Source organism: Pteronotus mesoamericanus, unplaced genomic scaffold (genome assembly GCF_021234165.1).
Source record: "Pteronotus mesoamericanus isolate MK-2021 breed Mesoamerican mustached bat unplaced genomic scaffold, CSHL_Meso_final contig_73, whole genome shotgun sequence".
NCBI lineage: Eukaryota > Metazoa > Chordata > Mammalia > Chiroptera > Mormoopidae > Pteronotus > Pteronotus mesoamericanus.
Genome location: NW_026555245.1, coordinates 622,629 through 766,807, shown reverse-complemented (window position 1 = coordinate 766,807; position 144,179 = coordinate 622,629). Strand labels below are relative to the sequence as shown.

The window sequence follows — 144,179 nt, the reverse complement described above, 5'->3', positions numbered from 1 at the left end:
TTTTTGTCCACCTAACTTAGAACTCTATCAGGGCAGAGGTACTACACAAAGGACTTTCCCTAATAACATTGAAAGGCAAATGAACAAATTGCTGCTCTCTAGGAAAAAAAAAATAGCAATTGCAGCAAACAGCAGACACACCAAAAGCCTAAGCGGAAATTCTAGGAAGTGAGATTTTTGGGGGGAAATAAATGCTTTGAAAGGTTTTTGTGTATACTGGAGAATTTAGAAAGCCAAATACATGGGAAAGGAAGGACACATACTTAGAGAATTAAAACCATAAGCTTTCACCTTTGGCTGATGTTTAGGTTCAGAGAACACATGAAGCAGAGGTCAAGGTAGAGTTGTAAACACCTTTGTTAAGTATGGAAGGAGTGATCTGCCACAGATCACGGCAAAGACCTGGAGTTTTCTTGGTTTTTTTTCTTTCTGATCCTTTTTTTTCTTCCTTCCTCATTACTGCCCTCCAGGCATTTAAGAATATCTCTGTTAAATTATAATTTAAAAACGTGGTTATGCAGGAGAAGGAGAAGTATTTAGGGGTTTCTAATTTTCCAACATTATAATTGTATTTCCAGCTTATTCTCAAAAGGTCCAGAAAAGAGAAGAATGTTCACTTAATCAGCAATCAGTTTTTAGGCCCTACTGTGTGATAGGTGTGGGCAACAGCAGAGATCTGACTTGGAATTTATTCCTGCCCTCATGGAACTCATAGGCTAGTAGGGGAACCCATCTAACTGAAATGCCAGTCTAACGGCCATAAGAATTGTGAAAAAGGGCCTGGCTGGATAGCTCAGTTGGAGCATCGTCCTTATATGCCAAGGTCGTGGGTTCTATCTCCAGTCAGGGCGCATACAAGAATCAACCAATAAATGCATAAATAAGTGGAACAACAAATCAATTTCTTTCTCTCTCTCAAATCCATTTTTAAAAAAAGTGTGCAAAGGACCATGGAAGCTCAGTGGAGGAAGAGGTTAAGGAATAGCTTCTTCTTTTTTTCTTTTTCTTTTTTTTTTTTGAAAGGAATGGCCTCTTAAAAGAGATCACAGAAGCTAATTTTTGAAGAATGAAGAATTTCAAGGGAGATTGGATAGAAGCTGGCTTTGCTTGGAAGGGTGAGAGAGAATGACTGCTGTATACCTATCTGTCAGTAATGAAATGATGAATTCCCCTAGGTTTAGCCAGGTCCTTGGCAGTCAGCTCTAGTACATTTTAACCTCTCTTGCAGCTATGTATGACAATGTGGCTATATTCTGATTACCAAAAGTAAAGTGAGTGGAAAAGATCTTGACAATTCTCAGGTCACACCTTTAACAGGAAGTAGCTTGACCTTCTCTTCCTCTTTGCAGTGTATAAATAGTGAGTCAACTTTCACTCTGTGGATGGAGTGTAATACTATGAATGGAGTAACAAGTTGGACAGAACTGAGTTCCAGGGAGCAAAGCCCCTGACCAGTTCTGTGCTCAGACACCCAGTGGGTTGAGCCTCGTCCCATAAACTTAAAAGTCACTGGTTTGATTCCTAGTTAGGGGACATCAGCTGCATGACCTATCAGCTTAGACTTTTACCTGGGAGAGAAACAGAACTTCTACTTTGATTAAGCCACTCATATTTTTGTCTCCGTCTAGTCAATATCCTAACTACTAAAAGCACTAATAAGAGAAGAAAGGCAATGAGCATATGAAACCTACATAGAAAGCAAACTCTGTGTTTTCTTCTCTTTTTTCTTCCCTGCTTCTCTTCTAATCCATCATTCATTTTCTGTAGTTGTGTGTGTGTGTGTGTGTGTGTGTGTGTGTACACACACGCTTCTTGGTGGTTCCAGATTTTTAGCTCCAGATATACAGATTTACATCTTTTGTATTTTTTCTGCTTAATCCAAACACCAGTAAAACAGCTCTAAGGATGGAAACCATGTCCTCCCTCAGAGGCTTTCCCCAGATCACAGTGAGGCAGTAGGCATCTGGCCAAGCAGTGGACAGGCACATCGCTTTGGTCACAGAGGGCAGAGGATATTGTTTCCTGTGTACAATATGATTTGTAGGGAATAGAGGAGCTGTATTGTTCCTAGGCAGCCTTCTCTCTTTCCATAAAAGGGCATTCGGAGGAAGTCTTCAATGTGGCAATCACAAATGCCTATGTTCCTCCTTTTTATCAAAAATAATTTCTCACCCTGCCTGGAGTGGCTCAGTGGATTGAGCCTTGTCCCACAAAATTAAAGGTCACTAGTTTGATTCCTGGTTAGGGCACATGTCTGGGTTGCAAACCAAGCCTCCAGGTGTGAGAGGCAACCGATCAATGTTTCTCTTCCTCTCTTTCTCCCTCCCTTCCCCTTCCTCTAAAAATAAATAAATAAAATCTTTAAAAAATAAACTTCTAATTTCTCTACACTACCTTACAGGGTATTATAATATTGTTTTGGTCTTCCTAGTATCCATGCATTTGGCAACAATTTAATTTTATTCTTAATTTTAATTCATGTGGTTTTGCCTGGGGTTGACCCAGCCATTTGACTCTAGGGCTAAACCATAACATAGTTTGTAATCTAGTCCTGGCCAAAACTGGAGGTATTAGTGAAAAAGGCTTTCAAAATACTGGGGTTACTACACTAGGAGAATATAAGGCTGGAGCTGCTGGAATCAATTTGCCATACCACTATCTAAGAATAAAATCAACACCGAGGAAAACAGAACCAAGAGATAGAAGTCTTTGTCTGGGAATCTCATACTCTATTATATTTTATAACCCTTTATGCTTCTTAAAACAGTATCAAAGCACTGTTCTGCTTGAACCTTTCAAAAACTCTGAGAAATAGACAGTATCATCCACATTCTGCAGAGGAGGAATTTGAGACTCAGAGAGGTAAGGCAACTTGCAAGAGCCACATAGCAAATTATCAGCAGAGACAGGAGGAAAACCTTATCAACTGATACCCAATACAACAGTTTTTCCCCTACATTACACTGCTAGGGTCATTGTTTACCTTTTGTAGTGGGGAACTCAATACAAAGGCCCATCACACTCTAGGAAGTCATTGTAGACACAGGTAGCTCTTAATTTATCCTTTTGGTCCTTGGTAAAGCCGCTCTCCGTGTCAAGAGCTAAGGGGTATCTCTTACACCTGATCTTGCATTCCTGTTATTATGAGTGTACTGTCAGTGCTAGTAACAAAGGGTTTTCTCATCCTTCACAACTACTTAAGGATGGGGTCAGAATCAAGCTGTAATCACTATTCCAGGCTCCCACATCAAGTCTTAACATTACTGAGTATGTTGATAATGGAGTTTTTCTACTGCTAATGGGAATCCAGCTGAAATAATCAGAAAGAACCCATAGGAGAGAAATTTCTGGCTGCAGCCAAGAGATCATATTTCAGCCAATTCTCCTTAATATGTGAGACAGAGGAGAGGGGGTGGGGGCCAGAGAAGGAGGCAAAGTATGAAACCTGATTCAGGAAATTGTGAAAGAGGGAGATGAGCAACCTTTGTATTTCTGGGAAGGAATGTCAAGATGTAGCATTTTGCCTAAGCAAGGACCTTTCATATCTTCCATGTCTTCCCTTCCCCATCCCCTTTTTTTTTTTTTTTTTTTTTTTTTTTTTAGCAGTCTGGCTGTACAGGGATTAAAAATGCTGGAGATTTAATTTCTCTAATTACTTGGAAGTGATGGGTGAACTCAAGAGTTGGAATATTTTTAATTTTAAGTTATAGTTAAAAAGCTTAGTAATTATACATGTAAAAAACTATTGTTTCAGGAACTGAAGATATGAAGACCCACCTTGACTCCAGGAGACCACAAGTAATTCAACTTTTGTGCCTCAGGAGGACTGCAAGCAATCAAGATAGTATCTGAGGCATGTGTTCCAGTGAGAGATGTTTGCTGCCCAGGACACAGATAAAGAACACCAGTGAGCAGATGAAAGGATGCTGGGAAAATAGCCGGACAGCGGCTTTTATCTGATTAACCTTTTTCCTGAATTCCAAACCCCTTACCTACGTTCTTTCTGAGTTCCAAACCCCTTATCTACACCTTTTTTTTCTCCTTATAAAAAAAGTCAGCTTGAAATGAAATGTGAAACGGTGGTCTTTAGAGTACATAACCTGCCATCTTCTCAGGTCACAGGCCATCTGAATAGAGCGCCCATAAAGCTTCAATTCTTGTCTCTACTTATTGGTGCTGGTAATGACAGGCAGCACAAATGCTTACTTTTCCAGTTTCAGAAGACTATCTGTGCCTGCCACGTTTTGACTCATGAGTCCCTATTCTGATGAAGGAACCACATGCCAATCTGGCTAGTCCTCCCTTTCTCCAGCCTTCCACTTCCCATCCCCTACATTCTGGCTAATGGGATCACTCTTGTCAGAGAGTGGGGCTGGGACAGGGAGCTCTGGGCAGAAATCCTCCCTTCCCAGCTGTTCTCTGATAACTTGCGGACTGACAAACATCAGAGGACCGTGTGACATCAGCCCACTCTTGACCACCAATCAATATCCAAGTACTGCATCTGGGTGGAAACCTCTTCCCCACTCCATGATGACTTTTGCAGCTTTATCTCCCTTTTGCAGACATGACTTAAGCTCAAGTCTGAGTCATCAGGGTGAGCATGGGAATATCTTTTCTATACATAAATACAGGTTAATGACATTATAGGATAATTTTAGTAATTATATTATACTGATCTGGTTAAAATAATTTATTACCTATAATGAAATATCATGAACAAAAATGGATTTTTCAGATTCTTTATTTTTTTTGCCACTGAGCAGCAATTTTTCTTCAATTTTATTTCATTTATTTCTTTCTTCTCTCCCAAGAATATGGGGAAGAAATAAAATAGAGCTAAACATGAAACAGGAGGAGTAGAAAAATGAAGTTGCCAGCTTTTCTTAACATCTTTTAAAAAAAAATCATGTTTATTCTATTCCTGTTGTCTCAGTTTCCCCCACTTTGCCCTACTTCACCCATCCCACCCCACCCCTCAGTCCCACAGTCAGTTCCCACTCTGTTGTCCATGTCCATGGGTCATTCATACATGTTCTTTGTCTAGTCCCTCCCCCTTCTTTCTACCATTGTCCTCCTTCCTCATTCCCTCTGGTCACTTTCAGTCTGCTCCATGTTTCCATGCGTGTGGTTTATTTTGTTCATTAGTTTATGTTGTTGAATAGATTCCACTTATAGGTGAGATCATATGGTATTTGTCTTTCACCAACTGGCTTATTTCACTTAGCATAATATTCTCCAGTTCCATCTATGTTGTCACAAAAAGTAGGAGTTCCTTCTTTCTTTCTTCTTTTTTTTAAAATGCAGATTGATTTTACTTATTTTTTTAATGTCAAAATCCATTATAAAATATTACAAGATTTAAATCCATTATAAAATCTCAGCAATTAAAACATGACACCACCACAGAAATAATCAAGTAGATCAATAAAATACAATGAGCATTCTACAAACAAATGTATGTATCTGTCTAACAATATAATAGGTGATTAAATTGATATTTCAAATCAATGGGGAAAACAAGGTTTATTCAACAAATAAGGTGCATGGACCACTATTACTCGAAATAAAACAAATACACAGCCCTATTTCACACATTACACAAGAAATGTTCATGTGAGTTAAAAATCAATATGTCAAATCTAAGGTTTTAGGAGAAAATACAAATACTTTTCTTACCCTGAAGTAAAATATTCAAACCCAGAAGCCATAAAGTAAAATATTGACAATATGACTATATTAAACATTTAAGACTATACAGTAATCTACATATAGAAAATGTTAAAGGACAAGGAATAGAATAGGAAAGTATTTGCAACATATCTAAAAAGGGTTAATAGGTTTTTTTTTCTTTTTTAGGGACAAATTCTACAAACATTTAATAAAAAAGTGGCTAAAGAATACCAAAAAGTCATTTAAAGCTTTTTAAAAAATAATAGAAATAGGCAAGAAATGTATAAAAACAGGTTTAGTTTCAACAAATAATACAGGGACAATTAAAATAACACATCATTGTCACAGTCAGATTAATAAGTATTAAAAATATTGGTAATACCAAGTATTGGTGACTGTGAAAGGAAGTATGTATTCATAGACTCTTTTTCTTCATCTTAAAGCAGTCCCTATCGCATATTTTGCAGTGCTGGTTTGGTGGTGGTGTATTCTTTTAGCCTTCTTTTGTCTGGGAAAACTCCTTATTTCGCCTTCCATTTTAATTGAGAGCCTTGCTGGGTAGAGCAGTCTTGGTTGCAGGCCTTTGTTTTTCATGACTTGGAATATTCCTTGCCATTCCCTTTTGGCTTGTAGTGTTTCTGTTGAGAAGTCAGCTGCTAGCCATACTGGGGCTCCCTTGTATGTTACTACCTGTTTCTCCCTTGCTGCCTTTAGGATTTTCTGTTTGTCTTTGATATTTGCCATTTCAATGATGATGTGTCTTGGAGTGGGCTTCATTGGGTTCCTCTTGAATGGGACCCTCTGTGCTTCCTGGACTTGTGTGACTTTTTCTCTCCTCCAATTAGGGAAGTTTTCCATCATTACTTTTTCAAACAGGTTCTGTATCCCTTGCTCCTCCTTTTCTTCTGGTATCCCTATTATATGTATAGTATTACGTTTCAGGTTGTCCTGCATTTCCCTCAATGCCTCTTCATTCTTTTTGAGTCTTTTTTCATTTTCTTTTCTTTTTTTTTAATTTTTATTTTTCGTTAAAATACATTTGTCTCCACCTTCCTGCCACCACTTTCCCCTTCCCCCCTCCCCCAACTCCCTCCCTCAGTCCTTCCCCACTTTGGTTTTGTTCATGGGTCCTTTATATATTCCTTGACTTGACCCTTCCTTTCCCTTTCCCTGCCCCCCTTCCCTCTTGACTCTGTTGGTTTCTTTTTTCTTTCAATGTCGCTGGTTATATTTTCCTTGCTTGTTTTTTTTGTTGGTTAGGTTCCACTTATAGGTGAGATCGTATGGTATTTGTCTTTCAGCCCCTGGCTTATTTCACTTATCATAAGCTCTCTAGTTCCATCCATGCTGTCGCCAAGGGTAGTAGCTCTTTTTTCTATAGTTTCTATAGTAATAAGGCTCCTCGATCACTATTATTCAGTTGTTTGTCCCATTGTGTAAATGTACCATAGTTTTTTTATCCACTCACCTACTGATGGCCATTTTAGTTGCTTCCAACAGTTGGCTATTGTAAATTGTGCTGCTATGAACATTGGGGTGCATAGGTTCTTTTGAATTGGTATTTTGGGATTCTTAGGGTATAATTGTTTTTTCCATTTTCTTGCTCTTTCTGGGAGCTTTCTTCTACCTTATCCTCCAGCTCGCTGATTCGGTCCTCTGCTTCATCTAGCCTGCTTTTGATTCCTTGTACTGTGTTCTTCAATTCAGAAATTGTATTCTTCATTTCCTCTTGTCTCCTATTGATAGTTTCTGTGTCCTTTTTCATGCTGATACAGTTTGCAGTAACTTCCTCATAGTTTCCCTGTAGTTTTTGGAAATTCTCTCTGAGCTCCCTGAGCTCATTGAGCTTCCTTAGAACCATTGTTTTGAACTCCATATCTGATAGTTTACTTGCCTCTATTTCATTTAGTTCCCTTTCTGGGGATTCCTCCTTTCCCTTCAGCTGGGGGGTGTTTCTTTGCCTTCTCATTATTTGTGAGACTCTTCTGTTTTGCTTCTGCTTCTTAAATTGATCTGTCTTGATTTCTTGACTTTATGGTGTGAACTTCTGTGGTAGGAGACCGCTGTTTTTTCTTTCTGGATCTGCCTCTGATGATGTCAGATGTTGACCCTGTCTGACCTTAGGCAGCCTGTTCGAGACTTCCAGGAATCTACAGTCTGTGGCTGTCTCCTTCAGCAGTTAATTTAGTCACTCTGCACTCAGCAGGCCGGCTTAGACAGCACAGTGTGGGGTGGATCCTTCCTTGGGGGCAGGGCTATTGGGTCCTCTCATGCTGTTGCTACTCCAGGGAGTGGTCTGCCTGAGCAAGATGGCTGCTGCCATATGAAGGAGGAGTCAGCACCAGGATCCTGTGGGCTACTCTCTCAGTTCTCTCCCCGAAGCCTCTGTCTCCAGTTTCTCCTCAGGTGTTTTTAGCCCACTCTGCCCCCATCTTTGCCGGAGACCAGGGTAAGTGGCTGCAAATAAAAATGTATGTGTTGGCCCTTTAAAAGGCTCTTTGCGTTTCCAGCTGCCTGTCTCTGGCAGAGAGCAACCCTGCCGCTTTTTGCAGGTGGTTGTTATCTGTGTACTTTTGGGGCTCTGATTCTGTAGGCTGGAGATCCCGCTTATGGCTTAGACCCCACTCTTCTCAGGGGGATCCAATTGGCTGTTTCAATGTCCTTCTGGTGCTGCCACCTGTGGTCACCCCACCTGACTTCTCGAGTCTCTACCGCACTCTTTACCAGTTAAGTTGTGCTAAAGCTGATTCCTCTGTCTGTCCAAGGTAATAAGGCTCCTCTATCACTATTATTTAGTTGTTTGTTCCAGGTGATTTCTCCACAACTTAGTTGTAATTCTGGATTGGTCCTGGAGGAGGTCAGTGTGACTTCCATTCACTCCTGCGCCATCTTGATTATTTCTTAACATCTTTTTTAAAAACATTTTGTTTATTTACTTTTAGAGAGAGAGGAAGGGAGGGAGAGAGGGAGAGAAACACCAATGTACAAGAGATACATTGGTTGCCTCTCACACACCCCCAACTGGGGACCCAGCCTACCACCCAGGCATGCACAGCTAAAATAAAATAAATATTAAATAAACCTAAAACAGTAACTGTTATAATTTGGTACCACTTAAATTTTACATCTATTTTTTTGTCTGCTTGTACTCATAGACTTAACTCTATTAAAATGCATTGACCTATATTGTTCCTTCAACAGTTTTTTTTCCTTCCATTAGATTTAATGTGTTTAAATATGGAGCTTCAGCAAGAATTATATTGTCCATCCCCATTCCCTCATGTTAAAGGTCTTAAACACTGCCCTGACCAGTGTGCTCAGTTGGTTGGGCCACTGTACAACTGCAAAAGGAAAGGTTGTCAGTTCGATTGCAGGTCAGAGCACATGCCTGGGTTGTGGGGTCTGTTCCTGGTCAGGGTGTGCAGGAGAGGCAACCAATCGATGTTTTTCTCTCACATCAATGTTTTTCTCCCTCCCTCTCCATCTTTCTAAAAACAAATAAATAAAATCTCTTTAAAAATCTTAAACACTAACATGGTTTCTAACAACTCAAGGCTGCATTCCTAGGATAATGCCACCTAACTCCCCTTAAAGCACTTGCCTGAGAAAGCTCAAGGATTTATTATTTGCCAAAAGAATTTATTATTTGTTCTATCAAATGCCTGACAAAAGGCCCCTGACTACCATTTCCTAGAGCATTTACTAAAAAGGGCTTACAATTTTGAACCTTTCTTCTGTCCCTTTGAGATTGACCTATATTTCTTATAACTCTAAAGTGTCTTTTTCAAGGACCTAAAAGCAGTTCTTTGAAAGATAATCATCAGGAGGGATAGGGCTTCCTTTTTCAGCTTCTGTGGAAAGATAGAATTGTAACTTAGATAATTGCCAGTTAAAAGACACAATTGGCTTAATTGGCATTTACACTGACCAACCCTTTTGTAATTTTTCAATTCCCTGACTCTGCTCAGGCCCTCTTCTTCCTCCTGCTTACTCACTCCCTCACATTCTCTCTTTAAATATGCCCCATCACCTCTGTACCAATTGAAGCTAAGTTTGGTTCATCTTAGACTCTCTTCTTCATTGCAGTAGTATATTACCAATTAAAACATGTCTTTACCACTTTAACTAGTGTCCTGCTTTGTTTATCTTTGACAAGTTCTTTCACAAGTTTTATGGAGTTTCACCCTATTCACATGTGGCTTAGTATTTAGTGTCAGAATCAACAGGACCACTATGCATATTTCTGTTTCTTTTTTTCCATGTAGCTCTTTCCTTCCTGGCATTCTGCTTTGCAGCTGTCTCAGTCTCCTCAATGTTCAACTCTGCTTCCTCAACTCAACAAAACTACTGTATTCTGCTGGGGTTCCCCCACCCTGAGCAGAAGTCTGGAAAGTGACTCTACGTAAAAATCCAAACTGTTGTTGAACTCATCTTTTTTATTTTTCTTCTTTCAGGGTTCATGCTTCTACACTGTGCATTAGTCCAATATCTGAAAACAGTTGTTTCATATGTTTTATCCAGTTTTCTTGTTGTTTATCATCAGAGGGCAAGTCCAGAAACACTTATTCCATTTAGGGAAAGTTCTAATCTCCTTTTTTATTAACTTTAATCCATTAATTTAATTGAGTTGGAATAAAAATAAGAGAAAAAGAAGACACACATCATAAAGCTTAAAAGGCAAATGACATTTCTAATACATTTAACAGATAATTAATGCATAGAACATATGACAGCTCTTACAAATCCGTAAGAAAAAAGGAAACAACCCATTAATAAAATAGGCAGGAATGTTAGCAAGCAATTCACAAATAATTAATAAATGCAAGTGAGGGGGAGGAAGAAACTTTCCCCTTTAAAGTTTCTTTTGGTTGGCTAATAATTAAATCAACATGAGACAGGTTAAAATTAAATCAACCAAATTTAATTACATACCTACATATGGGAGGCCCACATACATGAGAGTTTCAAAGACAGAAGGAGAAAATGAGTTATATATGACATTTGAGCTAAGGATGAGGTAGGGAGCCCTGGGGCTTTAGAGGGGAGAAATGTCATTACAGGATGATAGGAAGAGCAGATGTTCAGTAATTAGTAGTTGGCCCTGCCATATAGATAGATCCAAAAAAGGTATTTCTGGCCTTGACTGGTGTGGCTCATTTGGTTGGATTTCATCCCGCAAAGTGAAAGGTCGCTGGTTCAATTCCTGGTCAGGGCACATGCCTGAGTTGCAGGTTTGGTCCCCAGTCAAGGAACGTTGCAGGAGGCAACTGATCCATGTTGATGTTTCTCTCCCTCTCTTTCTTCCTCCCTTCTTCTCTCTCTAAAAATAAATAAATAAAATCTTTAGAAACAAAAACAAAAAAAGTTATTTCTGGTGATAACTCTTATTGTGGGCAAGACCCCAAATTTAAATTTTTTAAAGGAGAGAGAAAAGTTTCTCCTGAGCCCACAGGGACTTGATTACCTTCAGCTCAAAATAATCCACATGCCAAAGTGGTACATTTTCTTTGGTACATTTTGGGGAGGGATGTTCTTTTTTTCTTTTTCTTTAAAGATTGTATTTATTTTTAGAGAGGGGAAAGGAGGGAGCGAAACATCGATTGGTAGCCTCTCACACACCCCTAACCAGGCACCTGCCAAAGTTCACCGATTGGGAGGATTTATTTTCATCACTGTCTTTCAGGATCGCCATGATGTGAGGCAACTACAGTATTTTCTGCTTGTATTCATCTCCCAATCTAACCTTCATTGTCATCTGGGTCACAAAGGCATTTATTACAACAGATATAAGCTGAATGAGAGATGCCAATGTAACAATAGTGAATGACCTGGGGGTCTTTGCCACCTACTCATGAAGCTTATTTGTATCCTCCGGCCCTCTTTGGGTCTAATCTTGAATGTATCATATTCATCTTGTGGCAGATTGCTTCTGGGCCCACCTGACTTTATGAATTATACATCTTTTGACGAACAGCCCTAGGCGATGGCTATTCATCAAAAGATGGTCTAGGGCTGTTCGTCAAAAGATGTATAATTCTCTGCTGCAGAATTCATAGCTTTATTCTGGAAACTCAGTGGTCTAGGTTGTGATTCTCTTATTGGGGTTTGCCATAAAATCTCCATGAGATCTATTACAGGTTCTGCTGGGTTTTAAGGCTCAAGCAGCAAGGCCGTTTACACCCCAGGCTAGACTTGCGGCAGAGAGCTTCCCTGACCTGGGCCCTACTTAAGCTGGCAGCCTTTTGTACCATCCAGTGCATGGGTCAGAGTGGTATTCCCAACCAAGGGATAATATTCTGCTTCCAGAACAAAGTCACCTTAGTTAGGGTACTGAAGGAGAGAGATGCAGTAACTTGTCTTTTTCTTTGGAGGGGATTTTCCCAGACCACTGACTCCCCCAAGAGTCAATTGTTGTGGTGGACCCTTGAGTTGTCATAGTGTTTCATTCCCACCTTTGAAACCACATGCAACTCTTTACAAAAACTTCCAATGTATTTACCACTTTTCATACATCTAGTAAGATTAATATTCTGTCCTCAATACTGTGACCAATATGATGTCCTGAGGTGTGTCCAGAGGGTCCAAGTCCCTTCAGAATGTATTATGATAATGGCATGAAAGTTAACATAGCTCTAGAACAAGACTATATTTGTGTACTGTTGTCCATTCCACTGACCACATGACAGTTTTTGATGCTCTTTTCTAACTGGAATGGGAAATAATGAATTTATCAGTGGGCACATACTATGTATCTTAGGCAATGTTAACCTGCTTTAAGCAAAGATATTAAGTCTGGTACATCAGCTTCAATTGGGGCTCCTACTTTTGTGAGTTTGCAACAGTCTCCTGTCATCCTCTAGAATCTGTCTCAGTTTTTGCTGAATCAAATGTCATGATAGGGACCACCATCTTGGTATCCTTTAAATATTTAAGAGTATCACCGATCTCTGCCATTTCCTATAAGATGTAATGTTTTTTATTGCTATTTTGGCTGGGTTAAAAGGAAGTTTCAGAGGTTTCTATTAGGCCTTTCTGTTACTATAGCTCTTATTTTACAGGTTATGGGACCAATGTGGCAGTTCTGTTAACTACCAAGTATGTCAATTTTATTTATACATTTGAGAATTGGGGGTAATTACCACTGGGTGTAATTACCACACAGTTGATTAACTGTGAACTGAACCTAGGCCAGGATTCCATTTATTACCTTGTTCCCATATGCCCCCATTCTAACTGGGGACCCCTGGTGATGTTTTTGGTCTCCTATTATCAATGTCATCTCAGACTGTGTGTCCAACAGTCCTTGAATTGCTTGGATCACATTCCCCTGTCCCTTGTGTATGGCTGCCCAAATGGTAGTGGACCCCTTCGTGGAAGGATTGGGGCTATTGCTGCTGTATATATTTGCCATAGCATTGCAGGGTCCTTCCTCCTGGAGACCTGGTGTCTCCGTCAGTCATTGGATTCCAGATCTGAAAACTGGTTCTGGCCCAGAAACTGTCAATGAATCATGACTTAGCCTCATAATCTTCTAACCTTGATTTCTTTTGATTACTAGACTGGCCATCTTCACTTTAGGAACATCATGTACTATTAGCCATCTCCATAGTTCTCTGCAGGTCAGGCCCTTCTAGCTTCTGTTGCAACCTCATACGTTATTATAATAACTGCATCTATGTTGCTTCTGATGGTTAAGTGCTACCATCTTGCCTCTATTATTTTAAGACCTTATTCCCACTGCTATCAAGGAGTCCTATTCTGGAAGCACGATGGGAGCCACCACTGAGCTTATCAGTAATGCCTGTGCCCCTTTCCCCCATGCATTGCTTAGAGTCACTTTGTGACAGAGACTTTTGGTGAATTTTCTGGTTTTACATGCTGTATCCGTTTCAACTTTCCTCTTCACTGAGCCGTTTGATCCCTAATTTCACCATCCCCCATAGCAATTCTGACATTTCTATTTCATATATCATGGCCCATTGCTTTTTCTAAGCTCTCATAAACCAACCAAGCAATATATTAGCACTCTCTCAGGGTCCTTGTACTTTCCTGTGTCCTAGGAGAATGACCCCATAGTGATAACCTCTTCCTTATCCAATTTTAGGTTGAACTTCTCCCCACTTAGACTGAGCCTCAGAATTCTCATAAATGCAGTCCATTTATATTCTTTTGGCTTCTGTTGGTACCAATTGGTTATGTTCTACAGCCCATTTAGGTATTGTGCCTTTCCTCCCTTATCAGGTCATTGCTATTCATGTTGTTACTTAATCCTAGTTATTGGTCTAATGGTGAGGTTGAGATGTTGGTTAGATTCAGATGAGGAGTCACATTTCTTATAAGGCAGATATTTCTGCATCATCTTCAAGCCAGGGGAAAACTAATCTTTAGCAAGAAGACGTGGGCAACTTATAAAGGCTTGGAGATACAGAGGAAACTGGAGGTTCAAGATTTTAGGTAGACAGACCTACATACTGCCTTCCCATGCCCCCCCCATTTCTAATCTTTCTCAATTAGGCCTTTAACCTGGGTATACCCAGTTTATTGTGGCTGATAATTCAATTTCTCTGGAGCTCTTCAAATCTTATAAAGTCCTGGGCCTTATCCTGATTGTCATGTCTTTCTGCCATGTGCAGTGCAGCAGATGATAGCCTCGACTTATTGAAAATAGGCCCTTTGACTTTCACACTTAGCTTTTTTTTTTTACTCTTCACCCCAAGGATATATCCATTGATTCCAGAGAGTGGAAGGGAGATAGACATAGATAGATAGATAGATGATAGAAACATCAGTAAGTTCCCTCTCAAATGTGCCCTTCAGGGGACAAACCCCAGCAACCTAGGCATGTGCCCTGACTGGGAATTGAACCCCCTACATCTTCATTTACAGGTCAATGCTCCAACCAACTGAACCACACCAGCCAGGGCAGCCTTTGTAATCTTTCTTCAACTTATTACTCTTAACAACAAACATCGTATTATTTCTCATTGTGCTCTCCCAGTCCCTGTCCCCCCGCCCCTAAGCATTCCTTTCCTTGGGCAAAATATCCCAACTTACCACTGGTGAAAATTTTAGCAGTTGCATGACTATCACATGCTAGGGGCTAACCTGCCGCTGGTGGTGGTATTTCCATTGCCAACTCACAAATCCCATTTTAGAGTTTGCTTTCTTGGCTCACTCCTAACAAAAATTATAGTTAATCAGGTACTCTAGGAAGCAGACATACATTTGAATCCTGGAAGTTTATTGGAGAGTGCTTTTAGGATCATTCTTGGAGAATGAAGGAAGCAAGATTGGGCAGAAGAATTTAGGGTGCAATGCATTCACAAAAAAGCCTCAGTTTACTCCAGGCAGAATACTGGAGCTAGGATGGCCCTATAGAAATGTCCCTATTTGGGGCCAGGGTAACTGAGTCTTTGAGTGTGGGCTGCCCTGGGGAAGAGGGCATGACTTTAAATGAAGCAGCTTTTCTCCAGTAAGTTTTTGTGGGGTGTTTAATTGCAAGCTCTCAGCCATTAACACTCCCAGCAGCTGGCGGAATGAATGTTTCAATTTTGAAGGGTGAAGATCTGGGGGGCACACCACAATGTACAAAAATACACTTCCTATTGTTTGAATCATTTACACTGAGAAAATATTCATGTATTTTGTGTAATATAAAATGTTTAAAAGAATTTTTAAATAAGCAAGCAAAAAGAGGAAATTAGAAATTACCCACAATCTTTCCAGCAAGAGTTAACCACTATAACTATTTTGGCATATCCTTTCAGAACTGCAAATTCAAAATTATATTGTGTGTGTATAATTTTACAAAAATGAGACCATCTTCTGTATATTGTTAGTCACTGTTTTTAAACTTAGCAATGTTACATAAGCATCTTTTTACATTTACATATTTTATAACATCTCTTTTAAGACTTTTTTTTTTGGAACAGTTTTAGACTTACAGAAAAAAATTGAGCATCTAGTACAGAGTTCCCATATTCTCCTAGCCCCATCACAGTTTCCCTTGTTATTAACACCTTGTATTAGTGTAGTACATTTAATGTTATAATTGATGAACCAATATTGATGTATTATCATTGAAGTCCAGAGTTTACAGTAAGGTCACTTTTCATGTTGTATAGTTCTATAGATTATTACAAATGCATAATGTCACGTATTCACTGTTATAGTATTATAAAGAATAGTTTTATGGCCCTAAGAATGCTCTGTACTCCACCTATTTGTCTCCCTTCCCCAACCACTGGCAACCACTTACAACGTCTATAATTTTGCCTTTTATAACATTCTTTTTTTCAAGTATATCCTATTGATTATGCTATTACAGTTGTCCCATTTCTTTTCTCCCCTTTATTCCTCTCTGCCATGCACCCCCCTCCCACAAGCATTCCCCCTCCCTTAGTTGATGTCCATGAGTCGTACATATAAGTCCTTTGGCTTCTCCATTTCCTATACTATTCTTAACATCCCCCTATTTTGTACCTCCCATTTAAGCTTCTTGTTCCCTGTACCTTCCCCCTCTTTTCTCTCCTCTCCCTCCCTGCTGATAACCCTCTATGTGATCTCCATTTCTGTGACTCTGCTCCTATTCTAGCTGTTGGCTTAGTTTGTTTTTTGTTTTTGTTTTAGGTTCAGTTAGACTGCTGATAATTGTCAGTTTATCATTTTATTGTTTATAGTTTTGATCTTCTTTTTCTTAGATAAGTCCCTTTAACATTTTGTATAGTAAGGTCTTGGTAATGATGAACTCCTTTAACTTGACCTTGTCTGGGAAGCACTTTATCTGTCCTTCCATTCTAATGATAGCTCTGCTAGACAGAGTAATCTTGGATGTAGGTCCCTGCCTTTCATGACTTTGAATACTTCTTTCCTGCTCCTTCTTGCCTGAAAGGTTTCTTTTGAGAAATCAGTTGATAGTCTTATGGGAACTCATTTGTAGGTAACGGTCTCCTTTTCTCTTGTTGCTCTTAAGATTCTCTCCTTATCTTCATCTTTGGCTAATGTAACTATGATGTGCCTTGGTATGTGCTTCCTTGGGTCCAAATTCTTTGGGACTCTTCGAGCTTCCTGGACTTCCTGGAAATCTATTTCCTTTGCCAGATTGAGGAAGTTCTCCTTCATTATTTTTCCAAATAAATTTTCAATTTCTTGCTCTTCCTCTTCTACTTCTGGCACTCCTATGATTTGGATGTTGGAATGTCCTGGAGGTACCTAATCCTCTCCACATTTTTTTTGAATTCTTGTTCCTTCATTCCATTGTGGATGACTGTTTATTTCTTCCTTCTGCTCCAAATGGTTGATTTGAGTCCCAGTTCCTTCCCTTCACTGTTGATTCCCTGTATATTTTTGTTTATTTCACTGCATAACCTTCACTTTTTCCTCTATTTTGTGACCATACTTAGCCATTTCTGTGAACATCCTGATTACCAGTGTTTTGTATTCTGCACCTGATAGCTTGGCTATCTCCTTGTTGCTTAGTTCTATTTTTGGAGCTTTGATCTGTTCTTTCATTTAGGTCTTATTTCTTTGTCTGAGCACACCTCTTACGTTGGAAGGAGTGGAGCCTTAGGTATTTGCCATGGTGGGGCAACCCAGGTCACTGGGTTGTGATGCTGTATGTGGTGCACGGGGCAGTCCAAGAGGGAACAATGCCACTTGCTTGGCTCTCAGCCACCTTTCAGTCACTTTCTCTGCTACCCCCAAGCAAACTGGATCCTTCTGGTGCTGATTCCTGGGTGGTTGGGTTTGTGTATGTTCTAGGATCCTGTGGGTCGTTCCAGTGAACACTCATGTGAGGGTGGGAGTTTTCCCCACTGCTGCAACCCCCACGTGTTTTTATAGCCAGAGGTTTTGAGGCTTTAGTTTCCTGTGCTGGAACCCTGGGTTGCGTGGTCTGTCTCATTCCCCAATCGTTCCTCCCGGTTTATTCGCATGCAAATGTGGGGCCGGAAGCCGCTGTCTCTCCCACCCAGTACTCCAGTCCCTGCCTTGCCATGCGTCCTGTCCACCCTGGCTGCCTATCTCTGCCCCTCCTACCAGTCTGGATGAGTGTTTCTTCTTTAACTCCTTGGTTGTTGAACTTCCATACAGTTTGATTTTCTGGTAGTTCTGGTTGTTTTTTATTTTTAAATTTGTTGTTGTCCTTTCTTTGGTTGTGCGAGGAGGCAAAATATATCTATGCCTCCATCTTGGCCCTACACCTACAACATCCTTTTTAATGGCTGCATAACATTGTGTCCTGTGGCTGGATAAATCCACTGATGTTGTTACATGACTTAAAGACAAGACTAGAGCCCTGACCATTGTTCAGTTGGTTGGGTGAGGTCCCACAGAGCAAAGTGATGCTGGTTAGATCCCTGGTTTGAGCACACTCTTAGGTTGCGGTTTGGAGGCAGCCAGTTGATTGATCAATTGATGTTTCTGTCTCACATTGATGTTTCTCTCCCTGTCTTTCCCCTCCTATCCTCGCTTTCTATAAAACAGACAGACAAACAGACAGACAAACAAGAAAGGCTAGAATGGTAGCAATAAACCTTAGATTCACAATAAGAGTAGTTCAAACTTTGCTGACCTAGCATAGATTCACCTGCCTACGTGTTCACACTTACCTATGTTTTTCAGTGTTTCATTATCTTTGGGCAAAGGAGCCTTTTAGATCTCACATACTACCTTGGAAACCAGAAGAAAACAGCTGGCATTCACTCTGATGGAAGAACAAAAGCAAAACTATAAACACCATCTGTCAATTTTTCCTTCCAAAGGAGTCTTTCCAAATTTCTGGGGGTTGTCTTTGCTAGCTCCTTGTCACAGCAGCACCAGAAGCAAATGAAATCATTAAGGTTTTAATGATTTTCTGAGTTAGGAGGCTGGGCTCCCAGGACTTCCTGTTGCACAGATGCATGTCCCCACAGGCTACCTTTACTCTGCTTCCATAGGTGCCAGTCTCCAACTTCTTAAGTAGGGCAGCCATGTATGGATGTGCACTTTGTGCTCTGCAAAAAAATGCCTGGCTGAGGGGTCCAGAGAGGGCTGAAATCCCACAGCACTCAATTTGCCAAAACATATAACCTGATGTTGCATCCAAACACAGAGGGTGCCTTTTTCTATCTTGCACAAAAGGAGTTTAGTGTAGTGCCTGGCCTTGTCCTGGAGCTCACTGAGATCATTTAACTCTATTGTAATTGTTTATATATTTGTCTTCATCCTAAGGTTCTTGATGACTGAAATCTGATCTTATTTAATGTTGGTTTCCATTGCAGCACGAGGTGTAGAGTAGACCTCAGTGTATTAGCTTAATATAGGGACAGGGTTCTTATAGCTCAGTGCCAGGTCAGTCTACCCATACCATTAAAATATAAAATTATTTTGTTACTATTACTATTTACTGTCGACTAATTGGCTTTTACTTTTTCTTACAGGATGACTCTTACCAAGTTTACTGCTGTGCTTTTTTTTTTTTTAACTGTTTCCTTTTCTTTGTTTTGTCTTTCTTTTTTTTAAACTAAGTTTTCTTCTTTTTTTCTCTTTTCAAAAAAAATTTGCCATCTTAACAATTTTATTTAAGATAGAGAAAGAGACATGGACACAAACAATGGTGTGGGGAATGACTGTGAAGGTAGGGAGCAGGAGGGGTGGAAGAGGGTGAAGGGGGGAAATTGGGAAGACTGTAATAGCATAAATAACAAATGAGTAAATAAATATATAAATAAAAATAAAAAAAATAAGAGAGAGAAACATTGATTTGTTGTTCCACTTACATATTCATTGGTTGATTCTTGCATGTGCCCTGATCAGGGATTGAACCCACAACTTTGGCACATTGGAATGATGCTCTAACCAACTGAGCTACCCAGTCAAGGCCTCTTCTGTTTTTCATACTGGTTCTCCATCTCCTTCATTGATTCTGTGAACAACTCCATAACACATTTTTTCTCACACCCACTCTCTCTTCTTTTTTTCTGAAAACTACCATTTCCCAGCTTTTTTGCTAACTGGATACTAGCCAGATTCAGTCAATGGGAGGTATAGGCAGGAGATTGAAGCATGGGAGAGAACATTCAGGGTAGTTTTTTCTCTTTCTTATGACTGTAGGAGTATTTTCCAGCAATGGCTGCCATCTTCTACATGGTTTATACTTCCCCTCCTTTCTTGGTCCTAAGTCTTGCTCTCTCCAGAGCCAAAATTGATAGTTTGGTATGTATTATTTTATGCACATATACATACATCTATGTAGTTGTTTTCTTTCTATAAAAATGAATACAATGTAACTTGCTTTTTTACTTCACAATATATTGTGATAGTCACTGTCAAGTTGCTCTACAGAAAGGTTTCACCAATTTATGCTGCCATTAACAGGGTATAAGAATGCTTTTTTCTCCATTTATGCCAACATCGGATATAATTAATCCTTTTTAACTGTTGCCAGTTTGTGAGGTGAAAACTGGGGTCTTGTTTCATTTTTAAAAATTATCAGTAACGTTGAACTTTTTCACTATTTTGTTCACTAGCTATTTGTGTTTCTTGTTTAGTAAATTGCCTCTTGAAAAAGTTACATCTTTATTTTTCTATTGAATCATCCTGTTTTTCTAATTGATTTGTAGGGGCTCTTTATAGTTTGGGGAAATTAACCCTTTTTCTGATATATAGGTGACAAATATTTTTTTCCAGGTTATGTTTTCATTTGTGTGTGGGGTTTTTTGCTTCTGTCAAAAAAAAAAAAAAATCTGTCAACCATTTCTTTTATGGCTTCTAAATTTGATGTCATGATTAGAAAGTTCTTCCCACCCATGATTCATAAAATATTCTATATTCTCTTCTAACATTTTATTTTTTATTGAATTTCTTTGAGGTGATACTGGTTAACAAAATTATATAGGTTTCCACTGCTCAATTCTATACCACACCATCTGTTTCTAAAATTTTAGAGTTGTTGTTATATTTCCATTTTCATGCTTTTGGAAAGTGAAATCATTTTTATGGTTATTAGGACAATTACATCTTACGATGGTCATAACATAGATCTCAGAATCAGAAGGAACCTCAGAGGTGACCCAGAGACCTGGGTCCTTAATTGTGACCTTGAGCTCATGAGGAATGGCAAAGGGTTTCAACCTGACCTCCAAGGTTCTCAGGATTCATCTTGACTTTTCTCTTGGATTTCACAGGAGAAAAGATGCCACTGACTTTATTTACAGCCTTAGAACTGTTAAATCCAAGCCAAGCCTCTTGCCTATTGGTTTCTCCAATTTTATTTCCCTCTGTTCTCCTACATACCCTTTGCCCTATTTACTGATTCTTAATTTCCCTGGAACTTTCCTCCATACATGCCTTTGCTCAGACTGCTCTGTTCTAATTGCTTTGGGCACCCTCCATTCTAATCTTTAAGGCCTAACTTAAATGCTTCCATTCTCCATAAAATCTTCTTTGATTTCTTAAGTCCACCTAAACACTCTATCCCTTCTACTCCTCAGGCATGGAATGTGTTACCTAGGAAACTCAGATGATTATCTGCCAGGTACCGTCATTATCTGTATAACTAAATGTCAAATTCCCTCACTTGACCTCCTTCAGAGCATGTTTGTAGACCCATGGTGCCTGACACACGGTAGAACTTAGTCAATGCTGGGTAGCTAAATGAATGAAAGATTGTAGAGCTGGTAATCTGTCCCTCCTGCCTCTGCTCTTAGTCTCCCCAAAATACTAGTGGTGTATGAAGGAAGGAAGAAAGAGTACAAAAAAGAGGGAGGATTGTGAGCTGGTACTCCATGGCCTGAATGCTGTTTCTAGACCAATGTCAGTTGCACTGAGATAGGCCAGACACAGGGCAGGGGTAATAGAGGACTAGCATCCTGTTCGGCCTTTTCTGGCCACAGGTTGAGTTACTACTGGGATATACACCTGGAAACTGACAGGTATGAGTCACTCCAAGGAAGGTGAAGAAGTATTTGTTTTTCCAGGTAATGTCCCCAGTTCTTTCCCATTTCTTTTTTTTTTCTCTCCCCCTGCTCCCCATTTTTTAAGGATGGGTTGCCTCCATGGTGGCTGGGTGGCACATAGTAGGCTGGCCCAGGAGTAGGTAGGTGGTCAGCAACATGGTCCACACTTAAAGCAAAAAGGCAGAAAAAGAAATATCATTCCATCAGGAGACTTAGGCTTATGGAGAATCTCAGGAAGTCCCTGTCCGATGGCGGAGACTTGTCTCTGGACTCAGGGAGTTAGGACTTCGAAGAGGAGAGGCACAGGCCCAGCCCTCCAAATTATCCTTCCTAATGGTCCATGGCACCATAGCCTTCTGACTCCTTTGCTGCTTCTCTGGTCATCAATTTTCCATCTTTTCCTCCGCTTCCCCTTTCCAAGTCCTATTTGTCAGTGTTCCAAAGGGTCCTATCCTCAGAAATTTTAATTAATCTGAATTTCCATTCTTCTAGCCAAAACTTGCAAGAATTTGACTCAGGTCAAAAACCTTAAAGTCATCCTGGGTCTTCTCATTTCCTCACCCCATGTAACTAATTTGTGAGCAAATTCTTATGGCTCTACCTTCAAAATGTACCCAGAACCTGACCATTTCAAATCATTTTCAGTCTGGATTACTGCAATAATCATTAAGTGCTTGCACATTTGCCCTTCTTGCTCAGTGTAGCAGCTTCAGTGATCCTACTACAGTGATCCTGCTAAAAAGTTAGATCATTGTCCTCTGCTCAAAACTTTCCAGTGGCTTTCAGCTCACTTAAGAGTCAAAACCAAAGTCCTTAAAATGATCTACAAGGCACTATGTGATATAGCCTCCTGTTACCTCTCTAACTTCATCTTCTATTATTCTTCTCTCTGCTCACTCCATTCCAGTCACACTGGGCTGCTTATTCTTCTTAGAACATAGAAGGTAACCTTCCATCTCAGGGCCTTTATATTTACTGTTTCCTTGCCTTGGCCGGGCATTTTCTTCTATAGCAACATGACTATTTACTTCCTCACTTCCTTAAGGTCTTTACTCAGATGTCACCTTTTCCTGGCCATCCTTTATAAATTTCAACCATGGATACCTTCGATTGTCTTTTTATGTGCTATATTCTTTTCCTTAACACCTATCACCATCATTATTATTAGTTATTTCCTCTAGAATGTAAGCTCTGTGAGAGCAGGATTTTTTTTTTTAAGGGGGGATGTCTCTTTTATATACTGCTGTATTTCCTGTATTTGTTCAATGAGTACCAATACATGACACATGTGTACTCATTACTTCTTTCCTGATCTCTAAGCTCACATTCCTTCCTGAATATATCTCCAGAAAATTTGCCCTCATCTTAATCTCAGTTTGGCCAGTTGAACCATTATTATCTTCCTTAGGCCTTTAATAAACCTTAGGTCTTTCTTGTTTCTGTTAGTAAGAGACCCTCAAAACTTGGCTCCTTAACCATGATTTCTCCTTCCTTAGAGCAGGTCTCTTAATCTTGTTGAGTCAGTCTCCTAAATCTTGTTCCAGTTCATCCCCTGGTCTCCATCCCACTATTCCTGCTTTTAGTTCAGGTATGAGTTCTTTTACTCAATGCAGAATGCTGTCATGTAGTTTCCAATTTATTTTATTCACTGCTACCATTTTAATTCTCTGATGAAGAGCTTTGCTTAGTTCACTGCTCTCTCCACAAATCTTCTGTGGCTATCCATTATCTGTTGAATTACATAGGCAAATAATACAGAAATGATAATTTGTTATTTTTTGCTCACTTTAACACTCTCTTTCTGGAACTCTCTCATTGTGAGTTAAAATTGCTGCACCTTCCAAAGCACATGTATTATCTCCTTTGGAGATGTGGGGAGAAAACAAGACTGGCCAATTAGACACCGAGAGTACACACTCTTGACCTACCCAGAAAATGTAGATGTAAATCTTTCTAATCCCTTAGTCAAAAGACAATTTTTCCAGGTCAACTGGAAAAAAAAGTTATCCTCTGACTTTTCATAGAGTTAAATGTTTATTCTTCTATTTCTCCCACCATTTAGGAACTTTTGGGAACTATGAGTCATCTCATTCAGTAATGAATCCTCCATCCCGATTCCAGAATACATCCAATAAAGGCAGAAGGCAGTAAAAGTTTAGGATCGGATTACCTGGTTTACACTGGGTAAATGTCAGAATTGGAGGGTTTAGAGGTCACCTTTCAACCCGTTCATTTGTAAATGGGGAAAGCGAGGCCATTACCAGAAATGCTAGGACTCGTACCAGGTCACTGACCCGGGACCAGAAGCCAGACATCCCAATTCCCAAGTAGGTCTCGTTGGTAAACCTTTGTGCTTCCCTTTGCGTTTCAAGCATCTCGGTTCCCGCCAGATATCTACTGCACCCATCTCAGTAGTGTATTAGTCCCCTTAACCTGACCTCATTTTTCCGAATTTTATTTGTCTTGCCTCTTCAACTCTGGTCCCTAAATTTCAACCCTTCTCCCTAAACCCGCTTGTCCAGCCCCTAAGCCTTACCCTCTCATTGACCCCGTCTTTCCTTCCCTCCCTTCGGGTTGGCAGGATTCACCCGTTCCAATTGCAACGCTCCAGGTAGCAGGAGTTCAGCACCAGAAGAGACATTAGCTACGTCACCATCGGCTCCTCCCATTGGCCCAGGGGCGTGGAGTGTAGCGTCAATACGTCAGACGCCCAAAGGGGCGGGGCGGTAGGGAAAGAAGGAGGGAAGTAGGGCTTCAACATGGCGGCTGTGGTACTGGTTGTGGCTTCGGTGACGGCCTGGGCCGGGGCGGGCAGAGTTGAAGGTGGTGGCGTTTGCTCTCCCTAGGGGCCGTCAGGAGCTCAGCGGAGACCGAGCCTGGGAGGTCGGCCTGCGCTAGCACCTTTCGGGTTTTGGGACGGCAGCTGTGGTGGCGTTCAGGTGAGGGGGGGGGGCCTCTGTTTGAGGGAAGGGGAGAGGGGCGGAGTTGGGGGGTAGGGCGCCGGTACCGGGAGACAGATGGGGGAGGGAAGCTGGGAAAGAGGCTAGCGGCCCCGCTGGATGAAAGGAGATGCCGCTGAGGGAGTGGGAGTGAGAAGAGGTCAGAGATCCGGACTTGGGGAAGGTTCAGGGAGATGGTCGGAGTGAGTTGAAAGGGGAGGAGGGCAGATGGGTTGTGGGAAAATGAGTTCGGATTAAGGGGACTAATAAACTACCGGAAGATAGGTGCTGTAGACCTCTAGCTTGGAGTGAGAGCTTGGTGGGAATTAGAGGATGCCGGGGGAGGGGGGTCCAGGTTTTAGTAAAGAAGGTAAGTGATGTAGAGTTGAGGGTGAACTGGGGTTGTGAGGTGCAGATTTAGTTCTCCCTGAGGTGATGAGATTTGGGAGAAAGGGAGAACATACCCGGGGAGGGTAATATTTGGGGATATCTTTGACTTTATCATGTTTTCTCCAGGTATGTTTTTCTTGCCACTTCTGTTGTTACCTGTACAGTCCACCTGTGCCTCTGAAACAACCCCAGATCTTTCTTTTGGAACATCAAGTTACAGTTTATTTGATCTATATCAGTGCTTTGGTCTTAGTGTTGTTGCCACATGTACTGGTTTCCAGAGTAGCCTCTTAAAAGTATATGGGTGAACATAAAAATATTTTATATTAAACTGAAACTTTTGAGAGTTGTTCGACAACACGAAATGTTGCAAACCGGATTTGGTAATTTAGTTAACTATTAAATATTTTGTGTTCTAACTCCACTTACTAGTGCTTTCTCTCTTTCTTCAATTGTGTATTAGTGTGTGAGAATTTGGATACATATGATAGACCTTTCTCTTTAAAAATTTTTTCAGATATAATGATGGGAAAAACACGGCACTTAGTCTTTAGTGATAGCTAGCTAGCTCCTTCTAGTTAATGTCTCAGACAAGTTAAACTGAAAGTTTCTGTATTATTTTGTAGCAAAGACTGAAATGTCCAAAGTTTCAAGAATTACATTGTCTACATTATTATTTTGGATTAACTTATTTTTAAAGGAAATTTTATAAATTAAATTTTTGTTTCTAATCCTTTTCATTCGTTTTATTTTGACACTTATTGATACCTAGTGTGTGTTGCATTAATAAATCATAATTATGGAGATGGGAATGTTAATGTTTCTTTAGTAATCATTTCTATCATTGCATAGTAAATAACTTGCTATGGCCTCATTGGAAGATAAAGTGTTATTTTAGAAATGAAGACAGAGGAAGAAAATTAAAGTATGTGAATATAAGAACTTCCTGAATTTTTCTTTTGTATTTGACTCATGACCTCATCATGGAACATTTTACGTATATCTGAAAGATTTTTATCTTTCATTTTGATTTTGAAGAAGATAGTAATAGTATCCTGATAAAATAATATTAGGTGTATAGACATTTCTCATCAATGGTTAATAGTTCGCATTTCTTGGACTGGCAAATGTCACTTTATCTTGTGTATCTTTTATGTCTTGACTAGAGTAAGGTATTTAAAATGAGATTTCTGAGGTTTAGTGACTAAAATTCCCTCAAGTATTTTCAGCATTGTAGATGTATTTTCATTAACCAAGAGTGTAGATACCAGCATTATAAATATTTCCTGTTCTTTAATTATACTGTTGAATGTTTTGAGGTTTTTCACATGTAGATTATTTTAGTGTAAATTTTTTTCCCAACAGACCAACCCAAACCCTCCCCTGCACCCCCAAACCAACCATCAGTTCATCATTAGGTAATTTTCTTTAGACAGTCTTTCTCAATAAATGCATCAAATAGTATTGCAGTTTCTTAAGTATTAAATAAGCTTTTTTTAAGAAAAAAACAACAACACTTGACCAACTTTCTCTTCCTTCCTTCCCATCCTCCCTCCCTTCTTCCATCCTCACCTCAGGATATGTTTATTGATTTGAGAGAGAGAGAGAGATAGAAACATTGATTGGTTGCCTCTTGTGAATGACTCAACTGGGGATGGAGAATCGAACCCTTAAACCAGGTGTGTGCCCTGATCAGGAATTAAACCACTAACCTTTTGGTGTACAGGATGATGCTCCAGCCAACTGAGCCACTGGTCATGGCAGAATCTAATTTCTTACAGGAAAGAGCATTTCAGTTACAGAAAGAATGAAGGGATTGCGTTTCTAACCTGTAGCCCACAATTTCTTGTAATTTTGGAAAATAATTTGAATGTAAGAGTAATGTTTTCCTATAAATTGAAAATTAAAATTCAGGCTTAAAAATTTTAGGTGAGGGTAGCAAGATTTACAAAGGGAAAGGTGCCAGCACTTGGCCTATGCTAATGACCTAGGCATTGTGAAGCATTTTACATAATCTCATTTAATCCATACTGTTTAACTAGGTAGGCAGTTTGTGATATGCATCCTTTTAAGATGTTGAGGATCAGAGAAGTTGAGTAATTTAGGTAACTAAGGTTACAGGGATAAAATGGTAGTATCTACCAACTTTAAAGGACGCTACTGCATCTCTTGCACCATTTTGCCCCTCTTAGGTGGTCACAGCGCCATTCTATATAATTCCTATCAAGGAAATTGTGTAAGCACTAGTTTTAAAGTAATGCTATTTTAAACTACTTGTTCTCACTGAAATAGTGGTGTTACTGGAATGATATATAGTTCACTAAAAAGTTTCTTTTTCTAAAGATTTTATTTATTTTTAGACAGAGGGAAGGAAGGGAGAGAGGGAGAGAAACATTGATGTGAGAAACATTGATCAGTTGTCTCTTCTATGTTCCCGACTGGGGGCTGAACCTGAAACCCAGGCATGTGCACTGATCAGGAATTGAACCAGTGACCTTTTACTTTGTGGATGACGCCCAACCAAATGAGCCACACCGGTTAGGGCAGTTCATTAAAATTTTAGTCAATTAAGATGTCACCAGTATTCTAGGAGGAAATGAATACCTGAATATTTTGTACTTAACAAACTAGAGAAACTGGATAAGGGACTAAAACTTTTCTCTGTTTGTATTGCTGAGTCAGGTTGGATCCTGTTCATTAAGGGCCAAAATTTGTATTCAGCAGTATTCTGAATGTATTTCCAGAATTCTGGATTGGTAATCATCAGATGATTAATGCTTACCAAACTCTTCCAGTTTTTGAGTCACTGGATTGGTTCATGATAAATGTGAATATTGTGCTTACTGAGTCAGAAGCCAGCAAGTGTGTTTTTTTTTTTTTCACTTCCTCCCCAACACTTGATATTGTCAGACTTTTTTTTTAATCCTCACCTGATGATATGTTTTATTAATTTTAGAGAGAAAGGAAGGCGGGGGGAGAGAAAGAAAGGGAAAGAGAAACATTGATGTGAGAGAGAAACATGGTTGGTTGCCTCCTGTATGCACCTTCAGGGATCGAACCCGCACCTAAATATGTACCCTGACTGGAGATTGAACCCACAATCTTTTGATGTACTGAATGACTGCTCAACCAGCTAAGTCACCTAACCAGGGCAATGTTGTCGGACTTTAAAATTTTTTTCTAATCTAGTGAGTTTGAAATGGTATCCTTTATGTTTTTATTCACATTTCCTGAATTGAGCATCTTTTCATATATTCGTAGGCCATTTGTGTATCTTATGTGAAGTTTTGTGCCTATTTTTATTTTGAGTTTTTTCCTGATTGATTTTGAAGAATTCTTTATATATTATGTATATTAATTATTAGTTAATTTATGGGTTCCAAATATACTCTCAGTTTGTGATTTGTTTTTTCATCTCTTCCTAGTCTTTTCTAGGAAAAAGTTTGTAATTTTGGGAAAAAGTTTGTAATTTTAATGAATTGAAATTTTCAGTCTCTTTTTCTCTATGGTTTGTAGCATACAGGGGTGGGCAAAAGTAGGTTTACAGTTGTGTATATGTGAAACAGTTAATAAAGCTATTGTAATAATTGTAACCCGTATGTCTTTTTCCATACGAACAACTATAAACCTGCTTTTGCTCACCCTGTATTTAGGAAATACTCTTCTTCTAGACATGCTATTTTAATAAATACAATAGTGTATCCATCTGTGATGTGGCATCTAATCTGACATTTGGTCCTCATACCATGTTTGTTTGATTACAAAGGCAAACATCTCAGGAGTTGCATTCCTATTGAATTTGGAGTTTTAAAAGCAGCTGGAATTGTGCCTTATACACAGATTACATATATTTTTCAAAATTGGGAAACCAACAGATTGATGATTGAGATGTGTGTTTTACTTAATTTTTTAAAAAGAACTTATTTATTTTTAGAGAATGGGAAAGGGAGAGAGAAAGAGAGCGAGAGAATCATCCATTGGCTGTCTCTCGCACACCCCCAGCCAGGGACCGTGGGACCGTGGGACCCAGGGACCCAGCCCACAACCCAGGCTTGTGCCCTGATTGGGAATCAAACCAATGATCTTTTGGTTTGTGTGAGGATGCCCACCTCACTGAACCACATTAGTCAGGGCCTAAATGTTAATAATGTGGTTTCACAAGTGAGAGTCTTTTATGTGGACAATATTAGATACAGTTCATAATGAATCACTCAGCCTACGCATTTAGCATTTCTACCAAAATATTTTCAGAAAGATTTTTTTGATGTCTAGTTCTTACAGTGTAAGGCTTTATTAAGAATAATTGTGGATTGTGGAAGAGCTGATGTGGAAACATCCTAGAAGTTTTTAAATTTATTTTCAGGTATTCAGTATTATATAGTTAGGATAAATTCTGTGGAATGTAATTATGTGGTCACGTAAAAACAAATATGTGAATTTTGATAGTTAAACAATAGCTTGTTCATGTGTATTTTAAAGGGTGGGTATAAAGTTCATTTAAATTCCATTAGATACATTTAAAAAATGAAGTAATTGAGTTATTTTCAATGCTGAAAAAATTACATCTATTTAAAGTTATGAATATTTTTAAACACTAGAATATATGTGAGGGAGCATGTAGTTTTTCTCTCTTTTTAAAAATGTATTAATTTTAGAGAGAGGACAGGCAGAGAGAGAGGGAAAGAGATAGAGATACACGTTTGTTGTTCCACTTATGTATGCATTCACTGGTTGATTCTTGTATGTGCCCTGACTTAGGATAGAACCTGCAACCTTGGCATGTTGGGATGATGCTCTTAATAATTGAGCTACCTGGACAAGGCTCTGTTTCTTTGTTTTTAAACTTTTTGCCCAGTTCCTTGGACTTGTGTGGCTTTTATCCACTATTAAACCCTTCTCTCTTAAGTTATATAAAAATCTTAGGACATTTGATTTTCTCCGTTGTGTATTTATTTTATTTTATTATTTCATCCTTACCTGAGGATATGTCTATTGATTTTAGAGAGAGAGGAAAGTAGAGGGAGAGAAACATCAATAGGTTGCCTCTTGTACTTGCCCTGACCAGGGATTGAACCTGCAGTCTAGGTATGGGCTCTGACCAGAAATGGATCCCACAACCTTTTGTGTACAGGATGGTGCTCCAACCAATTAAGCCACCTGGCCAAGGCCTCTGTTGTGTATTTTTGTATCTTTATTGTTATTGTTGATACTGTTACAGATGTTGTCCTCCTTCCCTTTGCCCACTTCCACCCAGCCCCTCCTATTCCCCCACCCCCTTTATTTCCCTTTTCTCTCTGTTGTGTATTAAAGCCTGTTGAAAAATTTTTTCATAAGAAGACTAGGGACTGCTGTGACTTTAGAAAGTGTTATTCTGATGAGTTAGATGTTTGATCCTGGTAAAGGTCACATAATATAAAATATCCACCAGATCTTAACTATACTGCAAATACGGTATAGTGATATACTATACCCTTGATATTTGTGAAACATATGTCCCTAGATCTTTGAGAATCCTTGCATTTATCACATTTTAGAATGTCCCTCATAATACAGAAAAGTATAATCGAAGAATTTTGATTACCATTAGATTTGATGGATAAATAGAAGAGAGCAGCAAAGTTAGAGATTTGGATGCTAAACTGAGTCCTCAGCTACCTTTACCTCCCAGTCTTTCTCTGATTGTTACTACTGGCTGACTTATCCCAGCCTCTATTATCAACCCATTGCAAACTCAAGGTATGGCTGGCTTGGCTTATCTTGTGCTGCATCTCATCCTCATGGTCTTGGTCCCAGGCAGGGTTTGTATCCTCCTTCTCAATTCTCCCCTCATTGGTAAGAACAGAATCCTCCTAATCCTATCTTCTTAAAGTTTAGAGTGTTAACATTTCTTTTTACAATTTGGTGGGGAAAGATATGAGCAGTAACCTTTCTTCATAGATTTTACTTGATATCATACTTTATAAAATATGATTCCTTTCTGTATGTGGGATTCAAAGTTAAATATCAGCCAAATTATACATTATTTTATGAAGTGGACTTTAGGAGTGGCTTGTGAATTCTCAAAATTGGAAATGTTTAATTTCTTTCATCAAAGTTTACTCTAACAATGGGAAACAAACCAATGTACCACAAATTTTGTTCTGAAAATACTTAAAAATCACTGAAGGTCTTGAATTGTTTTTATCCTGTTCCATCCATTTTCTGGAACAGGAAATTCTAGCTTATTCAGAGACCTCGGTGTTTTACATAAGCAGATTTTCAAGATAACTAAACATTTCCCCTTTGAGAGCCCATATTAAATAAAATGTTAGATTATTAAGTGAAAATCTTTTATAAATGTGCCTTCTATCATGCAGTCAGTAATAAGGTGTGTAGAACTTATTCCAGATGTCTCTAGGCTGCTATCCATTTTTCTTTTTAATTAATTTATAGTTTTTCTTTTGTTTTAGGCTGCTATACTTTTTGACTTGGATCTTTGTAGAAAATACTTGTTTTGGTCTGTATGTATTATTGGCAGTATACTTAGTGTAAGAGTATACATTTTAGGGTAATGGAGGTTTTATTTAGTATTGTTAAGAAATTATATTTAGGCATAGTTCTCTAGTCTGAGTTGTTCTCGATCTGTCCTGTCCAGTACAGTAGCCACATAGTTTAGATATAAAGCATTTTCTTTATCCTAGAAAGTTCTGTTGGACATTGCTTTTCTAGATCAGTAATTTTCAATTTTTAATGTGCATATAGATCATCTAGTTCTTGGTAAAATGTAGATTCTGATTTAGTAGTTTTAGATAGGTTTAAGATTATGCATTTCTAAACAAGTTTCCAGGTTGAAAGATCTAAAGTTCTAGTTCTGATTTCTCATTTAAAAACTGACCATCTCTTTCAGCCTAAAACTTTTTAATTTATAAAATGAGCCTAGAAATAATAATATAGCATGTGGGGCTCAGATGAGATGATACATATGATGGTATTTTGAAAACTACATGAGACTTCAACATATAGTTTTTAAAATATAAAGGTTTTAAAAATACTTTATTTGTTTTTAGAGAAAGGGGAAGGGAGGGAGAGGAACATCAATGTGCGAGAGATACATCAATCAGGTGGTTGCCTCTTGCACACCCCCAACTGGGGACCTGGCATGCAGCCCAGGCATGTGTCCTGACTGGGAATCCAGCCAGTGACCTTTTGATTCACAGGCCAGCGTTCAGTCCACTGAGCCACACCAGCAAGGGATAGAATTTTCAACATAATGTTTAGAAGCATAATACTTTTTCATTGTCAACTAATAGTAGATTTATTTCCTAAAACTAATGTACCGCATTTTATCTAGGAATTCTTAGTAACATTTATTTATTTTTAAATTACAGTTGACATTCAATATTATATTCATTTCAGGTGTACAGCATAGTGGTTAGACATTTATATAACTTACGAAGTGATCTCCCAAGTAAGTTTTGTACCAACCATACCTAGTTATTACAATATTATTGACTATATTGCCCAAGCTGCACTTTATATCCCCTTGACAATTTTGTGACTGCCAGTTTGTACTTCTTAATCCCTTCACCCTTTTCACCCAGCCCCAAGCCCCTTCCCATTTGGCACCCCTCAGTTTGTTTTCTGTATCTATAAGTTTGTTTCTGTTTTGTTCGTTCATTTATTTTGTTTTTTAGATTCCATATATAAGTGAAATCATATGGTATTTGCCTGTCTCTGACTTATTTCACTTAGTATAATACCCTCTAGGTCCATCCATGTGACCTCATATGGCAAGATTTCATTCTTTTTTATTGCTCAGTAATATTATGTTATTTATACATATATATCACATGTTTATATACCATCATTCCTCTATTGATAGACATGTAAATTGCTTTCATATCTTGGCTGTTAGTAATGCTGCAGTGAACAGAAGGGTGCATGTATCTTTTTGAATGAATGTTGTTTTTGTTTTTGGATAAATACCCAGAAGTGGAATTTCTGGCTCATACAGCAGCTCTATTTTTAATATTCTGAGGAACCCCCTACTGTTTTCCATAGTGGCTGCACTAATTTACAATCTCACCAACAGTGTTGTGAGGGTTCCCTTTTCTCCACTTTCTTGCCAGCACATTTTTAATGATTTATTGATGATAGCATCTCCCTCAAGTGTGAGGTGATATCTGATGTAGTTTTATCTTGCATTTCCTTGATGGTAGTGATGTTGAGCATCTTTTCATGTCTGTTGGCCATCTGTATGTCCTTTTTTGAAGGATGTCTACTCTGGTCTTGTGCCCAATTTTAATTTGGATTGTTTGGGTTTTTTTGTGTTAAGTTGTGTGAGTTCCTTATGTATTTTGGATATTAACCTCTTATTCGATATATCATTTGTGAACATCTCCCATTCAGTAAGTTGTCCGCTTGTATTGTTGATGGTTTTCTTTGCTGCGCAAAGACTTTTTAGTTTGATGCAGTTTCATTTGTTTTTTTTCTTTTGTTGCCTTTTTTTTGAGACATCCAAAAAGATAGTGCTAAGTGATATGTCAAAGATTTACTGTCTATGGTTTCTCCTAGGAGTTTTATAGTTTCAGGTCTTATATTTAAGTCTTTAATACATTTTGAATTTACTTTTGCATATGATGTAAGAAAATGGTCCAATTTCATTTTTTCCCCCATGCAACCAGTTATCTCAACTCCACCTGTTGAAGAGACTGTATTTATCCCAATGTATATCTTTACTTTCTTTGTTGTAATTGACCAAATAAGTCAAGATTTATTTCTGGATTTTCTGTTCTATGTCATTGATCTGTATATCTGTTTTTATGTTAGTACCATTTTGTTTTGATTATTGTAGCTTGGTAGTCTATTTTAGTATCAGGAGGATTATATCTCCTACTTTATTCTTTTTTAAGATTTCTTTGGCTATTTGGGCCTTTTTTGGTTTCATAGTAGATTTAGGATTAGTTTTAATTATGAGAAGAATGCTTTTGGTGTTTTAATAGGGATTGCATTGAATCTGTATATTGCTGTAGGTAGTAAGGACATTTTAACAATATTAATCCTTTCAGTCCATGAGCAAGGTATCTTTCCATTTATTTGTATGTGATTCAGTTCTTCAGTGTCTTAGAGTTTTCAGAATGGAGGTCTTTCAACTCTTTGGTTTAATTTATTCCTAGGTATTTTATGCTTTTTGAACAACTGTAAATGGGATTTTCTTAATTTCTCCTTTTGGTAATTTGTTATTGATGTATAGAAATGCGACAAATTTCTGCATATTGATTTTCCTGCAGCTTTACTGAATTTGTTGTAGTAGTTTTTGGTGGAGTCTTTAGGGTTTTCTATGTACACTATTATGCCATCTGTAAATAGTGACAGTTTTACTTCTTTATGATAGTCTGATTGCTATGGCTAGGAGTATAATGATTAGCTGTGGGGTTGTCATATGTAGTCTTTATTATATTGAGATATGTTCCTTCTAAACCCACTTTGTTGAGAATTTTTGTTATAAAAGATGTTGGATTTTGTCAAATGATTTTTCAGTATCTGTTGAGATGTTACTCTTTATTTTGTTAATGTGATGTATATTACAGATACTGATCCATCACTGCATCCCTGGTATGACTCCTACTTGGTCATGTGGCATAATCCTTTTAATGTTGATTCCGAATAGCTAATATTTTGTAGAGAATTTTTGTATCTATATTTGCAAAGGTTATTGGCCTGTAATTTCCTTTAATATCTTTGTCTGTTTTGGTATCAGGGTAATGCTGGCTTTGTAGAATGATTTTGGAGGTGTTTATTCCTTTTCAGTTTTTGAAATAGTTTAAGAAGGATAGACATTAATTCTTTTATTTTTTTAAAGCATATTTTGTTGATTATGCTATTACAGTGGTCCCAGTTCCCCCCCCTTGGCCCCCATCTGCTCAGTACCCCGCATCCCTCCAGCGCTTCCCTCCTTAGTTCATGTCCATGAATTGTGCATGTAAGTTCTTTGGCCTCCCCATTTCCTATACTTTCCTTAATATCCCCTTGTCTATTTTGTAATTACCAATCATGCTTCTTAATCCCTGTACCTTTCCCCCCATTCTTCCTCTTCCCCCTCTCCACTAATAACCCTCCAAATGATGTCTATATATATGATTCTGTTCCTGTTCTGGTTGTTTGCTTAGTTTCTGTTTTTTATTTTTTTAATTTTTAAATCATGTTTATTTTATTATAGTTGTCTCAGTTTTTCCCCTTTTGCCCCCCTCCACCCACCCAACTCCCACCCACTATGCCCACAGGCAGTTCCCACTCTGTTGTCCATGTCCATGGGTCATTCATACATGTTCTTTGTCTAGTCCCTCCCCCTTCTTTCCACCACTGTCCTCTTTCCCCATCCCCTCTGGTCACTTTCAGTCTGTTTCATGTTTCCATGCCTGTGATTTATTTTGTTTGTTAGTTTATGTTGTTGAATAGATTCCACTTATAGGTGAGATCATATGGTATTTGTCTTTCACCAACTGGCTTATTTCACTTAGCATAATATTCTCCAGTTCCATCTATGTTGTTGCAAAAGGTAGTAGTTCCTTCTCTCTTCTTTCTATTTTTTAAATGCAGATTGATTTTATTTATTTTTTAATTGTCAAAATCCATTATAAAATATTACAAGATTTAAATCCATTATAAAATCTCAGCAATTAAAACATGACACCACCACAGAAATAATCAAGTAGATCAATAAAATACAATGAGCATTCTACAAACAAATGTATGTATCTGTCTAACAATATAATAGGTGATTAAATTGATATTTCAAATCAATGGGGAAAACAAGGTTTATTCAACAAATAAGGTGCATGGACCACTATTACTTGAAATAAAACAAATACACAGCCCTATTTCACACATTACACAAGAAATGTTCATGTGAGTTAAAAATCAATAAGTCAAATCTAAGGTTTTAGGAGAAAATACAAATACTTTTCTTACCCTGAAGTAAAATATTCAAACCCAGAAGCCATAAAGTAAAAATATTGACAATATGACTATATTAAACATTTAAGACTATACAGTAATCTACATATAGAAAATGTTAAAGGACAAGGAATAGAATAGGAAAGTATTTGCAACATATCTAAAAAGGGTTAATAGGTTTTTTTTTCCTTTTTTAGGGATAAATTCTACAAACATTTAATAAAAAAGTGGCTAAAGAATACCAAAAAGTCATTTAAAGCTTTTTAAAAAATAATAGAAATAGGCAAGAAATGTATAAAAACAGGTTTAGTTTCAACAAATAATACAGGAACAATTAAAATAACACATCGTTGTCACTGTCAGATTAAGTATTAAAAATATTGGTAATACCAAGTATTGGTGACTGTGAAAGGAAGTATGTATTCATAGACTCTTTTTCTTCATCTTAAAGCAGTCCCTATCGCATATTTTGCAGTGCTGGTTTGGTGGTGGTGTATTCTTTTGGTCTTCTTTTGTCTGGGAAACTCCATATTTCGCCTTCCATTTTAATTGAGAGCCTTGCTGGGTAGAGCAGTCTTGGTTGCAGGCCTTTGTTTTTCATGACTTGGAATATTCCTTGCCATTCCCTTTTGGCTTGTAGTGTTTCTGTTGAGAAGTCAGCTGCTAGCCATACTGGGGCTCCCTTGTATGTTACTACCTGTTTCTCCCTTGCTGCCTTTAGGATTTTCTGTTTGTCTTTGATATTTGCCATTTCAATGATGATGTGTCTTGGAGTGGGCTTCATTGGGTTCCTCTTGAATGGGACCCTCTGTGCTTCCTGGACTTGTGTGACTTTTTCTCTCCTCCAATTAGGGAAGTTTTCCATCATTACTTTTTCAAACAGGTTCTGTATCCCTTGCTCCTCCTTTTCTTCTGGTATCCCTATTATATGTATAGTATTACGTTTCAGGTTGTCCTGCATTTCCCTCAATGCCTCTTCCTTCTCTTTGAGTCTTTTTTCATTTTCTTGCTTTTTCTGGGAGCTTTTTTCTACCTTATCCTCCAGCTCGCTGATTCGGTCCTCTGCTTCATCTAGCCTGCTTTTGATTCCTTGTACTGTGTTCTTCAATTCAGAAATTGTATTCTTCATTTCCTCTTGTCTCCTATTGATAGTTTCTGTGTCCTTTTTCATGCTGATACAGTTTGCAGTAAGTTCCTCATAGTTTCCCTGTAGTTTTTGGAAATTCTCTCTGAGCTCCCTGAGCTCATTGAGCTTCCTTAGAACCATTGTTTTGAACTCCATATCTGATAGTTTACTTGCCTCTATTTCATTTAGTTCCCTTTCTGGGGATTCCTCCTTTCCCTTCAGCTGGGGGGTGTTTCTTTGCCTTCTCATTATTTGTGAGACTCTTCTGTTTTGCTTCTGCTTCTTAAATTGATCTGTCTTGATTTCTTGACTTTATGGTGTGAACTTCTGTGGTAGGAGACCGCTGTTTTTTCTTTCTGGATCTGCCTCTTATGATGTCAGATGTTGACCCTGTCTGACCTTAGGCAGCCTGTTCGAGACTTCCAGGAATCTACAGTCTGTGGCTCTCTCCTTCAGCAGTTAATTTAGTCACTCTGCACTCAGCAGGCCGGCTTAGACAGCACAGTGTGGGGTGGATCCCTCCTGGGGGCAGAGCTATTGGGTCGTTCATGCTGTTGCTGCTCAGGGGAGTGGTCTTCCTGTGCCAGATAGTTGCTGCTGTCTAGGGGAGGAGTCAGCACCAGGATCCTGCGGGCTACTCTCTCAGTTCTCTCCCCGAAGCCTCTGTCTCCAGTTTCTCCTCAGGTGTTTTTAGCCCACTCTGCCCCCATCTTTGCCGGAGACCAGGGTAAGTGGCTGCAAATAAAAATTTATGTGTTGGCCCTTTAAAAGGCTCTTTGCGTTTCCAGCTGCCTGTCTCTGGCAGAGAGCAACCCTGCCGCTTTTTGCAGGTAGTTGTTATCTGTGTACTTTTGGGCTCTGGTGCTGTAGAATGGAGATCTCCACTTATGGTTTAGACCCCACTCTTCTCAGGGCGATCCAACTAGCCATTTCAATATCCTTCTGGTGCTGTTGCTTGTGGGCATCCCACCCACCTTCACAAGTCTCTGTTGCACTCCTTACCAGTTAGGTTGTGCTAAAGCTGATTTTTCTATTTGCCCGAAGTAATAAGGCTCCTCTATCACTATTATTCAGTTGTTTGTTCTAGGTGATTTTTCCACAATTTAGTTGTAATTCCAGGTTGGTCCTGGGAGGAGGTCAGTGTGAGTTCCACTCATTCTTCCGCCATCTTGATTTTCCCCATGTTTTTGTTTTTTAGATTCAGTTCTTGATAGTTCTGAGTTTGTTGTCATTTTAATATTTGTAGTTTTGATGTTCCTCTTTTTCCTAAATAAGTCCCTTTAACATTTCATGTAATCATGGCTTGGTGTTGATGAACTCCTTTAGCTTTACCTTGTGTGGGAAACACTTTATTTACCCTTCAATTCTAAATGATAGCTTTGCTGGATAGAGTAATCTAGGTTGTAGGTTCTTGCTTTTCATCATTTTGAATACGTCTTGCCAGTCCCTTCTAGCCTGCAAGGCTTCTTTTGAGAAATAAGCTGACAGTGTTATGGGAACTCCTTTTGTAGGTAACTCTGCTTTTCTCTTGCTACTTTTAAGATTCTCTGTTTATCTTTAATACTTAGCATTTAATTTTGATGTATCTTAGAGTGGTCCCCTTGAGGTCCAACTTGTTTGGGACACTCTCTGCATCCTCAACTTGTGTGTCTATTTCCTTCACCAAGTCAGGGAAATTTTCTTTAATTTTTTCAAATAATTTTTCAATTTCTTACTCTTCCTTTTCTCCGTTTGGCATCTCTATGATTAGGATATTGGCACTTTTGGAGATGTCCCAGAGTCGTCTTACTCTTTTTGTGTGTTTTTGAATTCATGTTTCTTCATTCTCTACTGGTTGACTGTTTTTCTTCCTTACGTTCCAAATTGTTGATTTGAACCCCAACTTCCTTCCATCACTTAGTGTAGCCTTCATTTCTTTCCTTATACTTTTGTCGTACTCGGTGAGTTTTCTGAGCATCCTCATCACCAGTGTTTCGAGCTCTGCATCTGATAGGTTGGCTATCTCTGTTTTACTTCTTTTTCTGGGGTTTTGTTCTGTTCTTTGATTTGGGCAATATTTCTTTGTCTCCTTGGTTTTGGCAGCCTCCCTGTGTTTCTGTGTATTAGGTAGAGCTGCTTTGACTCCATGTCATAACATACCTGTAAGTTGTATGGGGTTGAGCCTCAGGTATGTGCTAGGATGTGGCAATCCTCTTCACCGCTTTTTGGCTGTGTATGTAGGGAGAGGCTTCGGAGAGGGGACATTGCCTCTGAGGCTTGCTTCGCCCTCATCTTGTTTCCAGTCATTTCACCCCCTTCTCGTATGTGACTGGCACCCCTCCAGCTGCTCTCCTGATGGACGTTCCCAGAGTGGGTGGGTTCGCTTAGTTCTAGGACCATGTGGGCCCTTTAAATGTACTCTCTTGAGAGACTGGCAGTTTCTTCCACCGCCCCAATCCCCACTGGTGTTTACAGCCAGAAGTTATGAGGCTTTCTTTTCCTGGCGGTTGAACTCTGGACTATGCAGTCTGGCCTGGGGCTGGGGTCACTAGCTCCCAAGGTATCCCTCCTGATTTTATCCACCACATGCGAATGTGGTTCTGCCTGTTCCACCGGCTGCCTCTGGCCATCACACTGTGTCCTCTTTGCCCTGGATCCCTGTCTCCGCCCCTCCTACCTGTGAATATGGATTCTTTAAATCCTTGGTTGTCAGACTTCCATACAGTTCTCTTTTCTGGCAGTTCTGGGTGTCTTTTGTTTTGAGGTTAATTGTTATCCGTCTTATGGTTGTGTAAGGAGGTGAAGCATGTCTATCTACACCTTTGTCTTCACTGGAAGTCCAGTATTCTTAAACATTTTTTTTATTGTATTTTTTTCCATTACCATTTAGTTTCCTTTATATCTCCCCCAGCCCCCACTCCCAGTAATCACCACATTGCTGTCCATGTCCATGAACCCTTAAGTATTACCATATTTTGTCATGTATAATGTTTACATGTATATTGCATACCCATGTTTTTTTTTCTGCATTATCACTTGTACCACTGACCCAGCAGAATTTCGATAGTGCCCAGCAAGCTCCCATAGCTTGCCAACCAATCCTATGTAGTTTATCTTGTTTGTTATACAGGAAGGGGTCTTGTTATAGAAGTGACCTCTGTGTGTAGGCTTTCTGTGCTGGATAGTTTAGTGAAACTGATTGGAGCCAGGCAGGCGCTTAGAGAGTCTAGAGCACTGGCTTGCTGGGTGGGAGTGGATCTCCTAGAGAGGAATTATGTGGTGACACCCTGTCGATCCTGGTTTCTTCTTTTGTTCAGTAATGTAGCTGGAAATGCTGGGAATATGCCATAATCATGCAGGTAGGCCAAAGCACCGAAGCTGAACTCCTGTCTGCCCTATGGAAATGGAGGTGGACGTGTAAACAATGGTGCCCCTGGGCTTCACCTATCCAAAGTGTTCACCCAGGTCTAGGAAGGTGTTCCTGTGGTTTCCCAGACTTCTCTAGTCTGTCTTTCTCTTGTTTGTTCAGAAGCTGTTCATTCAAGTCCTCAGTTGTCTCACAGGAGTAATAGTGTTCTGTGAATGTATATATTTGAGTTTGCTCATGGGAGTGGGTGAGATCAGTGTCTTATGCTGCTGCCATCTTGGACCTCCTAAAATTTCTTTTTATTATAGTTATCATACAATAGTATATTAGTTTTAGGTATACAACATAGTGATTCAGCATTTTTATAGCTTATGATGTGATCATCACATTAGTGATCATCACATTAGTCTAGTAACCATCTGTTCACCATGCCAAGTTCTTAGAATATTAAAAAAATTTTTTTTTTATTTGAGAGAGAGGGAAACATGGATTTGTTGTCCCACTTATTTATGCATTCATTATGATTCTTGTATGTGCCCTGACCTGGGATTGAACTGATGTAGCACAGGAGCTCCAAATCAGGGAGCTACTTAAGTGTTCCTGATATTCTGGAAAAAACCATCTGGTTGACTCGCTAATATGGGCATGCCAGTTATTACTCACATTACAAGGGAGTATACTGATGGTGGCAGGTTGGTGTGAGAGAAGCTGTACCTTCTCCGGTCCAAGGCTCCTTACAAGGGGTCCCAGACAAGGGAGGCATGTGTTCTACATGTGACTCTAAACTACATTACCTCAGTGTGTATGTGCAGAAAGAAAGGTCAAGCAGTAGTCACAGGACCAGAAGCCACTCCCAAAAGGAGATAAGGAGAGAATTATAATCCATTCCCAAAACAATACACATTCCTGCTGGCCAGGGGACCCCTGGCCAGCCCTCATCATGGGTGGTGAAAGGGGCCATGTCTTGAGCTACCCCACAACCCTCAACTTTGGTATTTCGGGATGACACTATAACTAACTGAACTATTTTGCCAGGGCTATAATATTTTTGACTATATTCCCTTTGCGGTATAATTTTATAACTGGAAGTTTGTACCTTTTAGTCTCCTTCACTTTTTTCACATGTCGATGTAAGCGTCCAAACCTGTAGAGAATTTTTGTAAAAATTTGAGTCAAACAGGGAAAAACCTAGAAGCAAGATCTCTACAAACTGAGAAAAATACTTCTAAGAATAATAGTTTGCTCATATTATCTTACTTAATTTTTATAATAACCTCCATTATATTCATTTGCTAACATTTGATTTCTTTGATTGTTAATGTTTGTTTTTATTATAAGTCGTATATGTTGAGCTTTCTTATCAGAGAGGTAAATTATAGCCTGTTTTGATTAATAGCTGTAAAGCAACTAAGATTAGTGAAAAGACCTGTGTGCGTTTCATGTTCCTTTATTAGAAATCCTTTCATATTAAGATTTCTCAGTTGTGCCCTGGCTGATGTGGTTCAGTGGATTGAGCACCGGCATGTAAATTGAAAGGTTGCTGGTTCTATTCCCGGTCAGTGCACATGCCTGGGTTGTGTACCAAGTCCTCAGTTGAGGGCATGCAAAACCTATTGACATTTTTCTCACGTATCTATGTTTCTCTCCCTCTCTTTCTCACTTCCTTCCCCTCTCTCTAAAAGTAAATACAAATAAAATCTTTAAAAAAAAGATTTTTCAGATGTAAAATATAGAAGGCAGATTCTTTTGTGTATGTATTGTATGTACCTTTAGCTTTGGTAGTAGAGCTCTTATCACAAATGACAATAATCTTATGTTGATTGCTATATGTAATAATCTGAATCAAAATGTATTAGTTGATAATATTCAGAGAAAGAGGTGCCTTTGATGATTTTGTTTCCTGAACTTTAAAAACACAGGTATCTTTCGTATACCATTTCCTGTCCTAACTTCCCAATTTCTAAAAGCCTTATCTTTTATGCTTTTTCTTTGATTAAACCCAGGCTGAGAATTGGCCTTTGGACAGGGTGAGCAGACCCTTTCATATTAGTTGTGATTACAGATATATTTGGGTTTATTTTTCCTTATTTATGTTTTCTGTTTATCCTTTTTCTTGTTTTTAAAATCTGTTCCCTTTGATTGAATTTTCTTTATTTGAATTCTTTGCTCTAGTTATTTGAAAGTTGCTCATCTTATTATTTTTTTCTGGTGGTTACTCAAAAATTTTTTACATCGATTTTTATACATAATTTTTATACATAAAATCTATCTGTGCTAGATATGTTCTCTCTAATATTTGTATCCTCTGTTCTATATTAATACAATAAGACCAGTTGTTTTACCTCCTCCTTTTTCTCGCAGTCTTCTCCTATTTTCAGGCCATTTGGGCTTTTAGTTCTAGATCACCTACTTACTTATATGTCATATGTTAGCATTTACCTTGGACTAAATACATTTTATTGATTTATTTGCCCACTACTTTTTCTGGTGTCTTCCATTTCTTCTACTTTATATTAATTTTATCCTTTGTTAGACTTTACCTTAATTATTCTTTCAGGGAGGAGTCAATGGATAATGAATTTTTAGTCTTTGAATGTTGAAATGTATTCATTTTGCTCCCTCATTTGGATATTAGGATTCTAATTTTACAACAATTCTTATTTAGCTTTTTGAAGACAATTGCTCCATAGTTTTATAGCACCTGTTGTTTGTAACGAGAGTTTTTGAAGCTAGTTTTATTCTCTTTCCTTTGTAGATAACCACTATCTTTATGGAAGCTATTTGTTCATATTTTAAAACATCTGGTGATAATCTAAATTTTCATGATGTGTCCAGGTTTCAGTTTTTACCAGTGCATTCTGCTTGGTACTCAGCTCTTTCAATTTTGAGACTGTATTATCTGTTTATTCAGCTCTTAGAGGTTTTATATCTTCCTTCTATTCTCTCAGTTCTTTCTTGAAATTCCTATTAGATAAATTCGGGAACTGCTTGAAACCATCGATTCTGAGCTTGGAACACTTACCATTCGATTTTTTTAACCTTCTATACTCTATTTAGGGCTGGATCCTTCCTCCCTCCTCCCCTCCCCTCCCCTCCCCTCAGACAGAGAAACATCTATTTGTTGTTCCACTTATTTAGGCATCCATTGGTTACTTTTTGTATGAGCCCTGACCTGGGGATTGAACCTGCAACATTGGTGTATCAGGATGATGTAATCAATTGAGCTACCTGGCTAGGGCCAGGACTGGATTTTTAAAAATAACTTTATTAAAATATATTTTACATACCATATAATTAACTCACTGAAAGTGTATCTAGTTCAGTGATTTTTAGTATTCTCACATGTGGTGAAACTATAACCACAACCTATTGAAAATATTTTTCAATGCCCTCCAAAAAACTTCATGCCCATTAGCATTTATTTCCCATTCCTCTTTTCCCCATCCCCTAGCAACCAGTAGTTTACTTTTTGTTTCTAAACTTGCCTTTTCTATATATTTCATGAATTGGAAACATATATATAGTTTTTTGGAGTAGCTCTTTCAATCCAGCATATTTTCAAGGTTCAACCATGCCATTGTTTGTTATTGTCAAATAATATTCCATTGTATGGATATACCATATTTTATTTATCCATTCATCAGTTGATGGACATTTAGGTTGTTTCCTTGCGGCCAATTTTTGTGTGGGTGTATGTTTTCATTTCTCTTGAATGTTCTTTTTGTTAACCTCTTGTGGATTACATTTAACATCTTAAATTTCTAATAAACTAGTTTGAACTGCTACTGACTTCAATATCATACAAAGACCCTGCTTCTCTATAGTTTTGTCCTACTCAGTTTTACTGTCGCGAATTACAACTTTATATAAAACATGGATGAACCTGGCGGACACTGTGCTAAGTGAAATAGACATAGGAAGAAAATAATATAGATTTATAATAATTTTTATGCATTTATTTTTTAAATCCTAGAGCTATAAACTAGAGACACAATACAGTCATGTGATGTGTAACATTTTGATCATCTACAGACCACATACATGAGAGTGGTCCCATAAGATTAAAATGAAGCTGAAAAATTTCTGTTGCCTAGTGACTTTGTAGCCATCATAATGTCATAATTAAATGAAATACAACAAAATAGAAACAGACTCATAGATACAGAGAATAATCTGACAGCTGTCAGAGGGGAGGGGAGTTTGGGGGGCTGAGTGAAATAGGTGAAAGAATTAAGCAAACAACCAAGGGGAAAAAAACCTCATGGACATAGCATGGTATGGTGATTTCCATAGGGAAGGAGGGTTGGGAGCAGGTAGAAGAGGATAAAGGCAGGATAAATGGTGATGGAAGTAGACTAGAGTTTGGGTGGTGAACACACAATACAGTATGCAGGTGATGTGTGATAGAATTGTACACTTACAACCTATATAATTAACCATTGTAATTCCAATAAATTCTATTAAAAAAACAAAAATGCATTACTTGTGTTTGTGGTGATGCTGGTATAAACAAACCTGTGCTACCAGTTGTATAAAATTACAGCACATACAGTTACATACTGTACACAATACTTGATAATGACAAATGATTGTTTTACTGGTTTGTGTATTTACTGTACTTTTTTGAAAAACTATTTCTTTATTTATTGATATTTAGGGAGAGAAAGAGCAAGGGAGAGAGCAAAACATGGATTTGTTGTTCCACTTAACTCATACATTCATTTGTTGACTTTTGTATGTGCCTTGACCAGGGATCGAACCTAGTACCTTGATGTGTGGGTGTTGCTGAAGCCAAGTAGTAGGGGTCCTACTGCTCGCTGTCAAGAGGCAAAAACTCTGGAGGCAGTTTGGTGGAAAGGAAAGGAAACTTTAATTTTTAAAATATCTAGGTAACAGTGGTAAGGGGGGAAAGGCCAGAGTATGACATCAAAAATAGCTATGTAATTATTTCTATTACAACTACTATATAGATTCCAGAACTGAAAGTAACACAAGAACAAAAATCTGTAACAAAAATCTGTTTACAGTACTATTACTATTATCACCAAGGTCATTGGCCAAATACCCCTGGTCTCTGAAACATATACCTCAGGTTGTTTAATTAAGCTTGCCTAAGCAGGGGAAGGCCCATAAACTTTGGTCTTGTTTAGTGTTTATTACAACTATTACATAGATTCAAGAACTGAAAATAACACAAGAACAAAAATCTGTAACAAAAATCTGTTTACAAAGCACTGTTATCACCAAGGTCATTGGACCAGACAAATATCCTTGTTTTCTGAAATTTATGCCTCAGGTTGTTGAATTAAGCTTGCCATAAGCAGAATAAGGCACATAAACTTTGGTCCTATTTAGTTTTTCTCCTTCTGTTGAATCCCCAAAACTAATATTTTAGTCTGAGAGGCCCACATGGTGGGGAGGGGCCTAAGGGCCTGCTGCTGACAGGACCAAAATTCCTCTCCTCCCCTCTTCCTGTCCTCGATGCCTGTGGCTCAGGATCCTCTGGCCCCCAGTGCTGGAAGGAGGAAATATTTAAAAAGGAAGGTGTTTCCTTGTGCTCCTTTTTAAATCCTTCCCTCAGAATCCCTTGTGTGGCCAGTGTGCATTGCCCTGGTTGCTAGGGTGATGCTCGCATGCATAGCTCATCCCTTCTTCCATTTCTGGGCATGGTCCCCTCATTTCATGGGGAGGATGCTCTTAATTAACTGAGTTACATGGTTAGGGCTGTATTGTACTTTTTATCATTAATTTAGAGTATATTCTTTCTATTTATTAATGGCATAAAGCAGTATGTTGAGGGAATATGCTGGAAGCAGCCTCATACATCTCATGTTTATTGTGCCTCAAGCATAATTTTCTCTTGTGCTTGATTTAATCTGTTGTTTTATAATTGCAGTGTAACTTAAGTATACAATGTTTATAAAGTCTGCAGCAGTGTACAGGAATGTCCTAGAGAGGCCTTCTCATTCACTCACTACTCACTCACCCAGAGCAACTTTCAGTCTTGCAAGCTGCATTTATGGTAAATGCATGGTACAGGTGTATCTTTTATTCTGTATTTTTACTGTATCTTTTCTATATTGAGATGTAGTTACCATTATGTTACAGTTGTTAACAGTATTCACTACATTAACATGATGTGTAAGTTTGTAGCCTAGGCTACATAGCCTAGGTGTGTAGTACAATTTGTGTAAGTATATTCTGTGGTGATCACCTGATGACATAATTGCCTAATGATGCGTTTCTCAGAATGTATCCCTGTTGTTAAATGCCTCATGGCTGTGCTGGCTTTTATGTTTCCCCATTTACCTTTATAAGAGCTCTTTATATTTTCCTATGGCTTCGAGTTACTCTCTGTTGTCCTACCATTTCATCCTGAAGTACTCCTTCTAGCATGTCTTGTAGGGCAGGTATAGTGGCAACAAATTCCCTCAGCTATTATTTATCTGAGGATGTCTTAATTTCTCCCTCATTTTCAAAGGGCTGTTTTTGCCAGATATAGAATTCTTGGTTGACATTTTTTTTCTTTCAGTACTTTAAACATGTCGCTCCACTGTCTTTTGATCTTTATGGTTTCTGATTATAAATTGGCCATTACTCTTATTGAGGATCTCAGGTACGTGATGAGTGGCTGCTCCAGCTTTTAAAGATTCTTTGTGTGTGTGTGTGTGTTTTTTAAACAGCCTGAGTTTATTCTGTTTGGAGTTGATTAAGCTGCTTGGATTTGTAGATTCATGTCTTTTCATCAAATCTGGGAAGTTTCTGGGACTCTTGTAATGTGTACGTTGATATGCTTAATGGTTCCCCAAATTCCTTTAGGCTTTGTTTGCTTTTCCTTATTCTTTTTTCTTTCTGTTCACACTCTGTAATTTCATTGGCTCTATTTTCAGATTCACTGATGTTTTTTCTTTTGCCTGCTCAAATCTGCTGTTGTACCCCATTAGTGAAGTTTTTTGTTTAGGTTATTGTCATTTTCAGCTCCAGAGTTTTACAGAAGTGTAAAAAGTAGAAAATCAAAGTCTTCTTTTTACCTTCTTCCAGAACTAACCACTGTTAACAGTTGGGTATGAAACCTTCTTAATTTTTGTGTATATGCAAACCTCCATGCAAACATATGTACATTTATAAAAAGTATATTTTTATATTTTTCAGATTTACCAGAAAAGTTAAAAAATAGTACAAAAAATTATTGTATACCCTTTACCCAGATTCCATTTTTCATATTTTTGTTCACTTTTTCTGTCATCTATCACTTGTATTTATATGCAGATACATATTTCCTAAACTGCTTGTAAGTAAGTTGCAGACATAATGCCCTGTTACTCCTTTAGTGTGTGCTTTCTGAAAACAAGGGAATTCTCTTACATATCTACAATGCTAATGATCAAAGTCAGGAATTAACTGTTATTGAATCACCAGTTGTCAAATGATATCCCTATAGCAAAAAAAAAACTCATCCTGGATTATACATTATATTTAACTGTTTTGTCTCTTTAGTCTCCTCTAACTCAAAACAGTTTGTTGGTCTTCCTTGTGACATGTTTGTAGAGTACAGTTTGCAGGGTGCATGTGAGAGGCAATGGATCAGTGTTTCTCACAAAAATGTTTCTCTCCTTCTCTCTCCCCCTCCCTTCCCCTCTAAGATCAATGAACATGTCCCCCAGTGAGGACATGATTTATATAGATATATATCTCAAATATATTTGTCTCCATTTTCCCGTCACCATTCTCCACTGCCCCACCCATCCCCATAAAAAATATATTTAAAAAAAATAAAAGAAAGGCATCTCAACCAATCACAGTAAACAGATCTTATTTGGATTCCAATTCAAATAAATTGGGGAAAAAGATAAAACAATAAAAATATGAACACAAACTAGAAACTTGACAATATTTGAAAATAAGTTTATTTTTAAGTAATATAATGGTATTGTAATTCTTTTAAATTCCTATCTTTCATAGATACACAAAAATATACTTACAGATGTAATGACAGGACTAGGATTTGCTCCAAAATAATAGGAAAGAGGGTATGTATGAGGGGAGGACCAAAACAAAAACAAAAACTGGGAATTTACTTATAAAAAAATGTGTATTCTTTCCTGTTTAAACTTCAGTCACCTTCAAAATACTCTTAATTTGATGCAACACACCTATCAACATGGCTGTTTTCCATTGCTCAAAACAATTTTTGAACTTGTTGATTTTGATGCCTTTTAGTGCTTCTGCCATTTTTTGTTTCACCTCTTCTAACATGGGCAGAATGCTTCCGTTTGAGGGCTATTTTCATCTGGGGAAACAAGAAAAAAGTCACTTGGGGTGAGATCGGATGAATAGGGAGGATGGAGCATGGAGGGTCATGCTGTTCTTGGTCAAAAACTGCTGAACACTTTCAGTGCAGTGTGGGCAGGTCTGCTTGTAAATCACCCATCATGAAATGTGCAAACACGATGAAAGAGTCTTCAAAAAAAGATTCACTGGGCCCTGGCTGGTGTGGCTCAGTGGATTGAGTGCTGGCCTGTGAACCAAAGGGTCGCTGGTAAGGGCACAAACCTGGGTTGCGGGCCAGGCCGCCGGTAGTGGGGCGCAAGAGGCAACACATAGATGTTTCTCTCCTTCTCTTTCTACCTCCCTTCTCCTTTCTCTATAAATAAATAAATAAAATCTTTTAAAAAATTCACTGAAGCTGAACGCAACCTCTTACAACATCATCAGCAGATACATGGATACACATGGGTTCCTAGAATACTCAGTGAGGGAAGCCCACCCTTCAGAAGATAATTCCATTTTTGGGGAGTCCCCGCATGTATCCATTGTTTCAGGCATCCACTGGGAGATTTGGAATGTATCTCCTGAGGGTAAGGGGGGGAATACTGAAACACATGTATCAATATATATGAGTTTGTTTCTTTTTTTCCTGCTACCCTTTTCAAGTATTGGTATCAGTGTTATGCTAATATCATATAATTTGCAAGTTGGCAACATTCAGCTGAGCACTATTTACAGACACTATGCTTGGCGCAGTGGTTAATGAAACAGAAGTGGTTCTTGTCCTCGTAGTACTTAACACCTAGTAGGCAAGATGGGCAATACAAAAATCCCATATAAAACTGCAAAGCTATGTTTCCATTTTATTTGTTGGAATAGTTTAAATAGGAATAATTTATTTCCTAACTTGATAAAAACTTAAATAAAGGCATTTATTCTGTTTATTTTAACATAAAAATATTTTATTTGCCTGTGAAATTACTTAACAACCCTTGACCTTCTTCCTTCAAATCCTTGACATTCTGTGAAGTTTTGTCATCTTTACATTGTTTGTCCCCTGGTAATGCACAGAGTTCCTCTGGGGATATGAGTTCTCAAGTTTAATGAACAAGACCGTTACTAATTGGCTAATTAATGCTTTATGTCATAATTCCTTTATTTTAACTTTTAATTAGCTAAAACTTTACTGTTCTTACATTGTGTTAGTCTTACAGGCCTTACGATTTTGGGCTAGTTATTGGTAAGCATAAGAAATCATTGTTTAACTTTTTAATTTTAAGGGCATTGTTTTGTTTAGTTGCATTTCCAAATTATATACTGTTTAACATTATAGAATTATATTTCCAGAAAGTTTTTGAGAGGAGAGGGCAAGTAGATATGAAAAGGTTAAAATTAGAGACTGCTAGACTGTGCTTGGAGAGGATTAAGAGGAGCCCAGAGTTGAGGAAAATCCTTATCTGGAATTTTTTTTTTATTTTTCTTGACCCATTTTGGAATTATCTAAAGTTCTTAACTGCAGTTCTTATGAAATCAGATTGGGTTAATAATTTCCCTTGACAATACCTCTTGTTGCTTTTTACATTTTAATGAGTTGATACTCAACTATAACCAGTTTTTATTAAACTATGGAATGAACTTTGTGTTATTAGCTGCTTCTCTTATAGTCTTAAGTATACCATATGATTAATAACTTGGTAAAACCTCATTTGCAAGAGTAATTAGTGAGAAAACATACATTATAGCTACTTGAATTTAAAAATAACTCATTTTCTGAGTTTTTCATAAGAGAGGCATTTTCTTGGATTTTACATTTCAGAAACTTAGAATTTTTGCTCCTTAGCTTTCTCTGTAGACTGAAAATAGGACTTATACATTGGGGCAGTTGTATATTATTATACCTTTAATCCATCTGGAATTTATTTTGGTAAGGAGTGTGAGGTGAGAATCCAATGTTATGTTTTTTCTAGGTGGCTACCCAGTTGTCCCATCACTTCACAGATTTTAAATGCAGCTTTATCATACACCAAATTTCTGTATTTGGGGTATTTTAGGGATTTCTGTTCCATTGATATGTTTCTTTATCAGTACAGTACAGCTTTAAGTACTATATCTTATAATAAATATTTTAACATTTGATAGGCTAGTCTTCCTTCATTATTTTATATGGAGCTTTCTTGGTTGTTGTTCCATAGTTGTTGTTATCATACGAACTTTAGAATCAGTTTGTGTAGTATAAAAAACAAAAACAGAATACTTCAGTCGTCCTTTGCATCATGCCAAATTTACATAGTAATATAGGGAGAATTGATCTTATTTTTTTTAAAGATTATATTTATTTTTTAGGGAGGGGGAAGGGAGCAAGAAAGAGAGGGAGAGAAACATCAGTGTGTGAGAGAAACATTGATTGGTTGCCTCTCTCGTGCCCCCAACTGGGGATCTGGCCCACAACCCAGGCGTATGCCAGGAGTTAAACCTGAGCCCTTTTGGTTCATATGTCAGTGCTCAACCAAATGAGCCACACCAGCTAGGGCAGCAGAATTGATCTTAATGATGTTGTGTGTCCTGTCCAAGATTATCATGTTTTTCCAATTGTGTAAGTCATCTTTTGTGTCTTTTAATAGACTTTTAATTTTATTCCTTTACATTTTATTTTTACATCTATTAAAATTTTTTATTTATTGATTTAAGAGAGAGGGAGGGAGGAAGAAAGAAAGAAAGAGGGTAGAGAGAAGGAAGCAGAAAGATCAGTTTGTTGTTCCACTTATTTATGCATTCATTGGTTGATTCTTGTATGTGACTGGAGACAGAACCCACAACCTTGGCATATCAGAATGATGCTCTAAGCAATGGTACCAATCCAGGGCTGTTTTTACTTCTTAACTCCTGTGGTACATTGTATGTTTTCATTACATTTCTTATGTGGTCATTGTATATATGAGGGCTGTTTGTTTCAGAATATTAATTTTGTACCCAGAAACACTTTATTGTATTTTCTTATATTTGCAATAACTTTGTGTTTCCCTGGAATAGTCTCTTCTGACTTTTTATATATTTTACTTTTAAAAATGTAATATTAAATAACTGTTAGTTATTGTGATAATAATGGACATCTTTGTCTTGTTACTACTGTACGTAGTGGGAATCCTGTAGTTTCCCCATTAGTCAGTATTCTTTGGCTTTTGTGTTGAAAGAAATGGATTTTTTTTGTTGTTGTTTTAACCTCATGTTAAGGAGATGGCTTTGCGATTTTTCCTCTTAAATCTATTAATATATGGTGAATTTTATCAGCAGATTCCTAATATTGAACTATTCTGTATTCATGGAATAAGTCCCATTTAAACATGATATATTCCTTTAATGTACTATAAACTCAATTTGCACTTTTTATTTTGAAGATTTTTAATTTGTATGCATACATGATATTTTTCTGTAGTTATCTTTTTTATGCCATCAATATTGTGCTTTGTAAAAAAAATAGAAACTTTATTTTTTGAAGATTTTATTTATTTATTTTTAGAGAGTAGGGAGGGAGGAAGAAGGAGAGGGAGAAAAGAGTCAATGTGTGGTTGCCTCTCACACACCCCACACTAGGGACCTAGCCTGCAACCGAGGCATGTGCCCTGACGGGGAATCAAACCAGGGACCCCTTGATTTGTAGGCCAGTACTCAATCCACTGAGCCACAGGGCCTTTCCTTTTCTTACGTTTTGGAACCATCAAAACCTCATTGGAGTTGAGGTGGCAAGAGCTCTTTGATAACTTTTTCTCTTTCTGATTAAGTCTGGTTAAGTATTCTGCCTTGTTTAGGGTCTGTTTTGATAGTTAATGTTTTCCTAGAAAAGTATCCATTTTAGCTAAGTTCTCAAATGTATTTGCAAAGGAGTGAAAAAAGCAATGTTTTAGGATTATTTTAATTTTCTCTATATAATTTCTCCCCCTCTTTTTTCCTCCCCTTTATTCCCCTCTGCCCTGCACCACCCCTCCCACCAGCATTCTCCCCTGCCTTAGTTCATGTCCATGGGTCGTACATATAAGTTCTTTGGCTTCTCCATTTCCTATACTTTTCTTAACCTCGCCTGGTCTATTTTGTACCTACTATTTATGCTGCTTATTCCCTGCATCTTTTCCCTCGCTCCTCCCCTCCCCTCTGGCCTCCATTTCTATGATTCTGTTCCTATTCTAGTTGTTTGCTTAGTTTGTTTTTTGTTTTTGTTTTTTAGGTTCAGTTGTTGATAGTTGTGAGTTACCATTTTACTGTTTGTAGTTTCTGATCTTCATCTTTTTCTTAGATAAGTCCCTTTAACATTTCCTATAATAAGGGCTTGGTGATGATGAACTTTAACTTGACCTTGTCTGAAAAGCACTTTATCTGCCCTTCCATTCTAATGATAGCTCTGCTAGACAGTAATCTTGGATGTAGGTCCCTGCCTTTCACGACTTTGAATACTTCTTTCCTGCTCCTTCTTCCCTCTAAGGTTTCTTTTGAGAAATCAGCAGATAGTCTTATGGGAACTCATTTGTAGGTAACTGTCTCCTTTTCTCTTGCTGCTATAAGATTCTCTCCTTATCTTTAATCTTGGGTAATATAATTATGATGTGCCTTCGTGTGTGCTTCCTTGGGTCCAACTTCTTTGGGACTCTCCGAGCTTCCTGGACTTCCTGGAAGTGTATTTCCCAGATTGGGGAAGTTCTCCTTTATTATTTTTTCAAGTAAGTTTTCAATTTCTTGCTCCTCTTCTTCTTCTGGCACCCCTATGATTTGGATGTTGGGACATTTAAAGTTGTCCCAGAGGTTCCTAAGCCTCTCCTTATTTTTTCGAATTCTTGTTTCTTTCTGTTCTTGTTGAACGGTTATCTCTTCCTTCTGCTCCAGACAGTTTATTTGAGTCCCGGTTTCCTTCCGTTTACTGTTGTCTCCCTGTAAATTTTTCTTTATTTCACTTTGCATAACCTTCACTTTTTCCTCTATTTTGCAGCCACGCTCAAACAATTCTGTGAGCATCCCGATGACCAGTGTTTTGAACTGTGCATCTGATAGGTTGGCTATCTCCTCATTGTTTAGCTCTATTTTTGGAGCTTTGATCTGTTCTTTCATTTGGGCCATATTTCTTTGTCTCAGAACACCTATTACTTTGGATGGGATGGAGCCTTAGGTATTTACCAGGGCAAGTCAACCCATGTCACTGCGTTGTGACACCATATGTGGGGGGAGGGGTCAGAGAGCGAACAATGCCATTTGCTTGGCTCTTAGCAGGCTTTCAGTCACTTCCCCCACTTCCCACAAGCAAATTAAGTCCTTCTAGTACTGATTCCCAGGTGGGTGGGTTTGTGTACATCCTAGGACCCTGTGGGTTTCTTCAACGAACTCTCCTGTGAGGCTGGGTGTTTTTCCTAGTGCTGCACCCCCCCCACATATTTTTACAGCCAGAGGTTTTGAGGCCTTAGTTTCCTGTGCTGGAACCCTAGGTTGCATGGTCTGTCTCACTCCCCAGTTGTTCCTCCTGGCTTATTCGCTTGCAAATGTGGGACTGCCCAGTCCACCAGCCGGTTGTCGGGCCATCTCCGCCCCTCCTACCAGTCTGTATGAATGTTTCTTCTTTAGCTCCTTGGTTGTTGGACTTCTGTACAGTTTGATTTTCTGGTGGTCTGGTTATTTTTTGTTTTTAAATTTGTTGTCCTTCTTTTGGTGGTGCAAGGAGGCAAAGTGTATCTACCTATACTTCTATCTTGGCCCAAAGTCTCCCTCCCTCTTAAAAAAAAAAATTAGCTGGACGGTTTATCTGCTTTCCAAAGAACCAGTTTTTCAGTTTATTACTTGATCTACTTTTGTGATTTTTAATTGTTTTTATTATTTCTATTCTTGTGCTTTTTTTAAGTGGTTATTTATATCCTAAGTCCTTGTGCTGTGAATTTTCATGAGTTCTGTTTTAGCTGTCTGTTTTAATGCAGTATTTGTATTGTCATTATTTTCTTCAATTTTATTTTTGGTTTTCTCTTTGACCCATGAGTTTTCTAAGAGACAGTTTAGAAAATCAGATAGTAAGTAGGACTCTTTTTAAAATGTAATTTCTAATTTTTTTGTATTTCAGCTATTGTGTGTGCTACTTCTGATTTTGGAAACTTATTGGAATTTTTTGTGGCCTGATATTTATTTAAATTTTTGTGAAGTGTCCTATGGATACTTAAAAAGGTATATTATGCTTTTAGAGTGCTTTTGACATATACACAAATTACATCTACCTTATTAATTATGTATTTCTACCTAGTTCTGTTTCCTATAGTTTTTGCTTTGTGAGTGGTGATGCTGTTACTTGAGGCAATTTATAATGTTAGCTCTTCATCATGGATTGCATCCTTTATTGCCAGTAAAATCAAACATCTGTTATATCTCTGTGAAGCCTGTAATCTAGAACCTTGTGTGTTTCTAGGTATTTTTACTTATATAGAAACCACTGGTATATTCTTTTTCCCCTTTCTCTATTATATTATGTTGTTTCTTTTTAACCCTCTTGCAGGTATATGATAGGGTTTTTTCCCCTCTGTTGCTCACTAGATACACAAAGTATGTGTATAAAAAAACTTAAAAGCAAATAGCACAAAAGAAAAACCAAAAGCTCCACCTGTAAACACATCACCCAAATATAACTACCATCATAAGACTGACTTACTCTTACTTCCATATCTACATAGATACATTCCCGTTTTCCAAAATAGCAGAGCCCATTACATCTTGTTTTTTCAGGTTAATGACTCAAATTTGGATTTTCCTTTTTAGCTTTCCATAAGACAGTGGTGTTCAGGAAAAACCTGACTGAACAAACAGTATTCCAGCTTTATGCATTAACTTCTTAATGCATAAAGAAAAGCTTACTGGGGCTATTGAAATGCTCTGCAGTATGAATCAGTGTACTGTTGACCTCTGTTGTTGGCCTTTCATCTTCAGCCAGCTATGCTGATACGCAGTAGCTAATAGTAAGAGAGCTTAGTTTTGCATACACAGAACTTGTGGATAGTGATAGATCCTGAAACCAGCGTCTGGCTAATTCTCAGCCTTAAAGGACTGAATGTAAGGTTTCATAACCTCAATTCAGTGTTCACAGCCACATTCTTCATTCAAAATAAAATTGTAATATTTTCAAATGAAAATCTACGCTTTTTGTCTAGGTACAACAGTTTACTGACACAGTACTTGGAAAATGGTTTACTCTATGGCAAGTTATTTTCAGTCCACCAACCTTTGTTGAGCTCTTCTGTATCTCAGGCAGTATTTAAAAGTATGTTCTTTTGTTTTTATTGTTAGACTCATTTGAGGTAATTATTTTATATGTGGTGTAACAAAAATGGTTTCCAGGCCTCTGGGTTACATGGATCATTAAAAAAAAAAAAAAAAAAAAAAAAAGAGAGAGATGGGGAGGGGGAGAGGATTTTTGGTTGCTATATGGACAGCTTTTTATTTTGCCAATGGACATCTTGAAAGTTATGGTGTATGGTAAATGATGATATCATTTATCTTGAATGCTGAATATTTAATTTATAAACATGAATATTTTTCCTTCATTTTATTCTACCATTATAGATTTATGTGGGGTTGGTTATTAATCTACTACTCTTTTAAAAAATATTTTATTTATTTTTGGAGAGAGGGGAGAAGGGTGAAAGTAGAGGGAAACACTGATACGTGAGAGAAACATCAACTGATTGCTTCTAGCATGCCCCCAACTGGGGGCCTGGCACACAACCCAGGCATGTGCCGTATCTGGGAATCGAACCAGCAACCTTTTGGTTCACAGGCAGACACTCAGTCCACTGAGGGCTGCTACCCTAATTTTACTAATGAGGGAACTGAGGCTCCAAAATGGCTCTGAGGACTGAGAAAAAGGAAAGCTTTTTCTCATGTAGTATATCCTAGTGTTGACTATTAATAGTTAAACATGTGATTTTTGTCATATGTATGTTGGTATGAGTGCTTGTTATATGGGTGTTAACTTTGTTTTCAGACTTGAAATTTAATGATCCCCAAAGCCATCTTTTTTGGAAACTGGAGAATTTCCTGGATTAATTTGTATCTTGGGGGATTACTGATTGCAACTCTTGTAATATAAATGTGACTGTGATAACTTACTGAGATACTAAATTGCTATTGTGTATTGGGAAGCTGTTTATAGCATGTAATTTTACGTAGGAGTAATTTAATGATGAAAGGCAAGAAAGAAAATGAAAATATTAATATAATTGCCCTTAGGCTTTCTCTTCCCTTTTTGAAAGGGCCTGGACTTTCCTAGGATGTTTGTTTTCATCCCCCTAGTCTACTACTCCAATTTGCTTTCCCCTACCCTCTTCATCTTTCCCTTTTTCCATTCCTTACTCCATCTCTTCTGCCTCTTGCACTCTAGCTCCTTCTTCTCTCCCTGCAGTTCTCTTGTTACCTGTTTCATCCTTTTTTTTTGTTTTGTTTTTGGATGTCTTAATCAGTGGTTCAAAGTTTAAGTTACCATTTTCTTTCTGTAGCATTTGAACTGAAGTGGCATGGAACTGGCAAAATAGACTGTTGTTGAAGTCCCTGGTTGCTCCAGGGATTTCTACATTTTATTAGTGTAAAAGCTTTTGAAATGAAGACTGTGTAATTGTTACTTTTTCTTGATACTTTTTCTTTAATAGAAACACTTACATTTATTTTAGTGGAAATTTATGCTGGCTTATGAAATTTTTTTCTCCCTGTGAACATTTATAGTTTTACATTGTGGACAAATGTGTTTCCTTCAGTGGTGTTTTGTGCACATTTTTTACATAGCTAAAGTAATTCATCTTGTAAAAACATTTTAAAGCTTATACTTATTTCCCATTACTTATTTTCAGTAAACATTTAATGCCATTATGACCCATATTTTGAATTTTGCATAATTTCATTATTTTCCATAATTGAACACTTAGATTATAGAAAGTAACTAGAAAATAAATGGTTATAATTAAATAAAATATAAGAAGTTTATGAAGAAGCTTATATATATGTCACTTGAGTTTGCTTAGATGTTTCAGGAAAAGAATTTTGATCCTAAGTGGCTATTAAAATGCTTTTGATCCTTGAGACAGTGAAATTTTACTGCATACCAAACAAAAATTTTTACTGTAAATGATCAATGTGTATTTTTTTGTATACCTTAGGTTTGTGGAAAATATAGTAAGAGTTGCATTCAGTAATTATCTTAATCTTAGAAAACTCCTAGAAAATCTACATTTTATCAGCTCTATTGAGACATAATTTTAAAGAACTTACATTTATTTAGTAATAAGTGTACTATAGTTTTAATTTTCATTTATTTTTTTAATTGAAATTTTGCTTTGTTGCAGATAATATGCATGCTTTAACTCGGGGGTAGGGAGAGGAGTTTTCAATTCGCATTTCCCTAGTGAATGAATAATGATGTTGAACATCTCAAGTGCTTCTTGGTTATTTGTTTATCTTCGGATAATTGACTTCCAGATCCTTTTGCCTATTTTCTAATTGGATTATTTGTCTTTTGATTATTGAGTTGTAGGATTATTTATATGTTCTAGATACAAATTTCTTATCTGACAAATAATTTGCAAATATTTTCTCTCATTCTGTGGGTTGTCTTTTGGTAGAGCCATTAAAAACAGCAGTTAAGAATCCATTTAAGCCTGGCCAGGTGGCTCAGTTGGTTGGAGTGTTGTCTCATGCAGGCCAGGTCCTTGGCTGGGGGTAAAAGATTGTGGGTACAATCCCTTGTCAAGGCACATACCTAGGTGTGGGTTCAATCCCTGGTTGGGGCCCATATAGGGGATGATTGATGTTTCTCTTTCATACTGATGTCTGTCCCCCATCCGCCCCCTCCCACCCCCGCTTGTGCTCTCTCTTAAATCAATTAAAAAAGAAAGAATCCATTTAAATTTGGTGGAACTTCTTTAAAACATCCTTGATGTTAGCTTGTTTGCCAAATTATCTATTAAATCAGGAGCTCAAGTAGCCTCTCCCTAGTCTTACCTCTCAAAAATAGCTGCTGCTTCAGAGAGCTGATATCCAACAATATCAATAAATATTAAGGACACAGAGATGAAAATGCTCATTTCTGTCTGTGAGCATATTCACAACTCTCATTGCTGCATGCTTAGATACTGCCTCTTTCCCAGCAGAGATTTAGAAGAACACATTTCTGGTATGTGCTTATGTGGGAAGGTTGAGGCTGCCAAGAATCTTGCTTTTGGGTTTAAAAGTCTCTGTATTGTTATGGTTTATGTATTTTATGATGACTGTAAACCCTTTAAGAGCCTATGAAATGTCTTTTGTGCATATAACAAGGTTAAATCATTTTCATTATAGTTTGTTGGTTCTTTGAAAATTGCTGATCCATATATTTTATAATTTCAACTTTATTAACTAGATTATCAACCAGAGTACTTTATACCCACATCATTGTGGAAACTGAAACTTTTAAAATAAAGCTTTAAAGAAATTATAAAAGAATACCTGTTTGCCACAGAATGTTCAAAATCCATAGAAAAATGTTATGAATTATTTCCAGCCCTACCATTGAAAGGCAATTACTTTTCTGATTTTTATCTTTTTGCAAATTTAAAAATATGGTTTCTTTCTTTTGAAATCTGAGACTGTTTTATACATCATAATTTTTATCTTTATGGGGGTTGGGTACAGTCTCTGTCTTCTACTCAGTGTCATTATTAAGTCCATAGCAGTTAACTAACCAGTAACTTTCTATGAGGAATAGAAATGGCATAATTCTTTGCTGTTGACACTTTAAACTATCCTTGAATGACACTTGCCGTCTGGTAGGCCTTAATGTGGGGACACCTACACTTCTGAGTTCACTGGACATTAGGACTAATACATGCCTCTTGCTGCTGTTGTGACTTCCTGCCTACTGTAGAACAGATAGATAAGTTGCATATAAACTAAGTTAGGGAAATGCCTATATGAAATGGCCTTGGCTAAGTTAGAATCAGGAATGAGCTATTGGAAGTGATTTGTTTTGTTTGGTAACTGCAGTTAATTTATTATAATACAGATTATAAAAATGAATAAAATTCTTTTACCAATGCATAAAATTATTAGTTATTTCATTCATAATAGATATGAGAGTGAAAAGATGTCACTCATCTGTTTCTTTCCCTTCTTCTATACCTAATTATCATTCTTTAATTGCACAGCTCACCAAATCCAAATTTAGAGCTACTATTTTTTAAAGATTTTTATTTATTTTTAGAGGGGAAGGGAGGGAGAAAGAGAGGGAGAGAAACATCAGTGTGTGAGAGAAATATCGATCAGTTGCCTCTTGCATGCCCCATACTACCCCCAGCCAAGGACCTGGCCTGCAACCTAGGCATGTGTTCTGAGTGGGATTTGATCTGGTGACCCTTTGGTTTCTGGGGTGATGCCCAGCTCACTGAACCACACCAGTCAGAGCTAGAGCTACATTTTTTTGGTAACAGTTTCTAAGGATTTTACTTACTTTTAGAGAGAGGGAAAGGGGTATAGAAAGAGAGGGAGAGAAACAGTGGTTGGTTGCCTGTTGCACTCCCAAACGGTCCACAACCCAGGCATGTGCCCTTACAGGGAATTGGACCAGCAGCCTTTCTGCTCGCAGGCTGGCACTTAATCCACTGACCCACACTAGCCAGGTCTCGTAACAATTTTATAGATAGAATTCACATGCCATACAATTCACCTATTAAGAATACAATTCTTAAATATTAATTTTAGTATTAATTTTTTAGTATTTAGTACATTGTTTAGTACTAATTTACAGGGTTTTAGAATCATCTTCACAATCAATTTTAGAACACTTTCATCATCCCATAGAGAAATCCTACTAGTGATGGTGCCTGCATTTTAAAAACTGTTTTAGCTGTGCTCTATGTATAAGCTAGGTTTAGAAGGTATTTTACCAGGTAAAGATATATTAAGATAATGTTATTTGTAGTTGCACTTTTCAGCTTGTTTTTTTTTCTTTTTTCATATTTTATTTATTTTTAATTATATTTTGTTAATCATGCTCTTACAGTTCTCCTGATTTTCTCCCTTTGCCCCCAGCACCCCGTACTCCCTCAGCCAGACCCCCACCGTTGTTCATGTCCATGGGTCATAAAATTTTTTTTTTTTTTTTTGCTTATGTCTTAGGTAAATTAGAGGGATAAACATACCATATCAAGGGAGATCAATTTAGGTTGAAGAGCTCAGAGTATTTGTGCAAGACTTTGTACCTACTTATCTAAGGGTTGAAAGTACAAAGATAATACTAAGCTAGATATGTGGCTTTATGGGTTTTCCCCCCCTTTTTTAATTTTATACAAAATTAAAACAGTACAAAAGGCTGTGTCATTCATTCCTCATTTCAAAAATTTCAGTCTTAACAGTTATAGTTAATTTCCAGTAAAAGTTGTAATTTTGCAAAACTGAGTAAAATGGAATATCTTCCTTATTCTATTATTAACATAATTTATATCAGGGGGATACATACTTAGTAATTTTTTCTTTTGATAATTTGCATGTAAATTGGTCAGTGGCTTGTGTGCTACTGTCATTTTTTCCCCCAGAACGTTCAGATACGAGAAGTGTTTAATTTTTCTCTAGAAACTAAATTCTCCCCCTTTCTGCTTTCTTTTTTGAGACTTTGGCACTGAGGAGTTTGAAGACTGTATCAGTTCTGTCACCTTTTAGTTGTCTTGGGTTTTTTTTTATAGTCTCAATTTCCTTGTAATGATTTGTTTATATTCCTTCAAGGCATCGTGAGCCTAAGAAGTATTTCTTTGTTTTTCAGATTCTAAATGGCTTCTAAGAAGTTGGGTGCAGATTTTCATGGTGAGTAGACTGACTGTTAGATACCATGCTTTTAGTTTTGATTTGATCAGAGAATTTGAAATCACTTAAGTGCTTAAAGAGTTTATTTAAATGAGCATCTTGAGAAAAATAAAATTGTACAACAGGGTAGCATACATATTCTGTAGATAACTCTAATGTTCAATGTATATTTTTTATTTTGGAATTTTTATTTCAGTTACAATTTGTATTCAGTATTCTATGTTAGTTCTTGTACAGTATAGGGGTTAGACAATCATACTTTACAAAGGGGTCCCCCATGATATTTCAGATACCCTCCTGGCCCCATACAGAGTTATTACAATATTATTGCCTATATTCCTGATGCTGTAATTTACATACCTGAGACTGTTCTGTAACTGCCAGTTTGTACTTCTTAATCCCTTCACCTTTTTTACCCAGTCCTCCAACCCCCCTTCCTTCTGATGACTATCAGTGTGTTTTCTGTATCTACGAGTCTGTTTCTACAGATAGCTTTAATAATGAAGTAGTTCCTCAAATGGATAGATAATAGTCTCTCTGTGGTCATTTTACTTGAAACTACCAGGAATGGTTAGGGAGGCTGCATTTTTGTTGTTTTTTAGCAGTATTCTGAAGTAGTTATCATTCCTTGGTGATTGCTCTTCTCTATCTTATGTGAAGAATTCTCAATTTTGAGTCAGCACTTAATAATATTTTGGTTTAGTTGCCCCCACCAAGGAAGTAATGTACTACAAATAAACCATGATCAGTAGATCAATATATTATAAAAGTATCAGTAGTAGTAATGACAGTTTTGTATTAGAGACTAATATTTACCATCTTTTTCTAAAATATGACTTTTGAAAACTGTATTGTCTGCATTTGGGAGCAATGGAAGTGCCTAATAAGTTATAATTGGAGACCTCTTTTCATACAGTAGAAGGAAAGAATTGAACACCAGAAATATCCAGATAACACAATTGTTTTTTAAAGGGTTTTAAAACTGATCTTTCATTTTAAAAATCACGTCATTGTAAGAATGATTTGCTAGACAGCTTGACAGTATATGTTGGTCTGGTCTTCTGAACTCCGAGGTTGCTTTATATTACCACTCAGCTGAGCCAGGGTAGAACAGCAGTCATTGTGGTGTTAACTTGCTTATATACTTTCTATAACAGCTTTAATATTTTGAATTGCCATTGTATATATACTTGCATTCATTACTTGCATATATTTTGTTAAATCTCTTTGGGTTTAAGTTATTCACACTCTGAAATTTGTATTTTCTGTAACAGGCATCAGATATGCCAGTTAAGTTATTCTGTTGTTTTGTTGTATTCTGTTGTTGAAAGGACTCTTTCAAAGTAAGATTATATGCTGCATAATGATATTTTGGTTAACAACAGACCAAATATAGGATGATGGTCCCACAAAATTTTAATGGAGAGGAAAAAGTCTTGTCACCTGGTGATGTGATAGCTGTCATAACATTGTAGCACAGCAGTGCATTACTCTTGTGTTTGTGGCGTTGCCGGTATAAACAAGCTTACTGCACTGCCACCTTATAATACTGTAGCGCATACAATTATGTCCAGTACATAATGCTTGATAATAATAGTAAACAACCATGATACTGGTTTATGTATTTACTGTATTATACTTTTTATTGTTATTTTAGAGTATATTCTTTCTATATTTTTTAAAAAGTTTGCTGTAAAACAATATGCTCTGTTGTGTCAGGAGCAGCCTCAGGCATCACATGTTTACTGCATCTCTAGATTGCATCATTTTCTCTTGTGTATGATTTAGTCTTGTGTTGTTTTCTTCATCGTGGCTGGTAAGTGTACAAAAATCCACTGCTAATGTTGCCAGTAAGCAGCCATATTGAATGAATGATCTGGAAACAAAATTAAGAGTGATCAGGGACTACAAAGGTGGAAAATCAGTGATGGTTATTGCTTGCCAGTCAGGCATGACTCATTCCACCATAGTTGTAGTCTTGAAGAACAAGAACAAAATGACAGAAGCTGTTAAAGTATGTGCTTCATTGATGACATTAAGACTAATACAAATTTGAGAAGGGCCTATATCAGACATAGAGAAACTTCTAATAACCTGGACTGAAGACCAGATAAATAGCGTTTCTATCCGTCACAGCACTGTGATGATGACAGCCAAGGCAAAAAGTTTGTGATGTTGAAAGAAAAGGCTGGATCTGACCATAGTATTCAATTTACTGCTAGCTCTGGGTGGGTTAAACGATTTAAGAATTGTTATTCATTACATAATGAAAAAGAGACTGGTGAGTCTCAGAGTGCTGGTGTGAAGGCAGCTGAAGAATTTTTGGAAATTCTAGATGTGCTGATTGTGGAGGAAAATTACTTGCCAGAGCAAATATTCACTATGGACAAAACCTCCATATTCTGGAAATAGATGTCTGAAAGGACTTTCATCTATTAAGGAGGCCAAGTCCATGCCTGGTTACAAGGTTTTAAGGACAGGACAACAGTCTTGCTTGGGGACACTGTTGCAGGCTACAAATCGAAACTCTGTGATCTGGCACAGTGAGAACGCCAGGGCCTTCAAGCATATCAGTAAACACTGCCAGCATGCAACAGGAACAGTAAGAATTCATGGATGATTGAGCTCCTCTTCCAAGATGCTCTCCTGTATTGCTGTGCCTGCGAATGGCGATGTACTATTTGGAAAATAACGTACCTTTCAAGATTTTGTGTATTGTTGGTAATGCTTTTGGACATTCTCCTTTTATTGGTGATCTTTATCCCAAAGTCAAAGTGGTGGTTCCCCCTCCAAATACCACTCTTTGGTCCAATCAGTGGGCAGAGGAGTTACAGCAGCTTTTCAGGCCCACCACCTGAGGAGGACCTTTGCCCAGTCTACTGCTGCAACTGAGGTTTAATGTAGCATCTAGGTTTGTGTAAGTGCACTGGTGGAATTCTGGGAGGATTATAACACCTGTGACTGCATCAAGACCCTTGCTTGAGCTCGGGATATTGTCACCAAGTGTGCGAATGACATCTGGAAGAAGACACTCAGTAGGTTCATCTATGACTTCAAAGGATTTGCCAAGGATGAGGAGATTGCAAAAATCAACAAGGCTGTGGTTGAGATGGCAGACCACTTTAATCTGGATGTGGATGAGGGTGACATTGAGGAACTCCTAGAGGTGGTTCCTGATGAACTGACTAATGAGGAGTTGTTGGAACTGGAACCAGGAACACATAGCTGAAGAAGAGACAACTGCAGGAGAATAAAAGAAGAACCCCCCCCCGCGCCCCCACCCAAGAAAATTCACAATGGAGGATTTAGCAAAAGATTTTGCACTTGGCCAGTGTGGCTCAGTTGGTTGGAGAATCGTTCCGTAGATCAAAAGGGTGCGGGTTTGATTCTCAGGTTGTGGGTTTTGATTCCCCTTTGGGGCACGTATGAGAAGGCAACCAACTGATATTTCTCTCTATCTCTCCCTTTCTCTGAAAGCAATGAAAAAAGGTCCTCAGTTGTGGATTTTAAAAAAGAAACTTTCACAGACTTTTGTAAGCTTCTAAAAAGTTGAAACTGTGGACCCCAACAGTACAGGGTTTTCATTAACAGGAATGTGTATGGTGCATTGTCTGCCTAGGAACAAATTTGTGTTGGAAAAAAGAAACAAACTGAGCAAACCCCTATGGACATATTTCTGGAAAGAGTGACACCTTCTCAAGAAGAGCCAGGTCCTTCAGGGAGGTATTCCAGAAGTCGGCATTGTTATCCTAGGAGATGACAGCTCCATGTGTGTTATTGCCCCTGAAGGCCTCCTAGAGGGACAAGATTCGGAGGAAGAAGACAGTGATGTTGATGTTCCTGATGACCTAGGCTAATGTGTGTTTGTGTGTGTCTTAGTTTTTAACAGAAAAGTTTAAAAAGTAAACAATTAAAAATTTTAAAAAAGAGAAAAGCTTAGAGAATAAGGATATATAAATAAAAGTATTTTTATATAGCTGTACAATGTATTTGTGGTGTTATTAGAAGAGAGTTGAAAAGTTAAAAAAAAATTAAGTTTAGAAAAGTTCCAGTAAAGCTAAGGTTAATTTATGATTGAAGAAAGAATAAATGTTATGTAAGTGCAGCCTAAAGGTACAGTGTTTATAAATTTTACAGTAATGTCCTAGGCATTTACGTAGGCTCACTATTCACTCACTGACTCACCCAGAGCAACTTCCAGTTCCACAAGCTCCAGTCATGGTAATTGCCAGGTGTATCATTTTCTCTTTTATGCCATATTTTTATTGTACCTTTTCTACATCTAGGTAAATATTTACCATTGGGCTACTGTTGCCTACAGTATTCAGTGCAGTTACAGGCTTGCAGTTTACAGCTACACACATAGCTATAAGGCTATACCATATAGCCTATGTGTGTAATAGGCTGTAGCATCTAGGTTTGTGTAAGTGCACTCTATGATGTTCATACACTAATGAAATCACCTACCAGTGCATTTCTCAGAATGTATCCCTGTTACCAAGCTACCCATGATTGCATTCAAATGATAATAAAAGAGGTAGATTGAAGTTGCCTCTGGATCCCTTTTTCAGGGGAAAAGAGAAGACAGTCAAGAACATAGGAAAGGCCTAGTGAGAGAAAACAGCAAAAATGAAAAATTTAAACTTAGTCTCTTATTTCAAAAGAAAACCTTTCTATCTCAAACCTTAGGGAACTCGTTTTGATTGATTGAAGTAAGTTGGACCCCCCAGTTATGTGTTTTGGTTAACCAATTTAGAGAGGTTATAATTCTGAAGTTATCTGATCAGTAAATGCCGTTTTAGAACTTTCTCTATCTCCTAAAATTTTTTGTTGAGTGAAATGTTTTACCTGAATAAAATTGAGAAAAGATTTTCTCTTTCTGTCTTTAATTTGAGTTTTTTACGCTCTATTTTGCTGAGCTCCTGTTGAGTTTCGGTGACTTTAGTTGGGGTTTTATATTAAGAATCTTCTTTTTACATACATGCAGTTGAAATAGAAACTAAAGGTAAGAAGTGAAGAGTAATTAAAAGGCAATCTTGTAGGCATCTGAGTGCAGGGAATCAAGTTCAGCCTGGCTGTATAAGGCTGAAATTAGAAAGCCAGGGAATTAAGGGTACTACTCCCTCCATCACTTTGGAAGCTAAAAAGACTTCTCTCACTGCTTTTCTCTGCGGATGTGCTCCATTTTAATTCTTCTGTTTCACAGACTTGCTTTTTTGGCCTACCTGTATAGAGTACATAGGGCCAAAAATGGGCCCCCCCCCCCACCTGTTATGGTGCTTCTTGCAACAGGCTCTTTCAGCTTAAGTGGCCAATATCATATAGCTAGAGTTGTATCTTGATCAGGGGGTATCTGATCAAAATTTAGAGTATCCCCCTAAATTAGTTATTCTCTGACTGGTCCCTTGGGGGTTAGAGAAGGCAGGGGAGGAGAGGGGGAGAAAGAGAGGGAGAAGGAGGGAGAGGAAGAGAGAGAGAGGGGAGAAAGAGAGAGAGAGAGAGAGAGTGTGTGTGTGTGTGTGTAAGTCTTTTAGGGCATTTGGGGTGTGGACAAGGAAGTAACAACTGCTCTCATGAAAATGCTTTTTTCTGTTTATGTATTTGGGCTGATTAGATCTTGTGCTCTTCTGTCTTATGCCTGTATTTGATTGACCTTCAAGTTTATTTTTTCTAACTGAGGTTGAACTTCTTCCACTGTCATTAATAACCATATATTCCTAAATAACAGAATGAAAGATATAAGCAGCTACTTCTCAAAGACCTTTAAAAATATTTATGTTCATTACAAAACCTTGATGTAGTTTAGATCAGGCCTCTCTTGGATCTTGGTTCTTTAAAATGTAAGTCCTCGTTAGTCTTTATCTCATTAGCCTCTTGTTTCATTTAAGAAAAAAATTTATTTTCCAGAAGTGACTTTCAAAGGATTCTAAAAAATACTTCTTTCCTTTTTAAAAAAATATTTCAACAAACAAATAAATTAGTCTTTTAATACTGGAAAAAAATATACCTTGAGATTTTAATTGAGGAAAACAGTTCTCTATAACTTGACTTAATAAAAGTAAACTCCTTCCCTTATAAAGGCTGAGCCTGTCCTATTTATGACCATTTAGCTAATTTCTGGAAAGGTACATTTTGCTCTTGGCTTAATTGCTACTGAGATATTGAAATACTTTTTCTAGTGAGCGATACAAAAGGGTACTTCATATTATAGAAAAGGTTTTAAATGTTGATCTGTTAATGCTTTACAGTGTTATAAAGAGAAGTTGGCAATCATTTAATCACTGGACTCTTGTGTGTGATATGCTGTTGCCCTTCTTTTAAGATTTTCTCTGTATTTTTTGTTTTCAGCATTTGACTGTTTTGTGCCTTGGTGTGGTTTTCTATGTATTTATCCTGCTTGGAGTTAGCTAAACATCTGGAATCTGTGGCATGATGTCTTTTTAAATCACTTTTGGAAAATTTGCAGCCACTATCTCTTACCACATTTCTTCTGCCCTGTTGTCTCTTATGCTTTTGAAACTCCAGGTATTACAATGTGCATTAGGTTGTTTGATAATGTTTCAGAGATCCCTTATGAAGCTGTTTCATATTTTTCCCACTCCTTTCTTTGTGTTTCCATTCAGTTAATTTTTTTTTGACCTAACTTCAGGTTCTCTGATTTTTTCCTCTGCTGAGTATTGTCTTTGGATTAGTGCATAGCCTGGTTTATGAACTATCAAACTTTTCTTCTCTAATACTGTATTTTCCATTTCTAGCATTTCCTGTTGTCTCTCTATATTTCCACCTCTGTTGAAATTCCCTGTCTGCTCACACATGTTCACCTTTTCCATTAGATTCTTTAACATATTTATTATAGTATTTTAAAACTCTCATTTAAATTTCTTAGCCATCCCTGGATATGGGTCTGATGACTGGTCCTTCTTTTGATGGAACACATTTTCTTCTTTGTGTATCTTATTTTTAATTCAATGCTTGACATTGTATATTAAAAAGCTAATTTTGTAGGCTATCTAGCTTCTTTTTGTTATTAGAGTTTGAATAACATTTTCTTCCTCCTTTATATAGATCTCTATGTAATTGTGTGTGTGTGTGTGTGTGTGTGTGTGTGTGTGTGTGTGTGTGTGTGTTTGTCTATCTACCTACCAATCTGTCTAATTTTGCAAGTGTTACCTGATTTAGGCTTTAAGGTAGTCATATCCAAATATGGAATTGCAATTTTTCACATAATTTTAACTTTGATCTGTTCTATTCTTTTTAAAAAACCTGTTTGGATTAGCAGTAAAACCTGAATTAATAAGCAAATTAATTTGCTACCTTCTATTAGTAATTTCTCTCCTACATGGAATTGTACCTTTTTTCAGAAAAAGAAGTAGTTCACAAGATCATAAGCATATTAGCAATTTAGAAAGAAAGAACAGAATGAAGCTTTCCCAGAATTTATAATGAGTCATAGCACATGGAGCCCAGTCTCTTTCAAGGGCATAATGCAAAGTGATGTGCAGACTTCACACTGCCAAAGACAGTTTGGTCATCAGAGATATGCTTTCTTTTTCTAAACAGAACTTAGGAAAATGGGCCCAGACCTTTTAGAAAGATTTTCAGTAACAAAGACTGAAACTTAAAGTATTTGGAGTGAGCCAGGAAATTGGTAGCCACAATGCTTAATTCTGTGTCCATATGTTGAGTTTTTATTAATCCATTTAAAACATAAAATATATTGAGAAATAAGAGAAACTGATATATTTAAATAGATATTCTGATACATTGAATAAAAATGAATAGTTCCTAAGGCATGATAATATTTGCAAAAAGAAATCATGATCATAATATCATGACTAATTGCACTTATGGTAGTCTTTGCCCATTATTCAAAAAGTTGCTTTTTTTTGTTGCCATGTCTTTACTTTTTTTTAAGTAATATTTTATTGATTATGCTATTACAGTTGTCCCAATTTTTCCTGCCTTTGAGCCCCTTCACTCAACACCCCCTACTCCCTCAGGCAATCTCCCCACCATTGTTTATGTTCATGGGTCATGTATATAAGTTTTTTTGGCTACTCCATTTCCTATACTGTACTTTACATCCCCATGGCTCTTCTGTAACTACCTATTTACACCTCTTAATACCCTCACCTCTTCACCATTCCCCCACACCTTACTCCCATTTAGCAACCATCAATACGCTCTCCATATCCATGATTCTGTCTCTGTTCTTCTTGTTTGTCTAGTTTGTGTTTTAGATTCAATTGTTGTTACATGTATATTTATTGCCATTTTAGTGTTCACAGTTTTGATCTTTTTCCTTTTGTTAAATAAGTCCCTTTAACATTTTATATAATAATGGTTTGGTGATGATGAACTCCTTTAGTTTTTTCTTGTCTGGGAAGCTCTTTATCTGCCCTTGGATTCTAAATGATAGCTTTGCTGGGCAGAGCAATCTTGGTTGTAGGTCCCTGCTTTTCATGACTTTGACTATTTCTTGCCAGTCCCTTCTAGCGTGCAGAGTTTCTTTTGAGAAATCAGCTGACAGTCTATGGGAACTCCCCTGTAGGCAACTGCTTTTCTCTTGCTGCTTTTAATATTCATTCTTTATCTTTAACTTTTGGTATTTTAAATATGATGTGTCTTCGAGTGGGCCTCTTTGCATTCATCTTGTTTAGGCCTCTCTGTGCTTCCTGGACTTGCATGTGTATTTCCTTCACCAAATTAGGGAAGTTTTATTTCATTATTTTTTTAAAAATATTTTTATTTATTTATTTTTAGGGAGCGGGGAAGGGAAGGAAAAAGAGAGGTAGAGAAACATCAGTGTGTGGTTGCCTCTCACGTGTCCTCTACTGGGGACCTGGCCCACAACCCAGGCATGTGCCCTGACTGGAAATCAAACTGGAGACCCTTTGGTTTGCAGGCTGGCACTCAGTCCACTGAACCAAACCATCCAGGGCTTCTTTCATTATTTTTTAAAATAGAGTTCCAATTTCTTGTTGTTACTCTTCTCCTTCTGGCTCTCCTCTGATGCGAATGTTGAAACCCTTGAAGTTTTTGCAGATCCACTTACACAATCCTTGTTTTTTTTGGTTTTTCTTCTCGTTCTTGATTGGTTGGTTTTCCATCCTTATGTTCCAAATCATTGATTTGATTCTTGGCTTCATCCACTCTACTGTTGATTCCCTGTAAATTGTTCTTTATTTCACTTAGTGTATCCTTTGTTTCTGACTGGATCTTTTTTATGAGGTTGAGGTCCTCAATAAATTCAATAAGCATCCTTAGCAGTGTTTTGAACTCTGCATATGATAGATTGCTTATCTCCCTTCTCTTTAGTTCTTTTCTGAAATTTTGATCTGTTCTTTCATTTGTCCATGTTTCTTTGTCTCCTTATTTTTGGCATCCTCCTTGTGTTTGTTACTATGTATTAGGTAGAGCTGCTTTGACTGCCTGTCTTGGTCGTGTGGCCTAATGTAGTAGGTGTCCTGTAGGGTCCAGGGGCACAGCCTTCCCTATCATGCAAGCAGGGTACTCAAGGTGCACCCTTCATATGGGCTGACTACACCATCCTCTTGTAGTTGAGTCTTGTTTGCTGTTGGCAGGTCAGTGGGTGGGGTTTACCCAGGCCAGTCAGCTGCAAGGGCTGGCTTTGACCACTGGCCACCAAAGTCTGTTCTCCGTGGAAGATCAGCTTTGCAGGGGCAGAGTGGTGGTGCTTCATTGTGGTCTGTGGCAGTCCACTGGGTACGCAGGGCCTGGGGTTTCCCAGGTGGTACAGGCCAAGGTCCGCCACAACCTATGTCTTGCCAGGGGCACCCTGCTTGAGCTATAAAGCAATCTGAGATGGCTGCTACTTGTGCTGGTCTTGGAGATTTCCCAGGCGAAGCCAAGCTGTGAATCTAACCTAGCTCCTGCTAGTGCCCTTCTTGGGGCCACTTAGTAAGGAGTATGGGGGTTGGAGGCTCACTGAGGCCAACTGTTGCTTGTGCGAAAAGATTTAGGAAGTTGTGAAGCATAAGCCACCACCAGCCATTCATATGGAAAGGCCACTGTTTACAGCTGTAAGTTGGCTGGGGTGGTGCCTCATGGGACCTCCAGGGTGGGCCAGCCATGTTAGCCAGGTTGATGGTGTCTCAGATATGGCACCCACCTGCTGGCTTTGTAGGGGGAGGGTTCAGAAAAGGGCAATGGCCTTTGCCTACCTTTCTCTCTGGGAGAAAGCTATCTCCAGCTCTCTCCTTGATGCCAGACACTTCACTTCCTCCTTGTGTGCCACTGGTGTCTTTCAAGCTGCTACCCTGTTGCTGGAGCTCAGAGTGGGTAAGTCTGAGTAAGTCCGGGTGTGTGTTCTTTAAGAGGAACTGCTTGGGACTCAATCCCTGCCTGTTTTTGCAGCCAGAAGTTATGGGGACTTATCTTCCTGGCAGTGGAACCCTGGGTTTGGGGCACTGGGGTGGGGCTGGGAACCCTCACTCTCAAGATATCCCTCCCAAATTTTTTCCACCACACGTGGACGTGGGACCAGTCTCTTCTGTGTCTCTACCTCACCTATCAGTCTGGAGGGTTGTGTTTTATTTAATTCTGTAGTTGTCAGACTTCCATTCAACTCTATTTCTGATGGTTCTGAGTGATGGTTGTTCTGTAGTTCAGTTGTAATTTTGATGTGGTTGTATGAGGAAGCAAGCTGTGTTTACCTGTGTTACCATCTTGACTGGAAGTGTCCTGTTGCCATCTCTTTAAATGCCTTTGCTTTTTATTTTTGTCCCCTCCTCCCAGTATCACACAAGTGCTCAATCCCTGTTGAGAACGTTTAAAGGACTAAGGGAAGTTTGGGGAATGTGCTCAATCACCTTGGCATTGGCTTTGTTAATGAAATGAAACTGGTTTTTTAAAGCAGATACCTGTAATTGGTGCTATTTGATCTTGTCTGTCCCTAAGCTAGGGCCTAATTCCATTATAGAATATTAAATCATCAGTGGATACAACACTGTGTTAAGAGTTTCCTAAATGAAAGAAAGATAGGTGAGGAAGGTGAACACCATTCTTGAAGGGTATTCTCAGTCAGTTTAGGTGTCTTTAGTACTTTTTGGTATATAGTTCCCTCCCTCTAAGTTTATATTACCATATAATAGTACTCTTTATTTAAGAATATTTTGTTAGTATTAATGTGGATAGATTTTCTTATACTTGTATATCATATAAGCTTATGTTACTTTGGATAGGACTTTTTTGTAATATGTTTATATCATATAATTAACTTTCTTCAAATGTATACTTAAATTTTTCTTAAAAAACTTAATTTTGTGATTGTTAACTTGATTGTATTCTTGCAATGCTTCTTAAATAATGCGAATTTCAACTTTGTTTCCCTCTAATTTTTTTTTTATTGCAGGGTAGGAGCCAAAGTTAGAATCTAACTTGCAGTAACATTTGAGCACCCATTTTCATGGAAGCCAGCTGTATAAAAATTCTTTTAAATTAAGAAGAGCTTTGTTTTTCATCTCTATGACATAAAGCATTTTATAAGTGTCAGAGTGTTTTAGTGTAATAACCAACACTTAGTTTTGTTGGCAAACTGTGATGGTACTTGATTTGGGGAGGGGGGGGTGCTGTTAAATTTTTGTGACTTTGTCCAGAATCTTAGAAATGTGCTTGTGTCTTGCATGAGTACTCTATTAAAACATTTTCATGACTAGCCTTGCCATTTTGAATTTTAATAAATACCAATTGAATGTGAGTTAGTGTGGGGGAGAGAATTGAATATGAAAGAAGTATAAGACCATGTCTTCTTTATTTATTCTTTACTTACTGAGCAAATCTCATCTGCCAGACATTATACTGAACTTGGGGGATATAAATATGAAACATTTATCCCTTATTCAGGAGCACCCAAATTCACACTCAGAGTCCCTAGGGGGAATACAAGGAAACTGTTAACAACATAGAGTGGTAAGACCTGAGGTGGTGGTATTAACTAGGTTGTCTGAGATTGAGAAGGGAGGTGCTCTTAAGTTAATTCTTAAAGGACTAAAGATTATTAATCAAGTAGTAAGAGTGGGAATGGGATGGGCATTGCTAGCTGAGAAGTAGCACTTATTAAAGGTATGACCAACTTGGAAATTTTCTAGAAGGTTAATAATTTTGGTTATGCCCCAGAGAAATTATTAAATTGAACAGTTATGGATTTAATTTGCAAGCTGAGTGAGAAATAGTTAAAAATGTTTTGATTCTGGCTAGGATGGGAGCAGGGGTCTTCTTCCTGATGGAGGGTTTCAGGTATATCAGAGCAATATCTGTATCAGATTTGGGAATGATGACAAGATTGCAAATATATCGTGATCTTTATAGGTCTTTTAAATCTATAGAGTTTTTAAAGATTTTTAAAATTTACTTTCAGATAGAGGGGGAGGGAGGGAGAAAGGGGGGGAGAGAAACATTGATTGGTTGCCTCTCATACCCCATTAACTGGGGACCCGGCCCACAACCTAGGCATGTGTCCTGATTAGGACTTAGACTGGCGACTTTCTGGTTTCTAGGCTTGCATTCAATCTACTGAGTCAAGCCAACCAGGGCCAAATCTGTAGAGTGTTTAGGAGGGAGAGAAGTCATCTTTCTGGAAGAGGTATTACTGTCTTACTCTGTCTGTGAGTACTCAAGGAGGTACACTAGTGTGAGGCCCAGAAACAAGCCTTATTTTAGTAGCTGCTACTACTGAAAAAGCAAAAGTCATTTTATCAGTTATGTTTCATTGTCTGTGATGATCTGCCAGTAAGTTACCCACAAGCCTGGTCCAGAAAAGAAACCATGGTCCAGGTTGGAGTGTATAGCTAGTGAAAGTCATATATTAAGAGCCACCCTCATTTTGTTAGACCGTATCAGCCTATGATGGTGTCCTGTTCATTCTGTATTATTCTGCTGTGAGAGGCAGACAACATAACCTTTAGGGAGATAAAGCGGTTTCATATTTTTTAAAAAAAGATTTTATTTATTTTTAGAGCAAGGGGAAGGGAAGGAGAAAGAGAGGGAGAGAAACATCTATGTGAGAGGGAAACATTGATCGGTTGCCCCTCGCACATACCCCAAATTGGGACTGAACCTGCAACCCAGGCCTGTGCTCTGACTGGGAATCAGACTGGTGAGCTGTGGAACAATGCCCAACCAACTGAGCCACACTGGTCAGGGCTAATTGTGTCTCTTGATAAATCCTATTTTGATTCCCATTGCCTTCTTTGGTTTTCTTTTTTTTTTCATAAGTGCTGTGCTTCTTAAATATTCCATATCTGCTCCAGAATGTAGTCTTAAAAACAAAAAATCTAGAGTAATTCTTTATATTGATTAAGAAGTGATTCCTGCTAAAGTAGAGAAGTCCTAATCAAGGAGGTTCTTCTGTGGAATTCTGTCATTAATTCAGTAGTATTTACTAAATGCCCAATATGTGCCAGGCACTGTTATAGGTTTTAAGACTGCACCAGTGAATAAAATTTTCTTAAATATTTGCTATAAGGAGCTGGCATTTCATTGGGCAAGTCAGACAATATGTTTAGAAGATAGTAAGTGTTGTGGGGGGAAAGACTGATGGTAACATGAGAGTATTGCGGTAAGGATGGGGTAGTAATTTTAAACAGAGTGGTCAGCACAAACCTCACTGAGAAAGTGACATTTGGGCAAAGGCTTGAAGGGTGTAATGGAATAAGTCACATGAGCATCTGAGGGAAGAACATCCCGTAAGGAGAGAGCAGCCAGGGCAGAATTTTTGACTTGGGTTTGACCCAGTTATGGTTGAGGAACAGAGAATCGCTGTGACTTAGTGCAGTGAGCTAGGAGGTAACTATTAGGAATTGAGGACAGAGAGGTTGTGAGCATTGAGGAGGCCTTTTAAGCCACTGTGAGTACTTTGGCTTTTACATGAAGTATAGTTGAAAATAAACCCTAATAAGATCAAGTGGGATTTCTTCCTTAGAGATCTAGGGTCAGGAGAAGGTGAGAAGTCACAGAAGGAACTTCTAGTCTTAAGATAGCATAAATTAATGTTGTATCCTAGATAATAAGCTTATAGCAAAACAAATAATAAGATTTTTGCTGATATTTTCTACTTTATTTTTGATTGTAGGGACTTTCAGTTACCTTGATGATGTCCCATTTAAGATAGGAGACAAATTCAAAACACCAGCTAAAGTTGGTCTACCTATTGGCTTCTCCTTGCCTGATTGTTTGCAGGTTGTCAGAGAAGTACAGGTAAGTGGTGATTTTTAGTTAAAGTATAGTGCATTTAAAAGTGTAATAAGTAAGAATTTGATTTATAGCCAAATGGAAAAAAAATTCTCATATTTATTTGTATTTCTTATAGCTTATGCCATTGCTTGGCTCACCTTGTGCCTGTCTCTCTCTCTCTCTCTCTCTCTCTCTCTCTCTCTCTCTCTCTCTCCCTTGTGCCTCTCTCTCTCTCTCTCTCTCTCTCTCTCTCTCTCACACACACACACACACATATTTGTGTATTACAGATCTGTTAAATCCCTGGGATTCTGTGTCTTGTCTGAAACAAATCCCTATTGCCTATCTGACTTCCTTATTCACCTCTTTTCCTTTTCTTTGTTAATATCCTGATTATCTTCTTAGTTACTCAAGTTAGATAATATTTTCCTCTCTGCTGTGTCTCTTTTTTACCATCCAGTCCATCCAGCTTACTAGCAATTTGTTGAACATAGTGTGTATATTACCTGTCTGTACCATGCTTTTTCTTATGAGCTGTTATTTCCACTTGGAATATTTTTCTCTTTCTCACCATACTAACAGCTGCTATTCTTCTAGAAACACCATCTCCTCAAAAGCTTCTTTCTCAACTATCTCATTTTTAAATCTCAGTTATATATAAATGTATATATAGAATTACCTCTTGAAAGTAGCAATAACCCTATGTTTTGTGACTTACTTTCTTCCTTCAGTACACATTTAATGAATGCTTGCTTTTGAGTGGCTGAGGATAGAGATAGATGCTTTAATCACTGTTCTCAAGGAGCTTACAGTTTAGAGGAGTCATGTGGAAAAACAGTAAAGTACAGTACTCATTCAAGCACTTCTTCCTGTGACTTAAGATTTTTAAAAAATGTACCTTTTGTCAAAGTTGTTTTGTTTCTGAGAGATTTACTAAGGCATCAGCATGTTATTCGGAAAAGTATTCTTTGTTATATCTTTCAGTTGATATACATGATCAAAAATAACAGATTTATCAAGATATAATTCACATAAAATAAAATTCACCCTTTTAAGATGTGCAAATAAGGGCTTTTTAGTATATTCAGAGTTGTGTAACTATCATTATGATCTAGTTCTAGGACATTTTCATTGCCACCAAAAGAAACGCAGTGTCATTAGGAGTCACTCACTGTTTTCCCTCTCCTTCAGCCCCTGGCAAATGCCAGATGTTCTTTCTGTCTCTATAAATTTGCCTATTCTAGACATACATAAATGTAATAATACAGCAGATAGCTGTTTTTAACTGTCTGTTTCTCCTAGCATAATGTTTTCAACGTTTATTCATATTGTATAGATAAAAATATTAGTATTTCATTTATTTTTATGGCCAAATAACATTCAATTGTATGATAGTACCATATTTTGTTTATTTATCAGTTGATGGGTATTTTGGTGTTTTTTTTTTTTTTTTACTATTAGGAATAATGTTACTATGAACATTTGTATACAGGTTTTTCTGTAGACATATGCTTTCCATTTTCAGAATTTCTGGGTCATATGGTAACTGCAACCTTTTGAGGAATTGCTAGACTCTTCCAAAGTGGCTGCATTATTATTACTACTACTACTACTACTACTACTACTACTACTACTACTACTATTTATTTATTTATTTATTTATTTATTTTTAATCCTCACTGGCAGGCATTTTTTCATTGCTTTTAGAGGTGGGGAGAGGGAGGAACATAGATGTGAAAGGGAAACATCGATTGGTTGTCTCCTTGTTCGTGCAGGACCAGGGATCAAACCCACAACGTGGGTATGTGCCCTGACCAGGAATTGAACCCGTGACCCTCAGGTCTACAGGACAATGCTCCCACCAACTGAACCACATCAGCCAGGGCATGACTGCATTATTTTATAGTCACACCCACACTGCGTGAGGATTCACATTTTTTCCACATCCTTGCCAGCTCTTGTTACTATCTTTCTTTTTGGTTATACACATCCTTGTGGCTGTGCAGTAGTCTCTTATTGTGGTTTTGACATACATTTCCCTATTTACTAATGTTGAGTAGCTTATATATATATATATTTGAATGCTGAATTGATTGATTTCTTTTGTGTATGGAGACTTTATTGGACCAGAAAAGATACAGATTTCTCTTATAAAGTTTTACCTTGTTTTGTTTGCCTGGTGACTTTTCTATTGGCTACAACAAATATTCGGTGAACACCTCTCTGTGTGCAGGATACTATTAGCGATATGACAAAAACACCTCCATCTTCTCTCATTAGTTATCTTAATATCCACCACTTCACTGAACCATTCAGAAAACTTGTTTTAAAAACATTTTCTTTAATTTTAATTTTTAATTTTAGAAAGAGGGGAAGGGAGGGGGAATGAGAAGGATAGAAACAGCTATGTGAGAGAAACATTGACTGGTTGCCTTCTGTATGTGCCCTGACCTGGGACCAAACCCACAACCCAGGCATGTGCCCTGAGTGGGAATCAAACCAGTGACCTTTTGGTTTGTGGGACATTGCCCAACTGAGCCACATCAGCCAGTGCAGAAGACTTGTTTTGAATGCTAGGAATTTTCCTTTTTCTTTTTAAAATTTATTTATTTACTTTTTAGAGAGAGAGGAAGAGAGTAAGAGGGAGAGAAACATTGATGTGCAAGAGATACATCGATAAGCTGCCTCTCTTACACCCCCAACTGGGGAACCTGGGCCTTAACACAGGCATATGCCCTGACTGGGAATGGAACCTGGGACCTTTTGGTTTGCAGGCCGGTGCTCAGTCCACAGAGCCATGCCAGCCAGGGCATGAATGCTGGGAATTTTCTATTTACTTGATCAGTGCTCACTACACTCATAGCACCCAATAATAACAAAAGGGGAGAGCCGGGTTGCAAGATCTGTTCCTGTGTGGGCCAGCTGAAATTTTTTTGTTCTCTAATTGCAGATTAGCCTTAAACTTTGACTGCCTGGGGTCTCCATGGGGAATTTGGCTGTGGTATTGGTGCTGGATCACTCCCTGTGCAGAGAATAGAACGAGAGCTGTAGAATGATAGCTTGAAGCTTCCTATAACTTTATCATATTTGTCCTTGCATGGTAGTACAAACTCAGTTTTTCAGCTGAAAATTCATCAAAGAGAGCCAATAAAAAAAAAAAAAAAGAAGAAGCATAACCCTTGCACCCAGGGTCCAGAAAGCTCTCATTAAATATGGTGGTGGTAGCCACAGTAGTGGAGTGTGGCCCTTAGTATCAAAGTTTAGAGTGGATTCTGGTGTCACTCATTCATGGGCTGGAATTGCTGTATATTAGCTGTGTAATCTTATGCAGATTGCTTAAACTCTCCAAGCTTCCATGTCCTCATCTGTAAATTGGGGGATAATTAACTTTTAAGGTTGTTATAATGAGTAAATAAAATAATGTACTTATAATGCTTACTCTGATTCCTGGTACTCCATATTTTTTGCTGTTACTATTTATTATTGTACACTCAAATCACATTCTTTTTTTACTGTACTATTTCTATTTTTTCCCTGTATTTTTTGTATGTCCCATGTATTCTCCATTACTGTAGTAAATGAAAAAAAAAAGCTCAGTAATTGTTTTTATTAAAAAGAAGAGAAATTTCCAGTTGTTCTTGGGAGTAAAATATCAAGAGACCTGTGTTTCCAGGCAGCAGGAAGTTGGTCACAGCCTCAGTTTTTGGTGGAGGAAACAGTGGCAAAATTGGATTGCCTCCACAGTTAGAAGCAGCGGTCTTTGCCTAAGTGCTCTTTCTCACTGTGCTATTAGTGGTAGAAAGGAAGCACACTAATTCCCCTGGTGTCTTTCTGAGGCCTCGAAGCTGGCTTAGGGGTGTTAATGAACTTGAAATGTTTATTTCCAGGCTTTTCTTGTGTTGTCTGAGGCTGAAAGGCTTGGGGATGACTAGAGGTACTTTTATGTTTCTTCTTTTCTATACCTCCTTTCTCTCCTTTCCCTCTTTTTTACTCTTAAAGTGATTCCAGCCTTGAATGTGCACAGATGATGTTGATTAGCTTTGGTACTTTAGGGTGAACACCAAAGGTTTTGTTTTCTCCCGTTTCTAGGTGAATGTCGTTTTATACAATAGATGTATTGAGTGTGCAAATGAAATTTTTGTAAATGGAGCTATAATTAAAGGTATTGTTAAGGAACCATGAAGTAAATCCTTGTGCAATTTGCTCTGTAAAATCTTAATTTGAATATGTCTAGGTTTCTTAATAAGCCTTTTTCCTGCATTTAGAGTATAGTTTGTTCATTATAATTCCATAGTGGTTTAAGAAGCGTAGAATTTTCAGTCAGACTGCCTAGGTTCAAATCCAGGCTCTCAATAGCTTTTATTACCTTGAGCAAGATAACAATAGTACCTGCTTTAAAGGGTTGTTGAGAACATCTATGGAGTTATTACATAAACTGTGCTTCTGTGCTTTGAATCATGCATGGTACCTTGTAAGTGCTTCTTAAATGTTAGGAGCTGTCATTAATGAGCACAGGATCTGTCAGGGCATTGTGCTAGATTGGGAGACCTTAAAGCCTAAAGCCCAGTTTGCTGCTCAGGAGAGGCTTATGATATTGTTGGGGAAGTGTTTAGAGAAAGATTAAAGCTAAGCTTTGCATCAGATGGTAAAGACAGATGCTTTATAAGAGTTAAAAGGAAGAAACAGGTCATCAGGGAAGCTTCATAAAAGGAGGTGACTGAACTTTGAGCCACCAGTGAATTCTAGGAAGGGAAATGGCTTGAGGGGAGAGGAGCAAGGGAAATGGCTAGGTAACATGTGGCCTGGTGCATAGGATTAGAGGTTGTGGGAGTTCTTTTTAGTTAATTTCTAGAAGTAACCTGGGAGCATAGTGTGACTAAGTCCTATGATTAGGAAGCCTGATCATCCAGTACACCTTAAATGCAGCCTTGCCTAGTTCTCCTCTTTCGCTGAGTGGGAAAGTGAATTGGGTGGGGTTGCGCTGGGGAGGGGCAGCCACCTGGGTTCACTCCTCCTTTTTCTGATATATCTTTGCAGTATGACTTCTCCTTGGAAAAGAAAACCATTGAGTGGGCTGAAAATATTAAGAAAATCCAAGAAGCACAGCGGGAAGCAGAGCACATGGCTGAGGAAGCAGAAGCTAAAGTGAATTCTAAGAGTGGGCCAGAAGGTGATAGCAAAATGAGCTTCTCCAAGACTCCCAGTACAGCCACAATGCCACCTCCTATTAACCCCATCCTTGCCACCTTACAGCACAACAGCATCCTCACCCCAACTCGGGTCAGCAGCAGTGCCATGAAACAGAAAGTTCTCAGCCCACCCCATGCAAAGGCGGATTTCAATCCTGCTGACTTTGAGTGTGAAGAAGATCCATTTGATAATCTCGAGTTAAAAACTATTGATGAGAAGGAAGAGCTGAGAAACATTCTGGTAGGAACCACTGGACCCATAATGGCTCATTTATTGGATAATAACTTACCTAGAGGAGGCTCTGGGTCTGTGTTACAGGATGAGGAGGTCCTGGCATCCTTGGAGCGGGCAACGCTAGATTTCAAGCCTCTTCACAAACCCAATGGCTTTATAACCTTACCACAGTTGGGCAACTGTGAAAAGATGTCGCTGTCTTCCAAAGTGTCCCTCCCCCCCATTCCTGCAGTAAGCAATATCAAATCCCTGTCCTTCCCCAAACTTGACTCTGATGACAGCAGTCAGAAGACAACCAAGCTGGCAAGCACTTTCCATAGCACATCCTGCCTCCGCAGTGGCACGTTCCAGAATTCCCTAAAGCCTTCCACCCAAAGTAGTGCCAGCGAGCTCAATGGGCATCATACTCTTGGGCTTTCAGCTTTGAACTTGGACAGTGGCACAGAGGTGCCAACCCTGACCCCTTCTGATATGATCTCCCAGATGCCTGCCTTCTCTGTTTTGTCTGCGTGCACAGAAGAATCATCACCTCCAAATACAGGTCCCACGGTAAGCTCCACATTTAATTTGGGGGATTAATTTAAAATCCCCCTAAATTAAAGCTCCAAAGATGTCTAAATTCTACTTAGAGGTTGCCACCATCACATTCTTTTTTCCTTTTCTCTTTTTAAAGATTTTAATTTATTTTTAGAGAGTGGAAGGGAGGGAGGGAGGGAGAGAAACATCAATGTGTGGTTGCCTCTCATGTGCCCCCTACTGGGGACCTTGCCTGCAACCCAGGCATGTGCCCTGCACTGGGAATCGATCCGGTGACCTTTTAGTTCACAGGCCAGTGCTCAATCCACTGAGCCAAGCAGGCTAGGGCTCTTTTTTTCAAAGGTTTAGGGCAAGATGAGCATGACCAAATTGACCTTGTTTATATAAGTATATCTGTTGTGGTTTTTTTGTTTGTTTGTTTTTTGCCTTAGGACAAGGATTATTAGCTCTGCACCTACCTGGTTAATGTGGGCTTGTTCCTGCCTGTATCTTTTGGCCTTTTCCTTTGAAAAGATAATATATGTCATGTGAATGGTGTTTTCTTGCCTAATTAATTTCTTTTCTTCGCTGCATGTCTTGTGTTTGCATTATTTAAAGGCTTTCTTTTGTGTGTGTGTGTGACTTCTTATTACCTTTATTTTTTTAGGGTTGCTTGGTACTCCTTATTATATCTGCTCCCTGCTTCCCTCTCTCTTCCTCATTCTGCCCTGAAGTTTGGTTCTTGTGTGTACCATGGTTCAGCTAATTTGGGGTTGTTTCTTCAGACTGGGTGGTGTCTTACTATCTGAGAGATAATCTGTGTTGGAAATCGAAGTAAAATGTAAAAAATTGTCACTTTTATACTCAGTTTTAATTCTGTCCCTGTCCCCCCCCCTTCCCCGCCTATGAATTTTGCAGTTTTCTCCATAGGGAGGGAGAAGAAGGGAAGATAGGAATTCAGATTAGTGTTGACCTATGGGTTGATAAAAAAGTTATCTTGTGTCATGTTTTAGAAAATTGAGTTTTGTCACACAAAAAAGTTACATATGCAGCGAGGTTACTTTGTCACAGAGTGTATGTAGCCTTAGCTCTTGCCTGTGGTTTTCAGCAGCACAGAATAATATACTTTGTTGCATTCTAGGCTAGATAGCATATTAGTCCAAGAACCATTTGCTATACCAGTCTACAGGTTTTTAAAATGGCAGTCTATCAAAGACTGTATGTAGAGCTAGAAAGGAGGCTGATTGTATTGGTGATATCTATCAGAGACCACAACAAAGCCTGCTCTTAGCTGGTAGAAAGATGAGCCTTGGCCTGCTTATAGCAGGTGTAAAGTCTCAGCAATAGCATTTTTGGTAAATGATTGTCTCAGTATCAGTGCTTCCATTGTCAGAGCTCACTGCTGCCTGTAAACTTCCACGGACATTGGCCCAGATAAGGGCTGTAGTCTTTTTGGCTTTTCTTAGCTGACTTTAAGAGTTTTAGCTATGTAATTTTCTGTTCCAATAGAGCACATGACACTCTGGTGTTACCTCCTAGGAGTAGGCTTCATCCTAATTCTCCCTGACTCCTATACTTTAGAGAAATTAAAAGCACTCTCAGAAACGTTAGAGATCCTCAACACGCCCCCTCCCCCTGCCAGTAGCAACCATTTAGATGAATTAATGACAGAGGTCTTTCTCAAACCAGACCCGTAAGATTGTGAATTTTTTTTTGGATCCATTCATTTTAGGGTGGGAGGGGGCCTGTTTCTTGTTGGCTGGGGGACTTTCTGGCTTCAAGGGGCAGATAGAAATAGAGCTGGAGTTCTGGTGTTCTTCTAAGGAAGTCATGACCCTTACCCTTAGGGAGCAAAAGCTTGGTTTCTGTTATGGCGCTCTCTCTCTCTCAGTGTGAGTTTTTGAAACCCACAGTGAGAACCTTTCCCAGTAAGAGAAGCAATTTTCTCCAGGATAGTTAGTGACTTGAGGCCAGGGGGTGGTGGTGTGGTCAGCTGGGCTGTACACACCCTTCATGTAGGAACTCCCTGGGAAGTATTCGTAAAATTTGGTTCTTGTTTGCTATTTTAGGCCCAATGTTTGGGTCTTATTTTTTATATTTTGATTTCATGTTTTAGTGTTTATATAAACCAATCTTAGATGTTGAGAAATCCATGGGATCATCCTGAGAGAACAGTCTTTTAATGTACCCTTATTCTGAGCCCAGCATAAATAAAACTGCCAGACCTGGCCCTAGCCAGTGTCTCTTCCTACTGTCCCCCAGCCGTTCAGGTGCCTTGCTCTGTTCACAGGTTAGGCTCATTCCACCATTGGGTTCTCTTTCTCCAGGTGTGAATACATACCTCTTTTAGGTGGTTACTTCAGCAAAATATTTCTGCCTTTTCCTTTGCACTTCTGAGTTCTCAGTTTACTAGTTGTGGCCACAAAGCATAAAAGTAGTGCCTATTTTATTTTAACTTGTTTTTTAAACAATTTTTGACATATAGAACCTCTTATTATTAGGTATTCAAATCTCTTATTTCTTAGGTTGTCATTGCTTTAATACCTACAAAGTTCTCCCATCTCTAGATTTTTAAAATGAACTTATGTTTATCAAAGTAATACAAGCATATTTTAATGAAATCCAGTAGTATTTAAAAGGCTAATATTGAAAAATAGTAGCTCCCTGCCTCACCTCTCTCCCATCTCCAGTGTTGCTTTCCATTAGTCAGGCACTTTAGGCTATTTCTTCTGGGTTTTATCTGTTTCTAAATAAAATGCTTATATTGCTTTTTCTAAATTTATCCATTTTAGACAGTTTTATACTTTTGTAGTTCCTGAGGATTTAGATCTTATAGCAGCCCCTCCTCTACTTTCTTCCTAGATCCTCCATCATATTTGTATCACAAATTTTGGGTAAGTTAACGTTATTATTCACATTATTATGATGGGGTAAATATATATGGCCAAGTTCAGATAGTATACTGTGGTTACTTTTTATTTTTGCAGCTTTTTCTTTCTCATAAACTATCCTATTTAAAAATGTGGCATCGTTTCTTTGTATTTATAATTTTGTTCAAATGCTCCAAAAGACCTATTAAAGGCCTAATGATAATTTTCTCATCTAAATATATTAGTTAACCTTTCAGTTTTTGAGTCCTCAAATACCCAAAAATTTCTTAATTCTGCCATCATGTGTGAATAATAATAGCTTGGCAATATTTAGATTTCTTATTTGAAGATCATTTTCCTTTAGGGATTAAAGACATTGTTCCCTTAATTTCTTTTTAAATTGAAGTATAAGCTCCATTGATTTCTAGTATTCCATATTCCTGTGCCATTCTGAGTTGTTCTTCCTGCCCTGACTCCCCTAAGCTTTTAGGATCCTTTTCTTCATTTCTGGAGATTTGAATTTTACCAGTGATGGATCTTGTTCATTCATTGTGCTAGGCCGTCCTGGATCCTTTCAAACTAACACTCAGTCAGGCTCAGCTTTAAAATCTGGGATTTTTGCGGAGTGGTACGGGGAAATGTCTTTGATAACTATTTTCCAGAATTCCTATAAGCTGGGCATTGGCTCTCCTTGACTGTTTTTTTTAAAATTTGCTTTCTTTTTCCCTTTTTTAGCTCTTATGGATATACCCTTGACTATCTTATAACCTTTTTAAAAAAATCTCACAATCTTTTAAATAAAAATTTTACTTTATCATATTTTATATTTCCAAGTGCTTTGCCTTACTCTGTTTTGTTTTGGTATTTCTTGTTGGTGGCTTGGCTGTCTATTCATGTTTGAGTGAGCTCCAAAATAAAAAGGGGGGAGTGTGCATTTTGGGCTGTGCAAAGTTGGCTTTGAGGGGAGCTCTGCAAAATGTCAACATGTGAAGGTATTTGCGGTTATAGTTTCTCCGGAGAATTCTTGAGGGCTAAGGAAGATAGGCCAAGGCTGCTAGAGACTTTTCCTTAATCCCCGTTTTGGTTCTTTTTCTTTTTAAAAATAAAGATTTTATTTATTTTAAGAGGGGGAGGAAGAGAGGGAGAGAAACATCAATGTGTGGTTGCCTCTCTCACACCCCCTACTGGGGACCTGGCCTGCAACCCAGGTATGTGCCCTGACTGGGAATCAAACTGGCAACCCTTTGGTTTACAGGCTGGTGGCACTCAATCCACTGAGCCACACCAGCAAGGGCTTGTTTTGGTTCTTATAGCTCTCTGCTGTATGCTATGCTTGATGTCTTATGTCCTTTTTGGTGTCTGGTTTGCATTTTCTAGAGACTAAACCTGCCTCCTGTAGAGGGGTAAAGGTAGGTGGGAAAGGTATTGCCTGAGGATTCTACCGCTTTGAGCACTCATTTTGTGCTCAGAGCGGTAGAATCCTGCTTTGCCTTATCCCAACAGTACGTGGTGCTTCCAAACACCGAACCTGTCCCAGGAGTCTTGAGGGGCTGGTGGACTGTTTCTCTTATAATTTCATTGCTTCTGTCAGTTACCATGCCTCCTTTCGCATTTCATGCTCTGAAATTTCATTGTAACTTATTTCCCTTGCTGTTCCCTCTTTTTCTTTGATCTTAAAGGTTAATAGCTTTCATATTATTTTAGTGGGCTTTGGGAAGGGGAGATCAGTGCTGTTAAATAAAAATGGGTTTTGAGGACTGTAGTCTTTTTGGCTTTTCTCAGCTGACTTTTAAGAGTTTTAGCTATGTAATTTTGAACTTGCTTCTAGGACAGTGAGCTCCGCGCCTCCTAACCCTACCACTCCTCCCACATAAAAAAGAGAAATAAAGAAAATTTTGTTGAAACATTTTTCCTTGTTCCTAGGAGCTGGGCCAAGCTGTAGTTTTGTCCTTTGGCCTTCATGCCTTGGGCCTGAGTCATTATCAGGAGTGATGGGAGGAGTTAATCATGGGACTCTGTCCACCAATCAGACTGGGGTTAATAAGGTTGGGTGGCTGGGAGCAGGCTGCCTGTAGCCAGTGCAGTAGAGGTAGGGCCCTGGAGTGCACATTGCAGTCCTGTAGGGCATAGCCTGGTGTGGCTAATAGTCCTTTAGTCTTGGCTCTGTTGGACAGCACCTGTAGCAGGGAATCAAAGCACAGTCTGTGGTGTAGGGTGAAGGTGGAGTACCCTCAAAGCTCTGGATCCCAAGGCTGGCCATGTGTGGGAGTAAGCGCTCACAGTCTGCCCAGCCCAGTGATAGAAGTGAGGATAGAGAGGTTGGGAGAGACAGCACCAGAGTTTGGATTTTTGAGAATGATCCCTCAGGACTCTCCTGAAATACAGCCTAGGAAAGGGGTATGGAGCCCTGGAGAGAAATCGTATCAGTCCCGTGGGCAGAACTTCAACTCAAGCCCAGGGGATTTGGGCACGGAAGGGCTTGAGGCTCTTGTGCTTTCTCATTCTGCAAGGTGGGCTGAGGGCAGAGGACAGCCACAATTGTAGCTTTTTCCCCAGCTTTTCTCTTCCTCACCTTGAGCTCCCCGACCTGTCTTCATTCTTCTTCATTCCACTGCAACCTGGCCCTTTCTCTCAAGCAAGCCCACCCACTTAACTAGTGGTTGTTTGGTTAGTGTCAGAAATGGCAAGCCCCTAGACTAGGCCATTTCAGTGACATGTCTTTTGGGGCCCATGTTGGTCTTCTTGCCTTGATCCTCTTATTTCTCCACCACCAGGTCACACCTAATTTCTCAATGTCACAAGTGCCCAACACTCCTAGTTGTCCCCAGGCTTATTCTGAACTGCAGATGCTGTCTCCTAGTGAGCGGCAGTGTGTGGAGACAGTGGTCAACATGGGCTACTCATATGAATGTGTCTTGAGAGCCATGAAGAAGAAAGGAGAGAATATTGAGCAGGTGAGTGTTTGGTTGTTGGGTGGGGTTGGGGTTGGGGAGGGGTACGTGGTCAGCCAGAGAGAGGTCCCAGACCTCTGGAACTGAAGGAGTGTCTTGCCTCTATCCTAGAGCCCCTCAGACACACAGCATCAGTATCTGTTCCTGTGAGTTTGGGGGTGGGGAACTCAGGCACTTTGTTGTGGAAACCAGCAGCCTCAGCAGCAGTGTTTCTGTTTGGGGGTTGCTCTGGAACATTGGCTGAAGGAAAGCCTTGCGAGTATTGAAACTGTTAGACTATTATCCAACTACACCCCCCTCTCTTTCTCTCCTGCAAGTGCACCCTGGGGTTGAGGTGTGGTCAAATTGCTTCCAGAAATGTTTATCCTGTCATAGTTGCCCAGGGAGTTTCAAAATAGGATACTAGAGTCCTAAACCTTAAGAGCATTTTCTGACTTGAGCTATTTCATAGGGGAATATCCTGCCCAGGCTGTAGAGTTAATGTTCTGGGAGATATGCGTCAGCTGTGACAGGAAGTCCTTTGAAAAATGGCTAGTCATGTTTAGAAGGGTGTGCCTCTCTGTTCAGCAAGTACTCACTGAGGTCCTGCTCTGTTGGATACTGTTCAAGCCAGGGTGTGGAGCAGACGTCACACTTGCTGGTTTGTGTAAGACTCTTGGGAAACAGGAGTGGCAGTAGGTACTTAGACCTTGTTTCTCTTCTTAGATTCTCGACTATCTCTTTGTACACGGACAACTCTGTGAGAAGGGCTTTGATCCTCTTTTAGTGGAAGAAGCTCTGGAAATGCACCAGTGTTCGGAGGAAAAGGTAGGAATCTTCATGTTTGATGGGAATCCTTTGGAAAGGAGAGTTGCCTGCTGGCTCACAACCCCCTTCCCCTACTAGTGACTGCAGACAGAGGCAGCTGAAGTGCAGAATCTTCCAAGTGACCAGATTGGCTACTTTAGGTGATTCGGCTTAGATGAAATGTTGGGTCGAAGGCTGTCTAGAATCCCAAAAGGGGAAAAAACCTGGGCAAAAGCCGTATTTTTGGATGACTGGGAAGATTGTTAGTGACTTTGCCTATCCTACTGCCTGGAGAGCAGCTGTTTCTGGGTTCATTGTCCTGCCTTGATGGATATGTAGATGTGGTGGGTGATGGGACTGGAACGAAGGTTAGCAAGATTTGGGGCTGTGATGTCAGCCTGTCCCACCTTCCTCCACAGCCCTCCTCTGATTGTTAGGGGACCTCAGAGAGGCTCAGGAGGCTCTAGCAAAGGATGCAGACTTCCCCAAGCAGCCTCCTACACATGTATTTCTTTACTCAGCTGTGTGGTTAGGCCCCTTTCTTTAATCTGTACTCTCTTCTGTCCCTTAGATGATGGAGTTTCTTCAGTTAATGAGCAAATTTAAGGAAATGGGCTTTGAACTGAAAGACATTAAGGAAGTTCTGCTCTTACACAACAATGACCAGGAAAATGCTTTAGAAGACCTCATGGCTCGTGCCGGAGCCAGCTGAGACCAGGCCCTGCCTAAGCCCTGCCACGGAACCACCCCTGCCGGAGACCCTGAGGAGCCCACCTGTGGGAAAAGAGAAGGGGCACACTTCCAGATTTTCTTTTGGGGGTGGAAGGTCAGGTATGGAGACTGTGCTTGCCAGTCTCTATGAGCCTAGGCCTTGAGCTAGGGAGAAAGTGGGGAAAATTTGGGCACATGAATGCCCTCAGAACTGTCCTGGCTCCTTCCATATTATATGTATTTGTATTTTGAGAAGTGTCCTTCCCACCTTGGCCCTCCAGAGAGACTTCTCTGGTTTTTCTGGGGTCTGTATGTCCTCAGCTGAAACGTGGCCTGGCTGCCAAAAGGAGTTAGGGAGAAGGGGTGGGAAGGCCATACTCCGTGCTGCTCTGGGGCTAGATGCTTCCCTCCCTTGCACTGGTGAACTGAACTCTAATCCAGGTTGAGTGCAATTGAAAGGTTCTTCCAGGGTTTTTATTTTTTTCCCCCCCTTTTAACAGTCTTTTAGTGTTACACTGGTTCTGCAATGTCACTGAGGTGCAAAGAATGCCCTTTTCCCCATGGGGCCCTGAGTTTGCCTCTTCTGCTGGGCAGTTATCATATTACCCTGACCTAGCCTGTTTCTTTTGGCTTGGTTTGGACCATAATCCTCTGCTACCAGGACGTAGAGACCCCCTGCTCTAGGAAACAGTTGTCACACTTAAGAAATCATTGGCCCCTTCCCAGAATATCAGGTTGGGGAGAAACAGGCCATGATTTAGTTGCCCAGCACTAACTCCACCTCAGTTCTCTTTGGAGAACAGCCTTTCCTGCCAGCCCCCTGCTCTAGGATGATATAAAGAATAATACCTAGTCATAGAAATCATTCTCTTTGGTTTGTTTTATATTATGCTGTACATCATTAAAGATCTAAATACAAAGGAAATACAGTCTTGATGAATCTAAAGTAATTTGCTAACTATTTTGATTCTTCAGAGAGAACTAATAAAAATCTAAAAGGTATGTACTGTCATCACAATTTCTTTATTGTCAGGGGCTGTTTTACTGGGGGTGAGGGGAAAATTGAAAGGATTTCCTGCTTAAATTTGCTGAGGATGAAATAGGACCTAGCCATTTTCTGTCATTTGAAAAAAATTACTTTTAGAGACACATCGACTTGTTACACGTTTTCATGCATTCATTGGTTGATACTTTTATGTGCCTTGACTGGATATTAAACCTGCAACCTTGACACATTGGGATGATGCTCCAACCAACTGAACTACCTGGCCAGGGCCCGTTTTCTCTTGTTTTAATACTTTCTACTCTATGCCTGTGGAACCCAGGAGCTGGCCCTCCAGTATACCGTGATTTTGGTTTGCAAAGGCAGGCCCAGAGAAAGGTCTGTTTAAACCTGTTTAAACCTGACCTAATTTGGGCCAAGGCCATACACCTTCCTGTGAGACTGGCTGTTGAGCTGAGACAGGCTGGGCCTTTGTGGTAATCACTCAGAAATGAGGAAGAAGTCCTTCCAGTGAGTAGCACCAGGCATTTCTGTACTCTGTGCCACAAGCAGGACTATATTCAAACTGCTTCATCAGCTCTCAGTGGTGCTGTTGTATGTGATAGAACTAGATTTATCCTAAAGTTTCTTGTCCTTATATTTAATACTTCCCCATACTCCCTCTGGTGCTCTTGGCTGGAAGTGGGTTTCTAATTTAGTGATCACTTGAGGGACGGCAGAGCCTTTGGGCCAGGGAAGCACCAAGGTGGAAAGAGGCTGCCCTCTCGTGGGCAGATCAGGCATGGCCAGAGGTTGACAAAAGTTGACAAAGAATAGCAGGGCTGCAGTCTCAGAGAGCCAGTGAGTCCCTCTTCTGGCCTTCAAATTTAATTAAATCCTCCTTTACAATTTTAAAAAGTTATTCTTTACCTGTAGGAAATAAAGTTCCACACCATAATGGGCCTCAGGGCCAAGCTGTGATACATGAATCTCAATTTGGCCTAGGTGGCCATGGTAAATAGACAGCAGACCACCTAGAGGCCACTTTGTATTTCTTGCCTTAAGCTTCTTCCTGCTAAAAAGGCAGCAAGCAGAACTCAAGTGGAGACATGTGTGTGTAAAAATCCTGCTTCACAGTCTCAGACAATTGACTAGAGCACTCCATGCCAAGATAACTGGACACAGACTCTTGAGAGGGAGGAGTGGACCAGGGTGATTCTGGATGAAGGTGAGTCTAGGAGATAGACTTGCCTAGAACCACCAACTTCAACTATTCCATGAGTGGGTCTAGTGGCTGAGGAGTCTTAGGAGACAGGAACTGCCACAGGAGTATGAGGACTATTGGGGCCTGTAAAAAGCTGATCATCCCAGCAAAAGGCAGACATGGAAAAAGAATTGGATTGCAGGAAGGGAGGAGAACTGAAAGCATAGAGCCTGTCTCATACCTGCTGCTTTTAAACACAGCAAAAGCAAAGTTTATTCATTTTACATTTCAAAAGCTAACCTATTGCCCCAAACAACGGGGCAGAGCTCACCCTGCCCCTGCACCACTAGCACCAATGTTTCAGTTTTTTGGCTGAGTCCTGATGACAGGCACAGAATTCACCTGATAAATCTCTTGGGCTCAGCATGTTACCTTCCCCAACTTTTGATCTCTGGCCTCTAGGTTACCAGTGACTACCCACACTCTTTAATTTCAAATTCAGAAACATCTACAGGGTTATTGTTAGACCCAACTGTGTTTCCACAGACAAGGGGCAAAACAAATTCTCTTCCAGCCCCAAATAAAAGGGTGGGGCGCATTAAGATACTCCTGTGCTTGTTTGGAACTGAAGTATAGAGGCTTGTCCCTGAGAGAAGAGGAACGGCCCAGTCAAGGCCATGTGTGCCTACAGAGAGGCTGGTGTAACAGGACTTGGTAATGGGCTCTGATACCTGCAGGATGACCTAGCAGAGGTCCTTCCAGCCCCTAAGAATCCAGTACAGGCTCTTGAGCTGCCCCACTGCCTCATCCAGGATTTCACTCTAAGATACCACTGTCTTTTCAGGGGCCTCAGATAGCCTGTGGCAGGCCAGGTATAGCTGCAGTTGGTTCCTCAGACTCTGGATGCACTTGGACTTCAGAACCATGATTTCATCCAACTGAGTGACAAAGTCTTCAAAATCCTAAGATAGGAAACAAAGGACAAATGATGCTGATGCTGGCCCTCTCCCAGATCTGCTTTTCTCTTGTAGGAAGATTTCAGAGCCCAGGCCCCTCCAGCTGGAAAACCTGCAAGATAGTCAGTTTGGCACAGGGTGGGGCCCACTTCTCTGCATTTGAGACACTTTATATGTAGAGGTTTTTCAGGGTATGGGGTACTTTCATCGAAGTACTTCTGGTCTACATGTGGTTCACTGTTAACTGTCACAGGAGGGGCCCCAATAAGCCACTAAGAAGGCAGAATGGTGAAGGATAGAGGCTGGAAACATTTTAGCCTGGGAATAGGGAGTGTAGCACCATCATCCCACCTCTCCTTGCGCTCCCTCAAGCTACTCCAGAGAAATGGCAAGAGGAGACCCAAGGCTTCAACAACGGTATCCACAGCAAACAAAGCTGACCATCAAACTAGCTACAGGGTAATTCCCAAAAGCCCAAGTGTCCAGCCAAGGCCACTTACATTAGGAGCCAGTTGGCTCATCAGGGTCTCCTCCTTGAAGCCCAGCTTGGCCATTTCATCCAGCTGTTCCTGGTGTGCTTGGATGACCACCTGCCTGGGAACATCAGAGGGGATGCTGTGAGGCTCTGGGCTTCCCAGGTCTCCTGGGAAGCTTTCTGGAACTGAGCCCCACTTCCAAGCCAGGAGCTGGCTCTTCCCAAAGTAGTCAAGGCTTTGACCAGGACCAGCTCACCCCATCTCCTTCCCTCCTCACCTGTTTTCTGGACTTGTGAAGGAAGTAGGGAATACCAGTGAGATACTAGGAGAGACAGGTTCTCTGGAGCTATCCCCTAGCTCCCCAGGTACACGAAGGGACAGGGCTGGGTGCTGCTCTACAGAGGAGCTGCCCAAAGCTTCTCTGTAGAAAGGCTCAAGATTGTGCCACTGTAGCTGGCCTACCTGGCCCGAGGTAGGGCCTGCTGCCTAGCCGAAAAAAGGTCCATTCGCTCTGGCAGGCCTGCTCCATCATGTTTTATTCTGCTATTCATGTCAGATGCATCTATGCAGACTCCCTTGAAAAGCTGGACAAATCTTTCTGTAGTCTTATAGCTCTGACACAGCCAACCACAGCCTTTCTCAGACAAAACATTAAGCTGGGATGGAACTAGGGGTGCCAAAGGGCTTCGAGTCTCAGGGAGAAAATCGAACTTACTGTGCATGCCCCAGGGTGGGCTGATGGAGTGTCCCAGCAGTCTTGGGAGAGCAGCTGCGGACCAGGGGAGAGCCTGGTGTTGCTAAGCACTTTTGGATTGGCCTGTGTTTGAGCCATGTGATATCTTCATTATAGCAGGGCACCTTGATGGAGTCTGCGGACAAATCCAGCTCCTGCCAACCAAGACCTGCCAGATGCTTTCTCTCCTGAGCCCAGCGCTGGTCAGCAACGTCATTGTTTCCTGTTTGTGGGATGGGTGTAGGCTCACAGTGGGCTCCTCCAGTATGTATGTTGGGGAAGGGCTTTCCTGGGAAACCCTGTGAGCTGTTCAGCTCTGTCTCCTCAGCATCGGCATCATACTGCTCACTAGCCACATGGTCCTGGGAGAAGAGTGCCGTCTCTCTGCTCTGGTTGACCTCCACCAGGTCAGTCTCCCTGCTGGGCAGCTTGCCAGGTGGGTGCTGACGGATGGGTGAAGGAGACAGAGCTGGAAGGTCAGTACCAGGCTTATTGTCAGGGGGAGATGATGAGAGCCACAGGCGCCCACTTGCCAAGGACACTGGCAAAACTGTGTCTTGATCACTGGGTGATATTCTGTGGCCCACAGCCGGCCCCCCTGTGCCTACTAGACTGTGTGTAGCCCCATCCTCAGCTGGCTGATTCAAGGGAGTGGGGCCCTCATCATCTGGGTTCTCCAGGAGGGACACAGTGAGTGGAGCCATCAGTCCAGAAGCATATTCAGAGCACATGCCCAGTTCCTCTCTAGAGTCTTCTCCTTGGAAAGGATTACTATTTTTCATTGTTCTGGTTGCCATATTTGGATTGTCTTCACTAATTTCTCTCAAAGGTGTGCTGACTGTGTCTCTGTGATCTGGGGATCCAGGAACTGCAATGAGGGATAGTGATAAAGTGAAACCATCTTCCTCCAGGGATGGTGAGCTTCCCTCAGCCTGCCCAGGAACCTCACATCTGAAGGCATTCTGTTTGAGATCAGAGGCTGAGCTGCCACCTCTTTTCTGGTTACATACAAAATCTACCTGTGAGGAGTAAGGCTTCTCTGCCAGTATATCTCTGGGAGAAGGCTTTGAGGAAGTAGAGTCCTCTTCTCTGCTGCAGTCCAAGGGCACCTTACTTGGGCTATGGTAATGATCAACTGCTGCTTTTCTGTGGCTTGTGGGATCCCTGGAGTACATCCAGCTTCCAGTTATATCCTTCTCATCACCATCTAACCTGGGGCTAAAAAAGAGACTCTGCTGCCTTTCGGCCACCTGCTCCTCAGGACTTTGTTCCCTCTGATGAAGGAAGAATGAGCCTTCGCTATTGTCCAGAGTGTTTCTGTGCTTTGTGGTCCTCTGACTAGAGACATGTGAAAAAGAATCTTCACTGAAATCGCTGTCATCAAGGTCCTCAGCTTGGGCTCCGTCATGACTCTCAGAATTAGACTGCAAGGGAGGAGGGGTCTCATTCTGGAGCTGCCCTTCTTGGGGTCTGTACTGGCATAAAAGCCTTTCCAGTGGTTGGTAATTTAACTTCTGCTGGAAGAGAGGTGGCTGCTGGAACTGCTGGTGATAAAAGCGCAAATGTTCCTCCCTTTCCTTCTGATGTGGAGGGATGTTTGTCCAAGCTTCAGAGGCAGGCCTGGCAAGCATGCCCTCCTTGCTGCCCTGACTGCACTCTGCTAGGTGGTGCAAGTTGCCAAAGGAGAGCTCAACTCGTGATACCAGCTGCTTCTGCACTGGCTGCACAGTCTGCACTTTCTTGCACTTGTTGGTTAGTTTACTGTGCCCCAGGTCTTCTCCTGGACAGGCGGCCCTGCTTCCCCACCGGAGGGCAGTTTTGTTGATGATTGGATTTTTCTCAGAGCACAATAAATCTGGCTCTTCTTTTTTTTTTGCTAAATGTCCAGACCGCATGTTTCCTTTGACAGGGCTAGTCTGAATGACCCACTCTTGAGGAGGACTCCCTCTGGAACCACCCCTTTTACCAGGGACTTTAGGTGAGGAAGCAAAAGGGATGTTGGGCGGGTGGCTGGCCAGAGGATGGGCCTTCCCTCTCACGGAGCCAGGTGCCACTGTGAGTGACTGCTGAAGCCCCAGCTTGACTTTTTTGGGAGAACACTTGTCCCCTGTCAGGGCCACAGGGGAGCTCTGAATTCGTTTTGGAGAAGAGTTTCCGGATGTTCGATTTCGACTGGCAGCTGAAGTGCAACATTTGATGCCTTTCTTTAGTTCTTTGACCCTGTAAATGACCATTTTATGTTAAATGTGATTTTTCATGTTCTGTAATTCCTTTTATATAGGTTTCACAGAAAATGAAACTTAAAGAAAAGTACTACAAGGATTAGGAGTTTTGGTGTTTTTTTAATCTGGGAGAGAATAAGAAATGGGGAGATTCTACTTCAGCATGAGATGACTCTTTAACAGAAAAGGCCAATGTCTTCTCTGGGGATATAAGCATGCACCCAACATTCCATAATCAAAAGTTTTAGAAATCACCATAGTCCCGTGTGAGGGAGAGGCCAGAGGAGCTAGTTTCAAAACTGCACTACATCCAAGTGAGGCAGGATAGTAAGAAGCTAGGAAAATTCCTTAGCAAGTGGAATAGGGAAACTGAGACAAATAGCTGAACAAACTGGCCAAGCAATTTACAGCCAGGTGGAGATGGTCATCAGGATGGAAGGACCAAGCCCCTTCCCTCAGTGTCCCTGAGTACATGGCAGGGGGGCAAAACTGGGAAAGCAAGGACCTTGCCCCTAGGGTAACCTCTCCACCCCTGGCCTTTGTTCCCTGAAGATAACATCTAGGCCTCAGCTGTGTTTCAGCTCCAGGCCCACAAAACCTAGCTAACCTCAGGTGGGACCAGCTGCATTGAATAATGACCCCCTGCCCTGGCACCAACCAGAGACCATGACCCTAAGAGGCACACCTGGAGAGCTGAGGCGTATGCTCTTGAGATCCTCCCCTGGGACCTCTCCTAAGACCTTTACCCTTAAAAGTTTTTAGGATGAAGGACCCGGTGCCAGCTCTCCCTCCCCCTCCTTGTAGAATGCCTGTGTCTTTCCCTCCCTTTCCACCTTTCCACAGACAGGCATCTCCTAAACTCTGAGAGGCCTCATGAGCCTTGTAATGAGGGTGGCAATAGGCAGTGACAGTTTGGCCTGGGCAGACCCCCTGAACCTGTCCCCAAGGCCCCTTTTCTCTGACTTCTAGTGAGCTAAAGCAGTCCCACCAAGGCTCATTTCTTTCATATAATATTTCCAGGGAGCCACGGCAGCTCACTTAAGCCCTCCTGTTATTTCTTCTATGTTAAGCCTTTCCTTTTTTTTACTCTTTCGCCTTTAATAAATGTACCCTCATAGTCACCTGGACTTGTGTTGTGAAATCTTTCCTATACAAAGTCAAGAACTTACACACTACCAGATGGCTCTCAGCAGACCCACAAAGGGCCAGGTCCCCTTTCTGGTAACAAGCAGGGCCCACTCCGTGATTCTTGAAGGTGGGCCAACTCGGGAGCTCACCCACTCACTAGTCCAAAAATAGCCCTCTTTCCCTGAAAACCACCTACTTTCCGGCTTCTGAGAAAACAAGTTCCCTCAAACCTGCTGGATACTTCAAGAAACAAAAGCCCTTTGGAAATAAGCAGGCTTGTGCTAATATACCATTAAGGGGAGAATGACCTGTCTACTCCCAGGGTTTCTAGGCCTTAGCACTAGTGGCATTTGGGGCCAGGTAGTCCCTTGAGGTGGGAGGCTGTCCTGTGCACTGTGGAATGTTTAACAGCACCCTTGGCCTCTACCCAATAGATGCTCACAGCACTTCTCCCCAGCTATGACAATCAAGTGTCTCCAGACCCTGCCAAATGTTCCCAGGGAGGCAAAATCACCCCATAGATAGAGAAGTGGAATCCACAAGGGAATTTTAGAGAACATAGAAATACCCAGAATTAGGTATCTGCTAGGATTCAGTAACCAAGATCAAAGTCTCTTGGTCTATGATACTTAACACAAAAACACTATAGAAATTAGGAATTACAAGGAGACGTCAATTAAAAATGTAATTCTCCAGTAGTTTGTAGATTCTGCATTAAAATCTCCTATGAGGGAGCAATACTTCTGCTGGGATCTCCTGGAAAATGTCTTTTCCACTGTTTTGATTTTAATCCAGTTCTCATTGGGGGCTAAATGACCCCTTTGTCCACTTCTGAAAACCAAGATAGTAAACCTGACACTGAAACTTGATTTAAATCATCTTTTTAGGTCTGAGAGGCAAGGCAGGCAGATAACACAGCTAAGCAAAGATATGTAGCAAGACATGGACTGTGTCCATGGATGGACCTTTGCTTATGTGTTGTAGTAAGGCATGCATACAAGGAATGGGCTGACAGGTGCCGTAGCAAGTCAAAATGGTTCCAAGTTATTTCCTGTTATAAAATTCTGGGCTGTTTCAGTTTCATTAAGAGAAACACCAAAATTCCTCCTAGGAGTAATAGTAAATAATTCTGGAAACCTGAGTGTCAAAAGGAATCTTACGGGTAATTTTATCATTGATGTTAAATACTTCCAAAGTACCTGTTACCAAAATCACTCCTGTCATTAAGCTTTTTCTGATAAAGTTCCAGGGGTCCAGCTGGAACTTTATTTTTGGACTATTTAGCAACATTTTCCTAGTATATGGAGAGATGAACATTTTAAATCAGAAGGAGGAAATTTTAAAATAAGCAATAAAATCATCCTTATCCTGTGAGGGCATAGATTGCTACCTAAAATTTAGTTAGGCCTCATTTAAGCACATAAATCAAATAAATGTCATATTTATTTTTCATAATTTATCAGACTGTTTTGAATGGGAGACATTGTTTCTATTGTACTTTTTCTATTTTTTTTAACTAAAATTATTTCAAAGAATTTCTCAATTGTACTCAATACATCCCTATGATAAGGAGTTACTTCCATCTTCCATACTGAGCACTGAGAGGAATGTCTCATTCTCTGTTCCTAATGGTGTAGTTCAAGCAATTGACAGAGATGTCTGATTTGGGGACTGGGTGGGGTTATGAAACAAGATCAGCTTATAGTCAGTAACTGCTGAAGCTGGGTAATGTTTATATGGGGGAAAAGAACTTCAAGTCATAGTGGTTTTTGGAAACAGTTTTGGATCTTGCACATCTTCTATCTGATCTAGGTTCATGAAATGCCAGTGTGCTGGCATTAGGAAAACATGTAATGAAGAAGCCTCCTTTAGGAAACTTATCTGGGGAACCTATTAATATTAATATTGTTCAAGTTAACACATATTGAGCTCACACTATATGCTGGGCATGGTGCAAAGCGCTTCATGCATATTACCACATTGGTTCCACATAACTGTTACATGAGGTAAGTGCTATTATTATCCCCTTTCGGCTAAGGAAACTGAGGCTCAGAAGTTGAAAACTTGTCCAAGGTCATTCAGCTAGCTAGTGACAGAAGCAGGTATTGGCTTAGAGAGTCTGACTCCAGAGCCCACTCTTGAAACCACTTTGTAAACTATCTCTCCTATTTAAATGAGATAAAGTACACAGAGGGCTTCATTCAAGCCCTGACATCCAGGAGGTGCTCCTCCTTTCATTCGCAAATATTTTTTGTGCATCTACTAGTTACTAAATATTGTCTGGGTAGCAGAGATATAGTGGAGAAAAGATAGATAAGGTTCCTCTTCTCATGGAACTTACATGATTGCTCATCTTTCCTTTTCAGTGTTTCATAAAATGCCATAGATACTAACGATTCTTCAACAGTAATTAAAAAGTAGGTTTCCCTCAAATAGTTTGTTAACCTCACAGAGAGCTCCTGGGAGACTAAAGAGGAGGGTCTAAGACAGGACCAGGCAGCAAAGCAGCAAGAGGAAAAGATGGTAATGAAAGCATCTTCATCCAGCATAGGAAACACATGTGACCACAGGGTAAGAGGTACTAGCTCTGTCAACAACTCCCAATGAGCCCTTTTCAAGGTCTTGCCTTTCTCTGGGCCTCAGTTTATCCTTCTGTAACATGTCTGGGTTGGTCTCTTCTACTTGCTTCTGCCTTGACAAATAATATGTATTTTATCCCTTAAAATTAAGGCAAAGATCAGTGTGATGACTCCACTCCAGAGAAATATTTCATCTTCCATTAGCCATTTACAAGCTACTGATGGAGTTGTCTCCTGCACAAGGGAATGTGTCACCTTCCTCTTGTCACATTCACACTTGTAAAATGTCAGGGCCTACCAGGTTACATTTTTCAAATGACCAACTGCACAAAACTCTGGTGACAGGATCACTTTCTCAAGAACAGGCTTGTGGAGCTCAAGTCAGACAGATACACACACACACGACCTGTCACTTAGGAGGGACTCACCGGTCAGCATAGCGCAAGGTATTTAGAGTGTGTTCAGTGGCCACGTGGCTTGGTGAGATGTTGGCAATCATGCAGGTCTTGGCATTGCCAATGAAAGAGTCTTTCAGGACCTAACCAAAACAAAAGGCAGGCCAATGAAGTCAACTAACAAAGGGCATATTGACTACTTATTGTGTGCAGGACACTGGGCCACAGTTCCCCTGTCTACAAAAAGGCAATTCACAAAAGAAGAAACAAATAATCAAAAAACACAAGAACCGCCCCCCCAAAACAGTATTCACTTCACCATTAATCAAAGAAATGCAAACAAACCACTAAAACAACTATTTTTTTCACCCATAAGATTAAGACAGATTCATGATACCCTGCTAAAATGGCCCGAGCACTGTGTACCATGAACTGGTACAAGCTTTTGGGAGGGTGGTTTGGCAATATGCATCAAAATGTGAAAAATGTACACACTATTGGTTTGGCAAATGTAGGAGTTCATAAATGGAACAAACCAGGTCATTGTAAATGGAATACAACAGAACCATTCAAAATAACTATATATATCTGTACTTAGGCACACAGAAAGATCTAAAACTATCTTAGAGTGAGTTCCATAACTCTATATGTGGATTTCCATGTGTCTCTAGGGCAGAGATCCCTGGAAGGATGCAGCAGTGGTTGTCACTGGGAGATGGGATTTTCAGGTACTTTTCCCCGCCTCTTCTTTGTATGTGTATGTACTGTTTGAACTATCATTATTATTTTAATTAAATAGAAACATTTCCTGGGATGAGGAACCTGTTTTAAAAAAATAATAGATCAAATGTCAGAATCTGGACTAATTACATATAAGAAGGGTTTCCAAGTTCCCTGGTTGAAATCATGTTTGAGGACACAATCTAAACCATAAATCACCAATTCTTCCTAGTAAGGAGCTATGCCATTATAGGTTCTACCCCACCCTCTGCGGAGTCGCTGGTCTGGCTGCACAGAGAAAATGCTTCTCCCAGAACACAAAGATCTTCACCTAGACCACCCTCTACCTAGACTGTCCTCCACTGTGCACAGCACTTGGTGAAGAAAGGAACCTGGACACCCATAACTGTCTTCACAGCTGGTTGTACCTAGGCAGATCCCTCTATGCGCCATCTTCTGCAGCCACTACAGATGCTGACTTATTGGTGTTTTCTGTTTATAAATCTGAAGTACATTTTCCATGACAAATAGAAGAAAAAATTACCTACAGTTCTACCACTCAGAATAATCCATTTAACAAATGCATAGTTTTTCTGTGTAGTTTTTTCTCATTTCATATTTTTAAACTATAGATCTTGGTCATCTTTCCTATCAGTCAAAAAATCTATCATTCTTTTTAACTGCAGACATTACTTCCTGCATTGAAATACTGGTCTAAGTTTTACAGCTCAGAAAGCACCAAGTACAGCTACACCACACCCCCTCCAAAGGCTAGAGACTCCACTAAATCAGCAAGGTTTCTTTACACTAGAAATAAGCAAAAAGCTGTTAGATGATGACCGGAAGAGCACTACTGCCCCAATGGGAGCTGGGCTGCCTCATACTGCAAGTTTCTCTGCAGGAGGATGCCCCTCGCTACTCCTAGACTGAGAGCTCCTGGAAGGGACAAGCTTTTTTCCTCCACCCCCACCCCCACCCCTGGCTTTGCATCATGCCTTGCTAACAGTGGATGCTCTGCTGAACAAACACAGGAATGGAAAAAGCAACAAATGAGTGAATCAGAACAAACTCAAAGCTCACATTTAACTTTACCTGAGTTAATTTGCTTTGCCGGAAGGGAGTATGGGTGTGTTCCTGATCCAATGCTCGGATACATTCCTTCAGCTGCAAACAACGAGCACATCAAATATCATGCAGTGAGAGAATAACAGAAGAGATTTTTCTTATATTCAAAAGAAAGTCAATCCTCCAAAAAGAAGTCAAATGTCCTGGTAGTTTCCTATTCAACATGAAGAAATCAAGCTAGCCCTTGCCAGGTGGCTCAGTTGGTTGGAGCATTGTCTCTGTACCCCAAAAGGTTGTGAGTTTGATTTCTGGTCAGGGCCTAGGTTGTGAGGCAACCAATCAATGTTTCTCTTTTACATAGATGTTTCTCTCTCTCTAAGATCAATAAAAGCATATCCTCTGGTAAGGATTAAAAATAATAATAAAAATAACAAAATGAAAAATAAAGCCAGATTGGGAAACATCAGCTGGTGCTAGCTCTGCTAGGTAAGGGCCCCCTAACTTAAATGCTGTGACTAGCCCTGATAGTGTGGTACAGACAAACTCAAGCACCTTCCCACAAGTCCCAAGTCTAAGCTTACATAGTGACAGTTCTGGCTTGGAAGCTGTTTTTCTCTCCTCACACTCTTTCTAACTACTGAAGCATTTAAAGTAGAGAAAATATCTATACTACTCCTCTCACTTTCCCACTCATATGTACATACCTATAATTGTAGATTCAAGTGTAGATTAAGATATAAGTTGCCTGAGACTTCTGGTCAAGATGGAACCATAGGTAAACATGGCTCGCCACCTCACACAACCACATCAAAATTACCATCAGAAATCAAGTTGAATGGAAGTCTGACAACTACAGAGCTAAAAATACCACATTCATCCAGACTGGTAGGAGATGTGGAGACACTAAAAGGGCTAGTCCCTTACCCATGTGTGGTGGATAAAAATTCAAGAGGGATATCTTGGGAGCAAGGGGCCCCAGCCCCACACCAGGCCCTCCAGCCCAGGGTTCCAGTGCCAGGAATATAAGCCCCCATAACTTCTGGTTGTAAAAACCAACGGGTTTGAGTCGAGGATAGGACCTACTGTATTCCAAGCAGTTCCTCCTAAAGGGCCCTCACATAGACTTACTCCCTTTGAATTCCAGCACTGAGATAGCAGCTTGAAAAGCACTAGTGGCATATGGGGAGGAACTGAAGTGACTGGCATTAGGGTGAGATAAAGGGGACAGCTTTCTTCCAGAAAGGCAGGCAGAGGCCATTGTTCCCTTTCTGAGCCCTTCCCCAACAGAACCACAGAGCTAGCAGGTGGAGGTCATATCTAAGATTCCATAAACCTGGCTCACTTGGTTTGCTCTACCCTGGTGAAGCCTTGAAGCTCTGCCCTGCCCAACTTATGGCCCACCAAAGCTGTTAACAGTGGCTTTTCCATAGGAATGGCTGGTCTCAGCTTCACCTCTGCCTAAATCCTCTCAAACAAGCAAGAGCCAGCCTCAGCAAGCCCCTAGAACCTACTCTGGCTAAGCAGCCCCAGGCCCAACACTAGTAGCAGCTAACTTTGGACCACAGTTTAGCTTTGCCTTAGAAGTGCAAAGCCCAGCAGAGTAGCTGCCATCCATCTGCAGATTGCTTTGTAGCTCATGCTGGGCAGCCCAGGCGGAACACAGGTGGTAGCTGACCCTGACCTGCACCACCTGGGAAATCCCAGAGCCCGTGCACCCAGTGGACAGCTACAGACCACATTGGAACAACACCACTCTGCCCCTGCACAGCTGATCCTCCACAGGGGGGTGAAGGTTGGTGGTGAGTAGTCACAGCCAGTCCTTGCAGCTGACTGGACCAGGTATATCCCTTTCATTGACCTGCCAACAGCGATCAAGGCTCAACTACAAGAGGAGAGTGTACTCAGCCCACATGGAGGGCACACCTTGAATACCCAGTTTGGGTGATAAGGGAGGCTGGGCCACTGGGTCCTATAGGAGGCCACTACATTAGGCCACACTACCAGGACACAGAGTCATAGGAGCTCTCTACCTAACACATAGATATAAACATGGGGGGGCTGCCAAAATGAGGAGACAAAGAAACAGGGCCCAAAAGAAAGAACAGATCAAAACTCCAGAAAAAGAACTAAACAAAATGGAGGTGAGTAATCTATCAGAAGTAGCATAACTCTGGTTATAAGGATGCTCAAGGAACTTAGGACCTCAACAGCACAAAAAAGACCCACGCAGAAATGAAGGATATACTAATGGAAATAAAGAATAATTTACAGGGAATCAACAATAGAATGGATAAAGCCAAGGATCAAAGCAGTAATATGGAACATAAGGAAGTAAAAAAATAACTAATCAGAACAACAAGGAAAAAAAAAAGAATCCAAATAAACAAGAATAGTGTGAGGAGACTCTGAAGGGACAACTTCAAGTTTACCAACATTTGCATCACAGAGGTTCCAGAAGGAGAAGAGAAACAGCAAGAAATTGGAAATCTGTTTGAAAAAATAATGAAAGAAAACTTCCCTCATTTGGTGAAGGAAATAGACATGCAAGTCCAGGAAGCACAGAGAGTCCCAAATGAGATGGATGCAAAGAGGCTATTCCAAGATACATCATAATGAAAATACAAAATGTTAATGATAAAGAATCTTAAAAGCAGCAAGAGAAAAGCAGATAGTTACCTACAAAGAGATTCCCATAAGACTATGAGCTTTATTTCTCAAAATAAACTTTGCAAGCTAGACGGGACTGGCAAGAAATATTCAAAGTCATGAAAAGCAGGGACATATAGCCAAGAGTGCTCTACCCAGCAAGGCAATCATTTAAATCAAAGCACAGATAAAGAGCTTCCCAGACAAGAAAAAACTAAAGGAGTTCGTCATCACCAAACCAGTATTATATAAAATGTTAAAGGGACTTACCTAACAAAAAGAAGATCAAAACTATGAACACTAAAATGGCAATAAACACATACTGATTAACAATTTAATCTAAAACACAAACTAAACAAACGAGAAGAACAGAGACAGAATCATGGATAGGGAGAGCATTTTGATGATTTCCAGATGGTTGAGGGGTTTTGGGGAATGGGTGAATAGGTGAGGGGATTAAGAAGTACAAACTGATAATCACAGATAGCCATTGGGATGTAAAGTACAGTACAGGAAATAGGAAGTAGCCGAAGAATTCATACGCGTGACCCATGGACATGAACAAAGGGGTGGAGGGTGCCTGAGGAAGTAGGGGATGATGGGGGGGGGGGGGGGGCAAAGGGGGAAATTGGGAGAACTGTAATAGCATAATCAATAAAATATAATTTAGAAGAAAGAAAAGATGTAAGTTGTTTGAATGGGGCAGGAGAATGAGTCAGAGCTAGGAAGGAACTGAGAATCACCTAGGCCTACCTCCTCATTTTAAAAAAGCACAGATAAGAGCATGTCACTTGCTCCTGGTAACAGCCATCAAAGAAATGCTCACAGGACATCACTAGTGCCAGCAGAGACCTGGATACGTAAACCTCCAGGGGCATCAGGTAGAGCAGGAATGGGGCAAGATGAGGGAGGAGAGATCTATTTCTGAGTCATGCATCTAGGCTAAAAGGCAGTATATGAAAAGTTAGGGAAGAAAGAGAATGGAAGGAATTTCTTGGAAGTGTCAGTGCAAGGAATTCACCAAGAACAGGTAAGTAGCTTTGAGAGTTTGCTGTGGCTGTTCTTGACTGCAACCACAGATGCCTGTAGCTAATCCCTCTCTAAGAAGTTGCAGCATGTAAGAAGATATAAGGGAATTTCAACTTCTTCTTTTATTTAAAATTAATCCAATATCCCTAAACTTTATCACTAAATTCTCCAGAATGAACAGGTAACCAAAACATATGTCTGAGTCCTAACTATCCCTTATATAATCAAGTCTAAGTGTGGCCATCAATTCTGATGTGGCCTTGGGAAATGGAGAGTAGACTTTACTAAACACTGAGAATATCCAAGTAAAATACACAGGAAAGAAACAAGGGGCACCTTTATGCACCTCACAGAGTACAAAATTTTGATTCTATTCTAGATGGCTTGTTCCCAGGCCCCTTTACTTGATATACTGCCCATGTGAGATAGGTATAGTCAAGCCCCAAAGGGTTGTATGACTTCATAGGTACTCCTTCCCAGGCTTCATAGCTGATTCCTGGACCATAGTTTTAAATATGAGAATCACAGGTTTCTTGCCAGAGGTTGTGGACCCTTGGCCAATTCACTCAACCCATCTGAGCCTCAGAATCCTGAACAATAAACTAGGGTCAAGAGAAATTGATTAACTTACTTCACAGAATTGTTGTAAAGGCTAAACTGACCAGCATATAGTAAGTACTCAAAATATATTGGTTCTGGGGTTCCTTGGAGAAGCGGATGACTTCAGGGTTAGGGCTAGGAAAATACAAGATGAAAGTGTGACATCTTATAGTATCAAAAACCAAGAAGATGCTGAAACAATGATGGAGCATATTAAAAGGATACAGAAGCCAAATTGAGAGAGCTTTCCCAAAAGCCAAATCTTGGACAATTGGAGCAACAAAATAAATAATGATAGAAATGGATTATAACCTAGTAATAAAATAAATATCCATTTACAGTTATAAAGAAATAATCTAATAAATATATAAATTAGAGAGAGAGGACATCTCTTTCTTACAGCAGAATTTCAACTAATAAATATAGAAAGAATAATGGAAATAGAGAATCCCATCAGGTAAACACCAGAATAAATACTGCAGGTAAGATTCATCAATGGATGCTAAAATTAGGTATCCATTGATGTAGACAGGATATTTCCATAGTTCCAAAGTATCTTCCCATAAGATACTTATTAATTACAAAGGAAAAAATAGTACCCTTACAGTGGAGAAACCTAGTATAAATCACCTTAACTAGGTTATCAAGGTTAACATCACCAGTAATAAGACATACCGACTTCACACAACTCATAATATGATACACTGAGAAGGATACAACTTCAGGGGTACTCTCACTAAAAATTCATTACCTCAATCTAACGATAAAATATCAGACAAATTCAGAGACATTCTGCAAAATAACTGGCTGGCATTCTACAAGTGTTTAAGGCCATGAATGACAAAAACTGAGGAACCTACAGAGACATGACAACTAAATGTAATACATATAGAATCCTACACCTGAAAAAGGACATTGATGAGACAACTGGTGAAATTCAAACTCATTGTAGATGAGTTAATAGCATTACACCAATGTTAACTTCCTGATTTAGGATTATTTTACTACATTATGTAAGATGCTAACATTAGGGAAGCTGGATGAAGGAATGCTATGTATTTATTTTTGTAACTTATTCTGTAAATCTAAAACCATTTGAATATTAAAAAGAAGGCCCTGGCTATGAATATTAAAAAGAAGGTGTGGCTCAGTGGACTGAGTACCAGCCTGCAAACCAAAAGGTTGCTGGTTCAATTCCCAGACAGGGCACATACCTGGGCTGCAGGCCAGGTGCTCAGTTGGGGGTGAGCGTGAAGCAATGATCCATTGATGTTTCCCTCCCACTCTTTCTCCCTCCCTTACCTATCTCTAAAGATAAGTAAATTAAATCTAAAAAAATTTATTTTTTAAAAAGCTGATTTTTTTTCTCACCTCTCTTAGCCTCCCAATTTATCCCTCATGAGGTCTGGAAATAATGTGCCTAGCTGGAGACTTCAGTTCGGACCAAAAGGACTTAAATAATGGGGCATAGGTAGCAGCACTATTACAGCTGTAAAAAAGGAACAAGAAAGATCTCTATGAACAGCTATGGAGTGAGGTCCAGGATACTATTAAATGAAAAAAAAGCAAAGGGCAGAACAGTGTTTATAGTATGCTACCTTTTTATCCCTAAGAAAAAGGGGTGAATACAAACATATACATAGGTAGAAAAATGATTATTAAACAGGAGGAAAGTAAGAGTTGAGGGGACAGGGATGGACACTAGGCTTCTCTGAATGTGCCTTGTTTTACAATTTTTACTTTAACTGAATATGAAACTGATAAGTGTAAACACACAGTGAAGAATTATTCCAAGTGACTTCCCAACATAACATTACGATTGTATATCCCTAGTGGGATACAACCTAAGGATAAAAAGGAAATTGCAAAGGAATCTTAATTTGAATTCAGTAATGATATTATGAGTAATAATAATAGCATTATTTTTGAAATACATATATATATTAAAGGAAATAAGATTATATTAATGTTTTAGGATTTAAGAATTCTAGAATAAGAGAAAAGGGAGAGAAATACAAGTTTAAAATGTTAAGCAAAAACCCTATAATCTTTTTTAATTGCTACTTATCCCCACTGTCGCTTTTTTATCATTTAAAGAAATTTTTCAATTACAGTTTACATTCAATATTATTTTGTATTAGTTTCAGGTATACAGAATAGCAGTTAGGCAATCCTATACTTTACAAAGCGTTCCCCTTGATATTTCCAGTGTCTACTTGGCACCATACATAGCTATTACAATATTATTGACTATATTCCCTATGCTGTACTTTATATCCTGTGGCCAATTTGTACTTCTTAAACCCTTCACCTTTTTCACCCAGTCCTCCTTTCTGGTAACCATCAGTCTGTTTTCTGTATCTTTGAGTCTGTTTCAACTTGTCTCTTTATTTTGTTCTTTAGATTCCACACTATAAGTGAAATTATACAGTATTTGTCTTTCTTTAATTGACTTATTTTACTTAGCCTAATATCCTCTAGGTCCATCCATGCTGTAACAAATGGTAAGATTCCATCCTGTCTTATGGCCAAGTAATATTCCATTCTATGTGTGTACCACATATTTTTTATCCACTCATATACTCATGGGCACTTGGGTTGCTACCTTATCTTAGCTATTGTAAATAATGCTGCAATGAACATAGGAGTGCATATATTCTTTCAAATTGGTATTTTGGGGAAAACCCTATAATCTTAATTTTGAATTAATTTATTAGTATGAATCCCTGACATATTCTTCTTTCAAAAAAATCTATTTCCTAGCTGTGTCCATCAAAAAGATCTAGAAGCAAGGACTAACCCAATGGTAGTAAGCACCCCTAGTACCCCTAAATGGTCTCTAAATACCATTTCCCTCAGACACCAGGCTTAATTAATAAATGGCTGATTCAAACCCGGGAAAGGAAATGTACAAGATGAGCCTAGAAGAGAAAACCAGGAAACTATCAGGGACTAGCAGGGTAGGGTCAAAGACACAGCAACATACTTGTAAAGGTTCCCACTAGCCAAAAATATGCAATTTAAGCATCAAAAAAAAAAAAATGATTACAATGACATACAATGAGTTTATAGTAAAACAAAAACAAACAAAAAAGTAACCAACAAACTTATTGATGTTTAGATTACCAAAACACCAACTCATTCTGAAAACTGGTGAGTAAAGGCAAAGAATTAAGCATTTATCTTGCCTCCACTGTATGAACTGTATTTCAGGATAATCACAGAATTGAAAAAAAGTTTTTTATGACTATAAATACAGAAGGAATATTAGATTTAGAATATCACCGTTCTGCAGTCCTTAATGAAACAATGGATATAAGTGATGCTCATCAATGGCTGCTAAAATCATTAGGTGAAAAAGATTGATGGAAAACTTTAAAATGGAGGAATTATGTTGACAACACTCAAATCTTTCTTAATTTTAAAAATCACAAAAAGAAACAACCAGACATTCTGTACCTCCTGATATGTTCCTATAGGAAGTCTAGGAATGACCCATGAATTATTCTTGCCAAAAAAAAAAGCCTAAATCTGATCAATCCTTTAGATCAGCACTTACACAATAGAGAAATATGTGTGCCACAAATGCAAGCCATATATGTAATTTTAAATTTCTAATGTCCATATTAATATATTAATTATAACATTAAATACATAATTTTAATCTGACATATCTAAGAATATTTCAGCATGTGATCAATATTAAAAATATTGAGATACTTTACATGCTTTAAAATCAAATGTGTATTTTATACTTGAAGTAGGTCTCAATTCAGACTTGCTGCATTTCAAGTGCTCAATAGGTACATGTAGCTTAGTGACTACATGTCTATTGAACAGCACATATACAGGTCTTAACCACTTTATAGAAAATACATAGGATAGAGTACCATGTTACACATCAACATGGGGATACAGTCAGTCCAATCCAGATTGTGGGAATCTTATAGGACAGTGACCCTGTTTTCTTAAACAAACACATTGATACAAAAAAGAGAGAGAGAAGAACTGATACGGAATAAAAGAGACATATCAACCAAAAGCAATACAAGGATCTTATTTGCATTTGGATTTGAAGAAACCAACCATTAAAAGACATTTATAGTACAACAAGAGAAACTATAATACTTAATGGATAATAGATAACATTAAATACTTACTTCTTTAGGTATGATAATGGTGTAAATATATTAAAAAGAAGAGTCTTATCGCATAATGAAATATTTGTGGAAGAAATAACATGACAATAGGACTTACTTTAAAATAATCCAACTAGGGAAAGGAAAGTATTAGTTAGATTTTTCATATGTTGAAGCTGGGTGACTAGTATTTGGGAGATCATTATACTATTTGCTCTAGTTTTGTATGTTTGAGAAATCAATACAATTTTAAAAATTGATGAGAGGGAAAAAGCTTACCTAAGTTTACCATTCAGCAACTTCATAAATAATTCTCTATTTCTAATTGGCAGGGACTGATCAGAGGGGAAAAAGACAGGGAGGGAAAGGAAGAATTGTCTAGAATTGTTGAGAATCTGATTGGCAGCCTCCATCTCCATCCATGGAATTCACTGCCAGATAAGAGCATGCCTTTTTGTTGATTCCATCCCACCCTCACCCACTCTGGCTATATGTATAAAGGGCAAAATCTCTCAGGAAAGATTTTTAGATTAAAGCTTTCAAACAACTTACAGCCAGAAGACTCTGGTTTATTTCTGCTCCTTCCATCTTTGTCTGTCTATCTGAGTCTCTGGCATCTGCTGCTCTTTCACTGCCAGCCAAGTCAATGAAAGAGATCCTAGAGAAAAGACACAGCAGGGATGACTTCTTTGGGGCTTTGGTTTATTTTTACATCAGTCAGCATTTTGTGACAGCCGGAAGAAATAACACTGGCCTGTATCCAGGGGGAAAAAGACTCTACTGTCAGCTTTCCAAAAGTATTGCAAGATTCTGATCTGTCTGCTGCTGCTGGCACTGTTCACCCAGACGCTCCCATTGGTTTAATCATTTGTAAGGAGGTATGATTGAAATTAATAAAACATTCTTCCCATAAGGCTAAATGACCACACTATGAATCACTTAGCAAACCACTTAGATAATTAAAAAGAAACTGTTGTGGACTGCTTTCCAGGAAGGAAGGAAGGGAGGAAGAGAGGAAGGGAGGAAGGGAGGGAGGGAGGGAGGGAAGGAGGGAGGGAAGGACGGACGGAAGGAGGGAAGGAAGGAAGGAAGGAAGGAAAGAAAAGACTCATTACTAAGAGGTGAGATAGGCTCATCCATCAGCGTGGCAGAGTGTGCTAAGATAGCACCAGAGAAGCAATGAATGTACCTAATTGTCTTATGGCTTCTTTTAAGAAAGATGGATTAATTTTCCTTTTTTTGGCCTGTAAGCTCTCTGAGATGCATTCTCTGCTATTCCTTTGCTGATACTGTGTTTCACATTAGAAGCAATCGATATTCCTTTTAATAACTCAGGGTTGACCAACAATAGGCCATTACTTCATGGTTAATCAACTGATGGCACTTTAATACAATGATTTATTTCAGAGCTAACAACTCTACTCTGAATCCCTTAAATAAAGAACTCCATGGTGGCAGAGTGTCCTGTTGTTGATAACACATATTTCAAAGTCACATTAGGGAAATGCAGACAGTGCAATTCCTTAAATATTTCCAGCTCACCTGCCAAATGTCCTCTTGGCTGAATCTTTGATCTGAATTTGAATGATAGCATGGGAGCGGGAAGAGTCTGCATTAACTCCAGTGGCCCCAGTGCTGCGCTCCTTGCTGCCCTTCAGAATCACCTGAAAAATAAAATCCATAGGGTGAAATCCCCAAGGAGTAAACAAAGCCCTCTGGCTCCTAAGTCTGGGCTGAATGTGACTAGACCAGACATGTAACTTTGTCAGTACACTGCAGGTTTTTCCTTTCATGCTGAAAGCTGCCTAAATACTAAATCATACAGAGTAAGTACTCAAAAGCAATAAAAACAATGTGGAATACTAATCTTGGGGGAGAACATTCAATACCTCGAAAGCCAATTTACTTCTTGATCTCATATATTTTTTAAAAATATCTTTGATGGATTTAGCTTGACAAAAATCCCTAGGGCATAACTTAGCACCAAAGCAAGGTCTCATAACACCCATCTATCTTCGTAATTGAAGCAAAGGGCAGAAATGTGCATCACAGAATAACTGATCACATCCACCTGTTCCACCAGGATGCAGTCATAAAGGGGGTCTAGGCCTGACGTGTGGAAACATGGAAGCGATGAGTTATTGTATTGCCATGAGCCCATGATTTCCCTTGAGACCAATACCCCTCCAAAAAGAATAAAGACAGACCTGGGTCCCTCTGGCCTCAGGGAATAGGGGGAAGGAAGTAAAACCTCAGGAATGGTCTCTAGCCACAGAAAACACAGCCATGTATGAACATGCTTCCCTGATTTTGGATATGGGTATTAATTTCTGAGAACCAAAAAGGTAAGAAAGTTTAAATATATTATTTGATAGAATCCTCACAACAACCTCATGTGAGGTGAGTATGATTATTATGCCCAGTTTACAGCTGAGGAATAAACTCAGATGTTGATTTCCTCACAAACAGATGTTATGTGGCAGAACCAAACTCCATATCCAGGAAGTATGCCTGCAAAGCCCATGTCGTTTCTACTACACTGTGGGGCATTGATAAGTTTATTTATATTGTAGTAAATTAAGGGTATGAAAGTCCTATCTCATTTTTTCTTAATCTCTCATAATTTTAATTTGTATCATACAGAACATAGCTGGTTTCCAAGTTAAGAGTTTACCACAATAGGCCACAAATATCTTATCAAGAAGGGGCTTGTACTTTTTAAAATTTTAACTAATAATAAGTTCCTCCATAGTCTGAGGAATAGTTGTTTCTAAAGAGTAATTGTATGTGAGATTAAAAATTGTATTTTAGAATGAAATTTAGAGTCATACTGTGAATGCACTAATTTTGTAAATAGCTTGCTAGAAGTTTAAAGGGACTAGATGATGAATCCTATAATGAGAAGAACATGTTAATTTATAAAACTTGATTATCAACTGTATGCATAGCATGTTGCTGCTAATCAGGAAAATTAGAGCAATAATCCCGTATATTGAGTGTGGCAAGTGTCAAAAAAAGGTACTGCTAACTAAGCTTGGATGCTGGCAACCACTTAAGCCCATACCTGTGACTGAAGCATCCACTCTAAATGCACTTCCCCATCCTAGCCTCTCCTATCACCCCGACTTCATGCTTACATATATTATAACAATGTAATAAGACAGAGCACCTTAGATTTATATTGTTCTTTTTTTTTTCCTTTTAGGAGAATGTTGAAGTAATGCAATTTATCTAGCCACCGAATAAGATGGCTAGAGCTGGCACAAACTCCAAAGTACTCTTGCATATGCTGTCCCCCCTGCCTGGCCATGAGCACAGTCAGGCAAGGTCTATGGGTATGCCGTGTATTGTTCTTTTTATCAAACTTTTATTAGAAAATTAAGGTATGCTTCCTGTGGAAAACATGGAAAATACAGGAAAAGGATAAAGAAAATATATACCTCTCATAATTCCAGAGTGAAGATTCTGGTGCACTTCTTCCTAGTTTTAGAGTTCTCACAGTTTTGTTTTGTCTCTTATAAACCCCCATGAAGAGACAAGAGAGGTCTTTTAAATCTCCACATATGGGTAAGCAATATGCTTGATGGATAAAGAAGGGATCACAGAGAAATTAAGTGATTTATCCAAGGTCACACAGGTAGAATACAGTCAAGCTAAGGATAGAAGCCAGGTGCCTTCTGCCACATGTGAGTAATGATGTTACTTTTGCTGGGAGTGAGAGCTCTGAGAGGCATCAAGGCTATACTTGGTTAGGAACTGTGGATACTGACAAGCTGAAAGGATGGCCTTCTGGTAAAATTCACTCTAAGGGGACTCAAGAAAGACTGACTTCTGGGGTTCTATTATAGAGTTTTGTACTTTTTCTTTTTTTAAAGATTTTATTTATTTATTATTTTTAGACAGAGGGGAAGGGAGGTAGAAAGAGAGGGAGAAAAACATCAATGTGTGGTTGTCTCTTGAGTGTACCCAAGTGGGGACCTAGCCTGCAACCCAGGCATGTGCCCTGACTGGGAACTGAACTGGCCACCCTTTGCTTCACAGGCTGGTGCTCTGTCCACTGAGCCACACCAGCCAGGGATGCACTTGACTTTTCACTGCACCTTATCTACCATGATGTACTAGGTAACTGTGAGTATGTCTCTGAAAACCTAAGACATTGAGGCAAACTTCTGTGACTGAATGCCGTTTAGGGAAGGCATGACGGAATTTCTGTTCCTTGTTCCAGTTTTCTCAGCTTCAGTAATAACCTAAGATCGCCATGATTTTCAGAAACCGTGAAATAAAGCGACTAAGCTCTGAGGAGTGAAAAATGAGGTAGTTGTGAAGATCATCATACAAACTTCTGTAAATGATATACGAGCTAAGTGTAGCAGTTATGAGACTGAAATCTTAAGTTAGACTATCTGGGTTCACATTCTGGCTTTGGCATATAGTTCTGTGAACTTTAAAATAATTTTTTTACTTACTGATTTTAGAGAGAGGAAAGGAGGGGGAGGGAGAGAAGGGGAAGGAGAGAAGGCGAGGGAGAAAGGGAGAGAGAAACACTGATTTGTTGTTCCACTTATTTATGAATCTACTGGTTCATTCATGTATGTGCCCTGACCAGGGATCAAACCAGCATCCTTGGCATATCAGGACGATGCTCTAACCAACTGAGCTGCCTACCTGGCCAGGGCAGTTGTGTAAACTTTTACAATGCGTGAACACTTGCAAATCACTTAACTTTTTAGGGTATTCAGTTCTTATCTATAAAATAGAAATCTCATAGATTACTTATGAGAATTAAAAAGGTAATACATATAAAGTATTTAGTTACATAATTAGCATACAGTAAATTTTCAATAAATATAATTTTAAAAGATACTAAAGAACGAACATCTCCATGAAACTTACAAAACTTAAACTATTTTCATAAATATAAATCAATCAATTGCATGAGGACATAGAGTTTTATGGCTCAACACAAGATTCTGTGGGCTCCCCAGTACAAGAAAAGAAAAAGAATAAAAGGAAAGGAAGGAAGGAAAGGAGGGAGTAAGGGAGAGATAAAGAGAATAAAGAGAAAGAAAGAAATTTATCTGGGTGAAATTGAAGTATAGAAGTAGCTCCCTGGCTGGTGTGGCTCAGTGGATTGAGTGCTGGCCTGTGAACCAAAGGGTTGCCAGTTCGATTCCCAGTCAGGTCACATGCCTGAGTTGTGGGCCAGGTCCCCAGTACGGGGTGCACAAGAGGCAACCACACATTGATGTTTCTCTCCTTCTCTTTCTCCCTCCCTTCCCCTCTCTCTAAAAATAAATAAAATCTTTTTTAAAAATTAAAAAATAAAATCTAGAAGTAAAGCAAAATTAATGCTCTTATCTTAAAAATCACTAGCATCTCCCTCCCATTTTCTCTCACCACTCCCTTCCTTCTCAAATTCCTTCTTCCATAACTAAAGTCTATTGGACAAGTTTCTAAATCTTGGTCCTTTAGATAAAACATGTTATGTGAGTAGTAAAATGGGGACCCACTACAACAGAAAGTAGAGGCAACTGCTGAATTCTGTGGCATTGGGAAACATTCAGGAACTTAATAATAATAATAATAATAATAATAATAGATGTGACAAATTGAGCTACCATCATAGTAAGCATTTTATGTATGTTATCTCATTTCCTTCTCTATTATAAGACCTAGTCATCTACTAACATCCATGTATTTCAGGTTCAGAAAAGTAAAGGACATGCTCAAGAATACACAGCACTGGGACTCAGCTCCATTTATAGTTAAAAGGCTTTAATCACTAAGTTTCCTGCACAAATATCAAAGAAGGGCTATGAGTACTTCAGTAAGATAGGCAATATGTATAGATTAAGTCTCTATCACCGGTATATAACTGAGGCTTATCTAGAGGAAGCTCTTGCTATGTGGGCCTCTGCTACCAATTACAGCCAAGGAAATGATTTTTAAAAAGCTGCCAGTTGTGAGGCGGGTAAAAAGTGGCCATATCTAAGTGAGCCTGATAGTGATCTGTGAGGGTAACACTTGAAGATGATACCTGAGGGTGACACTTGAGCAAACACGTGGGTGAAACCTGAGTGAGCATGAACAGCAACACCTGAGACAGTGAAAGTGTGACATCTGAGTTAGCAAGTTCTGTTGTTTCAAGTCAATAAATGTTTATGAGGGTTACTGTGTCAAATATTCATAATTTATACCAACTTTCCACCTTGATCTCAGCTGGTTTCCTTCTTGTACAACCTCATAAGAACTACAGACTGAGAGTATCAATGGCAATAATATGTGGACTAACAAGAAACTTCTCTCTGCTTAGGAAACACACCTTGGGACACAGCAGTGCCATAAACTCTTCCATGGCGAGAGTGTGATTTGACACCAGATAGCCCATTAGCACAGTTACAGCCCATAGCAAAGGAAATGGGACGACTTCTTAGTGTTTGCTCCTTTCCCATTGAATTGGTGTAATCTCCAGGGACAAAGGAATCATGAGGACCAAATATCTTGAAACTCCCAGCCAAAGAACAAATAAATGGCTGGGGAAAGTGGGGCCCTGGGAATAGGTGTAATTTCCTTAATACTCCACAGTGGAGAGAGTTCTGGACAGGTAAGTATGGTCACAGTCTCAGGGAAGCCCCTTCAACACATCACAAACACTTTTGTGCCTGCCTTTGCAATCCAAGGAGCTCTTGACTCTTAGGTGACCCTCTAAAACAGCCATACTCAGGTGTTATCCTCAGGTTTTGGATCCCAGGACTCAGACAATAATCACACAAATATGAGGGTCCCATCCCTTTTATAAGTTACCTGTTTGTCCCAGGAAAGAGAAACTGTGAGAAAAAGACAAATCAATGGAGGGCCACCCTGCCATTTCATGCAACCAGATCCACGGAGGGGTATATTGTAAAGCTGTTCTAAAGGTGAGTATAGTTAAGTACCCCAGCCTGTCCTTCCAGCTTCTGCCTTTGACTCTAGCCAGCCTTGTTGGATATACTAGAAGAATGACAATGATGGCTGCCTGTTGGAATTTAGAATAATACCTACCTTCATACACCATTAGTAGGTATGTAAAAATGGTGCAGCCACTTGGGAAAACAGTTTGAGTCCCTCAAAAAGTATTACCCAGCTCTTCCACTCCTAGGCATATACACAAGAAAACTGAAAACATATTTCTATACAAAAACTTGTACTTGACATTATTCATAATAGCCAAAAAGTGAAAAAAATCTACATGTTCATCAACTGATGAATGAATCAATAAAATATATCCATACAATAGAATATTATTCAGCCATAAAAGGGAAAAAATACTGATATATGCTATGACATGGATGAACCTTGAAAATACTATATTAAAGGAAAGAAGCCAGAGACAAACTGATGCATATTATGTGATTCCATTTATATGATATGGCCAGAGTAGGTAAATCCATAAAGATAAAAATTAGTAGGCAAATCCATAGAGATAAAAATTGCCGGGCAGAATGGAGAGGGGAAATAAAGGAGTAACTAGTTAATAGTATGGGTTTTCATTTTGATGTGATGAAAATGTTCTGGAATTAGATAGTGGTAATGTCCATACAACTTTTTGAAAATACAAAAAAAATCACTCAACTGTATATTTTAAAAGGGTGACTATTACGGTATATGGATTCTATCTTAATAAGAAAATTACATTAAAAAACCACTGAAGCATATACTTTAAGAAGGTGAATTTTATGACATGTGAACTATATTTCAATTTAAAATAATAGTGTTCATATCTGGGCCTCACCCTTGAGAGATTCTGATTAAATGGCCTCACAAGGAAATAAAGAACAAACTGACAGCGACCACAGGGGAGGAGGGCGGGGGGTTTCAGGGGAAAGAGGGGGAAGGGGCACGTCAAGGAACACGTAGAGAGGACCCATGAGCATGGACAACTGGGTTGGTATTGACTGTGGGAGCGGGAGTGGGGGCAGGGGGGCAGTGGGTATGTGGATGGGGCAGGGGAGAGCAACAGGGGAAAATGTGGGACAACTGTAACTGAACTACAACAACGACAACAAAGACATGATGGAACTAGAAAGACAAGCCAGAGAACAAAGACAACATGCTTATGACATAAAAAACTGACAAAAGATTCATATCCAGAGTATACAAATCAGTAAAAGACAGACAATCCAAAATACAGGAAAAGGCCAAAACTGGCATTCCCAAAGAGGAAATTAAAAATATAAGTTAAAAAAAGGAAAGCTATTCAACTTCATTCAGTTGAATCTAAAAATCAAAATAAATGAACAAGCAGAACAAAAACAGACTCATAGATACAGTGAAGAGTTCGATGATGCCAGCTGGAAGGGAGGTTCTGGGTATGGATGAAAAAAGTGAAGGGATTTAGAAATACAAATTGGCAGTTACAGAGCATTCATGGGGATGAAAAGTAAAGCATAGAGAATACAGTCAATAATATTCTAATAACTACGTATAGGGTCAGATGGGTATGAAGTTTTATTAGAATGATCACTTAGTAAGTTATATAATGTCTAATCACTGGGGTGTACACCTGAAACTAATGCAATAGTGCATGTCAACTGTAATTGAAAAAAATTATTAAAATAAAAAAATGAAGTGCACAGATTTAAAAAAAGCTATTCAACTCCATTTTTAATCAGTGAAATGCAATTAAATATACAATTAAATACAAACAAGCAAAAGTTCAAAAATTATTGTGTTGGTGAAGATGAAGAGCAAAGGATGGCTCATATACTGCTTGTGGGAGTGTACACTGCTTTGGAAAACAATGGGCATCATCTAGTGAAGTGGAAGATATGCACATCACAGCTGTACCCTAGAGAACTTGGATGTTGCACCCTGAAATACAGGTATAAGGACACTGAGAGCCATCCTGTTCAGAAGAGCCCCAAACAGAAACAACCCCAATTGTTCACTAACAGTGGAATGGTTAAATAAACTGTACTACATTCATATGATTGAATATTAGCTACAAGTAAAAATGAACACAACTATAGCCATATGCAAAAACATAGATTGAACTCAAAAGCATAAATGCTGAGCAAAAGAAGCAAAACACAAAAGAAAGTATACAGTGTGATTCTAGTCACACAAAGTTAAAAAACAGGTGAAACTAAGTTATATCTATGGATAACACATAGTTGGTAAAACTGTAACAAAGAACAAGAAAGTGATTAGCATAAAAGTCAGTATACTAGGGGAGTGAGTCTCGGTTCTTGTGGAGTGCTGCAACGTTCCATTTATTAACGTGGGTAGTTGATTACGAGGGCACTTGTTTCTTTATACTGTATGCATTTAGGTTTTATGCGTTTTTCTGTATAGTGTTATTTTTTACAATAAAAAAAGGTTAAACCATCTTTTTTTAAGTACGGAAAAAAAAATCCACCTGATGATCTAATGTAAACCCAGGTTGATATTAACTACATTAAAGGAAGGTTCACCAGAAGTATATTTGTACATAATTTAATAAATTTCCAGAACAGACAAAAAAAATCTAATTATTCTAAACTATTAACTGTGGATATCTCCATGGAGAATGGGGAGTACTGTAGAGCAAATTAAATAAGACTTTATTTTTCTATCATATATTTTTTAATGTTCACATTTAATCATGAGCAAGTGTTACTTCAGTTATAATAAAAGAATAACTTTTAATAAAAGATTTTAAAATACATTTGGAAAGATACACAAAAAAACCAAAAAAAAGTCAGTTACCTCAGGAAAAGAGAATGGAAGGGATATTTTCATTGTATCTTTTGAATTTTAAACCCATGTGAAAGTATTACATATAAAAAATTTTTTTTAGCCCTGGCTGGTGTGGCTCAGTGGACTGAGCGCTAGCCTAAGAACCAAAGGGTCGCTGGTTCGATTCTCAGTCAGGGCACATGCCTGGGTGGCCAGCCAGGTCCCTGGGGGGGCGTGTGAGAGGCAATCACACATTGATGTTTCTCTTCCTCTCTTTCTCCCTCCTTTCCCCTGTCTAAAAATAAATAAAATCTTAAAAATAAATTCTTTTATTTAAAAGAAGAGTATTTCTCTCTAGCAGCTTTTCTCAGAGCCCACTAATGTGTACCAGAGAAGTACACATTAGCAGACTTTGAAACTGGCCCAAGAGTATCTTCTCGAGCATTAGGTTCTCCCACATGCCCTACCTCCCACTACCATAGCATTGAGACAACCACCTTATAGAGAACCTATAAGGACTCACATTTATAAATGTGAAGTGGTATGCTTGCCATTGCCCTTTGCCTAAACCTGAGTCCATTACACTTGCTAGATAGCAAAATGAATTCTTTCCCTGTACTTAGGCTGCTATAGTGGTGTAGTAGAGAAGGGAGAGTTACCTCTAACAGGAGCTCCACGCTATCCACCTGAAGCTCTTGCAGTCCTACAATCTGTACCACGTGCTTGCTATCTTCTCTTGCAAAGAGCCTGCAGATGCAAGAACATGGTTGGTATGACACAACTGCTGTAATAGACTTTGTTCTTGCCTCCCCAGAAACCACTCCACTACTTCCCCATTATTGAGTAGCAGTTTTTGGCCTATGGGTGAGATTCATGTGCACTCTCCCCAGCCATTCCCACATATCCTGGCCCCCCACCCAGGGTTTCAGGAGTGGTCCTTGATTGTTATAAACAAATTGGCATCTTTGACTACAATTAAAAGAAGGAAAGTATAGGAGGGAAGGGGAACAAAAAAAAAACCCCCCAAAAAACCACATGTATAACCCAAACCTATGCCAATCAGTGGCATAGGCTGTATATAACTCTGGTTAGAGTGCCTGGCTTAGGAGTAGATACGGTATCTCTACAGGTCCAATCAAAATAAAGTCCTAGTCTCTGGTTGTTAGGTACCCAGATGTGAGGCTCGCTCGCTCTCGCTTGCTCGCTCTGGAAGTAAAAGCACGTGGCCCTGGGAGCAGCTGCAACCATTTAACACTCACAAAAGAAAAAGTTCTGAAGCCAACAACATAGAAGGTAGAGCAGAGATGTAAAGAAACTGGGTCCTTATTAAGACCTCTGAGCTGCACAGTAAAGGCACTAAGACCTGACAGATCTCTGGGCTTTCTAGTTACATGAGACAATGACCTCCTTAATATGCTTAAGCCAGTATAAGTGGGGTTTTATTTTACTTCCAACATAAGCAGTCCTGATATATCTTCTAAGGGAACAAGGGAGAGCTGATGCTACAACTAAATGCTTCAGGCCTGCATGAAAGTAACAAGTGGTCATGGTCTACCCTCATCATTAAACCAGACTCATCAAGGAGCAGGAACTGAATCTATCAGACTCTAAGATTATTTTTTTCCCTCAATAAGACACTGATTAAGGTTAGAAATGAAACTGAATTTCATAAAAAAGGAAATGACATTCTCCAAAAATTTTTATTCTCAGCCTATGCTTCTCCCAAGTTTCCAAATTTTTATAAAATTGGAGGAAAACTGTTCACTGATGCCCATGACCATTTCAGAAAACAACTCTACTGGAACAGTTAGGTTTCTGGAATAAAAGATAGACCTGGCTTTCAGAACCCTCATGTCATTCCTTAACATACTTCCTAGGACCTATGCCACCCCAGAAAGGTTCCTAATAGACAGCCCAAAACATACTGCTAGATTTTTCAATCCTATGAACAAGATTTCTAACAGTTTTTATGCAAGGGTATTAAAAACAATTTATCCTCTACTTTTAAGACTTAATTTGAAGATCCTTAAACTCTGGTTTCTAGTTTAAGAGGTGTACTATATATATATAATGTGTGTGTATATATACTTTTATCTATGTTTGTCAAAGCCCTACTATTATTATAGAAAATATATTATAAAAACAACAGACTAAATCATAACAGCTCTAAACAAACAAGAAAGTGTGGCCATCAGTGGATGGGACATTTCAGAAGCCCGAGAAGGTGAGGAAACAAAGAGATATTAGCCAATTAATCAGAGATTAGCTCACAGAGTAAGTCTGGATCTTCCCTACTGAGCCCTAGAGAAGCTTCAAACCAGGGATTAGCACGTTCCCATACCTTTGGCTGTAATTAAAGAATGCTAATACACCTGGGTTATTCATTAAAGAATTACACTCATTACAGCTGAAAAATCTGTCCCTTCACACCAAAAAACAAACAAACCATATACATAGCACAATGGTGGCTTCAATTTTCATGCCAACTATTCTTTAAAGGAAGTGGCCATTCTGACTGGAAAGGGCCCCTAATAAGATTGTTGGGGTCGGAAGAAAAGACATGATTAAGCTGACTTGAGGCTTCAAAACCAATACAGAGAGGGTAAAAAAGAAAGGCAACTCTTTGCCAAAGCAATTTCAGAGTGGCACCCTCTTTTATTTGGTACAACTGAACCCCCCAAAACTTATATATTCTCTGAATTGTGGCATACCCGAATGTTAGGATAGTCCACAGAACAATGGTTTGCCTAAATCCACTCAGTGGTCTCTCCAGTTATGATACTCAATACTCTGACGTCCCTCTTCAATGGGGGCTGGCCTTATCACACTTTCCCTACTGAACTGGAGCTGCTCCTCTACCTCCACTCCCCATTCCAGTGCTTGCTTGGAGCTCATAGAAATTCATGTCCCTTTGGACAGCTCCTGAGGGGCCTAGATACCTTTGATGTGGGGCTGGTCTATTTCACTTGTTTGGTTTCCCCATACTTCTACCATGTTCAGCCTCAACTCACTCCTCTCTACCTGGTGTAGCTACTCCCAACATGTCTCAAGTCTGGTTAATTCTGTTATGACAAATTTTTATACTTCCATCTCCCCTACTTCCTCTCTACTCCTTATTTTCCCAGTCAGCCAATACTTTCACAACTTCATTGCCTCCTACTTAGTCATCTGTTTAACCTAAATAAAACTTTATGCAATGAAAATACAATAGGGATTTAAAATCAGAGTTACTGAATATGTTTCTAAATTATTGTAAGGGTAATAGTTTAAGCCTCATAAGAGTTCAAAGTCTAATGTGAAGTAAAGAGATTTTCTTCTCATTCAACTGACTTAAGAAAACTATCATGAAGCCCACCCTAAGATTACCGAGGGAAAAAAAGAAAAAAAAACAAGAAAAAGTGGGAAACATTATTTATAGTTCTTCCAGTGTAATAGGTCAAAAGAATATGAAGAGATTTAAGTATATGTTGGTTTCCTGACCTCCTGAAATTAGACCTTTCTCATAGACCAAAATAAAAAGGATAATCTTTTTTTTAAAAGATTTTTATTTATTTATTTTTAGAGAGGGGAAGGGAGGGAGAAAGAGAAGGAAAGAAGCATCAATCTGCTGCCTCCTGCATGTCTCCAACTGGGGACCTGGCCAGCAACCTAGGCACGTGCTCTGACAGGGAATTGAATTGGTGACCTTTCGGTTTATAGGCCAGTACTCAATCCACTGAGCCACACCAGCCAGAGCTAAAAGGGATAAACATGAGACTATTGATCACTTGAAAGGCTAATTTTCATCTTTATATAGCTGAACTGACAGTTTAAAAAATATGTATCTGATTTAGGAGATTCTCATTTCACAAAATGGTATTAATGTACCAAAGACTCTCATTAGTCCTGACTGGTGTGGCTTGGTGGATCGAACACTGGCCTGCGAACCAAAAGGTAGCTGGTTCGATTCCCACTCGGGGCACAGGCCTGGGTTGCGGGCCAGGTCTCCAGTAGGGGGCATGCAAGAGGCAACCACACACTGATGTTTCTCTCCCTCTCTTTTTTCTCCTTTCCCCTCTCTCTAAAAATAAATAAAATCTTTCAAAAAATAAGTAAAGAAAACCAAAGACTCTCATTAAATCCCGTGATTCAGTGGGACTCTGGCTTAAAACAACAATGAAGAGGTTCCCAGTTTTCAGCCATATCCAGTACCTTTTTCTTCTATTTAGAAGGTCATAAAGTTGTCCACAGTAGATTTCATAGAAGCTGATCCACACAAAGAGGTGCCTTCTTGGCTGGGACACTTCTAGTTGCCTGAAGATATCTTTGGCAGCCAGAGCATACAGTCCTGGGTTCTGATGAGTTCCTATCATGGTGTAGGTCTTTCCAGCACCTGTTTGTCCATATGCAAAGCAAGTGGCATTGCCCCTAAGGGAAGAATAATTTGTTATCACTTATACATGAGAGAAATGCTAATCTACCCATAGATTTTTTTTTTAATTCTCACTTGAAGACATGCTTATTATTTTTAGAGATGGGGGGTGGGAGGGAGAGAAACATCAATTGGTTGCCTCTCATACATGCCCCAACCAGGGACTGAACCCACAACGCAGGCATGTGCCCTGACCAAGAATCAAACCCATGACCTTTAGGTTTACAGAACAATGCTCCAACCAACTGAGCCATACCGGCAAGGGATCTACCCATAGATTTTTAATGATAAAAGTCAGGTTGAAAAAGAATCTTTGATAAAATTCAGCTATAACCATATACTCCTTTTCAGGGGAAGAGGGCTTTACATTACTAAAACACAGGAAGAGAAGAAACATTCTGAAAGCAGTACACAAGTTTTCTGACAGAAATTTTTTATGGACCTGGTAAAACCATAAGATAAATCTGAAAGATAAGGAAACAAGGACTCGTGCCAGATGTTTTAGAGGATCCCAGAGATGATTTTGTGCTAATCTGGAAAGACAAGTCTGGTGAAAGAAGTAATAGAGAATTAAATACACTAAATAATAGAAGATCATGTGATAAACATGATGGTAGCAACCACTTAAATGAATATAAAGGAAGTTGAAACAGGTGAAATCAATGTAAGCAAAATATTGAGGAAGGACTCATAAAAGAGCTTCTCTCAGGGTCTCAATTTTCACTTTCATCAATAAATTGCTAAGTTACTTCTAAGATCCCTTCTAGCCCTGATGTTCTGTGATTCTAAGTGAGAATCACTGTTCTTGCATGTGGATAAATGTGTGCACACACCCTGTATGACTGTAATGAACTGCAGATTAAGTGGTGGAAAGGAGAGTTAAAAGACCAACCTACCAATCACAATATTTTTTTAAAAAAGGACTTTATTTATTTATTTTTAGAGAGAGAAGGGAGGAAGAAAGAGGGGGAGAGAAACATTTATATGTGAGAGATACATTGATCAGTTGCCTCTCATATGAATTCAACTGGGGACCTGGGCCACAACCCAGGCACAGGCCCTGATTGGGAATAGAACCGGCAACCTCTTAGTTTGCTGGCTGACACTCAATTCATTGAGCCACACCAGCTAGGGCCAATCACTGTATGTTTTAAGAGGAGTTACAGGCCAAAATTACTTGAGTATTGTGGGATCCAACCACGTATAATAGAACCAAGGGTAGAAAGTGAACATAATGTTAGGTAGTAAATAGTTATTGCAGACTCTTGAATGGGAATCACGTGGATTAATGATGACAACAGCTACTTTTTAATAAAAAAAAAATGTATGGACACAGAGGTAGGAGGAGACTGTTGAGTAGAGAGTGATGAACACAACGAAAGGGAACTGAAGCTAGACAGAAAACAAAGAGTGATATGACAAGAGCACAAGAACCATGGAAGTGTGAGAATCAAGAGATGGGAGCTAGTCAGATTTCAACTGCTTGAAGCACAGACCAGTTACTTCTTATCTTTTAAACTAATACTTCCAGGCCCTGGCCAAGTAGCTCAGTTGGTTAGAGTACTGTCATGATACGTCAAGGTGGTGGAGGTTGCAGGTTCAGTATGTGGTCAGAACACATACAAGAAGCAACCAATGAATGCGTAAATAAGTGAAACAACAAATCAGTATTTCTCTCTTGTATCCTCTCTCTCTCTCCAAAAACAATAAATAAAATTTTAAAAAACCCCAACAAACTGTGGGTCCTAGCAGTGTGGGTGGAGGCACAGTTAGAAAATGATTACAGAAGGAAAATTTGCACACACTGAAGAACTAGCAGAATGAGAGTAGAGAATATCACCTTGCCTATCTTTGGACTATTTTAGTGATGAGATTTTAAAATAACAAATATGGTCATAGAGGAATCTCTATTACACTTTATAGAATTTATAGTTAAGCTGTTCTTAAATTGCAACTCCCTTATTTCTTATCGTTAATGTTTTAACATCCAAATTCTAACTTATTGTCAAAATTTACTCCTCAAACAGCACTCTCTAGATTTTGTGCATAAGAAATTGAATGTGCAAGATATTTTACTTTTTTAGCCTGCTTAAACAAATAATTATAAAAAATTTCAATGGCTTGTACAAAACAATGATAAAAAGACAACAAAAAAAGGGCAAATGAAGATATTTAAATGACCAATAAGCACACGAGAAGATGCTCAATATCATTAGGCATTAGGAAAGTCCAAATTAAAAACACAGTAAGATACAGTTCCATACCCATTAGATTGGTTAAAATAAAAAAGGCTGACAATGCCAAACATGGTGAGGATGCAGAACTGGAATTCTCATACATTGATTGCTGTTGGAAGTATAAAGTAATGCATGGAAAACTGATATTTTCTTATAAACACACCTATCCTATGAGCCATCAATTCCATTTCTAGGTTTTTATCCAAGATAAATGAAAATATGTCCACAAAACACTTATACAAAAATGTTTACACAGCTTTATTTGCAATAGTCCAAAAATGGAAACAACCCAAATGTAAATCAACAGGAGAATGGATGAACAAATTATGGTATGTTCATAGAAGGGACTATTACTGAGCAATAAAGACAATGGGTACATGCAACATGTACTAATACAGAAAAAAACAAAACAAAACATGTTAAGCAAAGAAGCCAGGCATAAAAGAATGTATATCATAATGATTCTATTACTAATCCAGAGTGACAGAAAGCAGGTCAATAGAGAAGACCTGGGGGTGATAGTAGGAAATAAGCTAAAAAGGGACATAAGAGAACTTCTGGGGGTAGTGAAAATATTCTATATATTGTTCCAGGTATTGGTTAGCTGGATGTATACAACTACCAAAACTCATTAAACCTGAATATTTCTTATGATCTGTACCTTATTGCATGTAAATTATACCTCAATTATTTTAACACTATAAAGGTTATTTTAAAACATAAAAATCAAAATACTGTAGGTTTTTCATATATGGCCTTCATTACGTTGAGGAATGCCCCATTTATTCCCATTTTGCTGAGTGTTTTGATCATAAATGGGTGCTGTACCTTATTGAATGATTTTTCTGCGTCTATCGAGATGATCATGTGGTTTTTGTCTTGTCTTTTATTTATGTGATGTATCATGTTTATTGACTTGCGTATATTGAACCATCCCTGCATCCCTGGAATGAATCCCACTTGATCGTGGTGGATAATCTTTTTAATGTGTTGCTGGATATGGTTTGCCAATATTTTGTTGAGGATTTTAGCATCTATGTTCATCAGCGAAATTGGCCTGTAGTTTTCTTTCTTTGTAGGGTCTTTATCTGGTTTTGGGATTAGGGTGATGCTGGCCTCATAGAAAGAGTCTGGGAGTCTTCCCTCCTCTTGGATTTTTTGGAATAGTCTGAGAAGGACAGGGGTTAGCTCTTCCTTAAATGTTTTGTAAAATTCTCCTGTGAAACCAAAACGCCAATACAAAAGAACCTATGCACCCCAATGTTCATAGCGGCGCAATTTATAATAGCCAAGTGTTGGAAGCAACCTAAATGCCCATCAGTAGATGATTGGATCAAAAAATTATGGTACATGTACACAATGGAATACTATGCAGCAGAAAGAAAAAAAGAACTACTAAACTTCGCGACAGCATGGATGGACCTGGAGAGCATTATGCTAAGCAAAATAAGCCAGGAAGCGAAAGACAAATACCATATGATCTCACCTATAAGTGGAACCTAACCAACAATACAAAGATGCAAGGAAAATAAGACCAGCAACACTGAAAGGAAAAGAAATCAACAGAGACAAGAGGGAAGAAGGAAGGGGAGGGGGAAAGGAAGGGAAGGGGAAAGTCAAGGAACATATAGCAAGGACTCATGGACAAAACCAAAGGGGAAGAGCTGAGGGAGGGAGGGAGAGAGGGAAGGAGGGCGCAAGGGAAAGTGGTGGGGGGTAGGCAGAGACAAATGTATTTGAAAAAATAAATTAAAATAAATAAATAAATAAATAAATAATCAAAATACTCTAGAATCATCAACTCTAGTAGATTATTTGGCATACATGCCTACATTTTAAATACACAACAGAAGCCCCTACTATCTTTTCTGTACCATTTAGTGTTTATTAAGTATAAATTATTTCAAAAAATTTTTAAATGTATTGGTTTGAGAGAGAGACACTGTTTTGCTGTTCCACTTATTTATGCGTTCATTGGTTGTTTCTTGTATGTGCCCTGACCGGGGATCAAATCCCATAGCCTTGAGGTATTTGGACAATGCTCTAATCAACTGAGCTAGCTATTTCAAAATTTAAAAAATACATTTATGAAAGTTGGATAAGTAATAGTCACTTATCCATCCTACTCCAAGGAGAAAATTAATGAAACTATAGCCAGAATACATAACTCCTAGTATCAAAAGTTCAAACTAACTATAACCACTTAAATCTTCTCCCCTCCCCGAGGACTTTGATGAAATTATCTTGTTAGCTTATATTTTTCCACTAAGCACAGAGAATATCATCAGTATAAAAGGAAATTTTGCTGGAAATTCCTAAATGCTTGGTAAATCCTACAAATAGAGACACTAAATTTTTCAGAAGAAATGAATTTATATTCATAAAAGCAAAACACAAATTCATGTTTAATTCAAAAGAACTAAAAAAGCATAGGGCATAGCTGATATTTATTTTAAAAAATATGATTTATGAAAAATAGAAAATAAAGAGCAGGAGAAGCAAAAAATTACTATCGTACCCATTGAAAATATGCTGAATAAGTGGGTGAGTAGTCTTCATGTATACATCTTGATTGGTACATGCCTCATCAAAGACTTCATCAAAATAAAAAACATGCTGAAAAAGAAATTTGGTTTTTATAGAGACATTTTCTTCACCACTATTCCAGTTAACACATGATAAAAGCACAAATAACATTTTTAACTAATAGTAACTATGATAAACATATAAATAAATAAACAACAACAACAAAACCCTGCCAAAGGACAGGGCCTTCTTCTACTTGAGATCTCAGACATGTTTTTATAATGTAAAAACTAAGGCACACAATTTTTATCCTCTCTTAAATGAAGTAAATTAATGAGTACAAGAGGGAGCCAATCCTCCTTGGGTCCTGGAGAGAAACTGAATTCTATGGAGATTATCCTCATAGCCCAGATATGGCTCACATGACATAAGGGGGGAATTCTGGAGGAAGACCTCCATTCCCTAAGTTACATAGCTTAACTTTTAATTTCATAAATATTTATTGCTCAGCTGGTAGCATGTATACTGCAGTAGGCTTTTCAAGAGACTCAAAGATAAAGACATTACCCTACCATTAACCCACCCTACTGCCTAAAGATGTTAATCCAGACAAGTTTACAAATGACTATAAGGCAGAAAAACTTGAGAGATAAAGTATATGTGAAAATCAAACTAGAAACGTATTTCCTCTGATTGGGAAAGACTGAATGAGAAAAAGACTGTATTGGGAATGGGCCATTGGGAAAAGAGAATTTTGAGAGGTAGAGATGAAGGCAGGGAAGGTACTCTAAACACAGTGAAAACATGAGCAGTCAAAGCAGGAAAGCATGAAGAATGTTTAGGGAACAGGGAGAATTCAATGTGATTGAAATTAGGATCGTGGTAGAAAAGTACAAAAGAAGGCTAGAGTAATGAGTTATGACTATGTTGTAGGGGTCCTGGGACTAAAGAAGGGGGTGATATGTTTATTTAATTCGGTATACAGTGGGAAAACAATAAAAAGTTTTGCAAAGGAGAGGAATGATTTGAGCCATTTTATTGAAAGATTAATCTGGTTTCGCACTATGAATGGGTTGCGAACAGGAACACTAGTAATTCAGTGATGAGATAAAAAGGATTTAAATTAGAGGATGATAATGGAACTAAAGGAGATGAATGCACATAAAATTTGGCAACTGACTGAACGTGGGAAGGTGGGGAGAAAAAGGAATCCAAGATGACTCCCAAATGAAAAGTAATCTGGAAAAGGAGAGATAGAAGACTCCATTGAATTGGGTCTGGTAAACGTTAGTTCAGGAGCCATAATTATTTGCATAATTCAGAGGCTTATCATGTTGGCAGCCCCACTATATCTGAGTAAGAAGCCCAAATAATTTTAAGCCTGACTGTAGTATCATAATGGCAGTCCATACATAATGAATGAGAGATGAGGCCTTCTCTTCTGCTACTTTTTGGACCTACTGTAAACATCCAGTTAAGGAAAAACTGTGTTGGCAAATCCAGAAAAGTGAACTTGGGCCAATTTGCTGTGGGTCACTCTACCCCAGGTTCGAGTCTGTTTCAGGTATCACTACATTAGAATGGAAATTTGTTAGGTCATCTAAGAAGAAATTGGGGGCAAAAAAGGAATTTATCAGTTAGAAAAAAATCCCCAAAAGTTAGGAGGTAAGAAAATAATTAATCTGTGTAGCATAATAAAGAGATCTGTCAACTTTTAGGACTTTGAAAAATGTGATATGATTTCAAGAGCAGTAAAATGTTTATAATTGTTGAATCTCGGTGATAGGTACATGGGGGTTCATTATACTCTTAATTAAGCTTGAAAATGGCAAAATATACAATAAAATATATCTCTAAAATCTGGCTTTAATGAACATGATTCATATCTAACTTTTAACTGGTCTTTAAGCAAGGAGTCAAATCCATTCATTGATCAAATATAGCCAGTATGAAAACAAAAACAAAATACATTTTATATATTTGATATTTCTCAGGAAAATAAGAAAAATGAACGGAAGTAAATATAGAAATACATTTTTTGGACTTTCATTTATTTCATGAAGTATATAGCTATTTTTCCTTTTCTTCTACAAGTATTAGTGAATAACTTTAGATTTTGAGTAAAATACCTTAAAAAGCACTTATTGACTGGGATTAGTATCTTACCTTTCAACAGAATTTAGGTATTGATTTTTCCAGTACTTTTGTAATTATCTTTAATGAAAGATATGTGAACATGCAAGATTATTACAATTCATAATGTCCTTTGCTTCATATATTCTTTCATTTGATCATACTTTATCAGTGAAGTTGGATGAACATTTTGGCCTTGATATGATCTGAGTTTCATAGTTTATTTTTTAAATAAGTGTTTTCATATTATAAAAGTAATATCATATTTATAGAATATCTCTGGAAAGACACTTGTAACAGGTAATACTGGTTGCCTTCAAAGAGGAAATGGAATTAGAGAGACACTCCTCACTGTATACCCTTTTGTATCTTTTGATTTTGAAATAGGTAAATCTATCCTATTCAAAAGTTTTTACTTTTTCACATAAAGGTAACAATACAGCTGACTCTAGAAGATTTTAAAAATAAGGAAAACAACAAAGGATAACAAATTATCTGTAAATTTTAATACTTAGAGATAGCCACCATTCACTTTTAAAAAATTTTTTATATGAGTTTAATTTAGCCAGACTTCTAGTCATGATGGAGGCATAGGTAAACATGCTTTGCCTCCTCACACAACTATAGCAAAAATTATTACAACTAGACTACAAAACAAATATCACCCAGATTTGTCAGAATATCTAGCTGTATGGAAGTATAGCAACCCAGGATTTAAAGAAGCTACATGCATCCAGACAGGTAGGAGGGGCGGAGAAGTGTGGAGAGGCATGGAGAAGCAGAGGCGCAGAGAGGCCGAGAGATACCTAACGGGCAGTCCTACATTCACGTGTGGTGGATAAATATTGGGCGGGCTACCTCGGAGCAAAGGACCCCGGCCCCAGTCCAGACCACCCAGCCCAGGGTTCCAGTGCCAGGAAGATAAGTCCCCATAACTTCTGGGTGTAAAAACCAGTAGGGGTTTGAGCAGTGGGAGAAACTGCAGGAATCTCAGAAGACTCCTCTTAAAGGGCCTGCAATGGTCTTAGGACTTACACAGACTGACTCCCCCTGGGATTCAGCACCAGGGCAACAGCTTGAAGGGGCACCAGCAGCATATGGAGACAAATTGAAGTGACTGACAACAGGGTGAGTGCCAGAAGACAGCTTCTCCAGGGCAAAATTCCAGAGGCCAGGCAGCAGCATTGTCCCCTATCTGAACTCTCACCCACAAAGAGCCACAGAGCCACAGAGCGGTGACACGGGTTGCCCCATCCCCATAAAACCTACAGGTGCATGTTTCTATAATAGGCTACACTACTAAGACAGGGAGTCAAAGCAGCTCTACCTAATACACAGAAAAAAACACAGGGAGGCTACCAAATTGAGGCGACAAAGAAATATGGCCCAAATGAAAGAACGGAACAAAACTCCAGAAAAAGAACTAAACGAAATGGAGATAAGCAACCTATCAGATGCAGAGTTCAAATCACTGGTTATCAGGATGCTCAAAGAACTCACCGAGTACTGCAACAGCATAAAAAAGCCCCAGGCAGAAATTAAGGTTACCTTAAATGAAATAGAGAAAAATCTGCAGTGGAGGGGACAAAGGTGAGAATCAAATCAATGATTTGGAACTAAGGAAGAAATAAGCATTCAACCAGAACAGCAAGAAGAAACAAGAATTCAAAATAAATGAGGACAGACCATGGAGCCTCTAGGACATTTCCACACATAGCAGCATCTGAATCATAGGGGTGGCAGAAGGAGAAGAGGAAGAGCAAGAAATTGAAAACTTATTTGAAAAAATAATGAAAGAAAACTTCCCTAATTTGGTGAATGGAATAGACATACAAGCCCAGGAAACACAGAGTCCCAAACAAGTTGCATCTAAAAAGGACCACACCAAGACACATCATAATTAAAATGCCAATAGTTAAAGAGAGAATCTTAAAAGCGGCAAGGGAAAAAGAGAGAGTTACCCACAAAGGAGTTCCCATAAGACTGTCGGCTGATTTCTCAAAAGAAACTTTGCAGGCAAGAAAGGACTGGCAAGAAATATTCAAAGTAATGAAAAGCAAGGACCTACAACCTAGATTACTCTATCCAGCAAAGCTATCATTTAGAATGGAAGGGTGCATGAAGTGCTTCCCAGACAAGGTAATAAAGCTAAAGGAGTTCATCATCACCAAGCCATTGTTACATGAAATGTTAAAGGGAATTATTTAAGAAAAAGAAGATAAAAACTATAAACATTAAAATGGCAACAAACTTACAACTATCAACAACTGAATTTAAAACACAAACTAAGCAAACAACCAGAACAGGAACATAATCACAGAAATGGTGATCACATGGAGGGTTATCAGCGGGGAGAGGGAGTCAGGGAATGGGGGAAAAGGTACAGGGGAATAAGAAACATAATTGGTAGGTACAAAATAGACAGGGGGAAGTTAAGAATAGTATAGGAAATGGAGAAACCAAAGAACTTATATGTATGATCCAGGGACATGAACTAAGGAGGGGGAATGCTGGAGGAAGGGGGGTGCCAGATGGAGGGGGATAAAGGGGAGAAAAAAATGGGACAAGTGTAATAGCATAATCAATAAAATATACTTAAAATATTTTTATTTTAGCCAAACTGATGACACCATTAGGAAGCAAGATTTTAAATGCTCTCACCACTGTTGACTTTTGATATATTTCAGTACTACATTTTTTTCTCTAATATTTTTCTTTGTTCAAGAAATTGGAATTAAACAGGTAGAGGTTTTTTTTCTTGTTTTTTCACTTATTACAATGATATTAAGTTTAATGGTAAGTAGTATAGCACACTATGCATATATGATTACATTTACTAAGTAACAGAAGAAGATTTGAAAGGGTACAACATTTAGTTAAATGAACACAAACATGAATTTTTAAAAAACACCCAAAGAATCTACGATCAATATTTCCTATAAACCTCCCTTTTTTTCTCTCTATATAAGAAAGGAAAAGAAGGTGGTAGGGGGGAAGACTCCTATCAGTTTTATATTATAGCATTGATAGGTAAGGACTTTGATCTATGACAGCAAAGGTCCAAAGTTCAAATAGCCGAGAAAGTGCTATGGAAACTATGGGTATTCAATAAGTATTGATCAATGGTAATAACAAAGAGGTAAGGTTATTGTGTTTTGGGATAATGGAAAAATACAAAAGATAAGATGATGCCTCCTTGAGGGAATTACTGTGACAGAAACATCATTAAGGCAATCTTGGGTAGATGGTGATTGGATAGGGCTATTACGATGGCTGTAAGTAGCTATTACAACTAATTGTTCATTTGGGCCATCTTCAAAATAAATACCTCCCACCTAGACCTAATAGACTGTGCATTGATCAGCAATCAATAAGGCTGTTAAAGTGATTGGGTTAGTTATACAGTGGCCTAGTTATTTAGTGCCCATAGAAAGACTCAGTGGATTATTTTGAATGTTACTTTTAAACCCAATTTTTGTAACTAAAGAAAAAGCACAATGCAAGTGTAAAAGGGGGGAAGTGTTAAAATGACTTCAGTGTTACAAGATTTGTTGCAGTACAGTAAGATCTCAGCTGGCCAAGGTGAAATATTAGCATGCCAGATTACTCTCTACTTTTTTCTCTCTCTACCAATCACTGGACTTTGAGGGTTCGGGGAGAGAGACAGAGGAAGAAAAGGAGGAGGAGGCTGGGGGTGAAGGGAGGGGGGAGGGGAGGAAGGGGGTGGAGGAGGCGGAAGGGGAGGAGGAAGAAGAGATGATAAATATAGTATGAATGTTCTAGGAAGGCAGATTCAGAGTAAGAGAAACTCTTTATTCCCAAATTTTAATTTGTGGTGGATTATCCTCTGGCTTTAGATTATTCACAACTGCTACACAATTTTAGGAGTACCTAAATTAGAATACCTTCCATCTATGTGTTTTGTCGCTTCCCTATGAGACTGAAGAGTTATCAGTTTAGAGTAAGTTCCTTTCAATACCAAACCCTTTCTCCTTGGATTTCATGATCATTCTGGCAGGAAGTGAATATTTTTGTGTCTGAGCAACTAGTGTTTTATTTAAATCCTTGTATGTTAGATGCCAAATTATATCCCGGGATTATATTCACCCACTGCAATCTGCTTGTACAAATTGGCCTGTTCAAAGAGCCCAATTTCCACCAAATTAAGCCTAAACTCAAAGACAGTTGAGAATCAAAATAAGCAGTTGGCTGGCAATCTGGGGCCTTGTTGCTCAAAAACATATCCTCCATTATTTAACTCCAGAGAAGTTCAAACAGTGAGAGACAGGTGAGAATTGAGAAGCTGTGACGATCTTATAGTCACTCTGGGGCATATGCTCAGTGACAAGTCCTGTCTATCACCAACTCATTACTTAAATTTCTTTTATCCCCCACTCCTTTTTTAAAAAAAGATTTTATTTATTTCCAGAGAGAGGGGAAGGGAAGAAGAAAGAGAGGGAGAGAAACATCAGTGTGTGGTTGCCTCTTGTGCGCCCCCGACTGGGGACCAGATCTGCAACCCAGGCATGTGCCCTGATTGGGAATCAAACTGGAGACCCTTTGGTTTGCAGGCTGGCACTCAATCCATTGAACCACACCAGCCAGGGCATCATTCCCATTCTTTTTGCTAAATAAGTATAATTAAATTCACATAAAGCATGTTAAATTTGTGTATAATACAGCCCTATTACACTAGAGTGAAGAAATTGTTCTGTATCCCCCACTTTTACTTAAAAAATAAAGGCCCAGGGTATCAATGATTTAATGAAAATGTTACATCATAGATGACCAACACCCAAACCAGACGCTGGATTTTAGAATTTGTATGTTGCCACTCAAACAAAAGCAAAACTTTGACATATTTAATAGTAGTTCCAAATACAAAAGGAAAGCATCATACCTGCAGAATATATTGTGTAAGGTCAACTGCTTCTTTCTTCTCATGAACAAGTAGAGTTTCTTTGTCTTCTACTGTTATAATATTAATTTCTCCACGACGTACCTCCCTCATACCCAGGGGGCGTTTTCGAACACAAACTCTGATTTTCTCCATCTCAGTCCAAGGATTCTCTTTCTCTGAGGTGTTCTGTCTGATATAGTATGTTAATAAGTGGGCCTTTATTTTTAATAATAAGGCTACTTAAGGTATCAAAATATCAGAACATTTTGTTATAAATTAAGGTGAAATATACATATGTTGTGTATTAAAGTTTTGACACTGAAAGTTATTAGCTAAATCTCCTGATTACTTCTGTCTCTGCTCATACCTATTCCACTCCAAAAAAATTCCTGACCCCCCCCAAAAAAAATCACCCCCAAACCCTAAGAGTTTGCTTTAGCTCTAAAACATGTGTTTGGTTTCCAGATGTGGTCTTCCAAAAACCTTCTAATGATGTATGATGGATGCTCTTTCTTTACATCCCCAAAACTCAGGCTAATCAATCTTCAAAATCTAATGCAATATGCTGCTACCACCCCTCCAAGGCCTTTACAAGACCCAAACCTGTTTCCTTTCAGTCCAAATATTCTTGTACACTTACTGTTTTTTTTAAAATATTTTAGAATTTTTATTTATTGATTTTAGAGAGAGACAGGAGAGAGAGAGACAGAGAAAGGGAAACATTGATTTGTTGTTCCACTTATTCATGCATTCATTGGTTGATTCTTTTATGTGCCCTGACCAGGGATCAATCCTGCAAACTTAGCATATTAGGATAATGCTCTAACCAACTAAGCTACCCAGCCAGGGCTAGTTTTCTTGATCATTCAATGTAATTTTTTTAATCCTATATGAATTTACTAAATACTTTGAAGTATGTGGTAAGTTTCAATGTACTTTTCCCATTCTTCCCAGATATATTCTGCCTCTGTCTTATTCTCATACTTCCTTTTTTGCCCAACCCAATATGTATTTATTTGTTAGAACACAATCCTACATTTCTTCTTCATAGGACAATTTTATGACTGGTTCTATCCACCACTAATTCATCCTTCTATTCAGATGTGTTTCTTCTCTGGCTCTGACTTCAGGAAACTCATCAATCTTAACATCCAGAATATTTGAGGCAAATAATTCTTGGGTTAGGAATACAAAATTCATTAGGTTTACTTTCTGAGTCTAATGGTGGTATGTATGAACACCATATATCTAAAAACTGACCACTTACCTTTAAATTCCTTTTAAGCTAGGTAACAAGAAAAAAGAATTCTTGAAAGTAGGAGTTTTACAAGAATCAATGCCTTTGGTGTATATACCAATGAATGTCTTAGCAAGACATTATTCTCTTCCTTTACACTTTTTACACTTTAGAATTTGATTACTAGCCCCTAAAAAGCCTTTTACAATATATTTTATTATTTTTTAAATTAAATTTATTGTGGTGACATTGGTTAATAAGACCATATAGGTTTCAAATGTACATTTCTATGATACATAATCTGTATATTGCATGGTGTGTCCACCAAACAGTCAAATCATCTTTTGTCACCATATATTTTAAACAGGATATTTCACTGTTATAATTGTTTCCTATCAATTTCAATTTTATAAGCCCTGTAGCTGGCTGGAAAATTACTTTTTGACAGGATCTAAATTAGTAAAAAGTGGCAAATTTCCAATATAATGTATAAATGATTACTCAAGGCTTTTAAAGCATATTTTGTTTTTTAACCAACGTAAAGCAGAGTTTTTAAAACATACCATTTTTAGGTTAATTGTGGCAAGATCATTTTAATGATCTTGACAATCATTAAAAGTGGATGATGGGGATATGAGGGTTCACTGTTTTACTCCTTTGTATTTGTTTATTTTTGTTTACAAGAAAAAGCAAACAATTTGTATTGAATTTATTGAGGCAACATTGGTGAAAAAGCAAAATTTTAATGCATCATTTTAACAAGGACTTTGGGTCAAAGTCTCTAGTTACTGGTGAGTATTAATAACCTATTTGTATAAAAATAATCAAAGAGAACAGAAAATGTTCTTTTCAAAATGGACCAGGGATTTTAGGATGAGTCATATAACAAAGGGCTGTAGTTTTCAAGTTGAAGGGACAAAAACAAATGAATATTCTTCTAAAAGGCTCTGGTTTTAATGTCCAACCTTCCCTAGAAGAAATAAACTGTATCTGTCTGACATGCAAAGAGATAAGACAGCTGGAGTTAGGTCTGTTGAAGTTTTAAGTCAAGGCAACCAGTTCTCTAAATGCCTAAAATTCTGAGGCCAGCAATTTATTTTGAGCGTACTTGAGTTGAGATATCCAAAGGGAATATTCTTTGGATAGGAGACTCTCTAACAGCAAGCCTTAATTTGGTGAAGGAGTTTCTCAAGGTTCTGAAACCTTGACTCCTACTTAGGGTATCAGTGAAAAAACAATATTGACGATTACTAGGGAAAATGTACTTTCTTATCTCTATTTCCCTAATATAGACAGCCCCCAACTTAAATGATTCAACTTATAATTTTGTGACTTTATGATGGCATGAAAAAGAGACACATTCAGTAGAAACCACACTTCAAATTTTGAATTTTGTTCTTTTCCCAGGCTAGTGATATGTGGTAAGATACTCATGATGCTGGACAATAGCAGCAAGCTGCAGCTCCTGGTCAGGCAAGAGTTTAGGAGGGTGAACAACTGATATTCTACAGAAGCAATTTTCAACCAGTGTGCCATAAGTATTTTTAAAACAAGCAATTCCTGACTATTTAGTTAGGGACACTAACCTCTTTTCCCTTAGATTGTCAAATTAAAAAAATGACAACAGCCAACAGAACAATAACCCTCTGGTGTGAATGCCCTATTCTGAACCATAAATACATAGGTCATATAACAGAGTTGCATCTTATTGGTTACATCGCATAATAAGATTGTATCTGATTGGTTAATTCATTGTACCAGAAATTCTTACACACAAGTATAGGCACCTGATTTTTAAAAAAGTCACTTTGGAGGAAAAACGGTAGGTAATTACTATTATTATTATTATTATTTTGTAAATCAATCAAAATCATGCCTATTTTTTTTTGGTCAGATTGACAAAAAATTCACTTACAGATTTCAAATTACTAAAGGTACTTTTATCTTTAAAATTCGGTCTTCAGCCCTGGTTGGTGTGGCTTAGTGGATTGAGTACTGGCCTGTGAACCAAGGGGTCGCTGGTTCAATTCCCAGTCTAGGGCACATGCCTGGGTTGTAGGCCAGATCCCAGTGGTGGCTATATGAGAGGCAACCACACACTGATGTTTCTCTCCTTCTCTTTTTCTCTCCTTTCCCTTCTCTAAAAATAAATAAATAAACCTTTTAATAAATAAATAAAATTGGGTCTTTTTTTTTTAATAGAGAACTGGTTAGTTATGAGATCCTCTGAAATCTTAGCCAATATAAGACCAGATGTAAATACTGTGTTTTAAGGTATGGATAATAGCTGAGAGAGAGAGAGAGAGAGAGAGAGAGATAATATGTCTTAAGAAAGTATTTTGTTTTTCTATAACTCACTATACAAAACTTTTAAACAAAACAAGCAATGCTATGTTATTTTTTTAAAAAATTTTCTATTATACCAATGTTAGTATTAAGTATTACTTGATATTTCACTCCTTAGGGACCTTATTTAAAATTCTAACTTGAAAATAACTTATTATCACCCTGACTCTCAAACCCTAAACTCTACCAATAGTATCTTATTCTTTTCAATCACCAAAATCATTTGTTCTTCCAGGGCTAGCTAGAATTGTAGAAGGCATTCAAAATCAGAACATTTCAATATGTGCAGGTAAACTAACTTCTCCAAAGACATACTTAATTCATCTACATGCTCTGTGTTTTTAACTAAGCTTTACGTCTCTTGATTGGTTTAAGTAAATTCAACATCGGAAAAAACATCCTGTGGATTGTGTAATTTTTTTCCCCCACCGCATAAGGCTAGTTAACTGTTTTACCTTCATGGCTGCACTAGATGTATCATGTTATACTACAATAAATAATAGAAATAGGTCTGCTATAGGAATAATAGTGGATCCTGGCAAGTAGCAGCTGTTTAATATACATGAACAGTATCATCTTTCTCCCACCTGGAAAGTCCCAATTTTGCATTAATTTTCCCTTATCAAAGTATTTTTATTACCAATGCAGAAGCTGCTATCATTTTCTGTAAATGAGGAGTACGTTGCACTCCTCTGGTCATAAAGAGGCCTGCCCTTGCCTAAGTCTATCCTCCCTTCAAAAATAAATAAATAAATAAAATACAATGTAAATAATTACCTGATACCAGAATGAGGGATTCCATAGTTAAACCCTGAAACATGAGAGAGTCTTTGAATAATAGGAATATCGCAATTCCCCAGCATTGAAGAAAAACGATTTGATGAAAAGAGTGAAGTGTTAGTTTCTGTTTGACCATAGGAATCAGCAGCTATGGCACTCAGAATTCTTGTTTTTGTTTGGTACTGAGAATCATCTGGTAGCATATGCTCCAGCACTTTGAGGTAGTTAGACTTCTGTTCATTTTCAGGAAAATCTGATAAATTGCATATTTCAAACCCATAGTTGCTGGTAGTTCTGTCTTTGCTGTCAGCAGGAGAATCAAAATGCAATTGTCTGCGAGGTCCAGATCTGGGTTCCTGAGGCTTGCTGTACAGGCTGCTTGTCTGAAGAGGATGCTCTGGGCTACTGACTGCTTTATCTTCTTCCTGCATAATCTTAATGATTTTGATAAGTTGGAAGAGACGTTTGCGGTCATTCATGTTATGGACTCCCAATTTGGAGTAGTCTTTCATTGTAACCTTTGCTAATTCATCTATTTTCTGAAGGCCAACGGCAGTAAAATGAGGATAATACTGTGCAAGTTCAGCTTCACAAAGACATTCATACAACCAGGATGTCATTTTTGTGAACAAGTTTCTGTAAACTCTGAAGAAAAAAAAATGCATTCATTTGTAATACAGTATATATAATACAATCATTCTTTTAAAAAATGAAAACCACAAAACATGCAGAAAAATCCATTCTAGCATACCAAGTTTTCAATAAATATATTTTTCTTCTGAAATGATTAAACAGTATAATGCATAAAGATGTTTATGATGCATTTGTAGTAACAGATACAGTTTCTTCATCTGCTTAATAAAAAGAGACTTTCAGTTGTATATATACATAGCTACAGGCGACACACATTTAACACAAGTCACTTACTTATTTCTAGGGAGTTCTTTCCAACCTTGTGATGTCTATTTAACACATGCCACAAACTACTGAAAGATTGCTCCCAACCACTGATTGTAGCAGGACTAATTTTAGATGTTCAAGTTAACGTCAAGGCATGTTGCACAACTGTTTCCATGATTAATGCACAAAGGCTAAGGACTCTTTTAGAATGGAAAGCAGAATTAAATGGCAAACCACAGAGGGTTATAAACTAATATAACTCTGAGAAAATCACATTTGTATCTGCTGAGTACTGGTAAAAGTTAGACATCATTAATTTGGAATCTACTGATTCACAATTTCAGATTATTCTAAAAGGTAGATGGTTGTAGTTGTCTACTTGTACAGAATATGAATAAAAGAGTTTACCTAGGAAATTAATAATGTGGTCAAGATTTTAAATGACTGCACATTAAAATGCTTAATATGCCAAGATATTTAAGTACTAACAAATGATGTGGTAATAACATATAATTCTAGTCTATTATTAAAGTCAGGACCGTGAAGAGTTTCTCCATACCACTGTTAAGTTCAAGCTCATGAGAATATTAAAAAATAAGTAAGCCATATTTTCTTTAAAAAATTTTTTTTATACTTCAGTTTCTAAAATTCTATTAGTTCTTGGTAAAACTTTTGTTTTTCATTTTAATTTACATTTTGTTTTCATTCTAGGAGAAACAGAAGAGTCAGGGCTGAGTTATAATGATGATTAAAGGACCCTGCATAATTAACTTCAGAGGAAATGCTACTTAGGCTAAAAAAAAGGCCAAAGGAGTTAGCTAAGTTACATATCCTAAACTCTTCCTGCCCTTTTTCTTTTGTGGCAGATTGAAAAAAGAAAAAAAAGCCACAAATTCTTTGCTGGTCCTTCCATTAAGAAATGAAATCTATTTCTCCTTCCATTGTTGGCCTCGTGACTTGTTTTGGCCAAGAGAATGTGGTAGAAACAACACTGTGTGACTTTCATGCCTAAGCCTCAAGAGTCCTTGCAGCTTCTGTTCCCTTGGAACGCTTCTGCTGCCCAGCCTGCAGCCATCATCAAAGCAAGATGTATGAGAAGCCATTTTAGACTATTTAGCCCATGTGGTGCCACCAAATGACTGCAGGCACATGAGTAACCCCAGGTAAGACCAGAACTATGTGAGCAAATAAAACAGTAATTGTTTTAAGCAACTAAGCTTTGGCTTACACAGTAGCAGATACTGCACACCCCTTTGATGACTTTTTAAGAAAATATTATATTTATTTATTTTTAGGAAGAAGGGAAGGAAGGGAGAAAGTGGGGGAGAAACACCAACATGAGAGAGAAACATTGATCAGTTGCCTCTTGTCTGCACCCCAACTGGGACCAAACCCACAACCCATGCATGTGCCCTGGCCTAAAGTCAAACCAGCAACCTTTCACTTTGCAAGATGATGCCCAACCCACTAAGCCATGCCAGTTAGGGCCTATGACTGTTTAAAAGCTTTACCTTTGCCAGAAGTGTTATGCCTCTGCCTACTAAACTCCCTTTGCCTGCTAAAATGAGTTATGCTCATCCTTTCAAGATAGCTGAATAGCTACGCCTCACCTGCATCTCTCAGCCTCTTCTACCATTTTACTGCCAACACCCTAACATAGTAGTTAAATCAGGCCACCAATCCCTTTACTCCTGTTTCTTCCACCTAAAATACCTGTCTTTCCCAGGAAAAATTGTATTTTTCTTCTGTAAGGTATGCCCTAGCAAGGGATAACTGGTATTTCTTCTGTATGTCAGTAATAATGATAGTGGCTAGTATGTACTGAGCATTTATTATACACCAGGCACTGTTCTAAGCACTTTGTCAACCTCCAAACAATCCTATGAAGTAGATACATGTGTGACCTTCAGGAAGTTACTTATTTAATGCCTCTGAAACTCATTTTTCTCAACTAAAATGGGAATGTAACAGTCCCCACAATTCCTAGGATTAGTACTCAATGAGAAAACACTTGTAAAATTCTCAGCATAGTGCACAGCACATACTTAGTGCCCAATAATTGTTGGTAGTAATTACTACTGTGATTGTTATTTCTGTGTTATCTTTACCACCTAACTCAGAACCTAAAACAGAAAAAGCCTTCAATGTTTCAGTGTGTTTTAAGTTATTTCTAAGTAGTTACATTCCTGATTTGTCTCAATCTAACCCAGGGGAACAGGTTAAGTGGTATGCAGTCCTCTTAACTTCCACAGGCTGTACAAGATCCTATATTTCATATATCTATTACTTTGGTGACATACCAAACATTTCCCAATCTTATTTTGACAATCATGGCTTCTATTGCAACCCTTAATAAGTACCTGCAAAACTAACACTCATATTACATTGCTTAGATATCCTCTAATATGGGGTGGGGGAAATGCCAGAGATAGCAGTAATCTGGACATACAGATTCAAAGCATCCAATGGCTTGCTTCTTCATAAATTGGCAGCATAGTGCCTTTCTGAGCCCTAGAGTTAACCTATGCTCTTTTGTTTTTAAATTATATAGGCTTTTTGGTATCATATTCCATTTCACAAAGGTCCAACCCTTCACAGATAGCTGAGCCCCATCCCAAATCCATAGGAAATAAAAAACCTCCCAGGTTTTTTTGGGTACAGACATAAGAACACTGAAAAAGTTCCCCAGGTTATTATAAATGTACTATACTGATCTAGATCTATCAAAATTACAAATGCAAACGTACTAATCCAGCAATTCCACTTCTAGGAATTTAGCCTACAGATATTGTATACAAGTACAAAATGACATGGGTATAAAATTATTTATGCAGCACTTTATGCAATAGCAAAGAAATGGAATAGGAACTGACTAAATAAATTATGGTAATCCATTAAATGGAATACTATGGAGCAATTACAAAGAGTAAGTAAACACTCAATATTTTATTGAACAAAAAGAAAGCTCTCTAATATATTAAGTGACTAAAGCAAGTTAACAGTTTGTATAGTAAAGGTACCATTTGTTTAAGAGAAAGAGATCATTTATCTATAATAGATCTAAATATCTGCTTACCAGACAGAATATATCTTTGACAGGATGTAAAAATAGTAATATATTGGTCTGGGGGGGAGGGAAACTAGTTGGTGGAGGTCAAGCACAGGAAGAAGACTGTTGTATACCACCAATAAATGCTGGTGGTTATCATCACCTTTCCTATTGTTATTTCTATTTCACTGCT

General features: G+C 38.7%; 2 protein-coding genes and 1 non-coding gene across 3 annotated transcripts; 1 reads left to right on the top strand and 2 right to left on the bottom strand.

Moving 5' to 3' along the window:
- Positions 1-24,342: 24,342 nt before the first annotated feature.
- Positions 24,343-89,888, top strand: UBAP1 (ubiquitin associated protein 1). Its single transcript, XM_054582908.1, has 7 exons — positions 24,343-24,547; positions 61,406-61,446; positions 75,539-75,663; positions 80,677-81,612; positions 87,224-87,403; positions 88,106-88,207; positions 88,758-89,888. Exons 2-7 carry the CDS (start codon positions 61,413-61,415, stop codon positions 88,896-88,898), a joined length of 1,518 nt encoding a protein of 505 aa, XP_054438883.1. The 5' UTR covers positions 24,343-24,547; positions 61,406-61,412; the 3' UTR covers positions 88,899-89,888.
- Positions 89,889-91,904: 2,016 nt separating this feature from the next.
- On the bottom strand, positions 91,905-140,657 carry KIF24 (kinesin family member 24). The gene is made up of 12 exons (XM_054583239.1): positions 140,035-140,657; positions 135,675-135,864; positions 128,634-128,731; positions 123,659-123,874; positions 120,127-120,214; positions 111,314-111,435; positions 110,324-110,429; positions 101,385-101,456; positions 99,606-99,715; positions 93,231-95,468; positions 92,540-92,633; positions 91,905-92,045 (listed from the first exon to the last, which is right to left on the bottom strand). Exons 1-12 carry the CDS (start codon positions 140,655-140,657, stop codon positions 91,905-91,907), a joined length of 4,098 nt encoding a protein of 1,365 aa, XP_054439214.1.
- Positions 112,979-113,114, bottom strand: LOC129078532 (small nucleolar RNA SNORA58). The gene has a single exon (XR_008529981.1). It is a non-coding gene; the product is annotated as a small nucleolar RNA SNORA58 (small nucleolar RNA).
- Positions 140,658-144,179: the final 3,522 nt, after the last annotated feature.

Coding starts and splice junctions, on each gene's coding strand:
- UBAP1 (XM_054582908.1), top strand. CDS start 61,413: ATGGCTTCTAAGAAGTTGGGTGCAGATTTTCATG. Junction 81,613..87,223: donor CTCCAAATACAGGTCCCACG/GTAAGCTCCACA, acceptor CTCCACCACCAG/GTCACACCTAATTTCTCAAT. Junction 87,404..88,105: donor AAGGAGAGAATATTGAGCAG/GTGAGTGTTTGG, acceptor TTCTCTTCTTAG/ATTCTCGACTATCTCTTTGT.
- KIF24 (XM_054583239.1), bottom strand. CDS start 140,657: ATGACATCCTGGTTGTATGAATGTCTTTGTGAAGCTGAACTTGCACAG. Junction 99,716..101,384: donor GGCAAAGCAAATTAACTCAG/GTAAAGTTAAAT, acceptor TGTTTTGGTTAG/GTCCTGAAAGACTCTTTCAT. Junction 92,046..92,539: donor TGAGCCAACTGGCTCCTAAT/GTAAGTGGCCTT, acceptor TTCCTATCTTAG/GATTTTGAAGACTTTGTCAC.